Source organism: Eulemur rufifrons, chromosome 29 (assembly GCF_041146395.1).
Source record: "Eulemur rufifrons isolate Redbay chromosome 29, OSU_ERuf_1, whole genome shotgun sequence".
Classification (NCBI taxonomy): Eukaryota; Metazoa; Chordata; class Mammalia; order Primates; family Lemuridae; genus Eulemur; species Eulemur rufifrons.
In genome coordinates, this window is record NC_091011.1 from 18734678 (window position 1) to 18878856 (window position 144179).

The 144179-nt window shown below is 35.4% G+C and overlaps 1 protein-coding gene across 2 annotated transcripts; it reads right to left on the reverse strand.

Annotated features, from left to right (window-relative positions):
- Nucleotides 1–3002: 3002 nt before the first annotated feature.
- Nucleotides 3003–112058, reverse strand: SEPTIN7 (septin 7). Of its 2 annotated transcripts, XM_069461298.1 has the most exons (14): nt 111846–112058; nt 110228–110229; nt 82326–82428; nt 44713–44819; nt 34360–34460; nt 33312–33446; nt 28083–28200; nt 25108–25200; nt 23739–23835; nt 22082–22133; nt 18054–18179; nt 9298–9433; nt 5099–5238; nt 3003–4070 (listed from the first exon to the last, which is right to left on the reverse strand). In XM_069461298.1, the coding sequence occupies exons 1-14, from the start codon at nt 111904–111906 to the stop codon at nt 4031–4033; spliced, it is 1311 nt and encodes a 436-aa protein (XP_069317399.1). In that variant the 5' UTR covers nt 111907–112058; the 3' UTR covers nt 3003–4030. The 2 variants fall into 2 exon arrangements, with proteins under 2 accessions (XP_069317399.1, XP_069317400.1); XM_069461299.1 differs by lacking the exon at nt 110228–110229 and having other exon boundaries at nt 111846–112005.
- Between the last annotated feature and the right edge of the window lie 32121 nt (nt 112059–144179).

Sequence of the window (144179 nt, forward strand, 5' to 3'; positions counted from 1 at the left end):
CCAAAAGGCCATCTATCTGTGTACAAAGAAGCAGGCCTAGAGACTTATCATGGAACCGTGAACGCTTACTGAAAATGAACCATCACCTAAAACTGGGGAAAAACAATACTTTCTGGTCTGCCATGGCCCCAGCAGATCATCACTTCCATCAGCACCAAGGATAATCTCTCAAGGTCTCAACACCTTCACATGTACAGTCACAACAGACTCCTCGCCCCAAACCAACAGGGAGGCATGGGACCTATTTTACAGCTGGGGAAACAAACATTCAGACAGGAAAAGGTAACATGCGCAATTCACAGAGCTGGGATTTAAACCTAGAAAATTGGTGTATCAAGCCATTTTCTACTCCTCCAAGCTGCCTGGTGACCTGCTGACCCCCTTAATTGGGGAGCACCCACTCTGTGCTAACAACTCTGCAGAACAGCACCCTTTGCCAGTGTGGTTGTGTAGCAGATCAGGAGGCAAAAGATTGAAGCACACAAGGCCTGGTGTCACCAAGATCTGTTCAAACTCCAGCTCTGCTAGTTACCACCTGTCTACTGGATACTAGACATCTCTAAAATTGTCTCCACATCTGTAAAAGAATGATACTGTTACTAGTAGGGATTAAATGAAGATAATACATGTAAACTACTTAGCTTACCTCTGGAACAGTACAGTTATGGGCGTTGTTACTACTACAAAATAGAAAAAAATCCTGAATAAAGTACAGGGACTTACATTTGCAAGCTTTTTATGAGAAAGGATTTTAATTTACTGAAGTGGCAGACAAATCTTCCTTTCTAATCAAGTAGGATGCCATAGCAATCTTCACCAGTACCTTCCTTGGTGATGCAATAATAATCGAATATTAACTATCCACATACGATCAATGGCCTCCAAAGTATACAGTGCTAATAATTCATTGGGGCTTGGGAAGAAAGTGCTAATCTTATTTCACTCTTTCAAATTTTCTTTCATAATGTTCATGTTAGCATAATACATTTATTGCTACTATTTTTATTGATACATATAATTATGAACACATGCTCAAAATATTTTTATAAGGATACAGGATCAGGCTGGAGACAGTGATCTAGATAACTTCCTGAGTCAACATTTTGCTCCTGCTGCATTCCTGGCTATCATGCCATCTTTCCTTTCTTTTTTTTCACTTACTATATCCTGACTTCCACTCCTAGATCAAGGTTTCTTCAAGAAGAATGTGCAGGTGGTAATCTGACACCCAACTAGTGAGTCTGAAAGGGTATATCTCCTCAGCTTTCAAGATTACAATCTGAGCTACACAGAAATAAGCTCTATGTCTAATTCATCATTAACTTCACAACTTGTGAACTTGGTAGGGAAACAATTAGATCGATCCCATTCCACTAGGTGGCAGTAAAAGTCTACCCACAAGGTGCCCAAGTGGTTCGCTGGGATTAGTGTTTACTTGGTCAGTCCCGCTGAATTAGCAGAAAGACAGTGGTTAGCAAGATGCTTCAATTATATAATGCCTCTGACAGTGGACAAGAGGCACTACCATTTTACTTTTTACAGGCTGGCCTTTCCTTATGCCTTCCTGAATTTTGTATGTATCATGAATGACCATAACAGCAGTTCTCAGAAATCCACAGGCCATGTAGCACAAATATTAATAGCCCTCAATATACTTAAAAAGCCTGGACTCAACGATCAAAAGCCCTAGTAAAGTTGCACAGGTCCCCTATCAGATTCAGGTAAAACCCTGGGCATGACATGGATAGACTTGTGAAAGTTTTCATTAGGGTGATAAAATAATAAAGGTGTCTTACAAATTTATTATAATATACAGAATTTTAAAATAACAACTATTTTCCAGAAACAGTAGTACTTTATAAGTAAGGAAGGCAGTCCATATAAACTTTTTCATTTTGTATTCTCCAAATTCAGTAGGTTGTTCTTAACTTTCTATAACAGAACATTTCTGGCTAGAGGTGTAAACCCCATCTCTCAAACACAACATCTGGAAAAACAAAAAATAAACAAAAATCACCCAAACAAAAACCCCCTACTACTTACGTGTAACTATTCCTGAACATCCAATTCTGGTCCTCTGATAACAGCCCTGGGGGTAGGTGTAGAGGAAACTCACACTTCTACCTTAGTTAACGTAATAGTCCCACTGCAATTTATTTTCCATTCACACCATGTTACAGTCTCCAAAAGCAGATGGTATTTTAGGATTAACAAAACTTTCCCAATATTTTTAAATAGTGAAGGCCATGATAGAAGGATAAATGTTTATGGTAGTATTCTTAAATCATGTTTTTAATGCTCCATAAGATCTACTTTAAAAATAGTACCCTAGGGTGAATTTTTATGTAAAGTCAAGATACTATAATGTGAATAATTTCTCTTGTATGTTTTAAAATTTAGATCTAAATATCTTTGAAAAGCAATAAGCATATTTCAATCATACTGATTTATTTAAATCCTTCTTATAACAAAATTACACTGTATCCCTTAAATTTATACAAATAAAAAACATCCTTCAGCCTTTAAAAGAAACAAAAATATTGGCCAATTAGAATTATCATTTTCCTCCTGCTTGAGTCATTAATTTTAAAAAGTCAACACACATGGTATAACATTTCAAGGTAATAAACTGGGTTGCATTAATTATACTTAAAATACCATAAAGCATCACGTTAAAATCTTTATCATTTGACCTTAGTGAAAAGAAATTACACTACCCTCTTGCCAGTTAAAAAAAAATTCAGTTTCCAGGAACTTGAGAGTATACCTAATCCGAATGAGCTGACAATTGTTCTTTGGAGAAATAAACATATGAATGAGATACAGAAATGAATAAAGAGATAAGGTATCTCTGAAATTAGAAAATCAGTACATATGCTTTTGAAAGAGACAAACATGAGAGATGTCATCATGGAGGAGGCAAATTCAAGTTGAAAAGCTTCTTCCCAAACATATTCTACTCTTGTCTATCAACTGTAGAATATTTAAGATCCCACACTCTCTTACATCACAACATTGTTTATTATGTGAATTTTTTACAATACAAACAAAAAATACAGAAATGCAATATATGAATACAGCTAAATGCAGAATGGTGACTTTTTTTTTTCTCTTCAAGAGGCCATGATTCCCATTTCTAGTAAAATAAAGAGACTGCATATAGGTAGAAACAGGTTGGTCGTTAGCTTCACAATTTTGCCTAGAAATGATCTATAAATGCATTTTCCCCCCTGCTACTTACCATAAAGTGTAAAAAGGGAGTTAAAGGAAAGTTTCCTTGTTGGTTCCTACCATATGAAAGATGCTATATTCTATTTTAGCAGGGCCAATATATGGAAAATATCTAAATTAAATGTTATTACAAAAATGAAGCAGTAATGAGATTCTGGCTAAAGAGGGCACTAAATGAGAATAATATATATTTAAAGTATCCAAAACAAACAAACAAACAAAAAAAGGTTGTTATAAAAAAGCTCTAGGTGCACTGTTAAGCATATAGGATTTTTTTTTCCATGTGTATTTTTAAACAATGGAAGTGTCAAAAAATAGGGTCAACTGTGTTAGACTAAATTACATTATTGTATATGCTGCACTGAATGGAACCTTTGTATAATAATTATCATAGAGAAGCATAGTTTGCATCATATTATGGCAATTTATCCTCAACGAAAACCTTCCAGAGTCCTTTTATTTTGGAATATCCTGTAAACAATCAAACCACCAGAACATGATTGTACAACAGTAAAATGTTCTCTTGCATTAAATTGAAGATACCTGTTTAATAAAAAAAGGAAAAGAAAATGTAGGAAAGGTACTTAGAGCTGTTACTTTCTAAGTACACAACACCCTAGACAAATTCAAGGCATCTTAATCTCCATCAAGAACAACAACAAAAAAATAATTTTTGTCATGCTGTTAAATCCATCATTATGGATAAAACTGGTGCAAATTGGTCAAACAGATCCAACAAACACTGATGTCCAAGCTGGCATATTGGCAACTAATACGTAACTGGTGGTCAATAGAGAGTTTAAAAGATCTTCCCTTTCTTCTTGTTCTTTTCCAAGGTTCTAAATGATTAAAGGAAAATAATCAAGATGAGTGACTATGTCATAAACATGACAGACAACATATGGGTAGCAAGAGCTAACCCAACTACAACTATGTTGGAGTTTCAAATACTACTTTTTCTTTTAAAAAATTACAAGATTTAGAAGTAAAGATAATGCTAATCTATAATAGCATTTTCTTAGACAATCACATATTTGACAAAATTCCAGGATAAGCAGTGAAAAATATGGCAAAATCCCATTTTAATATATGAGAACAACTCTTCCCAAGTGAAACAGCACAAACTGGAAAACATAATTGACATCAGAGTGCCCTGTTGTCCTACTGCCATTTGTATTCCGAAGTGCATTTGCTTTTACAAATACATTTCCCTCTTCTTTGAAAAAAAAAATTAATAAAAGTATAGTGTTACTGAATAAATGTCTAATCTTGAAAACGTTTTAGCAGTGAGACAAATTATAGAATCCACATAGGGATGCATCTTTCCAGTTTTAAATGGGACTAATGAAAAAAAGACGACCAAGGTTCAAATATTATTGAATTTTTTATAAACTGAGAGGGAGTAACTGATTAGCTGTATTAGAACTTAGATATCCAACATTTTATCTTCAGGATTTTACTCTAAAGAAATAATTCAACACAGTTAAAACGTATCCCTAAATGTATAAAAGATCTTTGTAGAAGTGTTTTCCATGTTTGCCAAAAACTGAAAACTCTGTGTCCAGTAGCTGAGGGGAGGAGGTAAGAAATCCAATTACGGTGAGTTAACTGGGGAGAGTGTTATGAAGCTGCTAAATTATAATTATGATGATGAAGTCATGGAAAATGTACTAAAAAAAACACTGTTATAGTATACAGACTGTACCCATCTACGTAAAAACATTCCTCAAAGAAAATAATTGTGCTTGAGATACATGATAATGGATGATGGCTTTCTAAATGTTATTCTAATGTTTTTTAAATGAGTAGGAAAATAATTCTTTAAAACATTAATATACACATTTCTTAGGAATCTGATATTACTTACCTGGAAGAGTTCTGTTGTTCTAAAATGCGTTGTTGAGCTTCCCAGTTTGCTTTCTCATCCTCAAACTGACGACGTTTTTCCTCTAATTCTTTGTGCTGTGCTTCCAAATTCTTTTTCATTTGCTCATGGCGCCGTTGGAGCTAAATCACAGTATGATATATAAAATAAAACTACTTAAGAAATCAAAAGCAGAAGTATGTTTCCTCCAGACATCCTAATTTTAAGAGTGTGAGCACTGAGTCACCTTGCTATAAATTCAGGGTACTACCTGGAACCCACTGTTGAGGATTCCTCCCACTTTAGGACCTGTCATCCAAAAGGCCAGTGACCCCAGAGAATACTCTTGGGAAACAGGAAAAAAAAAATGCAACAAATTTACAGGTATGTAGCAATTTATAATGGACATTACTATCTTATTATCTCACTTTTCATTAATCACAAATATGTTGGAAGGAAGACTTCATTGCTCCTTCTGTACAGACAGGAAACAGTTGCAGAGTTTAAGATCACTAGCAAGAAATTGGCAGAACAAGGACTTGAACCTAAGTCTCCTCATTCATTTCAAGTTCAGAAAGCTGAGACAGGTGAAAAGAAAGCAGGTTGTTAAGAGCTTAAGAGCTCCAAGATCTCAGTAAGGTCCCCTGATTCTTATAAAGCAGTGGTTTTCAGATGTTGGTTTTCATACAAATCACCTGTGATGCTTGTTTAAAATACAGAATCCTAGACCTCACCCAGATGTGAATTAGAATGTCTGGGTGTTAATTCTAGAAATCTGGATTTTCAACAAGCCCCAGTGATTCTAATGCAGGTGGGCCTTCCTGCACTGAGAATTAATGCTGTACAGAATTCTGGCTGGGGCCTGTAATCTCAGCACTTTGGGAGGATTGCTTAAGGCCAGGAGTTCGAGACCAGCCAGGGCAACATAGTGAGATGCTCCCCCCATCCCCACCCCCATCTCTACAAAAAATTTAAAAATTAGCTGGGTGTGGTGGCATGAGCCTATAGCCCTAGATACTTGGGAGGCTGAGGCAGGAGTATTGCTTGAGCCCCGCAGTTTGATGTTACAGTGAGCTATGATCCATCTGGCCATGGCATTCATTTTTTTTTTTTTTTTAAATGTTGGCTAGGATGTGGGAAACACCCATGCAAAATACTGCAGAAACAAAGAACTTTAAGTCCAATCAATCATTAAGTAAATAATTTCATCTGGCACTAGTCAATCTATTTCTGAAAAAAATAGTCATCAAATTAAAACAATCAAATTAAATTTGACCACACCAAATATCCAAGTATTATTCAACATACTTAGTTGTCCAGGAATTATGTTCTATTAAAGATTTTATTACATTGGTGAGTTAACATCTTGAATTTGGACTATATTTTTGCATACAATGTTTTCTTAATTATTTTGTAAATCCACAAAAAGTGACTTCATATTTATACTTTTTGCAAATACTTCATGCAATTCCTACACAAAACAACCACCTAAGGTACATTTAAGCAAACATGAGTCAAATCAGTCAAATCAGAGGTAAAATCTTCTTGACGACAGCGAAGAAGTTACTAATATCAGAAAGTAGGAACATGAGAAAATTATAAAACAAGTTATAAAACAAAAAAAAGTGAGGAGAATCACACACAATTCAGAATAGCAGTCACCTCTAGGAAAGACAGAGAGAGAGAGAGAGAGAGAGACACATACACAACAGGGAGAGGCACTCAAGGACTTCAAACGAGTCGATAATGTTCTACTTTTTAAGCTGGGTGGTAAGCTTACAAGTGTTCATCATTCTTTACCTTGAATTTATGTTACTTGTAAGTAATTATCTTTTGTGTTAACTGCATGCAGGTAACTTCCCTCGTTTTCAAGAAACCCTTGGGGTCAAATGTGTTTCGAAGTTCAGAATTTTTCAGGTATTAAAAAGGCAATACTGCTTAGAAACAGGTATATATTATATTTATAAAACATGTTTGAGGCTATTTGGAGCAACAGCTATAACCAAACATATTATTTTTTTGCAGTAAAATATATAAATGTTTACAGTAAGTGGGATAAAAACTATTGGTTTATGTCAGGTTTTGTAGTTTTCAGAGCTTTTTAGGTTTTGAAATTGTGAAAAACAGGACTGTGAACCTATGTAATGATTAACAGCAAACTTAAGAATTAACTGGGTTCAAATGCTAGTTTACAACTATGTAGTATTGACCAAGTTATTTTACCCTTTCTCTCATTTTTAATTGAGGGATGGGCAATAATATCTACCTTTAGGGCTGTGGTGTGGACTAAATGACAAGACACATGAGAGATGCTTGGTACTGTGCCTGACACACTGTAATGCTGGATATTAGTAGCTGTGCCCCAAACATTTCCAGCATATAGATTTTTGTATTAAACAAGGCTAAATGGGTTTCTCCACCTACTTATTTTATATATATCATATTGACATGACACACATATATATATCATGATGCTTTCCACACTTATAACCACATGGATGTTGGTAAGCATACCCTGGGATGTGGGTCAATGAAACAAGAGGAACCTAGAATAGGTATACTTAATTAGATATGGCTTTAATAGAGTATTAGCAGGAACCTGGCCTAGATCTCTCGCGGGTCCTTTCAATGCTAAGAAAAATTCCATTTTATAAAGAGTAGTTTCTTAGAATTGTCTTCATCATTCACAGTAATTATGTAAATTCCTGAAGCGTTCTTTGGCTATAATTTCACAATTACTTGTTTATAACATTTACTTTTAGGAACAGGTCCTAAAATGTATCTACATCAAATGTAAGTTAAACTACTTTTAGATTTTCAGTGGAATCTAAGTGTGGAGATAATACAATTGACTCTTGATTATTCCTGTTTTTTCCCCTTAGATATAGACATTCCAGGTTATTTGTGAACTAGTGAGAGGCACAGACTCAAATGTATAGATTTAATAACAGGCTGATAAATAAAAAGACTAAACTTAATCTCCAAAGTGTCATCTTAACAATTTTAATTATTTATAATAGCAACATCTAAGACAGTGAATCCTGATTGGGTGTAGGTGTGTGCACATGCACACACATTTTGGTTTGCCCAGTGATTATGAGGGCATTGCTACTGGCATTTAGTGGAAGGTTCCAGGGGTGCTAGTCTTGCAGTACTCAGCAGTCTTAAACCAGGAGGAATTACTCCATATCCTGCTAAATTAAACTCATGACAAATATAAGAATAATGAAAGATTTTTATAAGAAATTATAAGAAAAGCCCAGTAATATGAGAGAAATTACGTGGAATAAAAACATTTCCTTAAAAGTATTGAATACTTTTCTCACACCATGCATTTTATCCGCTCAGTGGGTTACTTTTGCTGTTTTTAGTCAAAAAAGGTTTCGGTATTTTAGGCAGTAATTTGAGATAGCAATGAAATCTACTGTAATGATGTAACAGAAGAGACCTGAATCTCTCTTTAATATATTTAAATACAAATATTATTATATTAGTGAAGCCACATAAAACATTAAGAATCTCACTAAATTTTATCACTAAAGGTTATCTGAAGCTAAATGTGTGCCCCAACATCTGAAGGGATTTCAAGATAGCAGGTATGTCTGCTAGGATGTTTTGTCACTACACTGCCCAGTGCAGTAACACTGGGAATTACTTTGATGCCACATTATAAATAAAGCCTAAGTTGTCTACCAGAACATCACATTCCCTCATTTTCTCCCCTTCTACTGTAATTTATCCAAGCATGTCCTTACTTCAGTGAAGGTTATTTCATTTCCTTCTTGCTCATTTATATACAAATATATCTGGTCAATTATTATTATCATCCTAATACTAGTTTTTATTCTTACATCCACCTAAAACTCTGATCTGATCTTTAGTATTCTTATACCACTTGTAGGGAATGACTTATAACCTTATTTTTCATAACTCAAACTTATTCATAACTAATAATTCACTGAATAAGTATTCTAACTATGTCATCCTACCTAGTATACTGTGTTCAAACACTTACACACTAAAGAATATATTATTTTATTATAAACACTGTGATTGCTTTTAATTCTCCATTTTATTACATTTGGGTATTATATTAATTTTGAAAAAATGTATATAAAAAGGTTATACTATCTATATATTTTATTACAGATATTTGAAAAGGACAACTATGTCTGTAAGAGATGGAATATTAAATGGATCACCTCAGCTTCAGAGTCCTTCAGTTTCTGAACTTTTTCTTTGACCTTCATCTCAAACACTTGCTCCATCTCCATCTCCATCTTCTTCATTTTAGCTACATGCTCCCTTCTTTCTTCTTCCATTTGTGCCAGAGGGCTCCTGTCATGAACATTAAGGACAATGATTAAATGTCTGTGAATGAAAACTGTAATATAATACACTGTAATCTAAAACACCTGATTCAAAAAATAAGATGCTATATATAAAAGCCATTATTAAACTCTGTGTTCTGCTTTTGGAAACAAGTTCGAAAATAATTTTTGAATCATTTCGATATTGTTTTTTTGTTTTTGTTTTTTTTTTGAGATAGAGTCTCGCTCTGTTGCCCGGGCTAGAGTGAGTGCCGTGGTGTCAGCCTAGCTCACAGCAACCTCAAACTCCTGGGCTTAAGCGATCCTACTGCCTCAGCCTCCCAAATAGCTGGGACTACAGGCATGCGCCATCATGCCCAGCTAATTTTTTTTTTTCTATATATATTTTTATTTGGCCAGATAATTTCTTTCTATTTTTAGTAGAGACGGGGTCTCACTCTTTCAGGCTGTCGATATTGTTTTAAATGACACAAAATACAAATTTAAATTTTTCTGTACAAATGGGTTATGAATTCTTCAGAAACTTTACATTTTAGAAATGTTATTTATAACCTACAACTTCCTTCCATGAGATTTTACATGAAAAATCTCTGGAAAGAACGGAAATATTTCCAGAATGTACTTGCAGAATGAAGCATTAGAAGAAAATCATTTAATTTTGTACTTTCCTTAAATAAAATTTTAATGCGGAAAAAAATGAGTTAATGAAGTTAATATATGTAGAATATGTAAATATGTAGAATATTTATAGTTTTACTAGAATTTCAAGTGTTATAATCTCTCCTAAGACAACTACTTGACACCACAACAAAATGGTTAATTAACAATAATTCAAACTTATTTTGGTAACTGAATCGATAAGCTAGAAATAACTACTAGATATTAACAACTGGTTACTATCTAGAACTATTTAGGTATGCAGAATATTTCTAGGCCTCTTGTGATAACTTCAATGCTCTTGAAAATTCATTCCACTTAAATATTTCAGTGTCTTAAATTTTAAAGATGTTCAGTGATTTAAAAGACATACAGGCCGGGCGCAGTGGCTCACGCCTGTAATCCTAGCACTCTGGGAGGCCGAGGTGGGCAGATTGTTTGAGCTCAGGAGTTCGAGACCAGCCTGAGCAAGAGCGAGACCCCACCTCTACTAAAAATAGAAAGAAATTATATGGACAGCTAAAAATATATATAGAAAAAATTAGCCGGGCATGGTGGCGCATGCCTGTAGTCCCAGCTACTCGGGAGGCTGAGACAGGAGGATCGCTTGAGCTCAGGAGTTTGAGGTTGCTGTGAGCTAGGCTGACGCCACGGCACTCACTCTAGCCTGGGCAACAGAGTGAGACTCTGTCTCAAAAAAAAATAAATAAATAAATAAAAAAAATAAAAGACATACACACTTTAGAGATAATCAGGAGCAAATAAATATTTTGATAATAATTATTTTTGAAATGCCAGAAAATAAACATAAGCACAGTTAAATGAAAATTGTTTACTCCATTGACAGTAAAGTCCATGGGCTCAAACCTCTTTGAACAATTTGTGTTCAAAATTTTCACATTGAGAAATATTTACTGGTATGCTAAGGCTAGTACACTTAGAGAAACAACAGAATGCCAAAGTATCAGTACTCTACCACAGCCCCAGAGCAGAAAGAAAAGTGGGCTCTGTGGCTTTGAGGATCTCTGAAGATTATTCAATACACTGGGACGACTTAGAAGAGGAAGGTCCTTCTCTCACTTTGTTAATACACATGACCTTGGCCAAAAGGCTGAAAGAGATCTCACTTTGATAATATAGTTATTTTGCCTCTATTGAAACAGGCTTTGACCATTGAGTTGAACATTTTAAATGGGTGAATTTTATTTCAATACAGTCGTTTTATAAAAAACATATTAACTTTTGGCTTAAAAACAAAAATCAGGCCTTGGATTTCACCCATACTTCATGGAATAGTCATATTAACCCTGATTTGAAATAATCTGATCATGGTGACTTCTCTTCTGATTAGACTGACCATTTCTGATGATCACAGCGCTCTTCTTCCCTATCAAGGAGGTGGACAAGGAAACTAGATAAAAAATATTAAAGAAGGCAAAAAGGACAGAACACTGGCTATCAATTTTCCTTAGCAAAAGGAAGAACAAAGATATGATGTATTGCTGTGATCAAGATGATCTGATTTTGTAATTAGTGTAAATTAGAATAAAATGTTATTAACTCAAGGATATTCCTTCACCAAAAGAAAACTTACTTCTATATGCAAACCTGCATTATATTTTATGAATTAAGCAATTAATCAGAAGTTCTGAAAATGAAACTAACCAGACATAGTAACTTAGAACAAGAACCTGCATTCAAAAAGTGGGGGCAGTTGTAACAAATTTTCAAGTGTAAATTTTTTTTTTGTTAAAAGTTCGGGAGATCCTTCTTAATAACATATTCCTCATATTAATGGCAGGTATTTTTAATATAGGGGCCTCTGACGTCTTGGGCAGAGAGCATCAGTGACTGCCCTGAAACATCACACCAAATGTGTGTTTACATTTGCCAGCATTTTTCCAGTGAAAGGATCCAAAGCTTTTGTCAGATTTTCAAACGGTCTGTAACCCCATTTCCCCCCACTCCCAAGCAAACTTTTTAGACTATAGAAAAGAAATAATCTAATAACTATTTTTGAATTGATAGTCTTAAATAATTTAATATGTGTATTTAAACAACTTAGATTATCCAACAATATAGCTACAATTGTAAATATATTAAATTAGAATTCAGAGAGAATTGTGATTATTTTAAAGTTAGTTATATATTCCTACTTATAATAACCTATCTATAAAATGCTGATTTTACTTTATCTTTGGGAGGGGGCAGGCAATTCATGTAAATATAAAGAATGCCTAGTAATTGGTACAAGCTTACCAAGAGTAAACATTATCATCTAAATTGTTATTTAAATAACTCTTGCGGGAAAATAGGAGACTACAGAAATATGCAATGATGTTTTGAAATCTGCTTTTAAATTCAAAATTTAAATATTAAAATTTCTGTACAGTAAAACTGCTTATGTCTTTGGAAAAACAACCCCTTACTTGTCATCAACTATATTATATCTAAAAGAACAAAAATTACAGAGACTTAGCCCACTTAAAATAAACCATACTAAAAGCAGCAATTAAAGGCAAATGCATACCTGTCACAATTAAATAATTAAGGTATTTTCCTAAGTCAAAAATTTATAGTAACATTTGTTAAAGCTAGTTAATTTATTTCCCAACTTCCATTAGTAATCACTGTAACAAATCATTATGAAAATAAATCTACTGTGTAATTATCTTCTGATAGCCTGTCCAAAATTCTAAACCTATTAAATATGTGTACTTTCAAAAGAATTTTGTGATATCTGACATTTGAGATATTTTTTTAGCCTTGTACAAACACTTGACTCCCTGACTAAATGAGCTAACATCCAAGTATTGAGAAAAAATGTTCACAAATATCTAAAATAGATTCTTTAAAGCCTCTCACCAGTAAAATTGACCTTTCAAATTTCTAATTTTTAAATTAATTAGCACCCCACTTCTAGTCATCTTTATTAAAGTGGTATTTAGAATTTTGTAATACAAATTTGTGCTTATAATGTAGAAAACACAGGAAAAAACTCACTTTTTCTCATGTTTAGTGTTTTTTTTTTTTTAAGTAAAACTTTTTTTATTAGATGGCTGGAAAAGCCATTTAAGTTACATCACTGCCTACCTGCTTTTTAATGGCAAACTTCCCCACACACAGGTATGATAAAAGCTTACAAACCTAAACTTTGTCAGGGAAATTAAAAGGAAACCAGCCCAAGAAATGAGAAGTCCTGGTAAGAAGAAAAGAAAAAGGCTATAACATAACCTGAACATCAAAGCAAATCCTGAAAGATATAACTTAGCTCCTTCTAGGGTTTTCTTTACAGGGTTAAAATTCCTGTAAGCCACCCTGTTTCATGTGACCCATAACAGAATCACAGCAAGGGCCACCTCACAAGGCTGACCTGGCACCCAAAACCCTCCATACAGGGATGGCAAGATACCCTCTTCTTGAGGATATAAGAAGTATTTAAAATAGATGACTTGGTATTTCCTTCATGAGAAAATGGTAATACCTGGATAGTTGCTAAGAATAGTACCCGCTTCTTCAGACTCTGGCCTTGACACAAATTAGTATTTGACTAGACAAGCTCAGCTCTTTTTCAGATTTTAACCACACAATCTAATTCTTAGTTTTAAGTCCCTCCAAATTCATTATTCTAGAACTGTTAACCTAATAGAAAGGCACATTTTCAGACATCCAAACCAAATATTTTAATGTTTATTCCATGGTTCAGTATACTCTACAATTTGCCCAAAACCACCTGAAAAAAATGAAATAAAAGACAAATTATAGTCATTTGCCGCTTAATGATGAGGATATATTCTAAGAAATGTATTAGGTGATTTCATTATTGAGCAAACATCATCTTATATAAATCTAGACGGTATAGTCTACCACATGCCTAGGCTATATGGTATAGCCATTATAATGTTATGGGACCACCATCACATATGTGGTCTGTCATTAACCAAAATGTCGTTATGTGGCATATGAGCATACTTTACTATTCAATGTCTAATATTTTTAAATATTTTAGCTTATCTTATGTTTAAAACCAAAGTATGATTGGCACTTTGTGAAGTATACATTGTCATACAAAGGTTAATTTAACTATAAATTTTGAATAGGTTCATCTGTATGTATATATATACACACATATATATGTGTATGTATAAGTACTGTTTATGGGCAATGAATAAACATAGGTATATCAGCAATCAGCAGGTTAATAAATGACATCATCATCAATTTTATTGGTTTCATGTCAAACTGCCTACAGATGATCTATTTAGAGACCACAAAAAGTAATAAAGAAAGAGATAAAATCACCACATCTTTAAAAAGGACCCAAAAGACCATCTAGTTCATTGGTCTTCAAATTGGGGGCTCTATTTATACGAAATCTTCCAAGAGTTACTTGAGCATGGATAGTTTTAAGAGAATCAATTTCTGTATCCTCAACTTCCATACAAATTCTTGCCTAAAGTGATCTGCCTGAAAATTTCCAAGTTACAGATAGTTCTTTTCTCACTTCAGAGAAGGCCTACTCCTCCCTCTCACCGATCCCTTACCTGAGGTACAATATCCCAGGGTGTGAAAACCTCCAGATGACAAAAAGAAAAGTCTCCTTTTGTGACTAAAGTATAGATGCTCCATAAGTTTATGTTACTGTATATCCCAGTATTAAACATGTTTCCATTAAGAGCAAAGAGTGGCTTTAGATGTTGGAAATGTGGTATTTGGAGCCATGTTGGGATGCTCTAAGTTCAGATACATAGTAGAGTGGTGTGGTTTGGAGTATTGGCAATTTTTGTTTAATGACTCTGCCTCTTTTATTCCAGGATCCTTGCAACCTCAACCTCTCCCTGCTATCACTATCAAAAGATACATTGCTATGGAGAGAGAGGCCCACGAAAGCAATACAAAGAGAACATCAGTAAGAAACCTAAACTCACCCCTGCCTACTTCACATATTTAAACATTAGTCTTTCTTTTCAGTTATTCATATATGTGTACTTAGCTATAAAGAAAAGCACCTTACATCAGCTAAAACACCATAAATTGCTGATAATTTTTTTAAAATTAACTGGAATGTTTTTTGAAATAGCTAACATTTTCAAGACAACATAAGATACAACCAATAGATAAAACTTCCAAGTGACTTCTTTCAGATTCAGTCAGTATGTGTTATTCAAAAAAGTAGTAAAAACCTAATTTATCATATCACATCACACAGTTATTCCAATTACAGCAATTCTTCAGTTGGTTCAATCTTCTAAAATGCTTATTTTCCTACTTAATATTAAAATAAAATAATATGCTAACTCTTAGAGCAATTTGCTTTTTAGCAATGTAAACTTTTCTCTCTTTTATTTGCATAGGCAAAGTATGGCCATGATTCATCTCATTAAAAGGTAAATTTCCAAGAGACTTCTGTTTAATGCTTTCACCAGCGTTATAGTTTCTCAAGTATCCCACACAGAATTGTGTATATGCAGAAAAATTTTTAATGCTACTTTAAGGTTTATCATTTTTCTCCGAATTACCTTACCCGCATCCAATAGCACTACTTTAAAAGCCTTATATGTGAACTATGAGAATAAACAATTCCTTATATTTAGGACATAACAAATGTTTAAAAGAAAAAAATTGAACACTAAATGCATACATGTAATGAAAAATATGTACTGATAGTACATTTTCTTTAACATACAAAATTATCAGTGGCATTGTGTGTGTTTTTCTTTTAAACACCTAAAAAGTAGATAAGCTAATGAAAATGAATTTAAAGTGGGCTAGGACTTTACAAACAATATTCACTATATTGGATCCTTATATTTTTATGCTAAAGTTATTTAATATAAATTTTGCTAAAAAGAAAGAGATAAAAAAAACTCTTGCTTTTTTCTCATGTACTGAAACTTACCTCAAATAGAATCTTGTTATTTTAAATATTAAAAAAGGAAACATTTTTCTATTCTATTATAAGGAATGTTGGCCACTATAAAGACAGTATAGCTACTTTGAGAACTTGTCTTTCTCATAATTTATAGAGATGATCCTTCAGGATTATCTTTTAATAGTAGATCATATCTAGCTACAAACATACATTATTTAAAATGGTTTCATAACACAGCTATCTGTCATATACCAACATTTTGGTCAACACGGACCACATATAAGATGGTGGTCCCAGGATTATAATGGAGGTGAAAAATTCCTATTGCTTAATGATGTCTTGATGATTTGGACCCTGAGTAGGCCTAGGCTAATGTATGTGTTTCTGTATTAGCTTTTAACAAAAAAAAGTTTAAAAAGTAAAAAACATCAAAAGTAAAAAATTTTAAAAATAGAAAGAAGCTTATAGAATAAGGATATAAAGAAAGAAAATACTTTTGTACTGTTGTACAATGTGTTTGTGTTTTAAGCTAAGTGTTATTACCAGAGTCAAAAAGTTAAAGTTAAAAAGTTTAAAGTAAAAAACTAAGGTTAATTTACTATTGAAGAAAGACAAATTTTAAAAGTAAATTTAGTATAGCCTAAAGTATACAGTAGTGTACAGTAATGTTCTAGGCCTTCAGTATGCACTCACCACTCACTGACTCAGCCAGAGCAACTTCTAGTCCTGCAAACTCCTTTCATGGTAAGTGCCCTGTACAGGTGTATCATTTTTTATCTTTTATGCCATATTTTTACTGTACCTTTTCTATGTTTAGATATACAAATACTTACCATTATGTTACAACTGCCTATAGTATTCAGTACAGTAACATGTTGTATAGGTTTATAGTCTAGGAGCAATACGCTATACCATATAGCTAGGTATACAGTAGGCTATACCATATAGGTTTGTGTAAGTACACTTTATGATTTTCACACAATGCCAAAATGGCCTAACAACACATTTCTCAGAATGTATGCCCATTGTTAAGCAATGTGTAAAGTAGTTACGATCTCCAACAATGCCAAATAAAGGAGAAGTAGGGCACAGACATGCTTACCAAGAACCCTACCAGCTTCCTCACTTGTCCCTTTTTCCTATCCCATCATGAAAGCACGACAGATTGAGATACAAGCTCAGTAAGGCAAAGCTACACCCTCGGTAGTCACAGCTCGCTAACAACCAACAAAGAAATCCAAACTAATCCAGATAATTTACTCCCTGAAAATACATAATAGGGATAGAGAAGATAATCAAGACTACATTCATGTAAACATTCCTTTTGTTTGGGCCTTTCCCTTGTTTCCATATACTCTGCTAGTGAAAACTCTACCAAAACGATTTATTTTAAAAAGCATCAACTAACACCAATTGGGTTTCGGACTGAGGTGGAGGGTTGGGGGAGGGGATGGGTGTATACCTACATGATGAGTGAGTTACGCATTGTCTGGGGAATGGACACACTTGAATGTTCTGTCTGGGGTGATGGGGGTAGGGGGAGGGGGTATAACTACATGATGAGTGCGATGCACACTGTCTGGGGAATGGACACGCTTGAAGCTCTGACTCGGGGGATGGGCGGGACATGGGCAATATATATAACCTGAACTTTTGTACCCCCATAATAAGCTGAAATAAAAAAAAAAAAAGCATCAACTAAACAGTAAAAGCTCTATATTTACCCTCCTTAAAGAGAATAAGGGATGTTTACCTTCAAAGTAAAATGGGTTAAGAGATCTTGGTAGTAACTGTTCTCTTTTCAATAAGTTTTTTAAGAATGTGTGGTATATGGATTATAAAGGTGATGGCAAATGACAAGAGATTGCATGGCATTTTCACTTAAGGAACAAGATAATGAAACAATTATCCCTCCAACAATTAAAAAGTAAAATATAAAACTGCCAAACAAAACTTAAAAATATAAAATTCTGCTCTTGTGCAAAGAGAACATCATTCAAATTTTCTACTGAGTAGCCAGGAGAAATTTGATGAAAATGAAATATGATTATTTACTACCTAAGTAATACTTTTTCTGGGGGAAAAAACGTATACTTACTTAGTAAGCTGCCCTTTATTCTTGTTGTTATCAACTCCATTGTAAGTCACAGCTGCCAGTTTTCTGCTTCTGTAGTTCTCATAGTGTACATTATTAGTAACATCTTTCAAGTCCTGCATATGTGTTCTGTTATAAATAAATAGCAAAAGTGTGTTTCTATTAAAAAGTCTTTGATGTAAATTGAAAATTTTACTGAAACAAAAATTTAAGATTTAAAATAAGCAAAAGACTATTCTTAAGGAAAGTGGCATTCATTTGTCTTTATTTACACTCAAAGCATACCAAAATGAGCTAGCTTAACACCAAATTTAGGTTTCAAATGAGAATTTTAAGAGCCCTAAATCCTCCATAGCAGTTATGGAAGGATGACCTTTCTACAAGAGTATTTATCTTTACAGTATATATTTAATTTTACTAGAGAAAGGAGAGCAGATTAGCTACTACTGGAGCTCATAAAACCTAAAAGAAATTGCTTTTCCTTTAGCAATATTACTAAGGTAATATCTGAGCTTTTACTAAGTTAGTACATAGGGAAACTTCAGGTCACATATCAAGTTGTTTTTAAACTGGGGACTTTTAATTTAGAGTAAATTTCTGATTTTTCAAACTGTCCAATGAATGTGGTATTTTGGTTAAACAAATTTTTGCTCATAGCATTTCCATCATATATAAAATCAATACACATGAGATGACTTCATCATTCTTTAGTGAGATGCAGAGGACACCTTGAGCTGCTCTATGAGTATCCTTTACCAACACAGTGTTCTCGGGTATACATGGCGTGGCAGTACTCTGTATTGTTTGATACTCTCTTTTTTCATCATTCATTCTATCTTGAACTTCCTGCATGGGCCATCTTCCATCTTCCATCTTCACCACCTTACCAAAACTCCCTTCCAGGAGACAAACATAAAGTTGTACTGTTGTACTGTTTTAATCCTTCCTCATACCCAGAAAATCTTTACTTATGTCACAATCCAGCTTCTTGAAATACTCTCTCTCCCTTTGTGAGTAACACGTAACTTTACTCTGATTCATCTCCCACTATCTGACACTTCCATGCAGTTCTCTGCTAGCTTATCCTCCCTAGTCCTAAGTCTGGATTTTCCAAAAGTCTCACCTCCCTTTATACTCTGTCCCTGATAAATTCTTCCTCTCTTATGGCCACAACAGTTACATGGAAAGCTCTACTACTCTCCACTTTAGGCAAGTCAGGCTGCTCCCTACTCCAATCATACCTGGTGGTTGAGATCAAACAGCTCATGCTAATCTGTCACTCTTTCTCCAAAGAGTTCCACTACCATGGAAGTCGTCTTCCTATCCTTGAGGTTCAAGGCACTTCAATCATGACAATTTTCTTTTTTGTTGTCATTCATTTTTTTTGGTATAGTATGTATCACAGGCGACACCATACTTCTTCAACTATATTACAAGCTCCCCTTTGCAAGGAGCATGTCATTACCTTTTGTACCCCCACTATAGATAGCAGATAATTGAAACATTTAAAAAAATGATAACTAAAGACAAAAGTTCAGATATGATAAACACCGTTGACTTTCTGGAATAAATTATTACTACCAGTTTCTCTGAGTAGAAAACAATAAAAGCAAATACCTGTGCCAATATAAAAAAAATTTTTGTAATTTTAATTATATAGCACATATCATCACTGCATCGTTGAAAAATAATTAAAGGAGCTTAGGAAGGGTATTTAGAAGATGGAATACAAGATGTATAAAACAAAAATAAGGTGAATTTATTAATTGTTAATCTATTTATGCTAGTGTCATCTAATATTTTAGATAATGAATTATCTTCCCTTTCATTAAAATAATCTTCTGACTACCTAATTCTGCTTTTTTTCAGGATGCAAAAATCTTTATTTCCATTTAATTGAATATGTTTTATCCTTTTAGGATTCAATCCACTCCCCCATTCTTAAAATAATTCAATAATTAGCAATACAATTTCCCCAGGAAAAACTGTATTTCAGGAATTTGTCTCTTCCATTTCCCATTGCTGATATCATAGCTTTCTCTTCTCTCCTTTTGTTTTCCTTCTCTATTTGATTTCTGTATCACCCATCCGCACATCCTGAAAATATCTGTGTAATTTTCCTCCTTTCCATTGTCCTCCTTGTTTTGCCTACAGCAGCCAACAAAATGACACTTATTTAAATTTGTCTTTCTCAGAAGCAACCACTATTCCTAACTTTGAAATGTAAGATTTCAATTACTTGGGATTTACAGCCATCTGCAATATATCTGTATTGACATTTCTTTCCTTCAAGGATTTATTAAATATCCACTAGGTGCCTTTGTCTTAAAGATACGAGCTACATTAAATATGTATCTTCCTTATATAACTTTAGAATTTTTATGCATGAATGTCTTGCTGCTTTGCAGTATTAAATCTTTCTGCAGGCATAGTCAATTTGCTCTCCTTTTATACCAGGGAGTCCCCTTCACCAGTTGCCAGGCTATATACCTTCAAATACTCAAAGTAGTCTCTGGCTCAATAACTAGCCTTCCCTTCTATAGTGCTGTAGGTATGTAGGCAATTACTGATTGTGTATTTTTAAAATACACACAAAAAAGTTACAGAATAGCACTGTGTCAAGCACTGGGCAAGTACCACAGAAGATTTAATAACCAGAGGGATTATCTTTTGATGATGAGCACTAAAAACAAAACAAAACCAAAACAGAGAGAATGTAATGGTAATTAATATCTATTAAACATTCTCTACATATATACTGTTGTAACAGTCGTATTATGAGTTCTTCTGAAGTCACACCCTGTGAATGGGAGAGAAAGGGAACAGTTCGTAATAGAACCTGAAGTGCTGTATTCTCAAAATCCATAGGATGACCCTCTCATGCCATTTGCTCTTCTCCCACTATGTGAGGCCTGACAACTCCAGCTACTGTACTTCCTACCAAAAACACCTGGTCTTGTGTTCCTTTGGAAAAAGATCAGTTACATGCCAATTTCTTTGATTTCAAAATTCACTCTCATCTCCAGTGTATCTCTTGAGGTAGCAGTTTGACTCTTAAATTTTCGCACTCTCTTGTGACAATGACCTTATTATGCCATGATTTCCGATTATCATCCATATGTTATGTTACTACTGCTACATAGCTAAAGAAATTCCTGTATATTTGGCAAGTGGGGATTAGTAAGAAAAGGGATAGATAGCAACTTAAGACAGACACCCAAAGCTAGAGGTTGAAGAGAGTATGTGGTGAGGGCCTGGAGAAACAAGATGAGGGAGAAGTGAGAAGAGGAGATGAGATAAGGAAGACGAAGGAATGTATCTTAACATGAAAACACTGAGGTACACTTTGATTCCCCCTTCCTGTTCCACCTACTAATGTCTCTAGTCCTACTAAACTTTTTCTTCATGATTTCCTCTCTGCTGCTGCTTTCCTAATTCAAGTCCCAGTCCTTTAATCAGGATGACCTCGATGTCCTGCTCCCATAGGTTTTCCTTCTCTTTCAGCAGGTGTGTAAGGCACAATTTAGGGATGTTTTCTTGTCTGGTAGGAAGATTGGTCTTGTTTTCTGTGTTCTAGTACATAAAAAAAACGCCCTACTCACCAGCTCCCAGGCTGTGCACCTTTAAACATTCAAGTCTAGCTTTTGACTCAAAAACTAGCCTTCCTTCTAGAGTTTTCCCAAGCTTTGCACATTAAGCAAAAACACAACAGCCTTTTCTATTCCACTTTCCATAGTTATTTCAGTATTAAACCTCAACACAAAAGATAATGATAAAGAGACTAATTTTCCTATGTATTTGTAATTCCTTTGTATTTCCACACAATTTATTCTATATTTTTCCTAATGACTTCAAAACCTTGGAGAAAAAAATCTAAGTTGTCTCCATGCAGTGCTTACCTTCATTTCCAGAATGAGGTTAACAATGTAAATTAGCTACATTTAAAGAAGGCAAAAAGTAAATCTGTCCAACTCTAACTTTATTCACAGAAAGAAAAAACTTATGCCATTTTCATCATTGTTCACACTTACCTTATCAACATATTTCTTAGAATTGTAAAATCACAATGTTCACCATTTTCAACTGTAAGAAAAAAAACAGACGACATATATTATTTCCACTAAACCCAGTCTTTTCAAAGGAAATTTCACAGAAACTTGGGGGGTAAAAACATTGAGAAAATATGTAAAACAGCTTAGATCAATTTTCCATTAAGGTTAAACACTAACATTGTACTCAATTTAAAGGCATGACAGACAAGTGCACTATAACATTACTTTATTGTAGTTTAAGCCTCATATATAGATATATAAACCTAACAAATAAGCTCTCTGGAAACAACTTTGAAATTCTGAAATACTGGTAGATAATATATTTAGACTATCATAATAAAATATACTTTAAAAATTTAGTGGTATGGGTGAGGACAGGATCACTTCAGGAAAAACCTCCTTAAGGTAACTAAAATGAAAAGGTGAGTCAAGAAATGTAAGGTTCTTTATTGTTAAAAAATGTATTACTAATAGAACACTACTTGGGGGTAGGAGGGGGACTGCAAACTAGAGATGCAAAGCATTTTCCCTAGTGCATATTTTTAAGGGGTGCATAAGTTCTAAGGCCTCAGCTCAGCAACTGAAGGTTGCCTAGGCATGATAGAGAACTGAGAATGAGGTACTGGCTCACTATAGGGAAAATCACCCAAAAATTACATAATTGTTCAAAAAAACACCAACAAATAGAAAAAACAATCATGACTTAATCTTAGTTGCAATTTACTATAATAAAGACGGTTAAATCTTAGATTAAACCAATATAATGAACACAAATTTGAGGAAAACACTTCTGTTGCCAAAAGGACTTCTGAAGTTTGATGTTATAAGTAAGATTTTATTGGTATTTAAAAATCCTTACAAAACTAAACAGGATCTCTTAACAATGAAATTTTTTTACTCTAAAGATGTAATGTCAAAAAAGGTGACTTTTGCCCTGAGGAAAGGAGAATGTAATGTTTTAACTAGGCTTATAAATGTTTTCAATCATTCTTGAGGGCCCCTGACCCATCTGAGACTCAGATAAAAGTGATGGCGCTTGTCTCCAAAATGTTTAATTTCAGAAGGTTCATCAGATCCCTTGGAAGCAAACTTTGGATCCTGGGTAAAGAACTCCTGAATTATAAGAATGTACTCAAACAAGAAAACAAAAACAGACTTACTGATGGGGTGGAGATGGGAAGGTGGGGCAGGTTAAGTGTCCCTTATTTGAAATGGTTGGGACTAGAAGTGTTTTGCATTTTTTTTGGATTTGGGGAATATTTGTGTTATACTTACTGCTTGAGCATCCCTAATCCAAAAATCCTAATTAGCATTTCTTTAAATATCATGTTGGCACTTAAAAAGTTCCAGATTTTGGAACATTTCAAATTTCAGATTTTCTGATTAGGGGATGCTCAACCTGCATTACAATTTTAGGATTTAACACATACTTGCCTGACTTAGTAGGATACAAGATCTGAAAAATAGGAATATACTCATGAGGAAAATGAGACTAAAAGAAACAGAGATCAGAACTATCCTTGAAAATCTAGAATATACCAATGCAGTTTGCATATTATACTATTTACTATAACTATAATTTTTTTATCACATCGGTAACATCTTATAGAAAGTCATTCACTGAAGAAAACCTTACCTTCAGCAACACCCCAAGGATACTGCCTTCCTCTGACCCTTTTGCCATTAACTTCAATGATAGTATTACTACCTACCACCGCAAGAGGTAAACGGTCCTATAAAACAAAGTATTCTTGTTCAAATACAACTCTGTAGCCCTCACAAATTCAAAACTAAAAAGTTACATTACTCAACAGATTAGCAAAAAAAAATTACTTTGATAGTTTCTGCATTCAAAATATTTAGTAAACTGCCACTACATGGCATTAACTACCAAGGTAAACAATAAGTAACATATTTTCTCTCAAAATTTAAGAATACTAAAGGAATACACTAGTCAAATTATTTGCTGAAAATTACTCTAAAAAACTGTCCCATACTGGGGGGAAAAAAAAAAAGAGTAAAAAATGTATGGCATTTAGAAGGAAAACAGTGAGGCTTGTGACTAGTCTGCCTACCTGATCACAAACCAACCCTAACAGTACTGGAAGACGGGAATAGCTTATTTGTTAAGCTCCAACCTTGGAACTTCAGATCCAGGTGACTAGACTTGTATTCATCCTTACTAACTCAGAGTATAATCTTTCACAATTCTGTGGTTATCAGAAAGATATAAGTGGCTATTTCATAAAACTTCAGAAATTCTTCATTGGTCAGGTATAAGTATTTCATTATTCCAAGATATTTGCCCAGGTAATGCCATTATTCGATACACTGTTTTTAGGTCCAGGGTACTTAGGAAACCACAATAAACTAAAATACAGAAAATTACATTGGTGTGGATTTTTGGTTGGCTTTTATTTTATTATTTTTAATTGACACATAATAACTGTACATATTTATGGGGTACCCTGTGATATTCTGATACCTGTATATAATGTGTAATGAACAAATAAGAGTAATTAGCATATCTATCACCTCAAACTTTTATCATTTCTTTGTATTGGGAATATTCAAAATCTTCTCTTCTAGCTATCTCAAAATACAGAATTATTAACTATAGCCATCCTACAGCACGACAGAACTCTAGAACTTACTCCTCCTATCTAGCTATAATTTTATAATCCATATTGGTTGGCATTCATAAAAGGCCAAAAAAATATTTTTATCTGGCTCCTAAAACAAAGATTAAAACATAACACATAATATGAAGCCACTTAATTAAAAACTATTTGAGATAAGGATTGTGTTATTTACCACGCTATTCCATAAAATGCCTTATTATACATATTAGCTAGTCAACAAAGTTTACTGTAAAGTTGAACTCAACACTAAATAATCTCCCTATGCATTCGGTAAGCCAATACTGATATTTTTAGTCTTTCCTGTGGATTTTATAGTATCTTTCAGGCCCCATATCATTTTAGCGTATATAAGGATGAACCTACCTTTATCTTTTTAACAAGCTTATTTTCTTCTTCATCATCTGTTTCTGGAAATTCATATATTTTAATTTTATGTTCTTGGATTTCTTTCATTATCTAAAATGGGAGAAGTAGTTAGTAAAAGAGCACCACACATAATTAGTACATTAGCCTTATTTTTATTATATACTTTTAGATTCCTCTATGAGTCCTCAGTTCTAGACTTGTTACTGTTTTTCAATGATGAAAAACTGTAATCTAAAATCAAAGTACTATGTTGGTATTTTTAACTATAAAATTGATATATAAGTACCAAAATCCAATTACTTAAAAAGTGTTAAAGTCATATGGTTATCATAACCAAAAAAGTCCAAAATTGAAGTAAAATTCCAGAAAGTGATTTCTCGAGTTGATTTCTACTACAATGGCTTTACATCATTTATTTACAATGACTGAGATTCTTTGTTTAGATATAACTCACCAGTTGTCTTATTCAGTTGAATAAACAGGGCTAAAATTTACCCTAAAATTTTTAGTACAATTTGGTAAGAGTAAGTAAAACTAAGTACAGCAAGCCCCACAAGAAAAATTTGCGCACTGTTCAGGAAATATTCTTGCATGTGCAGTGTATACACACTAATCAAGGAGCAACAAATATAAGATTAGGCAAGCTGCATATGCAGGGAGAAAATACACCCTAGAAATTTAAGAAGCTCAAGAGTTAATAAGGAGAATGAAAAAAACTTAAAGAAGATAACTTATTAATAACATCAGAAATGACCTAGTTCAAATTAAATTATCTTGTCTAAAATCACTCCAAATTCTAAATAGAATACAAATATCTAAATAATTTTCAATTACTTACCCTATTTGAACCCATAACAAACCCATGGCTAATATACCTAGAACTAGTTTCCCTGCCTATACTTATATTTTGGCCCAACTGCCATGGCAGGGGTCCCCAGCAACAGTAAAAGGACCCTACACAAAATGTGTTACATGATTACTATACTAGATAGAAGAAAATTATCACTGGAAAAAACAGGACTACACATCTTTCATGATTAGAGTATGTACCTATACAGAAACAAACATTAGAATAAATAATGAGGTGACAAATACATCATTGGAAGAGAAAAAGAAACAATAGTAGCCAGTTCTAAGAGAAGTGTTTCTTAGAGGTTGTATATTAAAATGACCCAACTGAGCACCTTCAAAAAAGAAAATTATATAACCAATAGAATGTGACCAATTTGAAAGTAGAGATCATTATGTATTCATATTTTTTATTTCTAAGTTTTCTCAGTACAAATCCAAATTGAGACACATAATAAAAGGAGAAATATATTACGTTATTAGCATTTGAAACTTAGAAACAGCACATTATAAAACTAAAATGGCAGTGAATAAAATGTAAAATAATAGAGAAATAATAAATATATGAAAAACAATGTACTAAAACATTCTGAAAACTTATAAGGATTTAACACAACTTCAAAGCAAATTTCAACAAGTTTTTATTTTTGTGACAGGCTTCAAGATATATCCTAAAATTCACATTGAAAAGGGTGAAAAAAACAAAGTATTTTGTTACAAAGGGGACTATAAGGACAGCAAGAAAGAATTAAGATCTATTTAAAAATATTATACAAAGTTGCTGTTTTAAAAAATATTAACACTGGCCTAAAATATAGACTACTTAGGAGAAAATTTCTAAAAATTGACACTACATTTCATAAAATGTAATATATAACAAACCAAACACAATAAAGAGAGGAGAATAAATCATTATTTAACTCAGCATTATTAAGATAACTGGACATGCGTTTAGAAAAACAGCATAGTGGTCTCTCACCTAGCTCAGCTGGTACAGCATGATACTCTTAATCTCAGGGTTGTAAGTTTTAAAAAAATTGCATAAACTACTATATATATCACAAAGTACAATGAAAACAAAATAAAAGGCACAAAAGAGAAAAAAGGAAATATACTTCTTAAAATGAGAGAGAACTTAACACCCAGAATAAAAAGAACCCATATAGGCCAGGTGCGGTGGCTCATGCCTGTAATACTAACACTTTGGGAGGCCGAGGCAGGAGGATAGGTTGAGGCTAGGAGTTAGAGAGCAGCTTGCGTGATAGTGAGACCTTGTCTCTACAAAAAATTAAAAAATTAGCCAGGCATGGTGGCACGTGCCTATAGTCCCAGCTACTCAAGAGGCTGAGGCAGGAGGATTGCTTGAGCCTAGGAGTTTGAGGTTGCTGTGAGCTATGAAGAAGCCACCACACTCTAGTCTGGGCAATGGAGTGAGACCCTATCTCAAAAAAACCAGCAAATGAAGTAAACCCATATAAGCACATACAGGCAATACCAAGTTCTTTTGCTCAAAAATATTTGAACAGGATGTTCACAAAAGAAATTTCAAAATAATAAGTGCCTGCTTTAAAAAATGTTCAGCCTTTCTGGAAAATAAAATTAAAAGCTAAAGAAATAATTAGGTATCACTTCATTCCAGAAGTTTTTAAAATAAAAATGACCATGCTAGCAAAGTTATAGCGAAACAGATATACCAAAATAAAAGGAATTTGATTATTATTTTTTTGAGATAGCACCATGACAAAATGCACAGGGGTGGGGAGGAGGGGACAAAGAGCCATAAAAATAATCATACTCTTTGAAAGAATAATCCTATTCCTGGAAATTCATTCTAAGAAAATAATTCTAAAGGGTGTAGGGAGAGGAGGTGGCATACAAAGAAAATATTTAAAATAGCCGTATTTAAAAACTGACAAAGGATAAAAGTACTATAATAATGGACAAGAGTTTTGAGTAGAAAACTAAGGCAGAAGATTATTTTCAAGAGTTATTTTTAATACAATATAAATGACAACACAATAAAGCAGCAAGAGAAATGCATTGCAACACATTATACTAAAGATAATAAAAACTGCATATTACATGAATGGTATGAGAAACCCAAGTTAACCTCATCTGCTCACCTGTTTTTTAAACTGTTGGCATTCCTCTGGTGTGAGCGTGTCTGCTTTGGCAATAAGTGGGATGATATTCACTTTTTCATGCAAACGCTTCATAAACTCAATATCCAATGGTTTAAGTCTGAAATACACAGTATTTAATATGATCAATTTGGAACAGATTCTTCACATTCCGAATGCTAAATACAGTGGAACCAGTTTAGTTACTTATCAGAAACACTCTCTGAAGATGTATTGGGCCAGTTAACAGGTAGAATAGCACTTCATGAAGCACTGGAGTGATTAAGAAGGCTTTGGCTCCTGTCCTTGAAAACCCTGGTCATAGGGTTTGGGCACTAAAGAGGAACTGGAAAAACCAGAAAGGATCCTAATAGAATTTCCTAGAATTGTCTCTTTATTTGTTACTCAAAATACGTGAGGTTTTTATTGAAAATGAAAACTAGTAGTCCTCTTTCAACTCCACATTCAGTTCTTACTGTCAACTATCTTTCTCAGACAAGATGCTCAAAAAAGAATCTTCTACAATATCTCTTTTGAGCACTACTTCTGGTTGCTGCCTCCACTTTGCATCTATACCTTCAACAAGGTCACCAAATACTTTACCTTATCATTCATCTGTATCCTTAGCACCTAGCACAATATCTAACACTTGAGAAGGTGCTCAAATATTACCATTACTAATTTGCCTATTTATTATGCAGTATCTTATATCACTCCCTCACAAGCTCTTCTTCCTTCAGATACTTTTCAGGATCCTCTTTGCAAGTTAGACCTTTAAGAGGGACATTCCTCAGATGTCTCTATTAGGCCCGCTTCTCTTCTTATTCTACATTCTGTATGATTATCATCAATACAATGGATTTCCATTGTCTTCCATGGGCCAATGACTACTAAATCTTCATATCCAGCCTAGATCTTACGTTCCGGATTTGTATTTACCCAGTGGATATGCCACTTACACGTACCACAGGCTCCTTAAAATCAAAAGCTCACCTGAACCCCTGTGTTCCCTCCTCTTCTATGCTTCCTATCTCAGTGAATGGTACTACAATCTACCCAAATACTCAAGCATGAAACCTAGGAGTCAGTCCTCCCTCCTCTAATCCTCTTAGCTTCATCAAGACCTGCTGAATAAATATATATTTTTCTCCATTTCCATTACTTTGGTTCAGGCCACCAAGACTTTTGGAATGGATAACTACATGAGGCTATCTGGTTTCCATCCAAACCATCCACATTAGAGCCAGAGTGGTCTTTCTAAATCCAAATCTGATTGAGTCATTCCCTGACTAAAAACCTTACTAAAGGTCAGATTCCTTAGTTAGTGTGGCTTACAAAGGCTGTGAAGACATGGATTCTCCAGCTGGCCTCATCTCTTAGCATTCCTGGCCTTTCTTTTGTCACCTGCTACTTCCAACATGCCAACCTTTTTGAACTTCTCAAAATTCCTTAAAAGCACAGTACTTTGACCTAGCGTGGTATCTAACACTTGGTACCTAACACTTGAGACAGTGTTTGTTGACAAAAAAAGTAAGCTGCTGTGATTTTCCTCATGTCCTTTAGTAATTCTAAATGATAACCAAAGCTAGAATATAAAGTTAACTAAAAATTAATGTTCCACAAGAACAAATAAAGATAATCAAAATATTGTACACAGGAATTTCTAAAGTGGTATTCCTTAACTTCCATGAGAAAAATGGAATAAAGGTCTAATTGCATCATTAATTTCACTGACTATAATTAACTAACATTTTAAGATAAAGGGAAATAAATATATATTTAAAATGGGGGGTATTGGGACTCAGAGACTAATGAGGTATTCTTTTGTATTAGCAAAGAATACTATACCTCACTGTGGTATTGAGGCTGACAGGAAGAAAGATAGAGGTAAGGAGGGAGGAAAGCAAATACGGAGAATTAAGATAGTTGCCTCCTATTCTAATTCTCCTCATCTTGAATCCCTTCAAATTTGATATTGGCATTCAGGGAATAGGGAACACGATGGAAAAGAGTGTGTGGACAGAATAACACTACACTATCTATATTATCTGTAAACAGTGCCCTTACCTCACTAGTGCTAACTGAAAGAACTATCAGTTTTTGAAAAAAAATTTGTTTTACTTCTTTACTTCAACCAACATACAGCACTAAATATAAAAGCTATGGACAATTCAATCAATCTCAGATTTCTAAATTTTTATGGTTCGCTTTCCAGTTTATACTCATGACAAATTTTAACTGCTACTGCCTCATTAAGCTATTACATCATAGGCTTACACAAACATATATGCCTGCTTAAGCCAGTGACAGAAGAGCAGAGCTCAGTTACTCTAAAATTTTATTAAATCATAAGAGCATTTAATACAAAATATTAAAGTAAAAATCAAAGATTTTACATTTAAAAGTAAAACAATACATGCTGAATATAATATTGCAACTTTTAAAGAGAAAGATATTTAAAAATAACCATAATAAAGAAATTCAGGAAGTCAACTTTTTAAATATAAAACAAAAAAGCCAAAGAACATCTATATCAGTTTAAAAATTAAACTTTAGAAAAAAAGGTAAAAACTTGTAAAAATCCTGATAATATCCTTCTGCCCTCTTAAATTAGTATACAAATTTCAGAAGCCTACAAAATGCCAGCAACAGAAAACATTTAGTTCAAATACAGATTACATTCTGAAATTTTTCCTCTGTCCATTTAGTTTTATATCACTTCTTTCTATCAACAAACTTAGTTTTTAAATCTTGTTTTTAAACAGTAGAAAGTCCTGTAGAGGACTGTTTTCTAGATGATAAATCCACATTAGATGGAAAAGACTATTTAACCTCAAAGTCTACAGCATAACAAATGACTACAGGGCAAATGACAAATATTTATTTTATATATGTATATATGTATGTATTTTTAAGGGAAAAAATTTTCTGTATAAAACTTACTGAATGACATTGATTTTTTTTAAAGTGGCAATCAATACTAAAAGGATAAAACACCATTTTAAAATTCAAATTCCAAATCAGTTTTTAATTTTAATAGCAATTACAAAACAGTGAACAAGGCAAATGAAGCCATAATGGCTGACACCATAAATTAGCCCTGCACCCACTGATGACACTTGGTAGGATGAAGTAGAAGACACTGAAAATACACTGTTGGACCAATTTATAATTGGATCATAAACCAGGTCCTAAAAACAAGCTCCCCCCAAAAGGGAATCAAGAGACTACCCAGATGAGCTAGAAAGGCCCTCCTTCATTCAACAGATTGCAGTCATAGTGACCAGGGGATTTGGAACTCTCTATGTTGTAAAATTCAGTGTCACATTCTTTCACTTAATCCATAGTATTACACACCAGTGGACAAAACTTTGCACCATTTGTAAAAATAGTTAAGCTGAGAAGCTGTTCAAAAAGCACATTTTTATACATAGAAAATAAAAATTTTAAACTCTCATTCCTTGTGACAAACAATAAATGGCCCAAAGCCACTACACATCATTTGAATCATATAAAATTTTTTCTTTAAAAAAACCTCTTATTTCCCATGCAATTTTAAGAAATATAATTTCCCCCAGGGGGGATAGGAGGAATGTGATTCCATGAGAATTATTGAAACTTGGAGAGAGCCCAAAAGATCTAAAATAATAAAACTGGTTATAAGCTGACACATTTCTATTAACTGCAGATTAAGATTTCACTCTGTTGGCTTCCAGTAAAAAATTCTAACAAGTTAAACCAGAATGATAAAAAAACATAAATTCAAAAGAAGCTACACAAGTACTCTTAAAAGGTTATACAATGTGTTATATTTTTGAGATTACTTTTTTTTGAGCCTTTTAAGTAGGTGAGTCAATTTAGTGATTTAAACATGTAAACTTCTGAGAACACTGTAGAAGAATATTAGACATAAAAGAAGAAACTGGAAATCAAGAAGGGGGAAGTAGGGAGGTGGGGAGGGGCAAAAACCTATCTAATGGATACAATGAACACTATTCTTCCTATTCAGATGATGGGTACACTAATAGCCCTGACTTAAGCATTATAAAACTATCTATGTAACAATAACATTCATTATCTCCTTAATATTTTGAAATTAAAAAAAAAGAAAAAAAGAAAAGAAAGAAGCATCTTTACCACTCCAATCTGACAGTGCAAAAATAGTAACTGTATAATTAAGGCTCCTTGCTCTGTCAAGAAAGAGATAACAAGCATCAACCTATGTAAGAAAAAGACGGAAAGAGAAGCTGAAAATAGAAGAGAAAGGTACACTTATGAAGGAATTGGTTAACATTATCGCAATCTGGGTGTTACATGACTTAATGCTATTTAGTCTGACGCTACATAATAGTCCAGTTCCTTTTGGTGTACAGATAGTTGAGTTACAGTCATCAGGTGGCTGAATTATGCTTAGTCATTTACCCAAAGAAAAAGACTGGAAAAGAGTAATTAGAAACATTTGCAGTTGACAATGACACACATACTTATTCAAAATGACAGAGGAAGTACGAACAACAACAACAACAAAAAAGAGTACAGGCTATAACTGCTAACAAACAGAATAATCAGTTCAGATGAATGTCTATACTTAGGTCTTAAGTCCTAATAAGCAGGTTAGTATTGACTATATTATACCTGCACAATGTGACTTGACAGCTAAGGTAAAACAGAAGCCAAAAAGATTTACTGAAGAAAGAAATGACACAAGAGAACACTGGCACTTCAGCATTTCTGACAACCAACTCCATTATACTTACAATAAATATCATCTTTGGAGTTTCTTAGAACACATCTAAACCTAACTGTCATGGCTGCTTCTACTCATTTGGTAGTTTAATTAGTGGCAGAATGGTCAAAATGAAAGCCAAATCAGACAAACTGAGATCTCAAACCATGGTGGAAACATTGTTCCTTTCCATGAAGCAGGTAAAATCTGTATGAATGAGGATCTAAGGAGTAAAATCATTGTTAGCTTATCTAGGACTTGAAAAAGGTTTTCTAAGACATTTCTATAACTTTGACTCAAAGTGTACAAAAGTAATTCATGTAATCAAAACATTTGTACCCCCATAATATTCTGAAGTAAAAAAAAACATTTCTACATGGAATCTGATACTTTATTATTGGGTACAGTTATATGTATTCTATAGACTTAAATACTACTAAAATATGCACATAAAGGTTAGTAATAGTGAACAACAAAAAAGGTATCAGAGGCATCAAGGTACTGACCCATGCCCAGAAGGAGCGATGAAGTACAAACAACACTGCACCCTGTTATCAGGCATCTGACGTCTGTTTACTCGAGATTCTGCATTTAGGTAGTCCTCAAATTTACTATCAATGTAGTCGATAACAGGCTGCCAGCTACAGAATGCAGATAAACAAAACAATTATTAATAAGTTGCAATTCTATATATATATATATATATAAATGAATAATTGATGACTGCTGAAGGACAATAATATTTTAAATAGGCAAAACCAATCTACCAGCAGAAGACATCTCAAATTATTCTATATACTGATTAAAGACAGGTATAAATTATGTTGAATAATCTTGATTATTTCAAAACTTTCCAAATAAAATTTAGCATCAAAACACAGCTAAATTATTAATATATTATTTGCACTAATAAATATATCAATGCTAAGACACATTACAATATGAAAACAATTATATTCACAGAGTTTTAAATTTCAAATGAAGAGATTACTTTAAACAATATAAAAACCTCAGGAGGAACTTATTTAGGAGTTCTAAGGGTTGACAGAAAATTACCTCAAAAATAATGTGGAACTCAAGGAAAAATATTTTTTATAAAATACTAAGATGATTACTAATTACTAGTAAAACTGCTAATTTTACTAAGACTAAAATTTCAGGGTTATTTTCTTCACTTATGACTTACGGAAAAACTGAAGGTCTAAAAATTAGGTTTAAATTAGGATGTGACAGAAAATCATTTATACGAATGGGCAAAATTATAGTAAAGTGAAAAGTTTTAAATTTCTTATAATGAGAGTTCTTACATCTAGCTATGTTATTTTAGAATTTGTCTTAAAAACAATTTTATGATAGGTATTATCTCCAATTTATAGAAAAGAAAATTGGTTCAAAGAAGTTAAATGGCAAAGTTGGTATATGAACCCAAGTCATATCATTTAAAGTTCAGTGACCCCTATTAAGACGAGAAGTATTAAAATGTTACACAGAAAAAGTCTAACCACCCCAGTACCTCAAATGCACTGGAAAGCTGTGAGGACAAACCTGTCTTACCAATTACTATTATCCACTGCATCTCCAAATCCTGGGGTATCAACTATTGTGAGCAGCAACTGAACACCACCTTCTTTGATTAAAACTTTGGATTGTTCCACCTGTAAGAGTCATTGGTGTAGACGTTAATATTATATATAACACCAGTGGTATCCTACAAGGGATAAGAGGTAGGGATGCTCGAGTTGACCAAAACTAACTGGAAAACATTTTGCAAATTAAATCTATCCATCCTCACATTTTCTTAGAATCAATGATTGTGGACATGGGAAGTTCTGGTACTTGAAAGAAAAGCACATATGTAAATAGTATGCCAATCTCTTGGCAAACTCACACTGGGTTTATGGCTCTTACTTGATATAAAGAAGAAATAGGAAGTGATAAAATAGTAATAACCATTAAAGCCATATAATACTTATATAACTTAAATGTACATCTAATATTGCAAATAAACAATTTGAGTGATTCAGTAATTCACAGAGTTCAAATGTGACTAATCAAACAAGCACATCTAATCTATCATTTATATTAAATGCCTTTCTGGACTATTCTCTATCAAGTCTAGTCCAAACTAATTACTCAAGTGAACTTATTACCATTCCCAATTCTTTCTCAGCAGGGCTGTAATTACCCTTGTGTTTATGTCATGGCTAAGGTCCAATCTTCTTCTCAAATATGATACTTTACATTCTGGACAATGTAATCAGCAAAAGTTCAAACAGTGAAAAAAAAATGTATTCTGGTAAGGTGAAATCCTACTAACTCTGATTAATATATTGAGCTCTCTTTAGAATTTTTTAAAATGTTCTGTTTGAGACAGGGCATTGGACTTAAGCAATAACAACAGATCCTGGCGCAATTTAAGATACTCTGTAACCCCAAGCTCTCTATCAGAAGGTATTCATCATTCATCCTGGGCATATGCTACTGCTAAATGCAAACTACAAATTATCAGGAGCCTGAGATAAAACGAACACACAGACTCAGATAGAAAAGGGGAATAATTCCCCCACAAAAAGACAGGCTTTCATTCAATACACCTTTATATCAAGTGCTTATTGACGCTAAAGACTCCAGGTATGCTGTTGGGCTAATTTATGAGGCAAGAATTATACTCAAACTCTGAGTTGTAAATGCCCTAAGATGGTATAAATTAAGCACTACCAGACTTTAGAGAAAAAATCTGATCTTGGGCACATGAAAAGCAGCTCCAACCATTTATGTTGACTAACAGGATTTGGAAAGGAAAAGTGACTAATTTCTGGGTAGAAAAAGTTTGGTACACCTTTAGAGATTGTTGTTCTATTTCCCTTTGGAATTTTTTATAGAAGTTGGCTGATATATGAAGAGATTGAGAAGCTGAGACTAAGATTGCAAAGCAAGAATGTCTGTAGCAACACTGTTCAATAACACTTTGAGAGGACGGAATTGTTCTGTATCCACACTGTCCAATGTGGTAGCCACTTGCCCATGTGGTTACTTAGCCCTTGAAATGTGACTAGTGCAAATGAGGAGCTGAATGTTTAATTTTACTTAATTGGAATTAACTTAAACTTAGATAGCCACATATGGCTAGAGACTACCAAACTGAACAGTGAAGGTCTATAGCAAGTTAAGAGTTTTTTGTAAACAGAATTTTATTATCAAGAACAAAACTTATTAAAACGAAAAAAAATTGTCTAAGACTTGGACATTCATGTCTACAAAGGGGCTTCTTACCTTTCAGACAAATAAGAAACCAACATCTTTTAGATGAATGTTCTTCAAACTGCTTTGATTCTGGTATAAACTATCAGCAAAAATTTTGAGCATTCCAAATATACTTGTTTATCTACCAAATATGTACTATTGGCAATTTGAATATTAAATATTAATCAATATGTATTAATCTCTCTGTAAACTAAAAAAGTAAACATCAATAAATAAGATTTGTACTATTTTCTGATCATCCTCAATATCAACAATGGATACATATCATTTGGGAGATCACTGTTACACACCACATAACTAAGATAACATAGCTCATCTGATATCAGGTTATCCTAATAATATGAACCAGGCAAAAATAACTCAGAGAAAATAATGATTCATTAGTGTCAGATTATCAAAAGTAAAAAAAATTTTAAATGGTATCATCTAATCTGGCCCAAGGAGTTCACATTTTATTTATCTGGTGGTCCTCAAATCAAAGGACAAACTGGTCAAATTTAACATCTCAGTATATCTTGAATTCACCCCCATCTCCATCATAAAAACAGGTCATTCATTTATGATAACTGTCACGGAAGCAGAAATTTCCAAAGTAATCGTACCACCCCTTTACCTAATAATTCCTTTAAATGACATAGTACTATACAGCATACTAGAAACTGATGCGAAAATATAGTTGTTCTACATGAATCATCTCCCAATTTTATTTCAAACCATTTCTGGTTCCCTATGCCCATTCTGCCTTCAGCAATATGCTGTATACCAATCACACACTTTAACATAACAGCTTAAATTTTAATATGTTTCCTTGTTTTAAAAAAAAAAATCAGTTCAGCAACTTATTTATTTACTTGATAAGAAAAATTAAGATTTGTATTTTATATACTTTAAAGTCTGTTTATAAATCTCCTTTTCTCCTCTGGCCTATGAAATTCTGTATAGCCATACATGGTCAAATACAAAGAAATCAGCACATATGGAAGAGATCCAGAAAACATAACTGTAAACTAGTGCCATTCACAGGATCCAACTGTATCCTATCATCTGGTTTTGCAAGTATCCTCATGGGATCCATGGAAAACAAATTAGTTCAAGTCCAGGAATTTCAAACTTTTCTTAACAAATCTATTCCAAATGGCCACTTTCCCATGCACTTTCCTTAAGCAGGTCACATCAGCATATTTTATGGCATCACTCAGAGTTCTCCAAGATTAAATGCATAATTTAATACCAAAGGAATGAATCAAAGGCATTTTCAACTCTGTTTCTCCCTGAAAAATAAACTAAAGCCCATTATATTTTTTATGTATAATTAATTTATTGAGGCCTCTTTTTGCTTCCTTGATTCCAGCATTCCAAAATACTCATTTTTCTAATATTGTTCAATTTTTCAATCTGTGGGGGGAAAAAAGGTCAAACCTTCAATGTTTATCATATAGCTTCATAACCAGAAGACTGCTAAATACACTGAACTTGTCTAACCTAATGTTTACAAGCTATTTATTAAAGTAAATATAAAATGTTATTTAATTAAGTACAAAAAATTTTGAAGAGACAGTTAAAATTTTCTGTCAAGAGCTCACCTCTACCTATAACTTGCTCAGTAAATGAATGGCATTACGGCCAAAACTCTGAAGAGACTTAAAAAGCCTAAGACATTCCACTTAGCTCAAACACAGGAACTATCTACCTTGATTATTTAATGGCTCAAAAGACAAACATCATCTTACTTCATCATGTTCCACAAGGAAATTAAAGAGGAAATGACCAATAGTACAATAGTTATGCCTAAAAACTACCGCATTCTCAAGACACATAATTACTTTATTGAAAACAAAGTTGATCCAAAGACTCTAATTCTGCGTTCTACTCTCTGAATCACTATCCCTCACACATCCCTGTCTCCTAACACCAAGACCTCAAATCCCTTCCCTCTTTCATTTTCTATTAGCAAACCCCTTCCCAAAACCTTTATTGCTTTTCCTTTACAACCCAGATCCCATTCTGGATTAACCCATCTACCCATATTTCTGTTTGCACATGATAAAATTCATCACCTTCAACCTCAACAGGAATTTCCCTGCTGTCTAATACTCCTCATATGTGTTCCTTAGTCTCATGCCTCTCCCGTTTCCCAGTATGGCTTTTCCAAGCCCTCTACTCTACCATGTATGCCACCATGCTCAGCAAAGTACCTTAACATTTCCACTTAAAGATGAGCGCATTCCCAATTTGTCTGAATCAGCACTGTGCTTTTCCTATTGTGTGGAATAGATCTCTTTTTTTCCTAAAGCTAATTTCTCAATCTATGCTGGGGATCTGATTGTCTTCCATTTTAGAGTCAACTTGACAACTTTTTACACTATTTCCCCTATATCTTCAACCTTTCATTTCTTGGGGATTGATTCCCCATGGGATATAACCATTCTCAGGTCTCTTGGAATAATCAAACTACTCTCTCAGTCTTCTACACTCACCTCTAGATACTCTCTCTCATCCCTTCCTTCATAGCTATCACCCACCTTTACTGCCTTATTTACCACTCACTTCTCTATGCACTTCCATCTTGCCCTTCATCCCTACCACTTGACTAAAATCTATCTTGCCAATGTCACCTCTATAGTACCTTAGAGCAGCATCTTTCTCACTAAATCATAATTATTTGTCTATACTTTTCACATGATTGTGAGATCTTTAAGAACTTTGACTATGTTCATCATCATTACAGCCCCAACACCTGGTATAAGACAAGCATTCAAATGCCTGTTATGTGAATGACTGGTTCAAAAGACTACCAAAATTGAATCAATATCAACAGGGCAGTTTCATAATTGGGCTCCATAAAAAATTTTTTCAAGAAGTCTGCACGTTATCCTAGAAATAGGATCCACTGCTTTCACTTTTTATCACTTTCAAAATTTTTGTACCCACTTAACCTACAATAGTGATTTATAGAACCTCACAGACCAAGAAAAACTTTTAAAGGAGACCAACATAAAGTTGCCAACTAAGAACTTAAAAAAAAAAAAACTAACAGTCATTTCACAAAAGAATTCTTGTAATAGGATATATTAAGAGAAAATTAATATATCAAGAAATGGGGGGAAAAAAAGAAGTGGACTTAATCTCAGAATAAGGGGTAGTTTTTCCTAAGAAAGGTCAGATGACATTTGCGATTGGAACATGAAGTAGAACTCAAATGTCTAATTTTTTCTGTCACTTCATTTTAATCAGTCTACTGGGAAAAAAAAATATATGAATGAAAATAGAAGTAACAATAGTGCTACTTCATTCAATTTAAAATGTTCTGAAAGAACCAAGGAAAAACACTTCCCTCTCCTATTTTCTCCCCCACAGAGATAGGATGAAACCAGTTTGCAGTAGGCCAGGAACAATACAGAACAGTGATTTTCAAAGTGTGGCATCCAGACTGGAGTAACACAATCTGGGAACGTAACAGAAATGCAAACCTATTATAAACCAAACTGTGAAGAAGGGACTCAGCCATACACATTTTAACAAGCCTTCCAGGTGACTGTGTGTGATGCACACTCAATTTTGAAAATCACTGGTATAAAGAACTCCAGGACTAGTGTCAGCTCACATCTGCAGATGCAATGCTTAGGTCCTGAGACCCAAGATAGGAGGTTAATAGTCAATTTCAGAGAGCTTCCATCTAATACTGAAATTTCACTTGAATCAGAACCACTGTTACACAGGAGGCTCAGAATCAGCTCTCTGTTTAAACTGCTTCTCTTTCCTTCCAAAACTGTGAACGTAAGTAAATTTCCTCTTTAAGATACAAATCTCTTATAAATAGATAATGTTTAGGGAGGAGAATATGAGGTTGTAGTCTTTATTAAAATTTCACTCCTTATTTGGCCACATCACAGGAAAGGATTTTTCTTCTTTCTTTCTTTTTTTGATAGCTGGAAGTGTTCCAGAAAGCCTTAAGGTCATGAAAACTGCAGACATTTGCCTTTTGAATCTCAAAATTGTATGTTTATACCAGTCTAGTATGTCTGGGCTGAGATATAATATAATACTGAAGACCACTCCCGTCTACTGAGAGAATTTATGAGCTTCCAAGGGCAGATCATCTGCTAGACTACTGGGCTTGGTAAGGAGCCAGCCATCTGTAGAAGATGATTACATTTTATTTTCTAACTACATTCAGGCCTCTTGAATGACTCTACCCCTGCCCATAATATGTCATGTTCTTTCCTTAGCAAATGGGCAAAAGAGTTTAGATGATCTTCAGCTTGTTTCCGGTATACAAGGGAATATCATGATTCAGTCACGAAAGAGGACTTCTCTGTGATTCTAGTCAGGATCAATCCAGTTCTCAGATGCTATAGGTCTTGTTTTTGGTAAAGAAAAAAGATTTAACTGTAGTGCACAAGCCCGTCTTAAAAATATTTCTATGGATACCCTCATCCTCCATTACTCCTTTGCTCTCAAGTTAGGGAAAGTCAAGAAGATATTCATGATGGAAGAGGACACCTTAGAAATGTTACCTTAAAGGAAGGTAAGATGAGTTTAGACAATTTATTTTAGAGCTAAACCAATGTAAAAAGAATTCTAATAAATTGAGGGCATATCACATCTTCTTTAACAGATCCTAGCCTGGGAGAAGATATCTGCAATGTCTAAAATGTAAGGGATTACTATTTCAATAAGGAACTCCTACAAATCATTCAGAAAATATTAAGATAATCAAAAACTGAAAACCCAAATGTTTGTCTAAATAGAAGGGGTACACTGTGATATATTCATACAATGGAATGTTATACAGCAATGAAAAAGAGCTACAACTACACCCAACATGAATAAATAACAAACATAAGTGAAAGAAAACATATATTAACACAAAAGAGTGTAACTATATGAAGCTCAAGAACAGGCAAAATTAGTCTATGGGGGGGAGGGGTGATAGTGAATGAGAGGAAGCACAAGGAAGCCTTCTAGGGTGCTGGAAATGTACTCTATCTTGATCTGAGTGGTAGTTACCTGGATATATATATATTTGAAAATTCTTAAAACTCTATGCTTAAATTATGCCTTTTCTTCCTAAAAGGCATTCTTTGTGATTATAAAAGCATGCTCACTATGAAACTGAGAAGATATAATAAAAAATAAAAAATAGAATCTCTCAATTTGATATGAATCCTATTTTTAGCAATATGTAGACCAGGACAGAATAAGCTCAGACATAACCACATTACAAGCAATCTCTCATTAAGTAAATACTTTGTTCTAGAGCATGTTAAACAGACTTCTGTGTGTTGAAGACCTGAGATTACATATGCCAATGATTTCATCGGTTCAGACATTTGGCAAAATTGCTGCATGGGTGAATCTAGAAGGCTAGAAATATAGTTGTACTGTCTTTACCAAAGTAAAATAAAACACGGTAGGGTACAAAACTTAGGAGCTCACTGGCTGCTGTCATCTACCCAGTAGTTTACTGGAATTTCACACCCAGTACCTAAAGGGAAGTCAATACCTCCCTGAGTCCAGCTTGCAAATCCAAATCTAATAAGCAATAGTAAACATGTGTGTAACATTTGAATTTATAAAAAAATACAACAAAAAAACCACTTCTTTCAAGTATCCCTTACTAGCTAGCATAAGACAGATTAGCCACATGGCCTATACAGGCATTTTCTATGTTCTTTTAACTACCTTCATATACCATGTATCTAGGACAAAGAGATGTGTTCACTGTGTTCACTCATTTTGTCTTCATTTTGTTTAAATTGTCTAACTGAGAAAACTATCTCACTATGTCAGAATTTAAAAGGAAAATGCAAAATAAACTAAAAAAACTGGTAACTCTACTGGACCAAACTCTCCCAAAAGGGAAAGAAACAGTAAAGAAAAACTAATCCACTTATTAAGAACTGGTTAATTGGCCAGGCATGGTGGCTCATGCCTGTAATCCTAGCATTCTGTGAGGCAGAGGTGGGAGGATCACCTGAGCTTAGGAGTTTGAGACCAGCCTGAGCAAGAGGGAGACCCTGTCTCTACTAAAAATAGAAAAATTAGCCAGGCATCATGGTGGGCGCCTGTAGTCCCAGCTACTTGGAAAGCTGAGACAGGAGGATGGCTTGAGCCCAGGAGTTTGAGGTTGCTGTGAGCTAGGCTGATACCATAGCACTCTACTCAGGGCAACAGAGTAAGACTCTTGTCTCAAAAAAAAAAAAAAAAAAAAAAAAAAAGAACTGACTAATACATGCAATAATATCTATAGCATAGAGATAATATAGTTTCATAAGTACAGAATACATAGGACTGCTTGGATTTGAATGCTATCTCTGCCATTCACCAGCTACATAACCTCAGGCAAATCACCATCTCTGTGCCTCAATTTCTTAATTTGTAAAATGGGATACTACTACTACCTACCTCATGAAGTTGTAAGAATTAAATAAGCTAATGTATCTAAAGTGCTTAGAATAGTACCTGGAAGATGATAATAACTCACTAAGTTGTTAACTTTTATTATTAATGTAGGCCTGGCATTATGCCATACATTAGAACTACAAAGAGAACTCAGAAAATTTTCTCACTGGAAATAACCAACAAGAATACTACTGGCAGGTAAATGACAGTTAATATCTAACAGATTTTTTACACTAAATATTTCTGAACTTAGGATTCTATACTGTAGAGTTCATTTAAATTTTCAAGTTTAATGATCTTAAATTTAAATACCTAAATTAAGAAAGTTAAAGTTTATTTTCTTGCTTAGAATTAAAATTTTTAATATTGATCATAAAATAAATAAGCCATGTAGGATCAAATCTTTAGAGCATATTTTTGTAGGTAATTTTAAATCTCAAGCTCTATAAAGTTTACCCCCAACCCCCCAAAAAATCCTAGAATAAAGAGAAAAACTTTAAAAAGAAGAAATAATATATTCACTTTGCAAAATTACTTCTTAGGGATCTAATTACTAAACCACATTTTGTAGTTTCATATACACGAGTTTCTGCCCAGAATATAAAGACTGTCCTTCCATCCTGTGCACTGAGATGATCACTACTACTCCTTCAAATCTAGCTCTAAGCCTCACTGCTTCCATGAAGCCTGCTCCAGCCAAACTGTTTCCTTCCCTCATCTCTGCTCATGTGCTATGTATTACTTTATCAGTCCACCAACAATTTTTTTCAATCAACAGTTTAGAGCAATGCTGCCAAACAAAAATATAATGTGAGCCACGTAATTTTAATTTTTAGTAGCTACTTTAAAAAATAATAAAAGGTAGGCCGGGCGCAGTGGCTCATGCCTGTAATCCTAGCACTCTGGGAGGCCGAGGCGCATGGATCATTTGAGCTCCGGAGTTCGACACCAGCCTGAGCAAGAGCGAGACCCTGTCTCTACTAAAAATAGAAAGAAATTAGCTGGACAACTAAAAATATATAGAAAAAATTAGCCGGGCACGGTGGCGCATGCCTGTAGTCCCAGCTACTCGGGAGGCTGAAGCAGGAGGATCGCTTGAGCCCAGGAGTTTGAGGTTGCTGTGAGCTACGCTGATGCCACGGCACTCTAGCCCAGGCAACAGAGTGAGACTCTGTCTCAAAAAATAATAATAATAATAAAAATAAAAGGTAAAATTAATAAATTTTACCGAAACCAATATATCCAAAATATCACTGCAATATTAAATCAATACAAAAAATTATTAATGAGACCTACTTTACATTCTTTTTTTACATATTACATAAGTCTTCAAAATCTGGGGTATATTCTTCTATACTTGCAGAACACCTCAATTTGGAGCACCGACATTTCAAAAGCTCAACAGTCACATGTGGCTAAAGGCTGCTGTATTAAAAAGTGCATATCTAGAGTCCAGAGTCTAGCTCCTTGTTACATAAACTGGGATTCACCAGCTAGCAGTATCAGTATCACCTGGGAACTTGCTAGAAATGCAGAAGCTCAGCCCATCTCAGACCTACTAAAATAGGAACTAAATTTAACAAGATCCCCAGGTAATCTGAATACAATTAAAGATTAAGAAGCACTAAATTAGACTATACATAGCCTGGGAGTCTTACAGAATTGCTACTGCCATTCAACTATGATATTACCCCATTGACTACTATAGAACACTGTATTTAAATAACAATAGCTTTTCTATATGAATCATGTTTACTCTACACTGTCCAGTACAACTTTCTGCAATGATGGAAATGTTCTAGATATGTGCTGCCCAAAATGGTAGCCACTTGCCACATGTAACTACTGAGCACTTCAAATGTGTCTGGGACAACTGAGAAACTGCGCTTTTAATTTTATTTACCTTTAATTGATTTAAACTTAAATTGTCACATGTGGCAAGTGGCTACCATACTGAACAGCACAACCTTGTTTGATTTACTAATCTCACAGTGTTATCTCTAGGATGGTCCTCAGGACAAATCTGAAGGTTATAATATCAAGGTAATTCCTCTGATCAAGTGTACTACTACTTCTTATGGGTTTTTTTCAATTTTATGAAGTCATATTTACCACTTTACATTGACTAAAGCCAAATTGGCATCATACCTCTAGGTGAGCATAATAAGAATCACATGTGTTTTGGGTGTATTAATATTATTTCAGCTTATCTTCAACTAACAATACTAATATACATACCTGTACAGTCTTTTTAATTCTATGGGAAGGACCTGGATACTCTGGAGAATACAAATCTGTGAGGAATAATGAGTTGATTAATGTCGACTTTCCCAATCCAGATTCACCTAAAAGGAATTAAGAGGAAATATCTGTTAAAAGCCACTTTACCCACCTTAAATATTCAAAAAATGCTGTAATCAAACTTGCTTTTTACGCAAGTACTCCTTGGTGGGACAAGGAAATGACATTAGAAAATATATTACAGTTTCTTACCAAATCAGACCCAAGGATTCTTTTCAGTTTTATAATTATACCATCTGTATTTGTTAAAAGAAATGTATCTAGGCCAAGGCAGGAGGACTGCTTGAGGCCAGGAGTTTGAGACCAGCCTGAGCAAAAAGCAAGACTCTGTCTCCACAAAAAATAGAAAAAAACAGTGAGCGTGGTGGTATACGACTATAGTCCCAGCTACTCAGGAGGCTGAGGCAGGAGGATCGCTTGAGCCCAGGAGTTTGAAATTGCAATGAGCTATGATGATGCTACTGCACATTAGCCCAGGCAACAGAGTAAGGCTCTGTATCAAAAACAAAACAAAACAAAGTAACCAATGTATCTACTACAATAATCTACATTTTCAATAGTAAAGTATTCCTAAAGACCAAAGTTGGTCATTATGAAAAAATCCTAGTTGGATTACATACTGCTACTTCAGTGAAATAAAAAGCAAAAAGCATAATTCTTTATTATAGACAACAATGAATAACCAAAGCAAGAAATCATGCAGCTATAAAGAGTAGAAAACTGCTGATACAAAGAAGAAAATTTAATCACACTGCACTTCAGTATAAAACTCCAAATCACACAAACAAAATACTTTCTAATTTACCCACCCATCAGTGTAAGTATAAGGGTATTTCTCCATAAAACAGACTCCAAAAATTCGTAGGTAACTACTTTTTATACTACTTCTGCTTGAGGTAGGAGGTAGGAATGGAGGAAGCTAGGCTATGATTTCTACTCTGATCACATGCTCTTCTCTCACCCTCCATGTCCAGTGTAGTACACATAGTCTAGTGTACAGTAACTAGTACAAGGATATAGTTAACTTTTACCAAAATACAAATGGCTTCAAGATATATATAACACAGAGTTAAAATAAACTATAAATCATATTATGGTAATAAATATGACACAGAAATATTGTTAATAATTCACTTAGAATATAATAGGCATCTTTAGGCTAAATAACTGATGTCACAATATTTATATATCCAGGCTGAGTTCTTTATATGTTAGCTCTCAAAAGAGAGAAGATCCTTTCCAAGTGGTCTGGGCATACCCCCTAGGCTGAAAGGATACCACTTTTTATTAGATATAAAAATACCAAAAATATGTAAGTCACTGGAAAGTAACTTATAGGTTGTCTAGACCTGCTTCTTTCTTAACTCTTACAACTGGAATATAATAAGAAGAAAAACTAGAATAAAACCCAAGCATTTGGAGGTTATCAGAAATATCTACAATATTTTCTTTCAGAAACATAAACGGAAGTTTTAGTACTTATAAAAAATGAACACTGTACTGACTAAAATCATGTTTAGTGTTTATTTTTTATATTTATTTTTTCCTTTTTTATTGGTGGTAGGGAGTGGGGGAACAAGAGGAAGGAGGACAAAGGGAAAGAAAGGAGACATAAACAAAAAGAAAAGCGTGAAAGGCAACACACCAAAATGTAAATAATGGCTACTCTTGGGTGGTAGAAGTGTGTGAGATTTTTTTTCTGTATGCTCTAAATTTGCTTCAGTAAGATTCTATAGTTTTTATAATTTAAAATGTATTCTTGAGTGACATTAGCAAAATGGCAAATTAAGAAGCCCTAGGCTCTCATTTCCTCACAAAAACATCAGAAACAACAGGAAACCAGCTGAATTAACCTTATAGGAGCTGTGAAAAGCAGTCAAAGATCTATGGCAACAAAGCAAATGCCGATCAAGAAAAAGCCATGTGCAAAAATTTTGTAGCATTTTTCTGTGCTTTTGTCCCACTCCTTTAGTGGTTTATCTGGGTCTCAAGGAGGTGGCAACTAGGATCTCAATTCCTCCCTTCAAACAGGAGGGAAGAGAGCAGACCCTACTTGCAACATTTTAATCACTCTGAGTCAGCCAGAAAGACTGGTTCCTCTCCTGCCTAACTGGGATCTCAAGTGGGAAAAGCAGTGGGCACCACAGTGCTCCAGGGGCACCATAAATTTGTTGACGCTTGGGGCAAAAGTTATGGTGGAAAGATACAATAGACCATGTCTAAGGATCCAGGAGAAGCTGGAGTATGCCTTTGGGACATTAAGACATTCAAAAACCAGCCATGTAAACAGGAGGAACTGAGAAAGCCACACACAGGCCCAGGCAATACGTATGCTCAGAAAAGTCCTAAGACCTTCAGCTTTCACCTTGGGCTGATCACTAGGCACAGGACATGCTCAGCTAACCAGCAGAGGGCTGTCTCAGCACATATCCAGTCTACAGAGACTGAGAGAAGTGACTTTTTTCAAATGTACAATTAAAAAAACAAAAATCACAAGACAAAGATACAGGAAAACATGGCCCATTCAAAGGAATACAACATTCCTGAAGAATAGATATTTGACTTGTTAGACAAAGACATTAAAACAGCTGTCATAAATACGTTCAAAGAGCTAAAGGAAAACATAGAGAAAGAACTAATAGGAAATCAGGAAAATGATTAATGAACAAAATGAGAATATCAACAAAGAAATTATAAAAAGGAACAAAATAAATTCTGGAGCTAAAAAATACAACTAAATTGAAAAACTCACTAAAAAGGTTCAACAGCAGAACTCAGCAGGCAGAAAAAAATTAGAAAACTTGAAGAAAAGACCATTGAAATTATCATATCTAAGCAGAATGGAAAAAGAAAGAATAAAAGCAAACAGAGCCTAAGGGATTATGAAACAGTATCAATTGGATAAATATACACACTATGGGAGTTTCAGAAGAAGAAATGGATGCAAAGATTATTTGAAGAAATAATGACTAAAACTTCCCAAATTTGATGAAAATGATGAATCTACAAATCCAAGAAACTCAACAAATTGCAAGTAACAAAAACTCATAACTAACACCAACACACACTATAATCAAACTGTCAAAAGACAACACAAAGAGAGAATCTTGAAAGCAGCAAGAGAGGAGTGACACATCGCATAGAAGGAATCCTTAAATAAGATAATAAGCCAATTTTGGGGCAGAAACCTTAGAAGCCAGAAGACAGTGGATGATACATTTAAAATGCTAAAAGAAAATATCTGTCAAATGACACTTCTATATCTGGCAAAACTGTCCACTGAAAATGAGGTAGAAATAAAGACATTCCCAGATAAATAAAAACTGAGGGAGTTCATTACCACCACACATATCTTATAAGAAATACTAAACGGAGTCCTTCAGGTTTAAATGAAAAGATGCTAGACAGTAACTCAAAGCAACATGAAGATCTAAAGATCTCCAATAAAGATAAATACAAAGGCAAATAAAAAAAAAAACCAGGATTACTGTCATTTTGGTTTATAACTCCACACTATATTTTTTATGAGCTTTAAAAGGTGAATGCATAAAAAATTATAAATTTATGTTAATGGATACATAACATATAATGATACAATTGGTGACAACAACAGAAAAGAGGGGCAGAGCAGTATAGGGGTAGTTACTGAATGCAACTGAAGTTAATTTGGTATAAAAATTAGACTATAATGTCTTTAAGACGTTATATATAATCCCCATAATAACTACAAAGAAAATATTTATAGGATATACGAAAAAAAGGATGGGAATCAAAAATGTGTCACTATAAAAAAAAATCAAACACAAAAGAAGGCAGTAATGGAGGAAATGAGGGACAAAACAGCTATGAGACATAAGAAAACAAGTAACAAAATGGCAAAAGTTAGTTCTTATTAGTATTTATAGGTAAATTGATTGAACTTCTCCAACTAAAGGCACAGATTATCAGAATGGATTTAAAAACATGATTCAACTATATGATAGCTATAAAAGACTCACTTTAGATCTAAGGACGCACACAAGTTGAAAGTAAAAGGCTGGAAAAAGATAGTCCATGCAAACAGTAACTAAAAAAGGTGGGGTGGCCGTACTAAAATCAAACAAAATAGACTTAAGTCAAAAACTGTTACAAGAGATAGAGAAGGACTTTAAATACTCATGAAAAGATCATTCACCAAGAAAATATAACTGTAAATATATATACACCAACCATCAGAACTTCAAAATATGTACAGCAAATACTGATAGAATTGAAGGGAGAAATAGACAGTTCCATAAAAATAGTTGGAGACGTCAATACTTCAGTTTCAATAACGGACATAGCAATCATACAGAAGACAAATAAGAAAGCAGAGAATTGAAACAACATGATAAACCAGGTGGACCTAACAGACATAGCACTGAACCCAACAACAGCAGTCAACACATTTTTCTCAAGTATGTGCAGAAAATTTTTCAGGAGTAAAGAAACAAGTCTGAATACATTTTTAAAAATTGAAATCAAACAAAATATACTTTCCCATCACAATAAAATCAAACTAAAACCTGGAAAATTTACAAATATTTGGAAATTAACACATTCTTAAGAGACCAATGGGCCAACAGAGAAATCATAAGGGAAATTAGAATAGATTCTGAAACAAATGAAAATGAAAAGCCAATATACCAAAACTTAACGGAATGGAGAAAAAGCAGTGCAAGAAAGAGGAAATTTATAGTTGTAAACAGTAAGTGTTTACATACTTACATAAATAACCTACCTTTACACTTTAAGGAACTATTAATAGAAAAAGAAGAGCAAACTAAACCCCAAAGCCAGCAAAATTCACTAAGTAGATTGACAATAAAAGAGATGACTTCAATTACTAAAATAAGAAATAAACGTGGGGACATCACTCCTAATTTTACAGAAATAATAAGGATAATAGAGTACTATGAACAATCCTATGCCAACAAATTAGGTAACCTAGATCAAACAAACAAAGTCCTAGAAACATATAAAACCTATGAAGCCTGACTCATGAAGAAGAAACTCTGTAACAGACCTATAACTAGTAAGGAGATTGAAGCAGTAATCAAAAACTTTCCAACAAAGATAAGCTCTAGACCAGATGGCTTCATTGGTGAATTCACATAACATTTAAGGAAGAATTAAAACCAATCCTCCTCAAACTCTTTCAAGAAATTAAAGAAGAAGGAATACTTCCAAACTCATTCTATGAGGCCAGCATTACCCTAATACCAAAGCACAACAAAAAAAGAAAAAGACCAATATCCCTGATGACTATTAATGCAAAAATCCCCAACACAATATGAGCAAAACAAATTCAATAGCACAAGAAAAGGATTACACATCATGACCAAGTCCAAGTGAGATTTTTTTTCCTGGAATGCAAGGGTGACTCAACATACTCAAATCAATAAATGAGATACACAAAAGTAACAGAATGAAGGGCAAAAACCAGATGATCATCTCAATAGGTTCAGAAAGCCATTTAACAAAATCTAACATCCTTTCATGATAAAAAAATCTTCCAAAAATGAGGTAAGGAAGGAATATACTACAACACAATAAAGGCCATACGATAAGCCCATAGTTAACATCATAATCAACTGCAAAAAGTTGATAGCTTTTCCTCTAGGATCAGGAATAAGACAAGGATGCCCACTCTTACCACCTCTATTCAACATAGCACTGGAAGTACTATCCAGAGAAATGAGGCAAGAAAAAGAAATAAAAAGGCATCCAAAATGGAAAGAAAGTAGTTAAATTATCTGTTTGCGGATAACATTATATTTTAGAAAAACTCTAAAGATTTCACCAAAAAAACCTGTTAGAACTAATTATCCAATTCAGTAAAGTTGCAGGATAAAAAATTAACATAGAAGAATCAGTAGCATTTCTATATATTAACAATGATCTAAAAAAGAAATCAAGGAAAAAAAAATTACAATCAAAAAATAAAATACTTAGGAATAAGTTTAACCAAGGAGGTATAAGATCTGTAATGCTGGAAACTATGAAACACTGATGAAAGAAACTGAAGATGACACAAATATTAATAAATGGAAAGATACCTTGGAAAGATTCCATGATTTGGAATAATATTGATAAAATGTTCATACTACCCAAAGCAATCTACAGAGTCAATGCAACCTCTATCAAAATTCCAATGACATTTTTCACAGATACAGAAGAAACTATCCTAAAATTCAAATGGAACCACAAAAGACTCTGAATAGCTAAAGCAATCTTGAACAACAACCACAACAACAAAAAAAAACACACACAAAAACATCATTATACTTGATTTCAGAATACATTACAAAGCTACAGTAATCAAAACAGCATGGTACCAGCACGAAAACAGACATACAAATCAATGGAACAGAATAGAGAGCCCAGAAGTAAATTCTTACATTTATGGTTAATTGATTTTCAACAAAGATAACAAGAACACACATGGATAAAAGACAGCCTCTTCAATAAATGGTGCTAGGAAAGCTGGATACCCATATGCAGAAGAATGAAATTAGATATACATCTCGCACCAGATACAAAAATCAACTCAAAGTGGATTAAAGATATAAACATAAGGTCTGAAACTGTAAAACTAGCGGAAGAAAACATACGCAAAAAGATCCATATCGTGGGTATGGGCAATGTTTTTTGGATATGACCAGAAAAGCACAGGCAACAAAAGCAAAAACAGACAAATGGTATTATATCAAACTAATAGGCTTCCGCATACCCATAGAAAAAAATCAAAAGCGTGAAGAGATAACCCATGGAATACAAAACAATATTTGCATACCATGTATCTGATAAGGGATTAATATCCATAATACGTAAAGAACTCAACTCAATAACAAGAAAACAAATCAATTAAAAAATGAGCTAGGGACCTGAATAGACATTTCTCAAAAGACACATAAATGGCCAAGAAGTACATGAGAAAGGCTCAACATCACTAATCATTAGGGAAATGCAAATTAAAACCACAATGAGATATCACTTCATACCCGTTAAAATGGCTATAATCAAAAAGACAAAAGATAACAAGTATTAGGGAAGATGTGGAAAAAAGAGAATCCTTATACACTGTTGATGGGAATATAAATTGGAATAGCCATTATAAAAAAACAGTATGGAGATTTCTCAAAAAATTAAAAATAGGACTATCATATGATCCAGCAATCCCACTACAAGGTATATAACCAATGAAATCAGTATGTCAAAGAGAGATCTGTACTCTCTTACTCACTGCAGCATTATTCACAACAGCCACAATATGCAATCAAGCTAGGTGTCCAACAATGAATGAATGGAAAAAGCAAATGTGTTATATATAAACAATGGAATACTATTCGGCCTTTAAAAAGAAAGAAATCTTGCTATTTCTGACAACATGGAAGAACCTAGAGGATGTATGTTAAATGAAATAAGCCAGACAGAGAAAGACAAACACCACATTCTCACTTACATGTGGAATCTAAAAAGTCAAACTCACAGAAGCAGAAAGTAGAATGGTAGTTACTAGACGCTGCAGAGGGGTGGAGGGATTGGGGAAGATGCTCGTCAAAGGATATAAAATTTCAGTTACACAGGAGGAATAAGTTCAAGAGATCTATTGTACATGATGGTGACTAGAGTTATTAACAACATATTGTATACTTGAAAATTGCTAAAGGTAGATTTTAAGTATTCTAACCACAAAATAATAAGTACATGTGGTAGTGCTCATGTTAATTAGCCATTACACAATAAGAAAACTGTGTAACTGATTTAGCCATTACACAATAAGAAAACTACCTATCCAATTGGTCCACAAAGAGGTTTTACCTCTCCTTCTCATAAAAATATGGTTTGCTGGCAAAACTGACTCCCTCAAAAATTGTTATTTTAAAAATGATTAGAAAAAAACCTTCAAAATTTTAAACTGTTTGATAAATACCAAATGAAACCAATTTTTAAGCTTCCAGAACTGTTAGCATTAATACTTTAGGCTGCTTACTTCCAACTTTGATCTCTGTTGCCATAATTACCTTGGAAAGGAATTTGACCAATTTCCTCAGCTAAGTTTAAAAATGAGGTAGGCGTGAATTTTATATTTTAGGAATTACATTCTCATAGCTGATTTAATACCAGTATTATCCTTTATTAATATAGCCAAAAAAAAATAGAATGACATAGTATTTATTGGTATATCTCTATTTTTATAGGCTTGCCTTCATTCCTTCCACAATTAGGCAAAGAAATTTAAACAAGTTATTTTATAGCTGATAAATATATAAATGAAAATATATAATGAAATTTAGTATATATCTAACTCTGAAGAACAAGGCTCATGATTTTCCTATTTAAGGACTGTGCTACTTTTTTTTTTTTTTAGTAATTCTCCTTTTTGAACAATGATGAAGGTTTCTCCCTTAACTATAAACAGCATATATCACACAGTACTATGAAGCTTCTTAATGTCTTCTAGGTTTTTAATACTCTATAAAAATTAGCAAATACCTAACTACACTATTACTTAAGTTACTTTTCCCGCATGATTTTTTTGTATATCTTTTAAACTCTTGACATTGACTACATGAAGTAATATCCTATACACTGAATTAAAACTTAGCTATGAGAAATTTTTAACATATCAGAAGATACATAAACAAATTAAATTCCATCAATTCCTAGACTACTCACTAAGGTTTACTATTTTACCAGCTTATTCTCTATAATTTTAGACAAATTACAATGTAAACCATGACTACACTAACTGGATGGTCTCTATCAAAGTAAACATCGAACAATACAGGGTATCACTTGGCCAAGAAAAAAACAATTCAGAATCCAATTCAACATTGCTAATATGTAATGGGTGTTTCTTTAATTCTCACTTCCACATTTACACTTGTTATTTCTAAGTTATTCGTAGTCATTTCTAAGTTGGCTCTGGGCAAAGTAAACTTTTCATAATAGATTTTTAGAAGAACTGCTCTATTTCTTCAGCTCTAAGATACACATTTCCCCAACCAACATTTTTCTAAAAACAAATGTCTCATAATCAAAATGTTCACTGACTATACAATTTATCTCCCCCAAATCAAATGTAATTATATGTTTCATAGTACATCATATCTTAGAATCAAAGAAACAGGAAGATCAAAACACTTCTTCCCCCAGACTCAATTAGAAAAGCCAAATCAAAGAAAAGAGATCTTAATTATTTTTTCCTATAATTTAGAACTTGACATTTAATTTTTAGAATAACTTATTCCGAACTAAAGTAGTTTCTATTCCCTTCTAAATTGCAGGTCCCCAAAGAAACAGGAGGTTTTAACACAAACTTGGAGAAGAAAGAAGGAAAGTAACCAAGACCATCTCCCACCTTGAGGTTCATAGGGTCAGACAACAAAGCTCCCCACTTGAGACTTACATGCTATAGAAGAAATGGTCCTCAAGGGGTCAAGTTTCATTCAGGATAAGGAAGTAGAAGGAATGCATACCAAAAAGTGGTGAAGAATTCAGTTTACTTTTTCTGTTTCTGCATGTAAGAAGCTTGGAAGTTGCCACTTCATCGTAACAAGTACTAATAAAAAGCTGAAGAGCACGGTCTTGGATCCACAAGAGGTGAGGACACAGGGCCAACCACGGCCCCCAAGACTGGAGGGAAAAACAGGCAAATACAGGGAGCCACAGCTTACATGAGCAGAAACTGAGGAGTGTAAATCACCAGGGGAACCAATGCCAAGGTAGGAAAACCTTAACTGTTTATTGGTGAATTACTAGAGCTCAGTGCAGACAACTCAAGAGTTAAAACTCCAAGGTTATGGAGGGGCACACTTTGGTGAATTTTACCTCCAGGAGCATGACCAGATTGTCACAGTAAATATTAGAGAGAAATCCCCTTGAGCTTCCAGAAACAGGAGGGGTGAAAAGAAACATTCTGAAATATGATGGAGAACTCTCTATTTCTTAACAAGGCCTACCCTCAGAAGAGCCTAATATGCTGGGGTATTATCAAAGTCTAACTGATCTTGGGAAAGGGAAATACCCAACTTCAGCTCATTCTAGCCATTCTGTTCCACCTAAAGGGAAAAAAACTGAGAAATACTTGGAAGTTCACAGTTCAGGAGCATAGGCTTATTAAAAGACTGAGACCTAATCATAGGAGTATAAATGCTTCCCTTCCTCCTCGACCTCACCATCACATTACTAATGGCCTATGTATAGCAGTTTCTTTACCCAATACTTCATGTCTTTCTAGAAAAATTTACAAGGCACAGTAAAAGGCAAAAACATAATTTGAGGATACAAAGCAAATATCAGAACCAGAGATGGCAGGGAATTTACAACAACTATGATTAACATGCTAAGAGCTCTAATGGATAAAGTAGACAGCATGCAAGAACAGATGGGCAATGTATGCAAAGAGACAGAAATCCTAAGACAGACCACAAAGAAATGCTAGAGATCAAACACATTGTAACAGAAATGAAAACTGCTTTTGATGGGCTTTATTAGTAGAATGACACAGCTGAGGACAGAATCTCTGCACTTGAGGACATCGCAACAGAAAATTCCAAAACTGGAAAGCAAAGAAAACAAAGACTCAGAAAAACAAACAATATTCAAGGGCTGAGAGACAACTACAAGACGTGTGAATCTGAATAATGGGAATACCAGAAGGAAAATAAAGAGATAAAGAAACACAAGAAATATCTGAAACAATGATGACTGAAAATTTTCCCAAATTAGACACCAAAGCACACATCCAAGAAGCTCAGAGACACCAAAAACAAGATACATGCCAGAAGAACTACAATGAAGTATATCATTTTTAAACTACAGAAAATAAAAAATAAATTAAAAATCCAGAGGGGAAAAACACCTTACCTATAAGAGTAACATTTGATTTCTCCTCAGAAATCGTGTAAGAAGAGAGAAGAGTGAAATATTTAAAGTGTTGGGAGGAAAAAAAAACCCACCAACACAGAATTCTGTACCCTACAAAATTATTCTTCTACAGTGAAGGAGAAGACTTTCACACAAAAAGTAAGGGAATTATTGCCAGTAGACATGCTTTGCAAGAAATATTAAAAGAAGTTCTACAGACAGAAGGAAAATGATGTAGGTCAGAAACTTGGATTTACATACAGAAAGAAAGAACACCGAAGAAGGATTAAGTTAAGGTAAAAATAAAAGCTTCTACTTTTCTTGTTCTTTCTTTCTTTCTTTTTTTTTTGAGACAGAGTCTCACTCTCTTGCCTGGGCTAGAGTGCTGTGGCGCCAGCCTAGCTCACAGCAACCTCAAACTCCTGGGCCCAAGCAATCCTTCTGCCTCAGCCTCCCGAGTAGCTGGGACTACAGGCATGTGCCACCATGCCCAGCTAATTTTTTCTATATATTTTTAGTTGTCTAGCTAATTTCTTTCCATTTTTAGTAGAGACGGGGTCTCGCTCTTGCTCAGGCTGATCTTGAACTCCTGAGCTCAAGCAATCCACCCGCCTCGGCCTCCCAGAGTGCTAGGATTATAGGCGTGAACCACCATGCCTGGCCTATTTTTCTTATTCTTAATTGATCTAACAGATAATATTTTGCCCAAGATAATAGCAATAATGTATCAATAATATATGCTTATGTATACATCTTGTGTTCTGTATGTGTATATATGTATATATGCTTATGTATGCTTAGACATAAATTAAATGAACAAATAGATCAGGGGAACAGAATAGAGAGTCCAGAAATAGATAAGTCAAATTGATCTTTCACAAAGGAGCAAAGGCAAAACAATGAAGCAAAAATAGTCACTTTAACAAATGGTGCTAGAAGTGGACATCTATATGCAAAAAACTGAATCTAAACACAGACCTTATATAATATACCCTTTGCAAAAATTAACTCAAAATATATCACAGATCTGAATGTAAAATGCAAAACTCCTAGAAGATAGCATATGAGAAAATTAGAAGACCTGGGGCATAGGAATGACTTTTTAAATATAACACCAAAGGCACAATCTGTGAAAGAAATCATTGATAAGCTGGACTTCATTAAAATAAAAAATTCCTACCTTGTGAAAGACAATGTCAAGAGAATGAGAAGACAAACCACAAACTGGGAAAGAATATTTGTAAAAGACACACCTGATAAAGGACTGTTATCCAAAATATATAAAGAATTTTTAAAGCTCAACAATAAGAAAACAAAAGACCTGATTAAAAAGTGGGCCAAAGACCTTAACAGACATCTCATCAAAGAAGATATACAGATAACAAATGAGCATAAGAAAAGATGCTCCATCTCATGTGTCATTAAAACAATTGAGATATTTCTACATACCTATTAGAATGGTCAAAATCAAAACACTGACTGTACCAAACGCTGAAAAGGATGTGGAGTAACAGCAACTTTCATTCACTGCTTGTGGGAATGCAAAATGGTACAGCCACTTTGGAAGACAGTTTGGTGGTTTCTTATAAAACCAAACATACTCTTACCATATAATCCAGCAATCACAATCCTTGATTACCCAGGTAAGCTGAAAACTATGTATGTCCACACAAAAACCTATACATGGATGTTTATATGTTATGTTTATTTATAATTGCCAAAACCAAGATGTCCTTCAGCAGGTGAATGGATACACTGTGGTACACCCAGGCAATGGAATATTATTCAGCACTGAGAAGAAATGAGCTACCAAGCCATGAAAGGACATGAAGAAACCTTCAATGTATGTCAGTAAGTGAAAGAAGCCAATCTGAAAAAGATACATACTATATAATTCCATCTATATAATATTCTAGAAAAGGCAAAACTATGGAGACAGTAAAAAGATCAGTGGTTACAAAGGGCTGGGGGGAAGGAGGGATGAATAAGCAAAGCACAGAAGGTTTTTAGATCACTGAAAATACTCTGAATGTATATAATGATGTATATACAACTTCTTAAAGAAAGGAGGAGACATCTCATTGATGACTTGGAAAGGAACCCCAGGCTATGCTGTGGATCCAGGTTTTCTTTTCCCTTATACCAACATTTTCTATTTGCTAGATATTTGAACAGCCTCATAAACAAAATTCATGAGATCACAATCAGTATAACTCACAAATAGGGTCCCATGTAGAGGATAAATTCGTAAACACTTGACCAATAAAGATTTCCTTTAGTAATAATTTTTCTTTTACTTGCCCTAATAAAGACTATAAGAAAAATTGAGGCTGGGTATGGTGGATAACACTTTAATCCCAGCACTTTTGGAGGCCAAGGTGGGAGGATTGCTTGAGGTCAGGAGTTCGAGACCAGCCTGGGCAACATAGCAAGACCCAATCTTCAATTTTTTTTTTTTTTTTAAATTAGCAGAGCATGGTGGTACACCTGTAGTCTCACCTACTTGGGAGGCTGAGGCAGGAGAATCACTTGAGCCCAGGAGTTTGAGGTTACAGTGAGCCACCATGACACCACTGCACTCTAGCCTATGTGACAGAGCAAAACCCTGTCTCAAAAAAAATAAAAAAAAGGAAAGAAAAAAATGAAAACTAAAAACACTGCCAAACACTGCCCTCCAAGAGCAATGTGAAACACTATACAATTGTCCCTCAGTAGCCACAGGGGATTTGTTCGAGGACCCCCTAGGATACCAAAATCTGTAGATGCTCTAGTCCCTTATATAAAATGGTACAGTATTTGCATGTAACCTATGTACATCCTCCCATATACTTTAAATCATCTCTAGATTACTTCTAACTGCCAAAAGAAAAGTAAATGCTATCTAAGTAGTTGTTATACTGCATTGTTTTTTATTTGTATCATTTTTAATTGTGTTATTTCTTTTCTTTCTTTTTTTGAATATTTTTGATCCACAGTTGGTTGAATCCATGGATGTGGAACCTGCGAATATGGAGGACCAACTGAATACTGCTTTGCATAAAATATAATTCAGTAACTATTTATTAATCATCTGTTGTGTTATTAGTTACAGGGATTAAAAGGGCAAATAAGAGAGAACTCCAATTCTCATGACACTTACAGACTGATAGGGGATGCAGAAAGTAAAATGCTATGAGTTCTGTATTTAGGTATATTTAGGATGGTAGAAAACATAGTAACTTCTAAATCAGATGGGGATTAGAGAAGGTTCCAGAAAGAGGTAACAACAAAGCTGGATCTTGAAGAATAATAAAATTTAGCAACAAAAGAAAGAACTCACAGGCAGAAAACAGAAGTTCAAATCAACACAATTTATGTAGGTAAAATACAAACACCTAGGCTCCAGGTTCAGCATTACTAAATCAGTCTCCAGGGGCCAAGGCCTTGGGACCACAAGTGATTCTGATTTGCTGCCAGTGGTGGGAAACCACTGGCCTGCATACTGATAGAGAAGGCTTTAAAAAAAAAAAAAAGAAAGAAAGAAAGAAAAGAGAAAGAAAGAATTAAGGCATATTTAGGGCCAAACTGAGGTAGAGTGGAGGGGGAAAAGTCTTAAGATGACTTTCAGAATTCTGGTTTGGACAACTAGACTGAAGCACATTACAGCAGTTCTTAGCATAGCCTTTAACTTCAGGCTTGCTGGATAAGAATCTTACTCTGTATAGCATGATTATGTGAGCAAGATACTTGAATTTTCTATTTCCTCACATATCAAATTAGCATAATAGTATAAACTATGAAGAATAAACTAGATAATACATATGAAACCCAAGCACAGTGCTTTGTACACAGTTAGTATTTATTAAATAGTAGTATTATTTCTGTGATACCATTTAATGAAATTACAAGTACATGGTAGTTTGATATGATAGAGGCAAGAATGAAAATAGGGACAAAATTTTTAAAAATACTTAGAAAAATTAAGCAAAAACTTACAAACAATGGGAAATTAACAAACTCCATAGCAAAAGAGCAACAGGTCTCCCAGATATGAATAAATCAAGTGGTTAAAAAATAGAAATGATTTAAATAATATGCTTGTCAAATAAATATGCAAAAATTCCTACCCAAAGAAAAAACATACTTTTGAAACCTATGGAATACTTAAATATTAATAAGTTGACCATATATAAGGCTACAAAGAAAATCAATGATGAAAAACACAGAAATCTACATATCTTATTCTCTGAATGCAATGAAATTAAAAATTAACAATAAAAGAGTAACACAATCCATCTGCCTACTTAGATATAAAACAATGTCTCTCCTTAACTCTTACGTGAAAACTATTCAAATACAAACAAAATGAGTACATATGAAAAACTAAGGGATCTTACTATAGTTATATTCAGAGAAAAACTTGTGCTTAAAAATAAGCCTAAAGAAAATAGGTCAACCTTCAGAGTGGCTCTCGGTGAAACTGTGAACTGGTATAGCTTTTCTGAAGAATAATTTGGTAGTCTATCAAAATGTAAATCCCCATGCCTTTTGACCCACCAATTTCACTTTCAGAAATGTACATTACACAAGCATTTTATATATGTACCTAAAAATCCAAGGAACTTAAGCATTGTTTGTAATTGTGAACATCCATGTTTGTCAATAGCAGACTGTATAAATCATAATAAAGATACTATAGAACACGACATAACTGCTAAGAATGTACTGACAGGAATATATGTACAATATATTAAGTGATAGGGACAAACATTCACAGAACAGTTTTGGTAGCATGGTACCATTTATATTTTAAATATCCACATGGGAATGCCTGGTGTATATAAAATTAAAGAAAAATGCCAGAAGACCTGTACCAACTTAATGCTTACGCCCCTAGAGAAGGGAACGGGACTGAAGGAGGGAGGAAAAAGGAACTTCACTTTTTACTAAACCTCTAGAATTTAGATTTTTAAAAGTAAAAATGCTTATTTTTGTATACTTTCCATTTTTGGTAGGGGGGAGAGATGTGAATGGGCACCAAAAGGGAATATACCATGTTTCTAATAGTGGTTATTTCTAAATGGGAAAGGTTATGAAACACTTTAATTTTTCCTCTTTGCATATCGGTTTTTCTACAAGAAATATAAATTATATAGTTTTAAATTTTAACTTTCAATTCTTTAAAGAGGTTAATGATGTGTTATACTACAAAGACGTCAAGAAGAATGAGAATAAGCTACTTGCAAATATGATGATTAAGAGTATTGGGATCCTTTGCAAAGATGAAGTTAGAAAAATGAGTTATCGAGTTCAATAGAGACTAAAGAATAAATGAAAAGGAAGAATAAGGCACAGGCTATTGCAAACGCTGGCATGAGGATAGCTGTATCACAGGGACTCTCAAATCTTGGCAGTACTGACATTTTGCGCCTGGACAATTCTTTATTGTGGGAGTTGTCTTCTTCATTGAAGGATACTTGGCAGCATCCCTGGCCTTTACCCACTAGAAGCTAGTCAGCAACCCCTCCTCTCCAGCTGTGACAATTAAAAATGTCTCCAGACCCTGACAAATGTCCCTTGAGGGGCATTCTCTGAATTTTGAATCTCTGAATCCTCTAGCACTGAAATGCTATGCGTCAGAAATAGTGACATGACAGCCAATAAGTTATAAATTCTTCTGTGTGCCAGTATTTCACAAGCATTGACTTATTTATAACTCCATAAGGTAGATACTACAAGTTAAGATCTCCTATCCAAAATGCTTGAGACTGGAAGTGTTTTGGATTTTTTTCAGATTTTGGAATATTTGCATTACTTACTGGTTCAGCGTCCCTAATCCAAAAATCCAAAATGTTCCAATGAACATTTCCTTTGAGCATTGTTTTGTACTCAAAAAGTTTCAGATTTTGGACTATTTTGGATTTCAGATTTTCAGATTAGGGACACTCAACCCGTATTATCATCACCACCATTTTAAAGTGAAAAACTCAGGCACAAAGAAATGAAATAACTCACCCAATATCACATAGCTAATAAGTGGTAGAGATGAGTATTTGACATCAGGCAGTAAGACTCCAGAGCTCATGTTCTTCTGATTTTTTAAATACTTACTCTCATTTACCCATTAGGATTCTGCCCTCAAATTCCTAAATACTTTCCTAACCTGGTTAACTCGATTGGACCATATCTGTCGTGGGATATTTTACCAGTATCTTCATCACAATAACACTTAACATTTTTATTCAACAACTTCAAGAAAGACACTGAGCTAAGCACTTTACATTCATTCAATGACTTTAATCATTACAAAACATTCTTTACTCAATTTTACAGATGAATAAACAAAAGCTCTGAGAAGGAACTTGCCAAGAACAAATATCTCTACCAAATGGCAGAGCTATATCTCAACCTACATGGCAAAGCTCATGTCCTTAACCATCACACTATACTTTCTAGACTCTGAGCAGGCCAAAGAACACACTTCTTGCACTTTATCCTAGCTCATTTAGTCTTTTTTTTTTTTTTTTTTTTGAGACAGGGTCTCACTCTGTTTCCCAGGCTAGAGTGCCATGGTGTCAGCCTAGCTCACAGCAACCTCAAACTCCTGGGCTCAAGTGATCCTCCTGCCTCAGCCTCCCGAGTAGCTGGGACTACAGGCATGTGCCACCATGCCCAGCTAATTTTTTTCTATATATATTTTTAGTTGTCCATATAATTTCTTTCTATTTTTAGTAGAGACAGGGTCTCACTCTTGCTCAGGCTGGTCTCAAACTCCTGAGCTCAAGTGATCTGCCCGCCTCAGCCTCCCAGAATGCTAGGACTCATTTAGTCTTAATAGGGAAAGCAGGCCCACTGCTTTTACTGCACTAACGTTAACAAGGAGTTTCAAATGGGAGAAGTAAAGAACAAAGCAATTCAAAATTTTAGAAGAGGTTGAAGAGAGAAAAACGTATGTTCAATAGCTTTTAATCTTGCCAGACGAAGTACTCTCTACCTATCCCCAGCATCAAACACCACATCTGCCCTGGACCCAAATCAGAACCTCCTGATAAGCAGACTGAGGAAGAAAAAGAGAACCTACGATAATAGATCTATATCCCTTCCAGAATAACATTCTGATTCAGTGAATTTTCTTCTGAAGCACTATTAATCAAAACTCATTAACCAAGTTCGTACAAATGAGATTGTGTTGTTTTAATGATTCTTTTACTGTATTACAAGGTTACCAAAATGTCATGAAAATAAGCCTGATAAAATCAGTTTATTTCCTATAAGCAAAGTCACCTTACTCAAATCATTGTGACCAGTATTACTTTGATGTGGGAGCTCTAAAAACAAAACTATTTTTGTAACGAACAAGCAGTCCTTTTACTTGGTAGCAAAGTATAAAACACAGCAACTGAGAAATAAGGAAATAGTCTGATAAAACTATTATTATTCCCCAGAAATTTTTCCTAAGAAGTACCCTGAAGGTGTAATTCAGTGCATCCCAACCTTCTCTGTGCTTCCTTACGTACCATATACCTTAATCCAAATTATCTCAAACATTTTCTTTAAAAGTACCCTTAATTGTAAGAAAGTAGCCATCTAAAGGTTAGAGTCGTCCATTAGATTAGAGTTTAAAATTTCTTTGGAATCTTTTATCCCAGTTCCACCAATAAACTGGTTTTGTGACTTTGGGCAAACCACAACTCTGTAACTTAATGCCCTCATCTATGGAATTCGGACAACAGTAGTAACTACAACAACACAGAGTTGTTGTGCGGAAAAAGTGATCTTATTAGAACCATACCCTGACACAGTGGACACCTGAATATTAATACGGGGTAGTTGCAATGAAAAGTATTTGATTACCATTCATGTTCTCTTATAGAAAAAAAGGACCCTAGCACAACTGCTAAGAATAAGATGAGTCAAAGGTGAAGTAGGTAGCCTCAGGAAGGGAACCAACAGTTGAGACAGGGGATAAAGTAGAAGGGTAAGACTGGCAACATAATGACACTAAAGGGTGCTGACCTCAAAATACATAAAAAGGAATGTTAAAAGCAGTGAGGCTATGCAAGAGTTTGAACATTAAATTATTAAAGTTCTATTCACATTTACCAGAGTAATATTTACTTCCATACCAAAATGCCAGATATCCAATAAGACAAAATATAGTAGTCTTGTTCAAATACTCTCAAAGTGACTTATACTATAACTGATAATTGCTCATTGGTTTACGAAAGGGAAAGGAGTAGTGTCGTTAATGCAAAATAACAGAGAACTGTAATCAATGCCATCAACAATTAAACTTATATAGAATTTATGTAAACAATCTAAATCAAGTTTACCTCTACACTATTTAGGAAACATTTAAGAATAACAAATTTGAGAATAATATATATCCTGGTTTAAGAAAACAAAATTATTCAAGAAAAGATAAGTAGAATATCTATCTGTAACATTTTATATTTCTTTATAACTAATACTTTAAATTCTGAACAATCTGTTGGCCCAAATTAATGTCTACCTTCTATTTAGACCTTGAGATGCCCTTTTATATGTTCTGCAACAATGTCATTATCACTCTCATATTTTACTGGATTTTAACAGGAAATAATTGAATTTAATGTTTTTTCTGTCCTTACTAAAACAAAATATAATAATTATGATAAGATGTTAAATACTTTGTGAAAATTATGGAATAAGAATAATTAACTACACTCTGTAACACACGTACTTGAACATAATGAGATCAAAATAACCCATGAGTTCTAGTCCATAAAAGCGATGTACTTTCCATTATTTAAGAATATTAAATTTCAAGCCTAAGAATAAAACATTCATGAAATGTTTGTGCATAGCTTTCAAAAAAAGTCACAATAGTATTTATTTATAGTTAAGGTCAGGTCCTTGCGCTTTACATCCTTTAGGATCCTGTGGGATTTATAATAAAAGAATCTGAAAAGTCCTACGATTAAAGATACTTGATTATCTTTGTTTTACTCAGCATCTCCTCGACTTTGCAGCCATGTCTTATTAGGTTATTAAGAATGAAATGTCTGATTTCCTTCAGTACTAAGTTTGACATTTGATATCTTTGACATTTCACTTTGACACTTCTAGTTTTATTTTTATTGTGAAGGTACATCCTCATTCTTTCAAACACATGTGTTGGCTTCTGATTATCTTTCAAATATTTTTAAGAGCAATTTTTGTGAAACCATGGATAAATAAAAAATTTGTGTTATTTTTGAATATGAGTTCCGTTGTAGAACAAATGCAGTGCAGATACCTGAAAATATCAAGAAAGTGTTTGGGAAGAATGTGGCTAATGAACACACAGTAGTTTGAGACATTCCTTTGTGGTGACTTTAATCTTGAAAACGAGCCACGTGGGTGACCTGAGACCAAGGTAGATAATGATGAGCTGAAAGTTGTAGTGGAAGCGAATCCATCTCAACCTATGTGTGAATCAGCAGCAAGGTTTGATGTTACTATTCTAACAATATTGGACCATTTGAAACAAATTGGCAAGGTAAAGAAGCTGGATAGATGGGTACCGCATGAATTAAATGAGTGTCAAAAGAGAAATCATCTCGAAGTTCGCCTTTCTTTGCTGTCATGACATAAAGGCAACCCATTTCTACACCATATTGTTACCTTTGATGAAAAATGGATTCTTTTTGACAATCACAGGCATTCGGCACAATGGCTGGATAAAGATGAAGTGCCAAAACACAGTCTAAAACCAAATGTTCATCAAAAAAAAGTTAATGGTGTCTGTTCGGTGGTCCAGCACTAGCATTATTCACTACGGCTTCATGACACCTGGTTCAATCAATTACAGTGGATGTCTACTGCAAACAACTAGACAAAATAATGAAGATGCTTGTGATTAAGCAGCTGAGATTGGTTAACAGAGACAGGCCAATCTCTTGCAAGACAACGCTTGACCACATGTCTCACAAACAACGCTGCTCAAACTGCAGGAGCTGGACTTGGAGACGCTCTATCATTCACCGTATTCACTAGACCTTGCACCAACTGACTACCACTTCTTCCAGGCTTTGGACCACTTCTTGCAAGGAAAAACACTCAGTTCTCAACAAGCAGAAACACCTTCTGCAATTTCATCGCCACTTGCTCTCCAGGCTTCTTTGCTGCTGGCATAAACCAGCTACCATTAAGATGGCAAAACTGTGTCAATAGTTTAGGCACACACTTTGATTAACTGTACTGCTTCTTGTTTGAGAGATAATAAACTAAACTTTTGATTTGAAATCGGACATTTTATATTTAATGATCTAATATTACTCTCTAGATTTTCAGGGAATAAAATAGTACCTGGTACTTTACAGGTGATCATTAAATTTTTATTAAATAAATGAATGGGGAATGCAAAGATAAGATGTAGTCTTGCCCTCAAAAATCTCAAGTATGTTAGAAGAAACAAACAACCATAAGGCAAGATAGAATTTTATGAAGACCATGAATGAGATACCCAAGAGCAAAAGAGTTTCAGAAAACTGAGAAATCACACCAGCCTGGAAAAGTCACATCTCAATGAGGCTTTGAAAGATGGAGTATCATTTCAGTAAGCATTTCAACTTTTTAGACTATTTGTAGATAGAAGAGGCTACTTTTATCATTTTGCAGCAACAGTGCATGAAAGAAAGAAAGGATTTCAAAAACCAGAATCTTTAAGCCCTTTCAGGGTGTCTGATCATGTTGGAGTTGAGCCCAGAGGAAAGCCTGATGCTTGAGAGAAGCTGGTGACCACATTGTGGAGCTTTTCTATCTTGTTCTTTTTTATCGCTGCCTCATTTTTCTGAGGTTTTGAAATTAGCTTTGCCCAAATTCAAATCCTAACACAATCACAATATGGGTACATGACCTCAATCGATATTTATTTTATTACTTAGTACAAGGCTTGACATTTTTAAAAAGTACCTCAAACACTACCTATTATTAAAATACAACTGTTAATTTTAACTGAAGTAGAGATGAGACGGCACTAAACACCTCAGACCCAAAGCCCAGAATATCTAAGAAAGTGTTTCCAGGTGTATTTTGAAGAAGCTTCCCAAAATGATTTTAAAGGTAGATAAAATTAAGAAAGTCTAGTAAGTAAAATATGACATAAGGTAATATGGAAGATTACACCAACATTTAAAGATGGCCAGTGGGAAAGGATCTTCATAAAACAGGCTTCAAAACAACCAGCTAAACCAGGAGGCAGTATCACAGAAAGTGAGAAAGAATTTCAAGGAAAATATAGTCAACAATGCCAAATAGGTTTAAAAAAAAAAAAGTGACTAATGGACAACCAGAAAGCCTTTTACTGACCTTTAATAAAAGCAGTTGCATTAAGGGGAGAGGCAAGACAGTGAGGAGGAGTCAAGTAATAGGTGAGAAACTAGAGATTTTTTTCTTTCTTTACCTCTGGCTGTAAAATGAAGAAAAGATACCACTGATGTGGTAGATAAAGATGTGTTTCCAAGGCAGGGTGCTATTCTTTGTTTTGCGCTATTCAGTAAACTTTAGATGATTTATCTATCTAGATTTAATCTATCAAGAACAGTTTAGACTACATTAGATATGATCATTTTCAAAGCATTCCATACATGTGATCTGAGATTTGCTATAAGACTATTTCATTTCCTCAAAATCTATTAGCGTATCCTTTAACATACACACTAACCTACATGCTAATCCTAAAATGCAAGCTCAACAGGTTCTATATGACCTGGCTCTGCAATTATCTTAAAATAAGTTTACTTATTCTAATTACAGTAATTGTACCACCACTTAAGAGCTTAAGTAACAATTCTGCTGTGTAGCTAGTAGCAAACATTCCAAATAGCCACTCAATAATTACCTCATTTGCCAGCTCAAACAGTTTGTACTTGCTACATGTCTAATGCTGGGAGACCCTCAGGGGAATATTATTATCTTTCTTGCTATACTCAGAGATAAAAGTATTCTTCATACTTCTCAGTTCAAGTGTATAACTACATTTTTTAATTCTCATGTTACCAGAAAAACCTAATAGCCTACCTGGAAAATTTTCTTCATGATTAATTATTCAAAAAATGGATCGCCACAATTTTGTGGTAAAATGTATTGCCTGACTTAGGCTAGGGTCTGCAACCTTTCATAAGATGTACATCACGTTTCTGTAAGTTCTTTTGCTAAACTGAAAAGAGCTGAAATTGACAGTTTGGACACTGTTTATAAGCTCTCCCAATGTTCTTGTAAATTCTAACAGATCATTCAATAAACATTCCTCCTTAAAAATCAAGTATTCATGTGAGTACTATTAGTCTTTCATATCTTGGAAAAAAACAAGACTTTCCCTCTAATTTTTAGTAGTGGCCAGCATTCATGAAGGAAATTTGGAGAAAAACAGGGCTAGTTTGGATCATATGAATCAGACAAAGTAGAGATTTTTTGTGGAAATATCAGAGTGGAGGTAGAGGGCAGCTTGGGGCCACTGGACATACTAGGGGACAAGTAAAGAAGAAATGTCAGGAAAGGAGATAGAATACTAAAGCAATGATTTTACTTGGATACCTAGTGGACAGAAGAGGGGAAGCAAGGTGTCGACTTATTCTTGAACAGGGAGCATGTTCTACACAATGGTGCTAAGGAGTGGCTTTCAAAGCAGAAGTGGGCAGTCTTTAACTGTTTAGACTAGATGACCCATAGATCCTTTCAAATTCTTACAGTCTATAAATCTCATATACCAAAATGCATCCCCTAAGGACCAGTCATGATTCGTGTGAATCACACCAGTGATTGAATCCACCTCACTATTTTCTTTAAAAACCATATGAATATGTACAGTTATAACATTCACAATAAATAAAACAATGAAATTATCTTCAGTGGTGTGAATATACTTAATAAAAAGATAGACTAAAAAATCTCAATAACAAAGGCACATAAATTAAAATGTGAAATCTGTGTCTTACACCAGATTAGCAATATCATTTTGCTTTGGCACTTAAGAGAGATTTCCACTCAACAGCAGTGGAAATGCTTGATGAGATACACAAGAGCATTCAGAGACCCGTGGGAAATAGTTGGCATAACATGTTCAGTTCACATTCTTTACCACATTAAGTACTTCTGGGAATCACACACACACACAGAAAAACATTACAATAATATATACATATTTTAAAGAGAGAGGGTCTCATGCTCTGTCACCTAGGCTGGAATACAGTGGCTGGATCATAGCTTATTGTAACCTCTAACTCCTGGGCTCAATTGATTCTCCCACAGGTGGCTGGGATTACAGGCATGTGCCACCACGTCCAGTTAATTTTTTTAAGAGACTTACTGTGTTTCCCAGCTGGTCTCAAAACTAGCCTTAAGCAATCCTCCTGCGTAAGACTCCCAAAATGCTAGGATTACAGGAGTGAGCCACCACATCCAGCCGCAATAATATTTTTAATAATAAGAAAGCGCTTGCCAGGAAGACCTTCCGGGTCCAACAATGGGAGACAGGCTAAGTGTATGATGATACACCCAAATTTTAGCAACGGTGATCTCCTCTCTCTCTCTTTTTAAAATGACATCTATTCTTCTGTATTACTTTTCTGAGAGAAAAATATGTTGTAACAAGTAGTAGTTTTTTTCCGAAGAAAATTTAAAACTATATATCATAATATCTTTGTTGCACTCAAAAGGCTTGCAAGGGGCAGCATTAATGTTTAGCAACTATAAAACAAGTGCGCCTTTAAAACTAAATAGTGATATTACATAAATACTTTGAGCAAAATACTTATCTGTACAGCACAGGCAGGTAAAAAAAATCATATTTTGTTTACAAGAACTCAAGCTACCCCGTTAAACCTTATTTATAATGGGAAAAGAAAAGAATAAATTCCCAACCATCTTTCACATTAGTTAAATCTGACTCTGAGTAGAAGAGAGCTTTGCCCAGCAATCTATAATATATTGAATTGCAAAGTAAGAACACACAATTTGTTTGTCCTGAACATTTATAATCAAAAGAGTTCAACCAAAACAGAGGTCCAAAGTAAGTATTAATCAAATATTTAGCCTATTAGTTGTTTGACATCATTCTCTACCATCCCTGATCTTTTTCTTTTCTTCATTCCTGGTTTTGGATATTAAAACTAAGTCATGGGCCGGGCACGGTGGCTCAAGCCATAATCTTAGCACTCTGGGAGGCCAAGGCAGGAGGATCACTTGAGGTCAGGAGAGTTCAAAACCAGCCTGAGCAAGAGTGAGATCCCATCTCTACTAAAAATAGAAAAAAAAAATTAGCCAGGCAACTAAAAATAGAAAAAATTAGCTAGGCAGGGTGGTGCACGCCTATAGTCCCACCTATTGGGAGGGTGAGGCAGGAGGACTGCTTGAGCCTATGAGTTTGAGGTTGCTGTGAGCTAGGCTGACACCACGGCACTCTAGCTGGGCAATAGAGCAAGACTCTGTCTCAAAAAAAAAAAAACCAAAATCATGAAAATGCACTAATAAAAACATGATTAAAATTAACATTTACACAGTTCACAGATTTACTAGGTACATTCATATAAACAATTATCTCAAGCCCTCTGTGAGACAGAATAGAGGTAGTCACACACAGCACACAGCGTAACTATGCAACTGTCTCCACTCCACCACCATCCCACTACCCCAGGCTCTTAGGGAACCCTACTACAGCTTGCTTGCTTACTTACTGACACACTTATTTACTTACTTATCTATCACAGCACAGTACCTGGCTTAGAAAAAAGTAGGTAAATATTTGTTGTGATAAGAAAACTGAGATTCAAAGTGATCTGTCCAAGGTCATACAGCTCATTGGTGGCAGAAATTGAAGATTAAAACTAGGCTAAGCACAATATTCTTTTAAATGTAACAGCTGCTGTACTATTATACAGTAAATTTAAACACAGAAGGCTGATTTTAATGATGTGACAAAGACATAAATCAAAAACTTGAGTATAATGAGCTCTTCTACAAAGTTGCCAAAATAAACTGTAAATTTCAAATTTAAACACAATAGTGAGTTACTAGTTTAAAGATTCTAATCTACCAGAGTAATGAGATGTTATCACATTAAATCCAAATAGTAACTCCCCTGACTGCTTACATGGCACTTTAAATGTACACTACTATAGTATTTATTAAATTAAATTGTAATTAGTAGTGTGCATTCCTTGGAAATTCCTTTGAGGGTAGAAGTGATCATTTTCATTTTCACATAAGGTGATCCATAATTCCTAGCACTTTACTGATGTCAGTTTATGTAAGCAGAATTACTGATCATTAAATTAAAATCTATTCTTTGGACCATAACAAACATGCTATGGAAGACCTCATCCTTCGTTATTACTATAATTATTTCCATCTGTAACATGATAAACAATTTACAGTCTTCTATCATTAAAAACTTGAGTTAGTTGAGAATGAACCGCAAATCATGCTTTGCATTTGCTTTCTTGAGAAGCACAATTACCTTGTATGTATCAGTGTAAGAACAGAAGCCCCAAAACCTAAAACTTTCTTCCTTCTAAATATTAGCCTATTTGTTTCAACTGTTAATAAATTTGGAGGCCATCCTAAAGTTCTTCAAAGTTTGTCAAAACGTATGTAAATGTAACCAATGGTAACTCTGCAACACTATATATGCAGATAACTTTCACTTCCAAGCTAAAATTTTCCAGAGCTTTTATCTCCATTAGTCTTTTTCTCTATGGCAGTTGAAAACTACAATTTTACCAATTTTTATACATTTTTAAGCATCAGAAAAAAATCAAATTATTTCTTCTATTCATATACCACTTAATTCTATAATACAGTTAAAGTATTGGTTTTTAAACCCTTCAAAATTATTTCTGCTCTTTCTCATCCACATTCCTTCCTTGAAAATTTAGTCCAAAAGTCACTATGAGGGGCTGAGAAAGGTAGGTTGTCCATGCTAGACAGAGAGCCACGGTGGCCAGAGGAGGTATCAGAGCCTGCAGAACAAGGCTTCCAACGGGGCCTAGGGAAAGGCCAGGCATGAGGTATCTGAGTTTAATAGGATGAGGGGGAATCCAGATGAGAAGAATGGCCTGGCCTGGTATGGGGTTTCACAAGAGAGGGATGAGCAGGGCCACAGCATCAAAGAAGGGAAGGGAGGAGGTTGAGGGAGGTGGCAGATCAGTTATACACAAGCGGATTGATCAAATAAGTACACATATGTAGGATAATGGTTTCTCACCATCAGAAGGATGACACAAATATGGAAAGGATGAAAACTAGAATGACGCCTGTGGTGATGGACTGAAATGGGAGCTATCACTGTGAACTTACGTTTTTCAATACATATAGGTAAATACAGATGTAAATGTATGTGTGTGTGTATATAAACATACATTTGTTATTTCCTGATTTTGATGGTATATTATGGTTATATTGGTGAATATCCTTGGGGAAGGAAAATATACTAAAGTATTTAGGGGGCAATAAAGAAGCATCCATCTCAAATATTTCAGAAAAAAATATGTACTGTACTTATAACTTTTGTGTTTAGAATTGTTTCAAAATTAAAAATTAACACATTTCAGAACAGTAATCACTATAAATTAATGTCACACATTTCTAATTACATGTAATACTTTTTCCTTATAATTCTCAGTATTTTAGGTAGATAAAAACCAACCCCTTTCAGACTCTATGTAACCTCTCCTCAGAATATAAATACATGATAAAATTCTCAATTATATTTCAGGAAGTTTAGAAACTTGGTAAACCCATTTGGTGTCCCCCTTCCCTGCTAAAAATCTGGTCCATCGTCTTCAGTAGCATAGCCACTGCTTTAAATTCTCACTCCTATATAGTAAAATAGAGCCAAAGGACCCAGATGGAAATAAAGAAATTATTTAAAATGTCCTGTTTTTTCAAAAATAAAGTTTGGGTAAAATTAACAAGGTTGGCAAATCTGCCATTACAAATGTCTTTCATGGGATATAGGTTATATTTTTCTGATCTTTAAAATAACTCTGAGGTTTCATAGTTCAATGGTGAAAAATGTATAATATATTGGCATAAAACTATCTTTCCAACAAAACCCACCTGCTGTGTACTAAAATATGTAATAATAGAAAACTTCCTGCTCTGGGAAAGAACAAACCTGACTCATTCCAAAAACCACTCAATCTGCAAATGCTCTGGGCAGACAGATGGGTTAAGAGTATAATTCTGATCTCCTTTGGTGCTGGGCTGTCTGCAGTCATAGCTAGAAAGGAAGAGGTAGTATTACTACCTCATACTTAAAACTGTATTTCAGATACATGTGATAACGCCACCTAGGAAAAGGATGGATCCACCTGACCCACGACAGTATTTGACTTCCATGCCCTAGACTAGGGAAGATCTAGAAATTTCCCATTAAACATCAAGAAAGATCAGTTTTCCTTACCAAGAGGAAAACTACATACTAAATACATTTCTCATGTGAGAATTCTATTTCCATCTGTAAAGAAGTTCTGTTAACATGTGCTCCTTTCACAACCTTGTCTTTAACGTCCTAGGACCTTTCTTTCCATTCAGTGCCCTGTTCTTTTTAAACGCAATATTGATAGACTGTGTGGCCTTCTCATTTCTCTCCCAAAGTCTAACTAAAATCAACAAATGTTACATCATTTTTATTTCAGCCCACCTATCTAATTGAGCTTGAGTATATTCAATGTCAAAAGAACAATTTCTCTAGGTCTGAAAAACATGAGCTTTCTCACCTTTCCTCTTTAATTTAGCCCATATATTATGATTTTTATCTTAGGGCTCTCAAAGAGTCTGTTAGAAGGGTGGTTATGTTTTCCAACATTAGAGTACCTTACAGTATTTTCAAAGACTACACAGAACATGTATTAAATATAAAAATAGATTAAGAATTGTAATCTAAGGACTTATCTATATATATATATATATTTTTTTTTTTTTTTTTTTTTTTGAGACAGAGTCTCTCTCTGTTGCCCAGGCTAGAGTGAGTGCCATGGCGTCAGCCTAGCTCACAGCAACCTCAAACTCCTGGGCTCAAGCGATCCTCCTGTCTCAGCCTCCCGAGTAGCTGGGACTACAGGCATGCACCACCATGCCCGGCTAATTTTTTCTATATATATATTTTAGCTGTCCATATAATTTCTTTCTATTTTTAGTAGAGATGGGGTCTCGCTCTTGCTCAGGCTGGTCTCGAACTCCTGAGCTCAAACAATCCGCCCACCTCGGCCTCCCAGAGTGCTAGGATTATAGGCGTGAGCCACCGCGCCCGGCCTAACCAATATATATTTTAAAAATCACACTGAATGACTTTTTTAAAGCCTACTAAATGACACTGGGATATACTTATCAAGACTATCCTTCTCATATATGTCCAGACACTGCTTCTGTTTTAAAAGCAAAAAACACTCAGTCTATAATATTATTTTTACAAGTATTTTTCTGAATTACATTGTTCCATGATTAAAACACTGAAATTCAATCAGATAAAGAATTAAGTGAACAAGGCTGGGTGTGTCGGCTCATATCTATAATCCCAGCACTTTGGGAAGCCAATGTTGGGAGGATTGCTTGAGCCTAGGAGTTTGAGAACAGCCTGGGCAACATAATGAGACCCTGACTCCTGAAAAAAAAAAAAAAAAAAAATTAGCGGGGCATGGTGGTATAAGCCCATAGTCCCAGCTACTTGGGAGGCTGAGGCGGAAGGATAGTTTGAGCCCAGGGGTTGAAGGTTACAGTGAGCTATAATTGGGCCACTGCACTCCAGCCTGGGCAACAGAGTGAGACCTTGTCTCTTAAAAAAAAAAAAAAAAAAATTAAGTGAACAAAACATAAATATATAAATTATTAAAAAAAATTATGCACATTTTTGTCATGAATTAGTAAATGATTAAGACAATGGCATGCTTTTTAGCTATAAAGTCTTCTTTCTCTACATTCCCAAAACATTTAGTTTATAAATTTCTTACAGCACTTACCACATTATGATTCATAGTGTAATTACTTGCACACTTTTTTCCTCCTCTACCATTCCTTTATGGTGTCCTCATGTACCTTTATATTCTTCCCTCAAGCATCCACAGAATGAATAGCTTCATGTCCATTTATACCAGAAATCTCTTCAAATTCAGGCAAAAAATAAGTATTTTCCTTTTTTCTTAATGTATACTCTTTAGTTGCATAAACTTTTAAGAAACAATTTGCCGGTTTATGTTAAGAACCACAAAATGTTCAAGCCTTTTGATCCAGCAATCCTACTTCAGGGACTATAAACAAATAATAATGGTACTGCCCTCTGCCCCCCAGCACACATATACCAAACCCTGTGTTTAAGTATCTTCATTGCCATGTAATTTGTAACAAAGGTAGTGAGAAAAACAATTCTCATGTCCATCAGTAGAGAAATAAATTTTAAATATTATGGTATATCCAGTCACGGATTGGAATACTATACGGCCATTAAACATCATAGTTAAATGTAATTTCCATTATGTAAAATTTTTATAGCATTATTATGAGATCAAACAAATCATTCAAATGTCAAATGATAAAGCAATGGCAAAATATCAGATATTAATAGCAACAGTTGGAAATATTACACAGCTCTCAAAAGTAAAATAGGGAGAATATAGCAAAATGTTAATTATGATCTCTTGCTGTTAAGTCATTTTTATGTTTCTTTATAGTTTTTAGTATTTTCTAATTTTCATCTAATTCAAAAATTATGAAAAAGTCTATTTCTCAGAAAGGCAGGTTTTCTCTGAGGATTCTAAATAGATTCTACCATGTTTATTCTCTTCTAGAAAATAGCACACACAATCTGTAATTATTTTACTTACTTATTTATCTACCCAAATTAACGTAAACTCCAATAATCATCCTATATAAACACAATTACTGTAATTTATAATTGTAATAATGTAATATTATATAGCAAGATCAATGAGCTAAGACCAAAGGGTAAAAAAGAGAACAAAACCAAGCACATATGTTTTTAAAAATCAAACTTATAATAAACAATTTTGGGAAGACTACTTAACCATGTTTTTAAAAATAAACATCAGATTCCTGCCTCACAATTTACATCAAAATAATCCATGTGGATTTAAGATTTTAAAATAAAAAATTAAGCATAATCTGTATCATTAAATATGCCGGAATTCCTAATAACCTTGAATCAAGCAGGAATGTATCAAGGACAAAAGCCATAAAGAAAAAGATTAAATGTATATAAAAATCAAGCTAATACAAAACACAAAAAAATTCTGGGGAAAAACATCAATGCCTAACAACAAAATAATAATAATAATGATGCCCTTAGGGTACCTAAATATCATTAAAAAAAATGAACTATTTTAAAAAATAAAGTGGAATATACTATTTACAAAAGAAACAATACCAAAGATTAAAAAAATATGTAAAAAAAATAAGTTAACCAGCAACAATAAAATAGAGATGAAAATAAGAAACCACATTTTAGGCATTATGTTAGCAAAAGAAGATTATAACAACCAATCCTGGCAGTATGTAGAGAAACAAGTGCTGTCAACACTCGCTGAGTGTGCAAAATGGTATACAAACTGTTTTAGGGAAATTGGTATTATTAATATTCTTAATGCATAAATCTAAAAAAACAGCAAGTCAAACTTCTAAAGTTTTAGTAATCTAAGGAAGTAATTAAAAATGCAAACAAAGATATAACTATACTATGTTATTATGGTGTTAATATAAGCTAACAATTGTAACTATCCTGATAATTTGACATACTATGGCAAATTATGGTATATCCAACCTATAGAAGCCATTAGAATCTATAAGTTGACCAACAGCTAGGTTATAAAAAAACATTTGATGACATAAGATAATCATAATTTACTGCTAAATTTAAAAAGGCAATCATAGAACATTACAGATACACATAAACAAGACTAATCAGCCAGGGGTGGGTGGCTCACGCCTATAATCCTAGCACTTTGAGAGGCCAAGAAGGGAGGTTCACTTGAAGCCAGGAGTTTGAGACCAGCCTGAACACAAGTGAGACCCCATCTCTACAAAAAAATAGAAAAATTAGCTGGTGTGGTGGTGCGAGCCTGTAGTACCAGCTACTAAGGATGCTGAGGCAGGAGAATCACTTGAGCCCAGGAGTTTGAGGTTTCAGTGAGCTATGATGACCCCCATTGCGCTCTGGCCCAGGCAACAGAGTAAGACTCTGTCTTCAAAAAACAAAACAAAACAAACACACAAACAAAAAAGACTACTACATGTTTCTATACTTGAGAGTTATCACTGGGTGACAGAAGGCAATATTTATTTTCACTTTGCTTTTCTGCATTTCCTAATTTCTTCAATGAAACATACTAACTTTAAAACAAAAGCATTTTTTAAAAATATGCAGATAAAATACCTGGAAGAAATACACAAAATTAAAATAGTACGTATGTGGAATTATGTGATTTTTTTCGTTCTAAACTTTCTCTTCTTGGTTACATTACTTTTTTTTACTAAGATAAAATTCACCATTTTAAAGTGTACAATTCAGTGGTTTTTAGTATATTCATAATGTTACATAATCTTCATTGATTAAATTACTTCTATTATTAAAAGTAAAATAAAAACATAGAGCTCAAGGAATAAATTTTAAAAACATTATTCCCAGAGTTTCAAGTAGCCAACATATCTTAAAAATACCACTAAATGCCCAATAGCCTACCTACAAAATGAACCAATATTTCATTTTTTTCAAATAACTCTGGATGTTATTATATCAATTCAAACACCAATAGGTGGTGGGGGAAATGAAAACTATGACAGTCATGGTATATCCTATCATTGATTAAATATCTGCTAAACTTTCTCTAATAAGGCACATACAAAAAACACATTGTGATAAACTTTGAATCCCCAAAATGGCTAAACCAACATGTTCTAAGCTCTCTCCCACTGGAAAAAACAGAAATGCCAATCTGTAACTAAAGACATTTGGTACAGGTTAATGCATTATAACATATCATTAAATATAAAAAATTTAAAAAAACCTATACCACAAAAATTTTGCAAAGCTCAAGATTACAGATATGATTGAATTTTGGATTTATCTTTAAAGAACTCAAATAGGTTTAATACCACTGGTTTTTAAAAAACATTTCAGGTCAGATAAAGCAATCTACAGTCTTCTGAGTTCTACCTCCCTGAAGGATTCTGATAGGATTTTACAATTAACATTTTATTCTCCACAGTCAAGTTTAATAAGGGAGCACACTAAGGACAGTCAAGTTCCACGACAAACAGGTTAGATAACTTCACTGAATAAAGACTTAAGTGTCTTTATTATTTGCTATACCTTAAATTGGATTTTAAACTAAATTTTTAAATAAAGATTCAAAATCAAGAATTCCAATCTCCCTACCATGGTGGCAATCAGAGTCTCCAAACTTCAGACTAGTCTATCCTTCCAGCCTTATTTCTAATTGTAAAGTCACATCTTGGGGGTCAGATCCGAAAGTGAACATGCAATGAAAATTAATCTTGAAAATCCCTTATATTACCCATAAAGCACAAATTACACATATGCTAACAACCTGTTTTAATAGGTAACTGTTTCTCTGAGCACTTTTAAAAAGTGACTCATTTAATTTAGGTGTTATATTGTCACCAGACAAACATTCAGCAAGGTGAGATGCTCACACTATCAAAGCATATGGAAGCTGAAAATGACTAGGGAAATAGCAAATTCACCTCTCCCACTTCACACCTCTACAGTCAGTCACTCATTCAAGGGAATGGCAGAAATAAAATTGCTCATACCATCTGTGGTCTTATGATATATATATTGTTATATATATATATATGATGTGATATACCATATATATAACATATAACATATCACATGTGTGACTTGTCATATATGGTATAGCATGATATATCACATATATGATATGTGATGTATCATATAAATGATTAATAAACACACACACACACACACACACACACTATATACATACTGGTTTTCAACCAAGGTTCCTGGCTTGTAACTCCCATAGTCCTTGTTATAATGTTGGGGGCTTTAGGCCTCAGAAGCAGGGCTCAGGAAATAGAATCTCTCTCTTTTTGACTTTTTCCTGTCCTCCTTTCACCTGCCCAGGGCAAGAATCTAATCTGATTGTGGGTTAAAAGACCCTCATTCCAGAGAGGGTCCTGCTCCATACCCTGGAGGAAGGAATGCTACAGAGAGAGGCCACAAAGAATCTGAACAGACAGGCCTTGCTGTGTTTAGATCAAGTGTTTTTTGTCCAATCACATTTCTACATGGTTGTCAATCATGCCTATGTAATGAAGCCTCGATAAAAACTCAAGAGGACTGGGTTCAGGAAGCTTCTGGATAGCTGAACATAAGGATGTTCCTGGAAAGTGGGATGCCCAGGGAGGGCATGGAAGCTCTGCACCCTGTCCCCTATACCTCACCTATGCATCTCTTCATCTGTATCCTTCGTAATATCCCTTATAATAAACCAATAAACATAACTAAGTGTTTTCCTGAGTTCTGTGAGCCACTCCAGCAAATTAACTGAACCCCAACAGGGAGAGGGTCGTGAGAACCCCAACTTGAAGCAGGTAAGTCAGAAGCTCCAGAGTCCCAGACTTGCAAGTGGTGTGTGTGCTGGTGGGGCTGGGGGAGAGGGTCGTCCTGGGTTCTGGGCCCTCACCCTGTGGGATCTCACACTGTGTCCAGTTAGTGTTGGAACTGAATTAGGGGACACTCAACTGGTTTCCACTGCTTGGTATGTGGGGAAAAATGCCACATTTGGTCACAGAAATCCTCTTCTGTGTTGCCTGTTGTGGAGTTGAGAGGAAAGCACAGTTTGGGGAGTGTTTTCCCCAAAGCACTAATTTCTCTAGTTCTCATTCATTCTCTTTCTCATTTTTTTTAGGGAAAAAAAGAATATCTAGTTGAATTCATATAAGTTGAAAGCATATTAATAGTAGATGCATTCTGTTAAGCTGTGCACTATATCTAGTATCCTGAAATGAGCCTCTGCATGGTGGTTAAGAACATACCAGACTAACTGAGAAAGACTGGGTTTGGTTCTGGCATCTGCTAGAAATGTGACCATGGGCAAGTAACCTAAATCTCTCTATGCTCCAGTTTCTTCATCTCTAAAATGGGATAACAGTACTTGCTTTTTAGGGCTGTTATAAGAATTGTATGAGTTAATGTCCATGAAGTACTTAAAAGACTGCTTGGCACATAAAAAGTTACAGTTAGCTATTATTTTCCCAACTAAACTTCTCCCTTAAATCTCTATTCCAATTCTATTCTGCTCTAATACCTCCTCCTCAAAATAAGGCACTAAATAAGGCACTTCACCAACCAGAGGCAAGCTCTCCTATACCCTTAAACTTCTATGGCTCTTAACTTTTTGTACGATTCTAGTGACTCATATTTATTTCCTGGAAATGTTACTATCTTTTCATGGGTAGCTTATCTTGTCATGTAAATTATAAGCTCCTTTAAGAAAGAAAATATGGGAATACATAGCATGCCTCTTTGATACACACAAGTCACTCAAATCAGTACTCAATAAATATTGCTTATGAGGCAAGCATACTGGATAAAGGTTTTCCAATAACGTACAAAGAGTTTCATTTAAAAAATCGCTGTTGTAGAGTCTCGGTTGGTATCAAAGTATTAAGTCTTAAACCAAGAATTGTTATAAGAGTTGCAATTATTGAGTTTAGATCTCAAAAAATGAAGACTTAGTTCATAAGGAACAGTTTGCAATTTTTAAGTCAAGAATATTAAAGCAAGGTTGATTACAGCTTTCTATGATTTGCAAACAATGCTGCTAGATTCAGCCTGAATGTTTTAAGTACTTTTAGAATATTAACTCATACAATTCTTACGACAACCCTATGAAGCAGGTATTAAACACTTACTAAAAAGGTGACTATATGTTAGGCACTGCAACTACATAGATGAAAAGATTTAATACCTGTAATCAATAAGTCTAAATAAACAAGGCTACTTAAACAATGTTCAAGGTGCAGTGGGAAAACAAATTAAGGATATTAACACCTGTTTTTTGTCACCAGGTGAAATCTTACCATCAAGGAAGAGAAAAAAGAAAAGCTGTATTTCACAAAAGGACTGATTAGAATAACTAATAAATAAGATACATCTAGAGATTGTATTTTTCCTCTAAAAATCAAGATTGGGTAACTCTGAGATTTTTTGTCTGGAAAAATGCCACAGAGATTTTAAATCAACTACCTGGCCTTAATCACCAGACATTATCCTACTAAGTATATGTTTGAGAAGTGATTCTTTAAACTAAAATTCTAATATCAAAAAAACTTTTTAAATTAATTCTCCTAATGGAACTAGGAGGTTTCCTTAAAAATTAAAAAATTATCTTATATTTGTCTATAGTTTGTCATTTAAGGTTAATAACATTATGTATATAAAGGAAAGATGTAGTGATTCTTCATATAATGATGATATTAGTAACCTACAGAAGAAAAGGTATGCTCCTCATTATTTTATCTATCTATCCAGGCCCACCTCTGTTCCACAGCAGCAATTTGCAAGCTAGATATACTATACTTCTAGTCAACCAGAGACAGGCAAAGTAACCAACTCTATCAGGTATCAAGTTTGCAAACTCTGTACCATATTTTAATTATGTGAACTATTATAATGCTTTCAACTTCCAAACAGCTAGAAACTGACCAACAAGTAAAATATTCTAGTCAATAGATAAAACAGTCTATCTCTCAATGAAGGAGTATTTCATAGCTAATTCAAAACCAAAATAAAAATACCAGATGTTGGAATATATTTAGCAAAAATTAAACACTAACTAAAACATCCAATATAAACTCAATTTTCTTTGTCAGGGATAGTTCATCCACTATCTTGCCTTTTACTTTCTTAAAACAAGAGAAATATAACAAAGTTGCATCATACTGTATTGATGACTTAGGTTCTAAAGTTAGCCTATATGAGGTGAAAATACTGTACACCACTTTAAGAATAAGACTGTCATTGAAAATTACTAATCTTACATGTGGTAAAGGTATAGTGTTTCTTTATATATAATGATGACGACAACCCACAGTCAATATAATCCTTCACAATATCTTCAGATGAACTATAAGCAGGGTATGATGTTCATAGGATAAAACACAAAAGACAAACGAGACAATCAGAGAACAAGGAGTCATATGTCACTCACTCCAGTGCTCATATGCAGAGGATAGAATCCTAAGGGTAATCAATTGCATTATTATGATCCTCTACCCTCTCCTTTTTAAAATTCAGAGCACATTAAGTTAAATGCTCATGTGATACTCCACTCTAATATATAACCAGAGAAAAAAGTTATCCTAGAGTAATAAGTAAACACCAGATGCTATTTCCTTTTGTAGCATTATCAATTGACGAAAACTTCTCTGCTGTTCTACTCCACTATTATTGCCTACCACTTCTCAACTTTTAGTTTCCACCATAAAAAGAGTCAACAAAATATACAAATCCACTCATGTCACCAAGTTAAACTGAAGAGAAAATATATGATCACTGCAGTTATTTGGGCTATTATCTCTTAAATTTATTCAGAGGCAATTAACGGTTTAAAACTTAGGCCAAAATTCCATTTGAGTGAGAAATCATATCTTACCTACTACCATAAGTGTGAATTCAAACCCTCTCTTCACCGATTTTCTGTATACTTGATTTGGGAGATTGGCAAATCCCACATAGCCTTCAAGGTTCTTCTGTTGCTGAGAAAAGCAAAAAGGGCCAAGTTATTCATGTATCAACAACACTATTCTGTCATATATTTCAAATTCCCTTCATTGACCTATTTTTAAATTATCTGAACTATTATTCATAGCAAATCAAACTGCTTTTAAGGTATTACCAATGAAAGTATTAGTTTAGTTAACTGCTCAATGGATAAAATGAACTGAGCATGAATTGACTGACAATATAATGATAATTATAAAAATCCAAGACAATAAAATAAAAATTAAAGAAATCTGCCTCAGAGCAAAGTTTTCAGCTGACAGTAGAATAAGTTATAATATTAAGAAGTTATAATAAGAAGAATCTGACCAATCAACTAAAACAACAAAACAAAAGATTTTTCACAATGAAAAAAATTCAAATCCCCTTAAAATTATATTAAGAACCTTTTCTCATCATCCCCCTTGCTCTCACTGACTAATTACCACAAGCATGAGATTCTTGAAATTTGTCTTCTTATTCATGAAATGAAATAAAAATGTTGAATTAAAGTAATTTTTTCATAAATTCTTGAAGACTCTCATGATCAATGTCAATCACCAAATAATATTTTTCAAGCTGTTATGGGAGGTCCAGTTATGTCACTTCAAGGTTTCACATGATCCTGCTGCTTCTATCTTCAAGGAAATCAGATTTATCCAGGTTTTAAAGAAAAATATAATCCTATTTTCTAAATGGTTTTTGATTCTTTGATGACCTCAACAATAGCTTCATGGGTAATGCAAGGAAATCTACTTCTAAATCGGTATAATTAAGTCTGATATTTTTTAACTTATCTATTGGTGAGAAATACTGTCCATAAGTCAGCCAATATGAGTGAGTAGAGTCTTACTGGTTAATTTTACTTTAGCGGTAGTTTTTATTCATCACTAAAATATAATGGCGAAGGGCTAGGCGTGGTACCTCACACCTTTAATCCAAGCACTATGGGAGGCCGAGGCAGGAGGATCGTTTGAAGTCAGGAGTTCAAGATGAGCCTAAGCAAGAACAAGACCCCATCTCTACTAAAAATAGAAAAAATTAGCCAGATGTCGTGGCGTCCGCCTGTAGTCCTAGCTACTCGGGAGGCTGAGGCAGGAGGATCGTTTGAGCTCAGGAGTTTGAGATTGCTGTGAGCTAGGCTGATGCTGTGGTACTCTAGCCCAGGCAACAGAGTGAGACTCTGTCTCAAAAAAAAAACAAAACATATATATATATTAAATGGTGAAATATTCCTAAGAGGTACACATTTTTGTTAAAAGTTTTTGTCATATTTAAATTTTCATTTAAAAAAAAAAACTCATGAGATCAAAGCATCAATTCAACACATTTGGACTTAACAAAAAACAGAAGTCAACATTATTCACTAGTATCACATACGTAGCTAAATATTCCATCCATAATCTTTTACTCTTTTTTTCATTCATATAAACTAATTTTTAATGCAAATGTCAAAAAGCTAAGTTGGCCAATTAAATTGAAAATCTGACTATCAACATAAACAACTAGGAATACTGATCAGAACATAGCATTTTAAAGTCAAATATTTGAAGGCCTACTATGAGTAGAGTTAAAAATATGAATTAAATTTAAGGTTTCTCTGACTCATATTTCATCTAACTGTAAGTTAAATTTAAGTTAACGAAGACTGAAAAAAAAGTCTTTGTATAAATTATGTAGTATACTCACAGCTACTTTGTAAAGAACAAATTTCCATCATTCCAGTGTTCCAGGTTCCAACAGAACAAATCCACAGAGGAACAGTAAATGAAGAATTCCAAGAATTGTAATGACACATTCAGTCCAAACAGGAGGCAAATCCATTGAAACATGGTAAAAGAGAGGGAAAAATGAAAGTTACTTACATGTAACTCAACAAATTAGAGGTAAATTACAAATAAACTCAGGGCAGACTTTTTTCTACAGATATCAAAGTAATATTATTTTTTGTTAGCTATAAGGTCCTGTGAATTTAAATCTATTTTCAGCATTCTCCTGGTGAAAAATAGAACAAAAGACCAAAAAGGCCAATTATTATATCCTGCACTTGAAGTTTTACAGGAAACGGTGGAAAAGACATTATAAAGTTTCAGGAAGGTATACATGGACCAAGTTTTAAATTCCATGAAGAAAAAAATTGTAAATTTTATGCAATTTTGCTTTGTCAGTCAATGGATTAAGGAAGCCCAGAACAGACAAATGAAAACATTTTAGCTAAAATCTTTTTATACAATACTATATTGCAAGTTCCATTAATTAAAATGAAGTCCAGAATTGGAAATGTAGACTTACAGATACAAGAAGGGGAAGGAAGCTAAAGATGGTAAGCAGAAACAGATGGAGAGATAAATATGAGCTGTGAAAATTAAAAGCAACTAATGAGGCATAGAGATAAAATATACAATCCTTAGACAAACTGCCTGTGAAGAGCATACATTTTTATACTGATAAAAATCTATGAATTATATCACAACCTATTTCAAACAATCTGAGGCAGTTTTAAGGCATTAACATAGTTTTATAGTTAAAGTAATTAAATTTAACAAATAAGAATCCATTTTTAAAATCAATTAATTACAAAATTATTTTTCCCAGTACAAAACCCTCCAATAACTTCCCATCTCCCTCAAAAGTAAAAACCAAAGTGCCAATAAAGGCCTACAGTGGTTCTCAACCTTAGCTGCATCTTAGAATCACCTGGTGAGTTTTAAAAAATCCCAATGTCCTGGTTGCACCCACAGATCAATTAAATCAATCTCTGATAGTGGAACAACTCCACCAGCATTTTTTTTTTTTTTTTTTTTTTTTGAGACTGTCTTGCTCTGTCACCAGGGTAGAGTGCACTGGTGTCATCATAGCTCACTAGAATCTCAAATTCCTGGGCTCAAGTGATCCTCCTGCCTCAGCCTCCCCAGTAGCTTGGACTACAGGCGTGTACCACCACACCTGACTAACTTTTCTATTTTTTTTGTAGAGATGGGGGGGTCTCACACTAGCTCAGACTGGTCTCAAACTCCTGGCCTCAAGCTATCGTCCCGCCTCAGCCTCCCAAAGTGCTAGGATTACAGCCACCTCATCCAGTCCAATCAGTATTTTTTTAAAGCTCCTCGTATAGTTCCAATGTGCACCCAAAACTGAGAACCACTAGCTAACAAGGCCCTGCAAGATCTGGCTCTACTGATAATTCTGGCCTCATCTCTTAATATTTTTCCTCCCTTGCTCACTTCTCTTCCAGCCACAATGGACCCCCTAATTATTCCCCAAACATACCAGGCATGCTTTCACTTTATGGCTTTTGGACTTGTTGCTTTCCCTACCTGAAATAGATTATTTTTATTACTCAAATGTTAGCTTCACAGAGAGGCCTGCCTGGGTCACCTTATTTAAAGTTACAACCCAACTCCTCACCCCAGCACTTTGCTGCTTGCTTTATGTTTCTCCTTACCAGTTAATACCACATAACTAACATACATTTTAATTATCTTGTTTATTATAATCTCTGCCCCACCCCACCCTGCCTCCAACTAGAATGTAAGCTCCATCAAGGCAGAGACTGAATGAATTACATAAATTGTTCATCAGAAAAGAAGAAGCCATCTGGGAGAGTTAAAGAAGTTTCAGAGAATATGGTATCTTAGGTTGCACCTTCAAGGAATCCACCAGACAAAAGGCATAACAAAAATGTCTCAGAGTCTGCCCTGTGTTTCATTTATTGCTTTATCCTCAGCAACTCGAACAGTCTTTGGCCCACAGCACTATTTTAAAATTGAATTAAGAAAAGGGAAGAAAGCATTCCAGGCAAAGGAGTGGGCTCTAACATGGGGAGGAACTAAGTACTTCCAGGAACAACAAAAAGGTACGTGAACTATAATGCAGCAAAGTAGTGGACAAGGGGATACATGATAGGAAACAAGGTCAGGGTGGCAGGCAGCGGCCAGATCATGTGGGATTCAGCCAATGTAGGAAGTTTGGATGTTATTTTAGGCATGATGGGAAACCACTGGAGGGTTTTTCACAGGCAAGTGACCTGATTAGTGTTTTAAAGATAGCTCTCACTGCTAAGTGAAGGAGGAGCGGAAATAAGAAAACTAATAAGGAGGATACTGCAGTAGTCCAAGAAAGAAAGGGTATATTAAACTAAGATGGTATTGAAGGAATGGGAGATGAGAGGATTTAGAATATGTTTTTAAGGTAGAGCTGGTAGGATATTGCTGATGGGTGGATGATTAGCAAAGGAAAAAGACAACTCCTAGGTTTTTGGCTTGAACAACTCAACGACTAGTGATATCTCTTAAGGAAATAGGGAGCATTGGAGGAGGAAAAGAATGGGTGGTGAGGGCCAAAACCAAAGATAGCTTTGAATATGTTAAGTTTGAGGTGCCTATTATATATTCAAGAAGAGATGTCCAGCAGGGAGTTAAATACGTGAGTCCAGACATTTCAGGGTTGATTGGTGCTAAAAATACAGACTTAGGAATCACGAGCATATAGATACTATTGCAAGAGGGTTGGATTCCCAAAGACAGATTCCCAAAAAGAAAGTGGTCCTGGAGCACTCCAACAGTGAGACGTTAGTCATCGAAAGATCAGCCAGTGAGGTGGGAGAAAAACAAAGGACCTCTCAAGGATAGTCACTCAACTGTTGAATATTACAGAGAAGTCAGATGAAATAACAAAGACATGGCAATAAAATTTGGAAATAAGGGTACTGATAATTATTTTTTTAAGAGACAGAGTCTTGCTCTGTAGCCCAGGCTGGAGTGCAGTGGCCCAACCATAGCTAACTGTAACCTCAAACTCCTGGGCTCAAGTGATCCTCCTGTCTCAGCCTCCCGAGTAGCTAGGACTACAGGCATGCACCATGATGCCCAGCTAATTTTTTTTATTTTGTAGAGATGGAGTCTCGCTATGTTGTCCAAGCTGGTTTCAAACTCCTGGTCTCAAGTGATCCTCCCACCCCAGCCTCCCAAAGTACTGGGATTATAAGCAAGCATAAGCCACTGTGCCTGGCCTACTATTAATAGTAACTTAACAAAGAGCAGTCTTAGTAACACAGTGATGAAGATTGCCTAGGTTGATTTAGAGTAGACAATTTACACATAACTATTGTGACAGAATAATTTTAAATTATTTTAAAAACTAAATTATTTTAAACATTTTACTTGTCAGTTCTCACATATGACTGATTTCTCAGAGGCAGAGAACCATGTCATATTCATCTCTACATTCTTAGCAAAGTGCTGATACAAAGTAAATATTCAAAAAAGCTGAATGAGTACACTTTCAGGAAAATTTCTTCTGAGGAAGAAACTTTTCCAAAGACAAAAGATTAGTTTGGCTACTGTTGTAGAACAAATTATCCCAGAATTCATATACAAGTGTCCCATCCAATACAAAAATATAAGTCAAGATAACTGGCACCAAAATACTATTTAGAAAATATACTAATAATATAACACTGGTCAACTAAAATATACAGATTTTTCACATCTCATAAAAATCTTTCCTTACCCCAAATTCTAAAATCAACCACAGTTTGTGCAGAAGATTTAACCACCCACTGATTCTTTTTCTGTGCAAATAAAATGTTCACGGTGCCAGTATAAAATATCTCTGGGTAAGGAAACATTATTTATAGATGTGAGTGATGTAACAGCGGCATTTATAAGCATATGAATATAAATAACAGTATATTCACCCAGGCTTCTACCAAAATACCCTTAGATCTTGAAAGTATTCCTTGATTTCAAATATCAGTTATATAAGAAGAAACATTTATCAAATAATCTTTTCTAAAAGCATATGTTTACAAAATCTTTTCATTAACATGTTAAATCTCAATGTCAAAATTCGTATTTTAAAAAATTGAACTACAGTAACTCCATTGTTTTATGGAAAAAAATCAACTTAAATACAATATCCAGTCACTTTGGTGTTGAACTTATTTAACCTATTTCTACATATAAAATACATTCGAAGAACAAGATGCTTCAAACAGGTTCTAACAGATAATTGAAACTGTTTAAGAATTCTTTATATTCTCTTGCCATTTACTCCTATTTCAAAGAATAAAGCTACCAAAAATCCTTGTGTCTAAAATCCCATTATCATTTTTAAGTCTGAATATTAATATTTGTTGTAACAAATTTTCCAAGAGAGCAAAGCAACAACTTATTTTGAAAACTGTTGTAGTAAATATACATTTTGCTAACAAAAACAAAAAATTAATCAAGGGGAGTTGTGACAGAATGAAAGTCTGATAAAAATCAGAATTTGAGAAAAATTAACACAATCCTGGAAGAAGTACAAACCTTCAACTACTCTCATCTTCATGAAATGAGAGGTTGAGTAAAAATCTAAAATGGTTAGGAATAATAATGCATACCCCAAATTACCTTAATATGCCCAGAATTCTTTCTCCCCTTAGTAACAGCAATTAAAACATAAATCAGGCTACAAAGATCCAAGGTTTACATTAATAACTTTTAATTTCAAAGATAAATATTTGATCTTTCCTAAATAACTTTAAGTTCAATCTGCCTACCTTTAGATTTAAAAATACATCTATACTGCATATTGTTTTACACACTGATGTAAACAATTATATTTGTTTCTCCTAAAGTTTAAGTAATTCTAAATATGAAAAACTACAGACTAGAAAATGAAAAGACACTGATGTAGAGGAGGTGAAGCAGAAGAATGCACACTCACATTAATCCACATACAGAATCATATTCCTATTTTAGAAAATTACCACTGACAAGAACATCGATGATCAACTAGAAAAGAAAATGGTAGCAATCCCAAAAGCTGCTATAGCAGCCCTGGAGAAAGATGAAGACTTAAATCAAAACAGAGGCAGTAGGGATGAAAAGCAATATAGGTTGGAATTCTACTGTCCATTAAGATAACTACTCCCTACATGTGACCATTGAGCACTTGAAATGTAGCTACTCTGAATTGAGATGTGCTATAAGTGTAAAATACTCACCAGATTTTGAAAACTCAGTATGAGAAAAGAAAAAATACATTAATAATTTTTATAGCGACTGCATGTTGAAATAATATTTTAGATATACTCCTTACATAAAATATAAAAGTTAATTTCACCTGTTTATTTACTTTTTAAATGTGCCTATTAGAAAAGCTTAAATTACACACGTAGCTTACATCAAATTTCTGTTGGACAATGCTCGTTTGGTATTAAAGAGATGAACTGACAGGTCTCTGTAACTAACTTGTGGAAGGTAGAAAGATTCAGATTTCTAAATTTAGGTTTCAGAAATTGAATGAACAGTAGTGACAGTTGTTAAAAGCAGGAATCCTCTAAGTTTAAGGTACTAATTGGATTTTGGGGAGACAGATGTCTAGTAGGCAGCTGCATATATGAAGGTTAGAAATTCTAGAAACATCTAGGTTAGACAGATATTAGTATTTTAAATCATCAATATTTAAATAATATCAAGGCCTTGAGTATGAATCCAAAAACAGTCTAACAGAGTAGGAAGCAAGCTAAGTACCAACACCAACATCCCACCATAACCACCTAAATAAATCTAGGAAAAGGTGAGAGAAAAGAATAATCAGGAAAGTATTGATAGTTCACTGAAGCATTCCAAAGGAAGTCAATTGTAGTGGCTTCCTTCAAGAAGTGAGGCCGGGTGAGGTGGCTCACACCTGGGAGGGCTGAGGTGGGAGGATCACTTGAGCTCAGAGGTTCGAGACCAGCCTGAGCAAGACTGAGACCCCCATCTCTACAAAAAATAGAAAAATTAGCTAGGCACGGTGGCACACACCTGTAGTCCCAGATACTCAGGAGGCTGAGGAAGGAGAATCACTCCAGCCCAAGAGTTTGAGGTTGCAGTGAGCTACGATGACACCACTGCACCCCAGCCTGAGCAACTGAGGGAGACTATGTCTAAAAAAAGAAGAAAAAAAAAAAAGTGGTCAACTGCATCAAATCCTCTGAGTAGTCAATATAAAGATATAGAAAAATCTAATTATTATTACCAGGCACCATTGTCAAAGCTGTATCAGTAGAAAGATAGGGGAAGAGGGCAGATTGGGAGTAAATAAGCAGGGAAGAACTGCAGGTAGTGAGTATTAACAATTCCTTTTGAATGTTTATCTCTGAAGAGAAGAGCAATAAGATAGAAGCTAAAGGATAACACAGGGTCAAGGAAGGGATTTAAGCATTTAAAAAAATAAAAGCAGATAGTTGCATTTGTTTAAATGCTGATAGAAAAGAACAAGTAGACAAGTGACTGAGGAGAGGAAGGTAAGTAAGGACACAGGCAATGTTTACAGAGTGAAGCAACAGAGATAAAACCACCTGCTAATCCTAAAACAGAAGGGGAGGACTAGAGGACTTTAAGAGGTAAAGATGGGAAACGGCAACCATAAGAACAGGGAGAGAAGCTAGGAATACACAGCAGGTAACCAAGTAATTCTGTCCACCTAGTTAAGGCTGAAGACCACAAATCTTTAAATGCAAGCCTGAAACCATGTGATCTTTTTTGCCAGGAGCAATTCATAACTTGTTCATTTGAAACTGTTATTTTGCAGGAAGGGCACATAAAAGCACAAGAGGTAAAGAGAGCAGACAAATATAGTTGAAGCAATTTCTTCACTGAATGAAAATGGAGAGGATCAAAGATGGAAAGTATGAAGTAAGGAAGTGAGATAGTAAAAAAATGTGAAGTTGTGATTAGAATGAGCTATACAATTAAGATGTTAGAGGTGAAACAGAAGTTTCAGATGATGACACCACAGGGCCATTAAAATGCTGGCTCAAGCACAATAAAGACACTGATGCTAACTTATTGAAAGAGTTTTACACATTGTTACCCAAAATGATGATGGAGATTGGAGCAGAAAGGAAAACTGAGTGTTAGGTGCAATCTTTAAAGAAGGTGAAGTAACAGACAAATTTAAGAAGGGGATAAAAATGCTCTGCTAAACAGTATAAGTTCTAAAGTAACAGGGTTCCTTTTAAGAAAGAATGATCTAGAATGTAGATCAGCACTGTCTCATAGAAATATTAGCTGAACCACATATGGAATTGTAAATATCCTAGTAAACATGCTAAGAGCATAAAAGTAAAAAGGTGAAATTAATAATATTTTATTTAACACTGTATCCGCATTATCATGTCAACATGTAATCAATATAAAAAATTATGATTAATTTTACATTACTGATTATTCTGCATTCTTTTCATCTGTAATAAACCTCTGAAATTTGATATGTGTCTTAACACTTATAGCATACCTCACTTAGGACTAGTCATATTTCAAGTGCTCCATACCCACATGTGGTCAGTAGCTAACATACCAAACGTACAGGTATAGAAAATTTTCCTCAGTGCCAAAAGATCTATTAAAGAGCACAAACTGAGCTGGATAGTGCATTGCCTGTAGTCCTTGCTACTCAGGAGGCTGAGATAGGAGGATCACTTGAGGCCAGGAGTTCAAGGTTGGAGTGTGCTATGATCACATCTGTACACAGCCACTGCACTCCAGCTTAGGTAAAATAGCGAGACCCTCTTTCAAAAATAAAAATAAAAACAAACAAAAAAAGAATATAAATTGAAATGAACAATTAATACCCAGTACTAGGTGAGGATATGGGAAACAGGCACTCCCCTACATGACTGGTGGAATACAAACTTAAACCACTTACCTGAAGAGCAATTTGGCCACGTGGACCAAACGCTTAAGTTTTCATTTTTTAAGACTGAACAAATTCCACTTCCACAAATTTATAATCTTGAGAATATGTAAGATGTAGACAAGAGAATATTCAACAAAGCACTGTTAATAACAGTATAAAACTGTAGAACAAGTTCCAAAAACAAGTGAAACAGAAAAATTATATTATGGTACTTCCATATATTAAAATACCATGCAGCCATCAACAGTAAAATTTTAGAAGAATATGTATGGACAGAATGATACACTGCACAGAAAAACCATAATTAAACACAGAGTGACATCAAATAAATTGGTGGAGTAATGAACTAAAAAAATGTTCTCCTCCATTAAAAGCAAGGAAAAAACTGGCAAAAATTGTCAAAATCAACTTAGAACTCTGAAAGTGAACCAAAAGCTTGCAGCAGTCCGGGGAATGCTTATTCAAGAAAAAGGGCTGAATCCTGGTAAAAAACAGCAGCTTTTGTAGCATTTTAACTTGCCCATTCTCATCTCTCTTCCCCAGCTCCACAGTTGCCTTGAAAACCAACAGCACACAATCACAGCAAAAATCAGCGGGCTAGCAGCAGCTGGAGGAGGCAGAACAGGATGGAGCACCTTCAAAGCCCCATTCTCAAAGAGCTATCATTATTTGACTTGTCTGGTAGTTCCCCTGGAAAACCCCACTTACAAATAACCACTTAGATAACCAAGCAGACTGCAGTGACAACACATGGCAAAAACAGACTTTTTAACAGAATTAGTTAAAAAAAGTCACTAAGCAAATAACAAAGAGCAACAACAATAAGCCCTGTGGGGAAGGTAAAAATCTGCTTTCCAGAGTTGCCATAATGTATTATTTAAAATGCCTAGTAGTCAAGAAAAGGATATGAGACTTGCAAAAAAAAAAAAAAACAAAAAAACGCATGGCCCAAACACAGGGGAAAAAAGGCAACAGTTCCTGAGAAAGCCCAGATGTTAAATACTTCAAATCTGCTATTTTAAATATGTTCTAAAAACTAAAGAAAACCAAGTCTAACAAACCAAAGGTTAGTATGAGGATGATATCATCAAATAGATTATCAATAAAGAGATAATTATCTAAAAAAACAAATTCTGGAGTTGAAAAATACAATAATTAAAATGAAAAATTCACTAGAGGCTCAACAACAGATTGGAGCCGGTGGAAGAAAGAATTAGCAAATCTAAAGATGGGTCAAATAACATTAACCAATCTTCAGTAAAAGAAGAAAACTAAACAGAGCCACAGAGACCTGTAGAACAAGCATATCAACATATGCATAATGGCAGCACCAGAGATAGGAAAAGGGTATGGACAGAGAGGAAGGGGCAGAACGTATGTTTGAAAAAATAGCAGCAGAAAGTTTCCCAAATTTGAATAAAAACGTTAATCTCCACATCAAAAGCTCAATAAACTCCTAATAAGATAAAATCCAAGATATCCACACATCATAATCAAACTGTCAAAAATCAAAGATAAAGAGAGAATTTTAAATGCAGCAAGTGAGAAGCAAACTGTATATACAAGGGACCATCAATAAGAATAATAGCTGACAGACTGTCAGAAACCAGGGAGGACAGAAGGCAGAGGAATGACATATTTAAAATGTTAAAAGAAAAAGATTGTCATCCAAGAATTCCACATCTAGCAAAAGAAGCCTTCACAAGTGGAGAATTCAAACATCCTCCAATAAACAAAAACAGAGAATTCTTCACAAGCAGATCTGCCCTACAAGAAATAAAGATATCATTCAGGATAAAATGGAAGAACATTAGAAGACAGTCACTGAAATTCACAGGAAGACAAGACTATTACTGATAAATGCAATGAATGAGGAAATATAAAAGGCAGTATAAACATATTAATAGTTTTGAACTCTTCTCCTACCTGATTTAAAAAGCAACTTCATGAAGCAGTAATTATAACTGTGCTAACGGGCTTATAGAATGAAGCTATACAGGAGCAAATTTATTTTATTGAAATTATGGTGGGTATTAACCCATATTACAATGTTCTAAGTTAAGTTATTAACTGAAATCCCTAGGACAACCACACACACAAACACAAAAATCTCAAAAATAATACAACAAAAAAGAAGAGAATTAAAATAGTACATTAGAAAATATTTTTATAAAGAGAATTCAAGAACAGAACAATAAAAAAGACAATGTAGAAAACATAACAAAATGATAGATGTAAATTTTATCTTATCAGTACTTAAATTTAACTAGATTAATGTATTTTGCTGTTGTCAGGTAGAGTGGGACTCCAAACAAAAGACAAAGTGTGGCTACATGGATTTAAAAAGCTATGACCCAACTATATGGTGCCCATATGAGACATTTTTTAGTATCATGACACAAATAGGTTGAAAGAAAAAGGGCAGAAAAGGTAACAAAAACAGAGCTGAGCTGCGCGTGGTGGCTCAAGCCTATGATCCTAGCACTTTGGGAGGCTGAGGCAGGAGGATCACGTGACCCCAGGAGACTGAAGTTGCGTGAGCTATGACACCCCTGCACTCTAGCCTGAGCAAGAGAGCAAGATCCTGTCTCAAAAAATTGAAAAAAGAGCTGAAATGGCTACACTAATATCAGACAACACAGACCAAAGACAAAAATTGTTACCTCAAAGGATATTTTATACTGATTAAAGCATTGAGATGATATAACAATTATAAACATATGTCTCTAACAACAGAACCCAAAAATACATAAAGTTGACAGAATGAAAGGGAGAAATAAGATAATTCAACAATAATATTAATAGTTGAACTTTTATACCCTACTTTCAATAATGGGTAGATAAAAACAACTAGACAAAACATAAATAAAAAGAAACAGAAGACTTAACAACACTATCAACCAACTAGACCTAGTACGTGGCTATACCTCACTCAACCCAACAGTAGCAAAAACACATTCTTCTCAAGTGTACAAAGAACATTCTCCAGAATAGACCACAAAACAAGTTTCAATTTAAAATGACTGAAATCAGACAAAGTATATTCTTCAACCACAATAAAATGAAATTAGAATCAATTAAAGAAGGAAATTTGGAAAATTTACACATTTGTGGAAATTAAACAATATACTCTTAAATAACTGATGGGTCAAAAAAATAAATTACAGGGGAAACTAAAAAATACTTTGAGTGAATGAAAATAAAAACAAAATATACCAAAACTTATTGAATACAGCTAAATCAGTGCTTGGATGGAAATTTACATCTGTAAATGCTTATATTAAGAAGAGCAGAAAGATCTCAAATCATAACCTAACTTTGCATCTCAAGAAACTAGCAAAAGAACAAACTAAACCCAAAGCAAACAAAAATAAATGATTATGACTTAAGCAGAAATAAATGAAATACATAACAAACACGATAGAGAAAAATCTACCAAACCACAAATTAGTTCACTGGAAAGATCAACAAAATTGACAAACCATTAGCCAGACTGACAAAGAAAAAAAAGGGAACACCCAAATTACTGAAATCAAGAACGAAAAGAGGGAAAATCACTATCAACCTTTCAGAAATAAAAAAGGCTTATAAAGGAACATATGAATATTTTTATGCCAACAAATTATATAACTCAGAAGAAATACAAAAATTCCTAGAAAGACACAAACTACCAAAACCGACTCAAGAAGAAACAGAAAATCTGAACAGTCCTAAAACAGAGAGATTAAATTAGTAATTTAAAAATTTCACACACAAACACGATAAGAGTCTCACTCTGTCGCCCTGGGTAGAGTGCAATGGCATCATCACAACTCACTGCAGCCTCGAACTCCTGGGCTCAAGCGATTCTCCTGCCTCAGCCTCCTGAGTAGCTGGGACTACAGGCATGCACTACGATGCCCAGCTAATGTTTTCTATTTTTAGTAGAGATGGGGTCTCACTCCTGCTCAGGGTAGACAATAATAATTTTAAAACCCACAAAACTTTCCACAAAAAAAAAAGCCCAAGCCCAGATGTCTTCACTGGTAAATTCTACCAAATGTTTAGAAATTGCCCAATCCTTCACAAACTATTCCAAGAAAGAGAAGAGGAGGGAACACTTGCCAACTCATTTTACAAGGCCAGTTTTACCCAGATAACCAAAACCAAATGCATCAAATGAAAACAACAAACCAGGCAATATAGGTCCTTTATATAGTGCAAAAAACATCAAGAAAATACAAGTAATCAAGAAATATTAGCAATAAAAAAGGGACTACACACCACAACCTGTGGTGGGATTTATCCCACAATGAATATGTTGGTTTTACATATGAAAATCAACCAATATAATACCTAAATTAAGTAAACACACACACCCCAAATACATGATCATCTCAATACCCACAAAATTCATTTCAAGGAAATCCAACACAGTAAACACACTTAACAAATCAGGCACAGAAAGGAATCTCCTCAACTTCAAAAAGCATCTAAGAAAAAGCCACAACTAATATCAAAGTTAATGGTGAAAAAGTAAATACTTTCACTTTAAAATCAAGAACACCACAAAAATGTCTACTCTCGCCACTTCTAACCTACATTGTTTTGAAGTTCTGGAAAGGCATTTGGCAAGATGTAGAAATAAAAAGTATCAAGATTGTAAAGTAATGTAAGGAATAAAACTATCTCTATTTGCAGATGATATGATCTTATAAATAGGAAATCCTAAAGAATCCACTAAAAAAAAATGTAAGAACTAATAAAGTTGCATGATATAAGACCAATATACAAAAATCAACTGTATTTCCATACACGAGCAAAAAAATCCAAAAATAAACTAAGAAAACTCCATCTGCGATAGCATCAAGAATAAAATATTTACAAATAAATTCAACAAAAAGAAATGCAAGTCTTGCACAATGAAAACTATAAAATATTGTTCAAAGACATTGAAGACCTAAATAAACAAAAGATCTCCAGTGTTGATAGACTGAATGACTTAACATTGTTAAGATGGCAATCCTCCCCAAATTAATCTACAAATTCAACCCCATACCTCAGAAAATCCTAGTTGGCTTCTTTGCAGAAATTGACAAACTAATGATATAATTCACACGGAAATTCAAGTGACCCAGAATAGCCAAAACAATACCGAAACAGAACAAAGTTAGAAGATTCACACTTCCTAATTTCAAAATATATTACAAAGTTAAAGTCACTACAAATGTGTGACTGCTATAAGGACATAATAGATCAATGGAGTACAACTGAAAATATAGAAATAAACCCTTACATGTATGGTCAATTGTTTCTCCACAAGGTTGCCAACACACAATGCAAAAAGACTAGTCTTTTCAATAAAAAGTGATAGTAGATATCCACATACAAAAGAATGAAGAATGAGGTAGATTCCTACCTCATACCATACACAAAAATTAAAATGAATCAAAGGCCTAAACATAAGGTATAAAACAAAAAAACTCTTCAAAGAAAACACAGATGTAAATCTTTATGACCTTGGATTAAGCAATGGAGTCTCAGATATGACTCCAAAATCACAATCTATGTAAAAAGGAGAAAAAATGGACTTCATCAAAATTAAAAATGTTTGTGCTTCACAGAACACTATCAAGAAAGTGAAAAGACAACTTGTGGAATTGTAGAAAACACTGGCAAATCACCTATCTGATAAAGGACTTATTTCCAGAGTGTATAAAGAATTCTTACCACTGAACAATAAAAAAACAAACTAGGATTAAAAATTTGAAAAAGTATTTTAATAGACATTTCTGCAAAGAAGATCTACAAATTGCCAATAAGCACATGAAAAGATGTTCAACATCAGCAGCCATTGAGGAAGTGCAAATTAAAACCACAATGATACTACCTCATACCCAGTAGAATGGTTAACATTAAAAAGACAGATAATAACAAGTGTAGACAAGTATGTAGAGAAATTGAAACCCTCATACTTTGCTGGCAGGAATGTATAATAAAATGGGATAGCTGCTATGGAAAACAGCTTGGCAGTCCTTCAGAAAGTTAAACTAGAGTTACCCCATGATCCAGCAATTGCATTTCTAGGTATATATCCAAGAGAACTGAAAACATGTGCCCACACAAAAACTTGTATTCCAATGTTCAGAGCAGCATTACTGATAATAGCCAAAAAGTAGAAACAACCCAAATATTAACTCATGAACAGATAAACTTAATGTGGTAGTATACACACAATGGAATAATAATCCAGCAATAAAATGGAATGAAGTACTACTGAGATATGTTTCAACATGGAAAACATTAAGTGAAAGAAGCCAGTCACAAAGACCACGTTATATTCCACTTACATGAAATGTCCAAGGTAGGCAAATCCATAGAGATGGAAAGTAAATTAGTGGTTGTGAGAACCTGAGAAGTAGAGGAAATAGGGATTGACTGCTAACAGGTACAGGGTTTCTTTTGGGGCTGATAAAAATGTCCTATAAGTAGATAGTGACAATAGTTGCACAACCTTGAATATACTAAAACCAGAGAACTGTACGCTTTAAAAAAAGGTGAATTTTATGGCATGTAAATTATCTCAGTAAAGCTGTTCTAAAAACAAGCATGCATTGTGTAAAAGACTACCTTTCATATATAATTTTTATATCTCCTTTTTCACACATATCTTCTCACTTGTACAGAAAGATAGGAAAAATAAGCCAAGAAACTCATAAAATTGGTTACCTCTATGGATGGGTGGGAAAGTGATTGAAAGAAAGGAAGAATGAGAACACTGTAAAAGAAAGGTGGGAGGGATACTTCTGGGTATACTCTTTTACAGAGTTCACTAATTAACATCATGGTAATGTTTCATATACCACAATTAAAAAATAACCAAATCTGCCAGGATGTAATAAGAGCCCAAAATGGAATAGAAACAGTAACAAATGAAGCTAACTATATTTTGAAAGAAAAACATAAAGACACTGAAGGGGTAGGAAAGAAAAGAACATACGTAACTTTGGAAAACAGAATTTTAATTAGCATAATGTATTTTACAGTGTTTTAACTAACAGTAATCACTTACTGTTAATATACTATAAGGCTAAAGACAAGAAACTATACACAAATATTAATACTATACTCTAGCAAGTTATATAATAACAGTTCTTAAGCTACATCTATGTATATAATAGGATCTAACAAATATGTAAATAAATTGTGGATGACAGCTAGGTTTCTCAATGTTGGAAAAAAGAATTACAAATAAGGAAAAGAGAAAGGCTAGAATGAAGCCTGCATTAATAGACTGGAATTGGTGTGCCAGTATAAATCCATGATTTTTAACATATTAACATATGTAAAGAAATAAAGATGTGTGTATGTATATAAATTCATATATTTCCTACCTGTCTGCTCAAAACACATAGAAGCAATGATACCCCAATAGTGATGAGCACTTCCAGTAGCCAAATCTTGGTTTCTAAATGCTATTCTCAAATAAAAGGAACCTGGACTCTTGGACAATGGTTGATTCCAGGGCTCCAGAAAAAATATAAAATGAACCAGAAAGTAAGGAAGTACTCAAAAAAATGATGGGAGCATGTTGAAATGAACAAGAGCCAACTTGAAAGAGCTCCCAATGGACAATTTAAGCAACAAATCAAGGAAAAAAATTAATATTTGTGTGGTCATACTAATATTAATAATTGAATGAATTAATGAATAAATAAAAGAGCCCTTCCTTACAACAGAATCCCAACTTTAAAATGTAGCATGATGTAAACAGAAAATCACTATTAAGACAAACAGCACAGTAATAACTACTACCGGTAAGAATTATTGACAGATGCAAAAACTAGTTGGTAAAAGTATAATGAGAAGATATTTTCATAGTCCAAAAAGAACTAATATCTAAAAAATTCTTAAAACTCAATAGGACAAATAAGCCAATTTTAAAATGGACCAACGAATTCAACAGGCCACCACAGACAACATATAGATAGATAGCAAATAAGCACAGAAAATCCTCAACATCATCAGTCATTAGAAAAATACAAATTTATAATGAGCTATCTCTACAAATCTGTAAGAATGATTAAAATCAGTAAGTTGACCATTCCATGTGTTGGTGAATATGTGAAACTGGAATTTTTATTCACTTCTGATGGAAACATAATGTGTTACAAAGTTGGAAAATAGTTTTGCAATTTCTTAAAAAGTTAAACATACACCTACCATATGACATAGCCCAAGTATTCACCCAAGAGAGATGAAATCACGTGCCACCATTATTACAGCTTTTTAAAAAGTTTACAGGAAAAAAAGTCTGAAAGAAAATACTCCCCAAATTTTAACACTGGTTGTATTTACCTAACTGGCTTAGAGGTAATTCAGCTTTCTATTATGTCCCATTTTCCAAGTTATTATCAAGGAACCTGAAGCATTGCCATTAAAAAAAAAAATCACATAGAAAATGAAGTTATATGCACGAAAAGTTAGCATGGGTTTACTTTTTAATAGAGAAGTTAGATGTTCTTTATTTTCCCTTTATTACAAATTTATTAGACTGCAAAGGAAGAAACTATAGAAGATAATTCTGACAAGATCTCAATCATGATGTGAATATGGGCAAGGTAGAAAATATAGGATAGAATACTAGTAAAATAAGATGAATGAATAGCATGTCAACTTCAGCAGAATTATACACCATAAGGATCCATGGATTTTGTTTTATAGTTCAAGGTAAAGGAAAAATCATCAAGAACTCAAATAGTTGGAAAAAGTTTCCCAGAATGGGTAGTTTTGTGCTGAGCCTTCCATAAGGAATGAGGGACTTCAAGGTAGGTAAGAACATCATAAGCAGAGGCAAGAATACCAAATATTACTCAATATGAATACGAGGAAAAGGCCAAACCAAAGAGGTCCTAAAATGATTGCCCAAAGTTTTTAATAAAAGAATATACAGGAGAATCAGAAGGCAGTGTATAAGTATAGCTAGCCAGAAATCTGAATTCTAGTATCTGCTGTAACTTAGAGCTATGCTCTGGTTGGTAACTTATATAACCTTTCTGAGCCTTACATTGGGAAAATGTCTTGATTAGGTTATTTGTAAAGTATTTAAGGAATAATTAATATAAAGGGTTGGGTACTTCACATACAATAAATACAATAAATGACAGTTGTTATAGTGGTGGTGGAATAAATGATAGCTATTATTAAGGCCTCTGAACTTTTTATCTTAAAGGTAAGTGATTCCCAGACTTGGCTGTAATCAGAAGTATCTAGGGAGCTTTTGATAAAAACAGATAACTTGGGCCCCAGCCTAGATGTAGGGAATTAGAATCGTGCTGGTAGGGCCCAGGACATAGTGTTTTTAATAAGAATCCTAGAAGCCAGTATTATGAATAATTGATACTTCAAGTTCCGTAATAAGTAAATTATTTTATAAAAGTAGTGCTTCAGGCACATTTATTTTAAAAAGATTTATTTAATGAAGTTGGAAGAGACTATAAGCAAAAAGACCAGTGAGGAAACTACTGTATAGGGGAAAAGGTCCCTTGTTCACCTTGGCTAGATTCTAATTTATTAAATGGAACCCATTGGCAACCAACTATACGTAGGGCACCCATCTTTCAATTAATAAGCAATGGAATCTCCCAATCCTATCCAAAACTTTCAACACAGATTCAAATAAAAGATGTTTCCAGCAAGCACAAAACTCCTTACTTCCTTGACATTTCCCTTAATCCTGGCCAGTACTAATGTTGATGGTGCATTTTTTCATATACTGTGCTGTATTTGCATGCTTGTGATATTCTTTCCGCATTTCCTCCATGCTGACCAAATATTTCAAAAAGAAAGGGGCTGTAACTTTTCGACAAATCTAAAATTATCCCAAAATTTCCAAAAAGAAAAAGGGGCTACATCTAGGTAATTATCTTTCTAACAGCACAGCACCATGCTCTAACACAAACTTAAGTATGTTTGGTAGGTCTACATGCCAGCTAAGTCATTTCAGTTATCTTTTTGGCTCACAGCTGAATTAATCATCTCTCTAAAGTAATTCCTAATTGTTCTGCACTAGACCAACTTTTACATTCTAATATAAAACCCAAGACAGGGCTGACTAGCTCTATGTGGTATCACTAATTTTATCCATTTGTGCCAACTTCTTATTTTTCCAAAATTAAACTAAAAAAATGTTATCTACTTGATTTGCCCTTCCTAGCAACAAGAAAGCTACCAGACTACAAACTGTCCTCTGACAATCTATAGTCCTTGCAAATTATACAATGACCTATCATATTTTGATTTTGATAGTTCTTTTTTATTTGCACAATTTTATATAACCATAGAATAGGAACCATGCCTACTTAAATTTATTTCCCTTTCACCTAGCATATCAGTTACATAGAATATATACAGGAACTAGAAATGGAAATTTAGCTCAACGCTTAGAGAGCAAACCCTCAATAAAGAAATAAACTAGGAAATAAAAAACTGAGCAACTAAAACATAAAAGACTTGTAACAGCAAACTGTGTAGCTAAAAAACAGCAAGAACAGAAGGCAGGTACATCCATCAGAGCAGAAAAATGTGAAAAGCTATGTAATAGTTTTTTAAAAAGTCCTCATATTACTTAATAACCCCATATTATAAGTCACAGCGCAAAACCAAATATTCCAGATGGTGGTTTTAAGAAGTTCAGTATATTTTGCTGAAAGTAGGGGAGCTAATCATTTTATACATAACAAATCTCTCTCTAGTAATATAAGAAACGTAAATTAAAACAAGTTTAAGCTACTTAACTAACACCCCAGGGAAATAACTGGAGAAGAGGTTTGCTTAAAGATGCTCTTAAAAATACTATTAATATTTTTATAATTCTAAAATGTCAAAACGACCAAATGTCCCAAAATAATAAAATGACTAGGCAAATTATAACATTGGAATACCATACACATATTGAAAATAACCTGCATATAGATCAATAGACCAAAATCTATATTAAATATTAAGTGAATACCTTGGTTTTGTATAAAAATTAAGAGTTTACAGAGTACTTTTACTTATGTTACCTCATAATATAATTCACACCAGAGGTTCTCAATTCTGGCTTTCATCAGAATTACCTAGAATACTTAAAACACAAACTTTTGGGCCCCACCTGGTGAATTAAAGAACCTCCAAGTGTGTGAAGCATTGGAAATGTTTCCAATGCCCACTCAGGTTTAGAACCACTAATATACCTTTAATTAGAACCATGAAAAAAGATATATAATTAAGAAAGAATACAAATTAACCTATAATAATTAAAATAATTTAATGTTTTCCTCTTCTTGGTTAATTTGTTTAAATTAATCATAAAAAGTACTAACTTTATATATTAAACTTTTTGTTACTGCAAATGATTTAAATGTTGATATTTGAAAATACATTAGTTACTGGAAAATTTTTCCTTATACAGATCATCTCACATCCCAGAATGTTACTTGTAACAGCCAAGGTGATACCCTGTTTATTTTTATTTTTTTTTTTTTGTAACAATGGTATAAGCAAAAAGCACTAAGATAAAATTATTAATGAAAATTTTGCTTTCTCTTACACAAATAATGATCTCACTCAAAATATTTACAGTATTCTCTAAAACTGAAGGACAATACATAACAAAATCTTCCTCAAAAAGAAACAATTCTGATTACAATCTGAATGGACAATTTGAATATATAAGGATAAAAAATGTCACAGTGCAAATAAACACTAGCATAACCCTTAGTCTGACAACTGCTACTGTGAAAGGTGCCAGTAGAACTTTTAAGTAAGTAAAACATTTCAGCACTATCCAAGAAACAGTGACCCCCGTCTAACTTTGAAGGACATGGAAGTTTCACACAAATCACTTCATTGCAACTCTGCTCACAAATTCACTTATTAAACATAAAAATTCAAAGCACAAATGAATACATTTACAATAATCTTAAAACATTTCTTTTCTATCCTAAATGTCTCTCCTAGTATTGAGAGACCCCAGAAGACATGCTCACTTGGATGTCTCTCAGCTTCTCAATTTTATGTTTAAAGTACCTATTTCAAGAAATGGTACATACTCATCTACCCATTCACTCAAGCCAAAAGGCTCACATATTCTGGATTCATTACTCACGCATCTTCCCAAATACCTTACAACCATCCCTTTCAGGCCCTTTACCACAGCCCTACTTTTGTCCATTTTTTAGAACTAGGACTACTGCACTAATCTCCCTCAATTCACTAGCCCGCACCTTGGAGCCCTATCCGAACCTCCAGTGAGAATTATCATGATGATTCTCATGGTTACCATTCTTAAAACCTTTCAATAAACATTAAAAAAAAGAAAATCCTCAGCATGGCATCCAGGTATCTGTTTACATCTCTAGCCTCATAAACTGGGACTAACATGATTTCTCAGCCTAGAATAAATATCCTTACTCCTCCTCCTCTACCTAATCACTCCTATCCACCTTTAAAGATACACGTTCTCCAGTTTGTAAAAGGTATCCTGCTCTGTAATACCATTGTAAACTCTATATAACTTTAAGTCATATCACAAGTTATTTACTAAGTCCATGCCAGGTCTACAGATACAAAAGTGAATAAAACACAGTGTTTGACTTTAAGTCACAGTGGAGGAAGAAAAATAAAGTCAATTGCAATATACTCTGATAACTTTCTTTTAAGCTAACATCTGAATCCTTATTATATGCCAGGCATCATGCTAATGATTTGCCATGTATTAACTCATTTAAATCTCTAGTACACTTATGACCGCCCCCCCCTTTACAGAGAAGGAAACATAAAATTTCTATGATTTGCCCAGGGTTCAGTTAAGCTTTATTTTAGAGTTGGGATCTGAATCCAGCTCTGACTCCAGAACCTAAGCTTTTAGTCACCATGCTTTTATGTCTACTGTGATAGCATTTAATTCAGTTTCCCTAGTGCCCAGCATACAGCAGGTACAAGACATATATGTGTTTAATGAATGAACTTGAGCATTCAAGTTCTAAACTACTACTGATGTAACAACTTAACATCAATACTGGCGCTTTAACTGGTAGTATCTTGCTTCAAAGTTCAAAAGCACTGAGATACTAACAAATGTGAAATGATCAATGTCCCAAGTTCCTCATCATGTCACAGTTTGTAATAGCAAAATATTGTAAATTGATGTCTATCAAAGTGGACATGTTAAATCATAGTCTATCCACACGCTATGATCTAAATATACTCCTCCAAAACTCCTATATTGAAAATAATCACCAATGTGATGGTATTATTAGAGTATTAATGATCTTACAAAAGAGGTGCATGGAAGCTATTCACCCCTTCCACCCTTTCTGCAACATGAGGACATAACATTAGTGCCCTCAAGAAGAAGCAGCGTTTTAAGGTACCATCTTGGAAGCAGAGACTTGGCCCTCACCCTACACCGAACCTGCCAGCACCTTGATCTTGGACTTTCCAACCTCCAGAACGTTAAGAAATAAATTTCTGTTCTTGATAAATTATTCAGTCTCAGATATTTTGTTACAGCAGCCAAATGGACTGAGACACCATATAGTGGATTTATACAGCTATATATGTACGGCTTATGTACTGATATGAAATAATCTAAGATACACTAATAGAAAAAAAAAAAAGGAAGAAAGAATATGTTTTATGCCACCAAAGGTGGGGGCAAGAAGGATATATGTTTTTAACTTCCATATACAAAAAAAAAAAAAAAAAACACCTTTGGAAGAACACACAAGAAACTGTTAAGTAGGTTGTCTGAGGAGCAGGAAACTGGGTGACTTGAGAATAGGAATAGGAAGATTTCACTATATATCTCTTTTGAATTTTGAACCAAGTGATTACATTATCTATTCAAAAAATAAGCTCCTAATAAAATAATCAAAAAGCAATTTCAGAAATGAAAACACAAATATTATAACAAACTGGGCATGGGCCATAGCTTTCTTGATTGCTACTATTTCACAGTATCTGATACTTGTTGGAGTCAAATATTTGTTAAATATTTTGTAAACAAGGTTTACAAAAATACCAAATTGCCACTGCAGGAGTATTTCAAATATATTTTAAAAAGAACAGTAAAACTGGGGAAAAATGGTTTTGATTTTCCTGAAAGAGAGTCAATCAGAGTCAAAGATCTTCAGGGCCCCATCCCAAGCCTACTACAGCTTACCAAACTCTGGAACACTATCTGTATGCTTTTAAAAGTACCAAGGTGATCATTCTAACTATTTCATGTTTTCTTCATGTTTGAAATCTTACATAATAAGGGGGGGGGGCTTTAAAAAGCTACCCAGAAATGACTTTAAATAAGTCAAGTATATACATATTGTATCTCAATAAAACTGTTAAAAAACAAAACAATACACTAATCTATGGCTATTAGAAATCAGAACAGGGGTTACCTGGAGCAGAAGGGGGATAACTGCAATGGGGTACAAGAAACTCTGGGATGGTGGAAATGTTCTGTATCTTGATTGGAATAAAGGCTACAAGATGTATGTGTACACATGTCAAAATTCATTGAACTAAACAATTTTACTGTATGAAAGCCATAACTCAATAAAGTTACTTAATAACTTGGGAAGCATTTGGACATGCAGATTCCTGGGCTCCTCTTCCAGAGATTGTGAATCTATGGGTCTGTAGTGAGAACCAGTTAATCTGCATTTTTAACTCCAGGCTATGATTGACCCTTCTTGCATGAGTGTCATCAATTACACTTTGGAAAATACTGACCTAACATAATGTTCTACATCCAGTAATTACTTATAACACTTGCAAAAAATACATGAATTAATGATAAATTTATACCAAAACAAAAACAAACAAACAAAAAAAATGCTACCTAGGTGATTGTGATTCCCAAGTTTGGGCAATACTAACAAAATTAAGTGACAGGAGTTCTAGGAGGAAGAATTAAGGAGTAAGATGGTTAAGGAAGACTTATTCCTTCTTCTCCATCTTCTACAATTCTTCAATGGCTCTCAATCACCTAGTGCAGAGGTTCTCAATTAGGGGCGATTCTACCCAAGAGTTGTCATTTGGCAATGTATGCAGACATTTTTTTCATTTTCACAAGTGGAGAAGGCATGTGCTACTGGCATCTTAGTGGGTTGAGGCCAGGGATACTGGTTAATATGTACAATGCACATATCCGACCACCCATCCACTCATAATGAAGAATTCTAAAACCTCAAATGAGAAACTCTGACCTGGAGCCTCACCTCAAATGAAGGTACCAAAAGTACTCAGTTGTGGCCTCAAAGCTAAAAAACACAATAGAATTAACATGTTACATCTTCAGGCAAGTCAATTTTTACTTCCAGATTAGTGGAGAAAGAGGAATAGTCTCATCTTTATATTTTACATAAAGCAAACAAATATAGAATAAAATGCAAATGTCACATGAATACATAAGACTTAAAAAGCTTCAGAAAGCTTTAAAAAGCTTCAGGCTACCCACATCCACAAATCACAGAGGAAACTTACTCTCCTCAGCCTTCAAAGTATAATACTTTTGAAGTTAAGAAACACTGGCCTAAAATACTGTACATAAACTTTAGCATGACTGTTTTGTTACTGCAGCATTATCTAACCTAGTACTATTCAAAGTGTATTCTGTGGATCAGTGAGCCAGTCTGTGAATTGTTTATCAGTTTATATCAAAGAACTATAGAAATTGAGAGCACAAAAATGCATTTTTTATAGCAGAATAATTTTACATCTATTGGATCTAATAAAAAGTTAGGCTTATATTTTGTCTTTCTTATTCCATCTTCATTTTTTAAAAAATTTGCAGTAAAGTCATACACTGCATAATGACATTTCAATCAACGATGGACTACATACATGACAGTGATACCACAGACTATCATGGAGCTGAAAAATTCCTATTACCAAGTGATGTCCTACAGTCATAAGTTCATAGCACAACGCACTATCTTTTCTATGTTTAAATATGTTTAGAAGCACAAATACTTACCACTGTGTTATAACTGCCTACAGCATTCAGTACAGTAACATGTTGTACAGGTTTGTAGCCTAGGAGCAACGGGCTATATACCATATAGTCTAGGTGTGTAGTAGGCTATTCCATCCAGGTTTCTGTAAGTGCACTCTATGATGTTCACACAATAACGAAATCACTTGATGATGCATTTCTCAGAATGTATCCCCATCATTAAGTAAGCAATGCATGATCGTTCTTTTGTATTTTACAATGACATCGATTGACAGTGGATTACAAAAAATTTTAAGTCCCTCATCAGTTTGAGAAGCACTAACCTAATCTGTTCTGACTGATACATCTAGTGAATGGCAAAGCCAAGATTTGAATCCATATCTGACAACAAAACTTTCTTAATCATTACATGCTTCCACTATCATTAAGAATTTGAACTCAAACACCTGTGTGTAATTCCTACCTCTTGAGAGCTGGACTGTACCAGGTATGAGTCACAAGGACTTTCTGTGTGTCTGGCCTGTGGCCTTCAACACCAAAACCAAGTCAAGCTCCCTTTTTGACCTCTCTTTCCTGGGCCCATGCTCAAAACTTAGTCTCTAGCTCTCCAATAATGCAAAAGGACAAGAGAAGTCAAAAACAAAGAAAAGATCATATTTCTCCTCAAGGCCTGGAGCAGAGTCCTTGAATGCTACTGTTTTCTTTAAGGACTCACCCTAGTTTCTACCTGGCTTTGCAGGATGGATGGCCTCCTCTTAAGTAGGAGTAGCCCCAGATCTCTCTAACCACACTAGCTATATGGAGTACAGAATAAATGAATCCAAATTAAAAAGCCACACGGAACTAACAGCCTTTATTAAACTTCCTTCCTCACATCAAGACTTCCAACCCTGAAGACTTAAAAACCTTAGATTTGACCCACCCATACTGAACTTTGACCATGATCTTTAGTTTAAAAAAAAAAAAAATTGCATTCCAATCCAATACATAGTACTTCAAAAACACAATTTAACTCCCCTCAAAAAAATCCACACCAAGTGCAATGCTCTGCTAATTTTTCTTTTTCTTTTTAAATATTAGAAGAAATTCACAAACTGATTTTAAGACCTATTAATAGGTAGCAATCTGCAAAACACTACTGTAAAGTCCAATAATCTACATTTAACAGTATGCTTTCATCTGACAAACCAAACCCATAATCAAGCTACCTTAAACTTTTATTCCTTAAAAACATAATTTTTCTACATCAGTTTCCATTATACAATCTTACGTCATTTACATTCCAAATTTTGTACAGAAAAAGAAATATACAAAAAGTTTTGTCTCAAAACTTAGTAAAATACATAAATTGTTAAAATAAAAATGTTCAACTTCTAATCAAAAATTGAAGATAATGTATTAAAATAGTCAAAATGTAAAACATGGTTCTCTGCTGGCAATTTAGTCAGATAACAATACTTTACTGGCAATTCCCACAATACAGTCTACAGTGAATATGTACATAAGTTTGAAAACAACCTGCTCTACCACTATCCTTATTTTGGCTGGTCCCCTCATCTAATCACACCCCATTACTGAGACCTTAGAAGCCACAGATCTAACTTTTCTTCCTCCCTCCTTCCTCTCGAGCTTTGTTGTTGTTATAGCATATCCCTCTAAATTACCCTAAGGTCTGTCAGGAGTCCTAACTTGTCTCACACTAGCTCAGAAGTTCTGGTATGGACTTATTTAAACTTATTTCTATGGGAAAATGCACAAATTCAAATGATCAATTTTATAACAAACTTCCAAAACATAATCCATTTATAATACTACCCTTCCATTAGTTATGCATCAAATTACCTTATCTGAAAACCAAAACTATCAACCAAAATTGTTAAACTAAACAGAAAAACATGATATCCTTTCTGTAAGTTAAAACCAAATCAATATAAACATAAATTTCTGTTATCATTTATGAATTTGAATTCTGTAAGCCTAAGAGTACATGCGATATTTTTAACAACTGTATTAAGAAGACCTAGCTCCATCATGTTGTCCCATCAGAGAATGACACAATGCTACCATGCAAACCATCTATGTAGCTTTCACATTTATTTCATAGTTCCACTCAACTCTAACTCCTTTAATCCCACCCACTGAACAGCTGAGTGGGATGAAAGATTGTTTCCTGCTCCCCACCCCACACAACCACCACCCCTTGCTCATTCCCTTCTAGTTTGGAGGAATAAGGAATCCTGGCAGATTCCTGACTTGGTAATTGTTTCTATCCATCCTTCAGTCTATCAGGATTCCATAAATTTCAACCCTACCTGTACACTTAAAGCCTAACGACTCCTCAACTTGTGCATAAACTTTAAGAGGAAAAACTGACTAAATATGTACATAAATATGTAAAACAAGTGAAATGCTTGTAAATCTAGATTATCTGTTCATTTAGATTCTCAAGGGCACTCAGGAAGATATTCTTCCACTTCATCAAACTAACACAGCCAAAAGAAGTAATTCTTAAAGCTGAACTATTTAGCAATAAATTTGCAAGAATTTAAGTACTATGTTATTATTTCAGTAACTAAGCAAACACCTGAACGTCACAAACTATGAAAACCCAGATTTGAAACAGTGTACTCTCAAAAAGTAACTTAGCAAATGGAAATGTGCTAGAAAAATCTCAGTTGCTTATTTCTTACTATACACAGTTGAAATGGAACTCAGGAGTGGAAAATGTGAATGAAATGGCCTGTCCTTTTTCCAATATGTGGGGGAGGAAAGGAAATGGAAGGGCTTCTAAGGAGAATAACTGAGAATACTTAAATATTTTCAAAAATTAATTTCCTTAAACTTCACCAGTACTTATCTCCACTCCCTCCCTTTTCCAGGGACCCTTCCCACCCTTTCCACTTCCTCCGGAGGGCGCCCTTCCCAAACGTTCTCTTTCCCCTATTCCTAAAAATTAAGCCCAAACCCCAAACCCCAAACCAAGCTCCTGATCCTCCTGTCTCAAGGCTCGCCCGCCATCCACCGACCTTCCGGGCTGCGCCTGGGGAAAAGCAACCCCGAGAGACCGGGAGAGGGAAGCGAGTAGGCGAGGCGGTTGCCAGAGCTGCTGGAGCTCTGGAGCAGCAGCAGCTGCTGCTGCTGCTGCTGCTGCTGCTGCGGCTGCCGCCGCCGCCGCAGCCGCAGCCGCCGCCAGCACCGCAGCCTCAGCCTGGTGCATCCTTCTTCCTCCCTCCCCGCCGCCGCCCTCCCGGGGCCGGCCCACACAGCACCCCGGCCCGAGCGCTCGCACACACATCCCCACCCTCCTCGCCAGGCCCGCTCCCTCACGAGGGGAGCTCCGCCAAGGGTGCTGCGGCCGGCGACAGGAGAAAGCAGGGCCGCGGGAGCCGGCGGGCCCGGGAGGAGGCGAGCGGATGGAGGGAGGCAAGGGCTGAGCTAAGACGACCCCGCTCGAGCAGCTGCAGCCGCGGAGGCCGCAGCTCACGTCTCCCCGAGCCCCAGGCCCGCCCGCCGCGGCACAGGAAATGCCGCCGCCTCGGCTCTCCTCACGTTCAATTCAAACTGTCACCGCCGCCACCTCCCCTCCCCCCGGGCCCGCCGCTGCCGCGCCCCGGGCCCGCCGTCGCCCCCACCCCACCTCCCCTCGCCGCTGCTCCCCGCCTCGATTCAGGGCGTTTCCCCGGCTCGGTCCAGCGGCCGCAAAGCCTCCCAGCAATCGGAGCCGCCGACCTCGAGTTGCGACGGCCCAAAGCTGAGACTCACCCATGGTGCTGCTGTTGACGCTCCTCTCCTCAGCAGCAGCGGATCTCGCACTGACCGACATCCCCTCCCCCCTCCGCGACCAGCCCCGGCGCAGCGCAGCCCGCCGATTCTCCAAAGCCGCCTACGCCGATTCCGCGGCGTAGCCGCCCGGCGTCGCTGCCCAGCTTACGCACGCGACAGCAGGCGAACTCCTCCACTGGCTCTCGCCAGACTCCCGCTCCCTCCTCCGTCCCCCGCCCCCTCAGACGAGGCTTCCGGGCCGAACAGAAACTGGCTTCAATCTCGCGAGATTACCCCCTCCCATGTCTGGCCGCCTCACTCCATTTCGAGCATGGCTTCATGGGCATCGGCGACGTTTTGATGTTCGGGTTTAGCCGCCATGTTTAAATTGGCCGGATTTGGCACCTTGAAGTCACGGATAGTCGGGTTTCTTTGCGTGTTCGGTCAACACTGCCTCTAAGGTTAGCCGCGTTACATTTGTCGGTGAAAACCTGGGGCCGCTGAGGGAGTGGTCGACGGGGTGCGAGGGTGGGGTCTTGCCCGAATTAAAGATGGCCGTGGTCAGTGCCGCCCCGCGCAATTTCACGTCAGGTTTTGGAGCTGCGGGAGCCGCCCGGTTGGCCTCAGCGCCTCTTTACGGAATTGGCGTAAGGCAAAAAGGCGCTGCTGGAAGTGCTAGACTGGGCAACTGCCCCAGGGCGGGGGCCGCGTCTGTTGCTGGGCTTCTAGCGACTGACCTGGCGGCTTTGTCAGAGTGAAGAGATACTTCGAGGCAGGTGTCTACGCCCTCATCCATCACTGTTTCCTCTGCTTTCGGGGAGAAAAATGAGATTAGACCTCGGTTGCCCCGACACTTCCTCGTGCTGTCACGTTGGTGGCCTTTCACAGCCAAGAGGTCATCGGCTGCTGCAGCCTCCACTGTGGACTGTCTACTGTCACGTTCGTGTGGGCTCACCTTGTTGATGCTCGGTTCCGTCCGCTTGGAGCTCTCACCATAGTTGATGAAATGAATGGACACATGAAACTTGGGTAACAAAGAGTAAAAAAGGTCTAAGATTCTGTGATCTTGTACTATAGCGATGGATGTCGCTCCTTGGAACCTTCCCCAAATGCTTTCTAATGAAAGCCTTACTTGGAATAACCCATGGTCTTCCGTACATTTCTTGAAACTAATGGCTCTTCCTTGTATCCTTCATGCACATGTGTTAATTTTCCTGTTAAACTGCATATTAAGGGATTTTATATATATATATATGCACGCACACAAAGTTATGAGCACGTGTAACAATGTTCAGTGCAGCATAGCCTACGTTATTAGTGAAATAATGTCCACTAATAGAAGAATGAATAAGTTACATCTTTGAGCAAATTAACATACGTGGGATACTAAACAATGAAAATCAATAAACAAAAGCTATCATTTTTAATATGGATAGAGTTCATCAACATAATGTAAGGAAAAAAGCAAGTTTCAGAAAGATGTTTATGACATACCATAAGTAAAACTTTAAAAATAAGAAACATATGAGATCAAATTGTAAAAATCATATAAGGAAATGATACATACCTAATTCAGCATAATGGTTACTTCCAGAGAGGAGGAGAAGGGAATGTAATAGGAAGGGTTCACTTGTATCTATAATGTTTTATTTTCTACCAAAAGTAATCTACAGGAAATGTGGCAAAACATTAAGATTTTCTAAAGCTAGGTGGAGGGTACATGGGTATTCAATTGTAATTTTCTTCTGTACTCTTCTGTATACTTGAAATATTTCCAGGTTTTTAAGGAAGGAAATTTTATCCAAGGAAGCAACTTATTTTGTCTCTTGTGTTTCTTATGCTGTTTCATAAGTCTGCATTCTTACTGAATTACTCATAAAGTCTGTTACAACTCCTCTGCCCAACCAATCATTGTGTTAAATTTCTGAAATGTCACATGAGCATTTTACTTTGGGAAATTTCGTTAAATTTCTATTTTTGAAAATGGCAGTGTAGCAAGGAGGATAAATGTATAGCCTCTGGATTCAGATTGCCTGGGTTCAAATCTCAGCTCACCATTTATTAGGCATGTGACCAATGACGAGGTACTTAACTTTTCTGTGATCCAGTTTCTTCATCTATAAATGGAGATAATAGTTATCCAATAGGGTTTTTGTGAGTGCTAAATGAAGTAATATACGTGCCCAGTGCCTAGTAAATGCTTAATAAGTATTACCTTTATATAAACCATTTTAAAATATTAAACCAAATGCTATTATTAATATGATAGTCTAAAAGAAGAAAATCTTTGCCTCTCATCTCTATTGCTATATTTCTTTGAGGATGATCTCTTAGTGGGTATTAAAAAGATGAATTGTGTTATTTTGTGCTCTGAAAATAGATAAATTCTTAATATTAAAAAATATTAACTTCCTTGCCTGAGGTTTGTTCTTGCTCTAATAATACAAACTCCACACAATAATAGCTTCACTACTTTTCATTGAAAATTACATGGAGTATTACTGGCAATGAGATGATATTCTGTGGAACTTTCTTTATAAAGAGGTTTAATAGCCAATGTTATATAATGTATATATATGTGTGTGTATTATGCAAATTATGTGTGGGATGTGACGAAAGAGTTATTTCTATTGCACTGTCTACAATATTACATTTCTCAATAAAATATAGCCTAGACCTTAATTTTCTGATTCAGAAACAAGTTTAAAAAAGAAAAGTGATCTGAAATTCTGGGTGGACCATGTAGATTGTTTCCAGTACATATTTGCAGTGTCCAAACTGAAGTGGGCCTTCAGCTTTGCTAAGCAATACTTATTGCCCTAGTTAGCTCTCTTTCCCGTTTTCCACAATAGCCACTTCAGATTTTCTCCATTATTTTTAAACCACCTCCCTCCCTTATTCTCAGCAAAAAATAGAAACTGTCAGGAGCTCCAACAACTTCATGCCTCCACACTCAGAAACCTACTCGTGTCCACAGCTATCCTTTCAAATGTCACAATGGATTAGGTGTCCCTCTCTCTGAGGCACATATCTCTGCCCATTCCCTGTATTCCATCTCTTTGTATCTGTTCTCTGTATCCTGTCTGCTCCTGCCTTCCTGGGAACTTCACTCAGTGGGTTATTTATTCAACAAGCCTATGGATTCTGCAGTTAACCACTCCACTGAAATTCTCAACAAGGTCTCCAAGGACCTTTTGTTCAATCCAATAGACTCTTATTTTACTTGACCTCTCTGCAGTATTTGATACTAGTGACCTGCATTCACATCCCTTGATTTGTGAAACCATAATTTTCTAGTTTCCTTCTTAGATCTATGTCTTTGTTTTACCTTCCAGGACCTGCTTCTGCATGTCATTTAATTGTCTGTGTACCTCAGAGTTGTGTCCTAGTTAGTTTGTTCCTGATTCACTTTTTGCACTCTCCTTTTTGTGGTTTCATTCACTCCCATGACTTCTGTGACCATATATATGCTACTAACTCCTAAATATAAATTTCTAGTCCAGTTTTCTCTCCTGACTACAAATCTACATATCTGTCTTCAAAATATCTGTCCTGGATGTTCTAAGATATCTCAAAACAAAAATCTCAAACTAAACTCCTCATTTTACCTGCTTTTATGTTTCTAGTCTCTAAATGGTACCATGATCAACGTGATTGAATAAAGCATTCCGCCCCTTCCTCTCTCACCTCCTACAGCCATCAGAAAGCCATCAGTTTTTCCTTTTCAACTCTCTAATTTCTCCATTACTCTGCATCTCCATTACTATTCTAGTTAAGCCAATATTATCTTCGGCCTCAACTCCTTGCAATAGCCTTTCTGCCTGGTGCCTTGTTCTACAACTCATTCTTCATATTGTACCCAGAATGACCTCTCTAAACTTAAATCTAACTATGTTAATCCTCTCTTTAAAGTCTTAAAACTTTCCCTCAGGAAACTTACATGATATGTTTCCTCATTTATGGCTTGTTTTCTCTAAACTCTAGCAAGCCTTGCTGCTCCCACTGTCTGGAATACTTTACTCCTCTTTTTACACTTGCATTCTTTACCTGGATTTTCCTTTAAGTCTCAGCCATCATTTTCTCTAAAAGCCATCTTTGATCTCCTAAGACTGGGCTAGGGGCCTTCTAACCTCCCACAATATCCTGTATTTACTCCTATGGTGGTACTGATAGCACAGTTTTGTAAATACTTTCCTGTCTTCCATTGGAGTCTAAACTCCTTAAAGTCAGAAACTCGTCTTGTTCACCTCTGTAGCCCCAGCACCTAGCACAGGGTATGGTATTCATTACTTCATCCAGCAGCTACTTCTTGAGTGATAACTGGGTACTAGGCACTAGCACAGGGGTTAAAGTATGGAATGGGGAACCCTCAAGGGGGATCTCTGAGATGTGTGGGAATCCAGGCAGTTAATATTTTAATTATGATACTGAGACTTATTTTTTATCTTTTTTATTTCCATTCTCTCACAAGCACATAGTGTCATTTTCCAGAGACTATGTGAAGTATGATAATTGCAATAGAGTCAATGTAAAAACACAGAAAATAATCCAGCTGTCTTCTGTTAAACTACACTTTAAAAGGATTTGCATAGGAGGGGATGAGGGATGAAAAATTACTGATGGGGTACAATGTACAACAAAAGCCCAGACTACACGACTATACAATATATACCTGTAATGGAATTCAACTTGCACTCCTTAAATCTACTAAAATGAAAATGTTTAAAGGATTTTCAAAAATGTAAAACAATGGTACTCTTCAAACTATTTTTATTTGATTTGGAAGTGGAGTTATTTTTCATAAAAAAATTGTTCTTTATGTTACCATGTTTATTTTTTAATGAATTATTTTTAAAATGAATTAGTAAATAATATTTTTAAATGTTCTCTTTCAATTTCTAATAGAGTAAATAGCAATTGATACAGTCCACATAAACAAAAACTCTTTGGGGTTTTCAATAATTTTTAAGAATGTAAAGGGGTTTTGAGACCAAAAGCTTGAGATCTGCTGCACTAACACACATGATGTGTGCTCAGTGTAGATGTGTTAAATAATAAGGGAATGTCAGTTTGCCAGAACTGTGATGCACAGCTAGTTAATGTTTCTTTCTTTTTTTTTTTTTTTTGAGACAGAGTCTCACTCTGTTGCCCAGGCTAGAGTGAGTGCCGTGGTGTCAGCCTAGCTCACAGCAACCTCAGACTCCTGAGCTCAAGCGATCCTCCTGTCTCAGCCTCCCGAGTAGCTGGGACTACAGGCATGCACCACCATGCCCGGCTAATTTTTTTTATATATATTTTTAGCTGTCCATATCATTTCTTTCTATTTTTAGTAGAGATGGGGTCTCGCTCTTGCTCAGGCTGGTCTCGAACTCCTGAGCTCAAACGATCCGCCCACCTCGGCCTCCCAGAGTGCTAGGATTACAGGCGTGAGCCACCACGCCCGGCCTAGTTAATGTTTCTTAATAAAGATTTCCCCCAAATTCCCAGACTTCCAATCTGAATAGATTAAAAAAAAACAGTTTAATATCTGTGTGCATAAGTAAAAGTATTCTTTAGGTGAATGTGCTTTGTAAAGTATGGAGTGCTGTACAAATATGCTTGCTTTGGTAATTGTCTGTGATAAGTATGGACCAATGTTCTAGCTGGTAGTAGAACCAGGACTACCTGTAATAACCTGAAAATGGGAATTTTTAAATCCAACCATTTCTTATCAATCTAATCCATACAACAATTTTGTGAAATAGATATTACCCTCATTTTTTAATTGAGAAAGCCAAGATTCAAAGAATTGATTTCACTTAAGTCTTGAAATTTTGCAAGGGCCTGAGACAACATTCAGAGAACTCATGCTTTTCCAATACATAACAAGATCTCATATGAAGAGATTTGTTCCTCTGTCGTCCTGAATCCTATCCCTCATTTGCTACACATTTACTCCAGTGAGAGGATAAAATAACTGTTACAATTTTCAGGTACTTTTACCTTTAGTGCAAGAAGAAGGACCTGTGAATGCTATGAGGTCTATATGAAGGTTCTCCTTGAGAGCTAACTAAGAAAATGACAGTAGAAATGAGATGGCACCTCTCATAGAACAGATCTGTCCTAGTTTCTGCACTGTCAAAAAGTAGCAGACATGGTCAGATTGAGTGGTAGTGGTGGAGCTTGAGATTTCAGTTGGAAGTGGGTTAAGCAATCTGCAATATTTCCCTGTTAAGAGTAATAATCCAAATATCCAAAAAGCCCTTGAGTGCTTTTGTCCTCCTTTGAAAGATAGTGGAAGAGGATTGAGAAATGATATGAAAAAGAAAGAGCTATTAACTAACTAAAACTTTTATCTTGTGAAAATTAAAAACATTTAACTTATTCATAAAGCTGAAACTAATTTAGTTTCATATGAATTAATACGTGGGTATTTTTTTCTTGTCAAGTCAAATTTAAAACATGAAAACTCAAAATTCAAGATACAGTCAGCCATTCATATTTGTGGGTTCTACATCCGTGGATTCAACCAACCACAGATGGAAAAATGCTTTTTTAAAAATTGCATCTGGAGGCAGGCGTGGTAGCTTATGCCTGTAATCCTAGCACTCTGGGAGGCTGAGGCAGGAGGATTGCTTGAGGTCAGGAGTTCGATGGAGACCAGCCTGAGCAAAAATGAGACCCTCATCTCTACAAAAAATAGAAAAATTAGCCAGGTGTGCTGGCATGCGCCTGTAGTCCCAGCAACTCAGGAAGCTGAGAAAGGAGGATTGTGTGAGCCCAGGAGTTTGAGGTTGCAGTGAGCTATGAAGACAGCTCTGTACTCTAGCCCAGGCAACAGAGAAAGACTCTTTCTCAAAAAAAAAAAAAAAAAAAAAAGTATCTGTACTGAACATGTACAGACCTTTTTTTCTTGTCATAATTCTCTAAACAATACTTTATAACAACTATTTACATAGCATTTACATTGTATTAGGTGTTCTATAGTAATCTAGAGATGACTTAAAGTACACAAGAGGATGTATGTAGGTTATACGCAAATACTATGCCATTTCATGTCAGGGACTTAAGCATCTGAAGATTTTGCTATCCACAGGAGGCCCTGGAACCAATCCCTCTGAGATACTGAGGGATGACTGTGTTACACGAGAGAAATATTCTCCCATCCACCAAATCTCCTTTAAGTGTCACAAAATACAAACACAAGGAATCAAGGTAAGTATAGTTTAAATATTTTTATATTTAACTTCTCAATATTTAAAAACCAATAGCACATTCTAATGTTAAATTTATGATTACATAGCATAGTAATCAGAGGAAAGTTCTGTTGAGATCAAAGAATCTAACTAAAATAATTTTCATATTCTGCAAATTAAAGGGACTAGATATTGTCATGCCCTCTTATAGGTTAAGAATCTGTAAGGTACATGAAGTCAAGTGACTCTTGCAAGGCTACACAACTAACGAACAGAAATTAGAAAAAGCCTCATAGCTTCCTTTTTCTTTTTGAAGATCAATCTTCACCCTACAGAGGAAGAAAAGCCAAAAGACACAGTAATAATAATAAAACAAAAGGAAATGAGAGAACCATGCAGCTTGAAGCCCAGAGATTTATTTAAACAAATAGCAAAAACTCAGAGCAAATCTTAAATTCTTCACCTCAAGAGGGGTTTTTCTTTTTCCCATCAGCCAAGAAGCGAGTCGAGCAGGAAGCAGTGCAGAAATAGTAAGTTTGAATCCAGACTGCCCGGATAGGTTGGATTTATCTCAATTTCTCCTTGGAGACTCAAGGAATTTTCAAATTCCAGGGCTCTCCTGGAAACTTAGTTCTAATGCAGATGAGAGCCTCACCTTCCTCTGCTACTCCATAGCAGTGGTAATAGACTGGCAGCACAGTTGCTTCTGGGACTGAGAGAAGAGAGGAGACCATTTACTTCAGAGTTCTTTTGCCAATCAGTGCCTTGTTGTAGAGCTATCCAACTTGATTACACAGTAGAAATACCACTGAACACAATACTGGAGGAAAATCCAAAAGACATAAAAGAAAATCTATTAGAAGTGGAAAAAGCCATTGTTGCCAACTCCCTTTGGCGTTTCCTACCGCTGAACCATAAACTAACTGAAATCGGAAATAGGGACTCATGGTTCTGTGGGAAACCAGCTGCTTCAACAACCAGACTTAATATATTGACTTTGGCAATGATTGAGTGCCTCCTGCAATATAAGAGGCTCCCGAAAGTGAATTGAATTGAACTTAAGTTTATGTAGATGCAACGTGTAAAGTTAGAAAAAGGCTGTCATTTTCACAAGTGGTAGGAACCTGCCCTCTCCAAGTTGTCTTTCTGGCAGACCTCTGATGAGTGACTATTTCCTGAAGGTGCACCCCAGAGACCTCATATCCAGGAAAACAGGAAATTTGGAGAGGAAGCAAATGCCTGTGTGAGACTGATGTGCTTGCTTTAAGTGAAGCAGTTGCAGTGGATTACCATGGAGACTGACTGGAGGAGGACAAATGCTTAGTAATAGTTAAAATAGTGTGTCATTACTCCCCTCCTTTGTGAGGCTCCCAACAACTCAGACTCTTTCTTGTACTGTATCTCTAATCATTTGATATTGATTGGATCCTATTTTAGGGAGGTACTTAAGCATCAGATGAAAAATAAAAGAGCAAATGATGGTGTTTGTGATTGTTATCTATGATTTGATCCATTCCGTGGATGGAATCATCATGATGATTTATTTATGGTTTTTGGTTGATTATTCTTTTTTCCATTATTTGCTCTCAGAAATTTGGCAGTAAATGATAACATCTTGCCAACTAACCACTATAAACATAAACAGATTTTATGAAACCAAAATAATGGTCATTTTTGTCTCCAAAATGGTAGCAATACAGCATTAAACGCTAGCGTTAAACTGTAGATATGTCCCCCTCAAGTTCTTATTCCAAAAGGCTACATTTGTGTCCTAACAGAATCTCATATCTTAGAGTTGGAAGAGACCTTGTAATTCTAATCTGCTACCTACCAAATTCAAGAACTTCCCAATTATGATTTTTTTTTGTCATGTGTACAGCCCACAATACCGACTATTAAAACTCTAAATGTTAGGATTTGAATTTAAATGAAGCAGCTGTATTGCAGATGATATGATATTGCGTCATAGCTCTGTAGTTCACATATGGCATGAGCATAACTCCCTTTCCCTTTCACAACTTATGACACACAAGTGAGCAAACTTTTGAAATCCTGTTTCTGATAAAAAATGTTCATTTAATTGTCCATTATTTTAAAATACGTTTTTGCTTTGAGCTACATGTCAGTGACATTTGGATGCTGTCAATGAGCACTAGACAGTTAAAATGTTTTCTCTTGCAAAATCCAGCTGGTTTTTTAAAATCTAGGAGCAAACATGACCATGAGTTACTTTTGCCATGAGACTGCAGACCCTGAGGTAGACTAAGTCTTAGCTATCTAATGCAGGACTTAGCATAATGCCTTGCACATCTCATGCAGAACCTAGCATAAGGCTTTGCACACAGTAGGCACTCAAATATTCACTGGAAATAATTGCATTTATTTGGGGGATTCATGTGTAGCTTAGGAAACTAAATAGAGTAGAAAAAGTAACACCGAAAAGGCACAAAAAAGTAGAACTTGAGTATTGCAAATAGGGAGAGATCATTATATTTATATTTGCTCCTTAATTTATCCCCAAATTCCATTACACACACACACACACACACACACACACACACACACAAACCACATTGAGAAAAATATCAGGAAAAAAAACCCCAACATTTCCCACACAATTTTCCCCTAGATTTCAAATGCCAGAGACTACTGTTTTTTGGCATCACCATGACAGTCAAATGAAAGGCTCAGTCTACTCTGACATTGGCAAGGGTGGGCAAAGAGAACAAGTCCACCTTTACTTCTCTTGTTTCAGCCCAGCTGCTTCTAGCCCTTCTCCCTCTTGATCAGTTCTAGATAAGAGGCAGGCTGACCCTTAGCTTCCCAAGATACGTATTAAGCTGTTAGGGAAAAGTAAGCACAAGCCTTCCCAGACCTATGGTGCAACCATGGTGAACTCTGAAAAGAGAGAAGAGAAGGAAAAGATTACAAAAGTAGAACCCTCTTTTCAATCACTGCTCTCCCTCTTCCTCTGCTTTTGTCACCAATATACAACAATCTCCAGCAAAAACATCTTTCACTTTACATCCGAAATAATTGCTGAAGGAAGAAAGAAATATTAGACCTTGAGCCCACTTATTCTAGCTACTGTGGCTGTGTCATTCTGGGTGACTCACTTCATCAGGGTATCTAAAGAATGTCAAATATGTGAAGGTGACGGAGGATGGCTGCAGAGCAGAATGTAGATCTTGAAGTAATTTCAAATTTCCTTTCTACCTCTTTCTCAAAGAAGAAACAAGGATTTAGAGATGGGTGGCCAGGGAGAGGAAATGTGTTCAAACTCAGTTTTAAAGTGTGCATTAACTTTACCTAGCCACTAGGTCTATCTAAAGTGATTTAATTACCTTATTGTAAAGACCAATGTACTAAAAATGATCTACTACATGTGAGCTATATATTCCCATTAATTAAAGGGAGAAATGTGGGAAAAATTATGTGGGAAAGATTTTCTTCGCATTGTTTTGTAGTTTATGTAATGAAAAGTGGGGATAATTTAAAGGGAAAATACCTTAATAACTTCTTCCTGTAATCTTAATGCCATGTCAAAATGAAGTACATCAAAAAACAAATTGTTCGTAAGCCTCCAAAGATCCTTGAAATTCCCCACGTTTCACAATAAACATCTTATTAAATAAACTGGAACAAGCAAGGAGGGTAAGGGCAATAATGAAGGAAGGGACAGAGAGGTCACGAGTGGAGGGAGCAAGTAACAGAGCAGCTCGCTCACACCGCAGGGAGCAGAAGGGAATGACTTCTCTATTAGTCTGCTCAGGCTGCTGTAACAAAATACCATAGACTGGGGACTTAAACAACAGAAATTTATTTTCTCACAGTTCTGGAGGCTAAAAGTCCAAGAACAAGGTGATGGCAAATTTGGTTTGTCCCAAGGCTTCTCTCCTTGGTTGGCAGACTACTGCCTTCTCCCTGTGTCCTCACGAGATCTTTCCTCTACCTGTGTACGTCTTTGGTTTCTCTTTGTGTGTCTAAATTTCCTCTTATTAGGACACCACTCAGATTGGATTAGGGCCACCCTAATGGCCTCATTTTAACTTATCTACCCTTTTAAAGGCCCTGTCTCCAAATTCAGTCCCATTCTGAGGCACTAGGGGTTAGGGCTTCAACATACATATAGACCAAGGCAGCCTCTAGAGCCCCTGGGCTCAAGTGATTCTTCCACCTCAGCTGCCCGAGTAACTAGGACTATAGGCGCAAGCCACCATGTCCGGCCAACATATAAATTTTTGAGGGACATAATTCATTCCATAACATTTGCCTGGTGAGTTAGCAAAGTCTGGTTAATATGTATACCTTTTGACTTGTTAATTCTTCATCTAAAAATTTATCCTAGAAAAATAACTAGTACTATTTCAAAGGGTATTTACATAAGGATATTCATTGTAGCACTGATTGAAAGAGTGAAACATTGTAAATAACCTAAGTGTCCATTAATAGGAGATTTGCATCATAAATTACAGTCCAACCATACAAACAGAATACTAGACCTGGAAAGATGTCTGTGATAAGTCAAAACCTAAAGTTGCAAAACACTATATATAGTCTAAACTTATGTTAAAAAATTTTATCAAATATTTGTATATGCCTAGATAAAGATCTGAAAGGATATATATTAAACTGTTAAGAATGGTTACCTCTAAAGTAAGAGCTTTGGAATGGGGCCTTTCACTTTTCATTTTTCCATTTATGTAATATGAATTTTTGTAACAGATGTGTTTGCCTTTGTAATTAAGAATGAAACCAAGAATTGTTAAATTATTTCCTGAGGAGCATGAGGTGGACAGGTTTAAAGCCTCTAACGTGTGACAAACACTATAACAAATAAGCAAAGCTACCTCTATTGAGCATTTACTACTTATTTCTTTGACAGATATTTTTGAGCCCCTATGTCCCAGGCATTGCTAGACACTTCACATATATGATACCTTATCCCCACAAAACTTCTCAAGGCAAGTATTACTGTTTTTGTTTTATAATGGCAGAAAGCAAGGCTCAGAGAAGGTAAGCAATTTGCAAAAGTTGCACAGTTAATAAGCAACAAAGCCAAGTCCATTTTATCATGCTGCCTTATAAAATTACTTTCTTCTGTTACGTATACAGGATACAGAAAATTTTCATGCAGCTTGACATTATCTTACAATATTATTCACAGGTCATTACTATATTCTCTCAGCAAATAAACTACCACCTCTAAATCTAAATATATATATTTGGTAGCCACTAGTCAGAAGTATTGGCCAAAACAATTTTGAACTCACAAGTGATATTGATAAGTAGAAGAAAATCCCATGGTCTTGAGTTCTCATTGAACTACCATGGTGGTGGGGTGGGGAGTCCCAGGAGAGCCACTCTTGTTTACTCTGTTTATTGCAGGGTGGGGCAGTGCTGGTATTTGGAATACTAATAAAACAGCGTCTGGGTCTATAACTTCAGCTATCAAAAGAAAGAGGCTTTGATGGATTATGGCCACTGATGACCGTCTTTGTGAGAAGAGTACACATCCTTATTGTTCCCTGTGAAAAATGAAGACTTTGTATGAATAGGCTTGTACAGTGGTAAGAAAAGTACTTCAAGAGAATCTCTGAAGCGGCAGAACTCTTGACCATCTGTCTCCTGACATCTTATCATTTCTCCTCCGATAGCCATAGGAGCAGTTTGAATGTGCTATAGTCTATCTACAAGTGTGATTTCAGGGAATTCAGCATATCCTCCAACCTTCTCTAGCTCCTGATATCACCTTCATTCCACTAAGCACCTGATCTTTGTTCAAAAGCAGTAGGTCCCCAAAGCACAGTGCTCTCTCTCATCTGTCATCAGACACATGCTCTTCGATGGCAATGGAGGTGAAGAGCATGAGACTAGTAGGCCCCTCCTCTGGGATTGTGAAAGAAACAGGTAAAATTGAGGAGGATGTAGGCACAAAGAGAAATTTGTCAGTTTCCCTGTGTTGCCTGGGTGATAATGCTGGAAATCATGAGAACCCTGGCAGTCAGGAGTCACTGGGAGTTTATGTTCCCCGCCGGTGAGGGGAGTATGGAAATAGCCAGCTGCCTGATTGATACCTCATGTGAGCAGAGCCCCTTATGCTCAAATGGTCTCCCCCGCTATCACCCCGGGTGAGCCCGAGAAGCCTTTGCCCGAGTCCTTGTAGGCACCATAGAGGGACAGGAAGAGCAGGAACTTTGCAAGTAGAATGGAATTAAGCTCAAATCACAACTCGGCCACTTACTGGCTATCTGACACTGGGCAAATCAACCTGTCTCACAGGGCTATCATGAAGAGCAGATGAGATTATATGCCTGCACAGTGCCCACTACATGGCTAGGACAAAATATACAATTGATCTTTTCAGGGTTCTTGCTTAGTACTCCACCAGGACCAAAGCCCGCACTTAAACCTAAGCCCCAATAACTCTGAGTACTGCCCCTTGCCCCAGTCCTGCTGATTCTTTTCTCTAGGCTTGGTCCCTGTTTTCATAATCCTTCCGGCATCAGGATGCAGCTTCACACAAATATCCTGCCTGCTTACACCTGCCAACTATACTACAAGTGGAACACGGTGCCAGCTTCAGTCGATCTAGAGTCTGCTGGCCCTTTAGACTTAGTGACTTAGGCCAGTGGTTTTCAGCCCTTTCTGGGACCACCTCAAACTTAAACCTCTCTGTGGGTAAGGCCTGAAGGGGGGTCTGCATTTTTTAAAAGCTCCCCTTCCCTCACTAGAAGGGCCACCTGTCTAATCTTCAACTATTCTCGCTTCCCTGCAGAAGTTTTCAGCATGCTGTGTGACCAAGGCCTTGGTATCCACTTTGCAGATAATAGGTGCTTAATAGATGTTTATTGTGCAAATAAAGGCTTTCTGTTGGATGCTATTTTTTTTCCTTACAAAGATATTTAGCCGTGGAATTTATAAAATAATTTTAAAAATAATGGCACATACCAGGTGTTCAATAAGGAATGGTTCATAAATGATTAAAACTTATTGCATTCTCAGGCTGGATTTTGGGAGGACAACTATTTAGGAGGAGCCTGTGAATACAGAAGTTCCATAGGAGTGAATGAATTGACAGCACATGAAGAGTTTTATGAAGCAGGAAGGAATATGAGGAGTAACGATGATGTTATACCATCCATACTGTAGTGTCAGTGTGTTCTAATTTGTTCCAGAGAGGAGCGAGCTGGAGTAAGCAACTACTCACAGGTTACAGTGTGTGTCAACAGGACGGAGAAAAGCAAGAAAGGGGTCTCACCAGTTGCAGTTATACAAGCACAATAAAGAGATTCTCCTCTTTTTTTTTTTTTACTTTTTATTATGAAAAATTTTAAACATACACAAAAGGAGAAGAGTAAAAGAAACCCTCATATCCAACACACAGCTTCAACAATGATCAACATTTTTTCTATATTGGACTAACCTAAGTAATGCAAAATAGGGCTTCTCAGTTTACTTTAAAGATTGTTTGAAAAGAACTTATAAATAAATGCTCTAGGACTAAGTCAACATTCTTTGGGAAGATTCAGAGATAGCATGTACTCCCAGAGCCTATTTACATATATTTTTCAACATCTGGCTAACAATTCCTCTTTGAGTTAGATGATTACAACATCCCAAACTCTGCACAATCTCCCGATGAGTGTATATAATAGAGTCACTGTACTTGTCTCTAAAAAAACAACTTATTTATTTTCAGAACTCTAGAAAATTGTGGCTGTGTCCCCATCTGGGGTACAAAGGACCAGTGAGCTCAGTTTGTCATGGTTCCTGCATTTGATGACTCCAGATGTACCACCACCAAGCTAGTCTTATGACAACCCAGAAGCAGATCAGTGAGACAGGCTGTGTTTTCTGAGTTCATCGACTGTTTATAGAAAGAGCCCCTAAGTGTGAAAGTTTATACTCTTAAGGCAAAACATTAGGGAATGATTAGCAGTTTCACAATGAATACAAGTAATTTCTTGGAAATCACTATCATTTACTTGGTTCAACCATTTATTTAAATATATGGTGATGTTTCGTAATTACTGGGTTTAGCTTTCCTGCTTTTTTTCTTCTTCAAATAACCAGTTTGTATTTTCTACTTGTAGTGCAAGTTCATTCATCAGGTGCTAAGTTGTACTCTGACATTGGGAACTAAAATTTTAATATTACTTGAACCATCATCTAAAGAAGTATCCATCATATGATGCTTATTGAATGCGGTTTCACATTAAGTACATCATAATACTCAATGTGTATTTATTGAATGAACAGGGTTGAGTGTCCTCCTTCCAAATATTTTTCTGGCTGCTCATAATTTAATACCATATTAATGTAGCTTTTATCATTTTAAAAAAATCTCAGCTGTAACTAGAGTATTCTTTGGGATTCAAAATCTATTGTTGATAATCTCTCTAATTCTCTGACTTATCAGTTCCTTACCTTGATCTTTGGGACTTCCACCTCCTTCTGCCTCAGATCCTCCACAGTGTAGGCAGCCACACCTTAGTTTTCACCATCAGCCACAACTTTTCCACATCAGAGACTCAAACTTGAAAAGTTTCCTCTGACCACTATCTTCTCTCTCTCCTATGACCTCACTCCTTCTAGCCCACTCTTCACACATTTAGATCCAGTCACTTTTCTCCTTCCCCATCCACCAGGCTTCGTGGTCTCATGGGGACATGATCATAAGGCACCTTATGCATCCCAGGGACAATTTTTCCCACTGTGCTCTCGCCTGCATCCCAGTGACTCGTCTCCCTGTTCTGTCATACCTGTTCTGCCAATTTCCAGTCCCAGTTAAGGTAGCCATCTGTATCTTCTTTTCCCTTTTCTTGGCAGGTGAACATTTCTGGAGAATGGAGCATAACCAGGCTGATTGGATGCTCCCAAATATATTCTATACAATTTGTCTGGGAACTCAATAACACTTGGCATTCCTTTTCTCACCTCTCATTGATTCCATCTTAAAATAGCCATACCTGTTGTTTCAATCCTCTGCACTCTCATTAAAGTTCTATATCTACCTCTACGCTCTCTTGCCATGTATTTTATGAGAAGCTTGAGGTCATCTGACATGCATGACTTTCATCACCCATTCACTTTATCTTCCATCTAGTGTCTGAAGAATTATTTTGCTGACTCCCTTCTAAAGCCAGTGTTGCCATGCTCTTTTCCCTTCCTGTGTCCTTCTTGCCTTTGTTCTGCCAATCATCTACTCCCCTTATATTTTCTGGGCCTCCTTCCCATTCAGTCTCTCCCTGGTACCTGCACACCTTTTTTCTCCTGCCCTAAGGAGACTCTCCCTTGACTCTGATCTCTGTACATAATATTTCTGTTTCTATCCTTCTTCACCCACAAATTTCATTCATCTTGGTTCCTTCTGCCGCTTGACTCTCAGCACCGTCAGCCTATGAACATCCTAAAGTCAAAAACTTCTTATACCTTCTGCTCAAATTCTGTTTTCAGCAGAATTTGACATTGACCACCCCTTCCTCACTAGAGCTCTCGTCTCCACTGGAGTCCATGGTACATTGTTCTGGCTCTGTTCTTGCTTTGTGGACTGCTTCTGTTTGGTTTCCTTCCAGGACTCCTCTGCCCTGCTTTAAAACAAGCCTGTTACCTATATAATATAAGATTTCTGAAGATTCAGTGGTCAGGCCTCTCCGTTTTACCTCCCAACAATCCCTTGATAATCTCATCCTATCTTAGGGCTCAATCTACCTCTCACCTTTGTGAGAATGACTCCCAGCTCTGTACCTCAGCCCTTGTCTGTCTTCCCTTAACGAGACCCTTATTCCTAACTAAATGCTGAGGATCCCATGCTGATGTATTGCAGAAACTTTAAACCCTGGTCTAAATTTAACTCATCATTTTTAACTCCTGTGCTTTTAATCTTGGCTAATCAATCCAGTGGCCATCTCCTTCCACCATTATCTTTCAAATCAATCTCCTCAGTTCACTACCCTTCTTCAGAAACTCGTTAACTCTTGCTTAGAGTATTGCAGTAGCCTTCTAAATGGTCTCTCTGCTTTCAGTTTGTCTTTCCTCCAATTAGTAAAATTAAAGCAAATTAACTATGCTATTCACATGTTAAGTGCTTTCTTTGAATGTTACACTTCCAGCTCAAAGATTTTCGTTTCCTACCCTTGTCCTCTATAGTCAAAGCCCTCCATGAATTGGTCCGAATCTATCTCCCTAGTCTTATTTCCCACTCTTTTCTGGCAGCCTGATCTGTAACAAGTTCCCCCAACAGACCCTGTGCTCATTTGCCTTTTCTTAGACTATTGTCTCTGTCTGATGGTCTTTCCCAGATCGGCTTTTGCAAGGAAGGTCCAAGGTAGGCCAGAGTGGGGCCCTCGAACATTAAAAGCCTGTGATCAGGGACCTTCAAAGTTCAGTTCAAATCATTCTCTTTCAAAATGCTCTCTCCTCATCACCAAAGTCAGAAACAAGAGCCTCCCCACATTATCAAATACTTGGTTGATATCTGGAACACAGAACTTAACCACAATCTATCTTGGCACTCAAATGTTTGTTCCTCTTCTCCATTAGAGCATGCACTCTTGGAAGAGGGGAACAGAGCCTAATTCATTTTTGTATCCAACTCAATGAATGCACAAGACTCCTATTATAAGGTTCTTTTTGTTTATTAAATTGTTAAATTCTATATCAAGGGTTGCCTTGATTTAATTTATAGAATTAAGGATCAAATTTAACTTATTTTGAGGAGCAAGAGTTTTATTTTTTTTCCCCTCAATAATTTGATCTTTATAGTAAGGTAAATTTTCCACTCATAATAGAACTTCTATAGTAGGAAATATTCAGTGGCTAAAAATTCATGATATTCATCATATCAAAACAAGCCATTGGCTAATATAACAAATAATATGTTCAAAGGAAGATACAGTGCAAGTGAAAGAATATATGCAAATACCAGAGAAGCTTCTGATTATAATCGAAAGAGATAAAGTGTGTAAAATGTTTACTCATTAACTGGTACAGACTCAGTGCTTGGTAAATGTTGCCTAATATTATTATACAGTAAGTAAAGTCACTAGAAAAAATAGTTTCCTTTTCCCCATGTAGTCTACATAGTTTTGTGTTACAGTTAATATTAACTTTGAACTGCATTCACTTTTTGAGTCAGAGTCAGATATATCTTTTCATGATTTCAAAAGCAAGTAACAAAGAGTAAGGCATGTGAGAAGATAGCGTGATGTAATTAACCATGTGCACTATTGATGAGGACTTGGCTTCCCTCTGTACCACTTGATATTCAGTGAAATAAATAATGGTGATAATTGTCACATTCCTAACAAAGACATCTGCTAAATCAGGCAACTCAAGCAAAGCTGTTTGCTACTGACAGCTTGCTTCAAATGTGAATGTTGCCATTAAGAAAAAATAGCATTTCTGTATTTATCACATTACCTAATATGTTGTGTTGGCAATGTTTCATCTGGGGACCAAAAGACCTATGCCCAGTAGTTAAATTCAGCAATCAAACGTCTATATTTGTATAATGGACTATTTTAAGATCTTTAATTTTTTGTTGTGTTAATATAAATCTGATTTGTCTACATGATAAAAAAATCCCACAGTTCAGAATGGTATTAACTGAAGGGTAGAATCTCCCTTTCCATTCTTTCTACCCTCATTCCTCCTCCCTAGAGATTACCTTTTGAATCACACACTATGCAAAAACTACACAAAATCATAATAAAAATCAACCAACTCCACCTTATTTAATATGTGATCTTGAACTTCAGAAAATCCCAATATTGCATGATGCCAAAAGACAAATCATTAACATCTTTTGATTTGTCTCTATTTGTCAATTAATATCACAATAATAATCTCTGTTTCAGAGTAATATTCCAAAGTACTTGGAAGAATGAAAGCTTTACTCTCTGTCCCCTCACCTGATGACTGATCACCAAGAAGTATCTGAAGCAGTATTACTGTTAGACCAGGGTGACAAAGTTCCCTGACCCTGAGCCCCAAACTTTTGAGGCCTCCACTCTGGCCTTCCCCGGGCCCTCTCCTTCCCCATGGGGTGAGATGTCTGTGTTGCTAAGGGGATGTACCCACTCAGAGTCTGCATACCCTCACCGGACCACATTTGGGGTAACCAGGACAGAGGAATTCCCCGCTTATAGGGCCCAAGCAACTTCCATGGCTTCTTCCCCACTTCCCCACTTCAAGGATGGGTGGCCATGAGCTGAGGACTGGAAGCCAGCTCTCCCCTGCCTCTTTTCCTGCTATTTTTTGATGTGGAACTCTGAAGAGTCTGAGAAATCTAAATTCAAACCTGATCTTTCAGGTTGTTGTGAGGTTTTGTTTTGTTTTGAGACAGGATCTCTCTCTGTCGCCCAAGCTAGAGTGCAGTGGCATGATCATAGCTCACTGCAACCTTAAACTACTGGGCTCAAGTTATTCTCCTGCCTCAGCTGCCTGAGGAGCTGGGATTGCAGGCATGTGCCACCACACCTGGCTAATTTAAAATAATTTTTTTTTTTTTTTTTTTTTTTTTAGAAATGGGGTCTCACTATGTTCCCCAGGCTGGTCGCAAACTCCTGGGCTCGAGCAGTGCTCCTGCTTCAGCCTCCCACAGTGCAGGGATTACAGGCATGAGCCACTGTGCCCAACTATGAAGGTGTTTAGGTAGGAAGATTCAAATATTTAATAAATTGTTTAGCTTTATTTAGAACTTTAAAATATTTAAATACATGGGATGTTGAATTCAAAATGTACTTTTGACCCAGATCCCCCAAATGATAGGGAGTGAGTCTGATTTGAAGATAATACCATTGTGAAGCTCATATAATTAAATGTCTTTCCATCAGAATTGTGTTTCTAACAGCTCTTTGGAATAAAGGCAAAATTGATCTTACTCTTCAGATTACTAGTTTTCTTTTTAGTAGGAATAACTTTGGTTTCAAATTATTCTGTCCCTCATACATATCTACTGTTAAAGTATTCAGTGAAGAAATATCACATCAGAGGTAGAACAGAGCTTAACTTTGTTAATGTTTTTTTGAAAATAAATTTTGATAGCTTGCTCTTCATTTCAAACAATTTTTTATGGACCTGCCATTCTGTACTCACTCTTCTTTTTTTTTCCCCATCCCTAAATTATTGCTCTTTTAATTGATAATAAGTGTTTTCCAGAACATAAAATTTTATTCAGACTTACCCTCCCTTTACAGAAAAAGAAACTGAGGATGCTGTGGAAGGGTATCATGATCCTTTAGATGGTCCTTCAGGACTTTTGGTTGCAGGAAGTTAGTTCATACAGGTTTAGCGGGCTCAAGTCATTTTGTACTTAAAAAAAGAAATGAATCCATAGAGGAAGTAGGAGATTACAGATGAAACAATATTTAAGGGGGAATGAGGAAGAATGAGAGAGACTGAGCTGTCAACCAGTCCCTTTAGAATAAGGTCATGTTTCCCAAAGAATGGGACCTTACCTTGGTCATTTGTATGATTTTAGGAAGCATACTGATACAACTTCAAATAAAATTGATTTGCTTAGAAAATTATTCTCTTTGAATCCTTCTGATTATTAATAAATCAAGGAGAAAGTCTGCTGCTGGTATCCTTTTCTTTATATATCTTCTAACACTTGTATTACTTTTTAACTATAGAGTTATGGGGTCTCAGGTTCAGAGCCTTCAGAAAACTACAGCATTTAATAATATTATATTATTTTCACTGTAGTTATTTAGGCAATAACTTTCTATTTCTGGCAAATAGTGCTGTTTTTCCATTTATAGTTGTGATGTAAATTTTTTATTCATTTTTTATTCACTTATTCACTCAATAATATTTATTGAGTATCTCTGTGTGTCAGGCACTATTCAATGAACTTATGGAAAAAACATGAGCGGAGAAAACAAAAACCTCTGTCCTAAGGACCTTATAACATAGCTTATTATTTTGCTTAATTATTATTTTTTAAGTTTAAAAATGGGCTCAATTTTAAGTTAGTAAGTAAATAATGATGCAGATCATAGCAGTATTGAGTACAGGTGGGAGATAGTGTAGAGGAGAAATAATGATGAACATCGCATCAAATTGCCTAAGTTTGAATCCTGGTTCCATCACCGTAGTTCTTGACTTTGAGTAAGTTGCTTACTTCTTGGTGCCTCATTTTCCTGCCCTGTAATATATTGTGAGAATTCAATAAATGCTGACTGTTTTTTTGGTATTACTACTATTGCAGAGATTGTCAAAAATGCTGAAATTGATATTCAAGTAACTGAGTTTGGGGAAATATTGGAATAGATGGTTTAAAAATTGTTTAAAACAATACAGGGTCTGGGCTTACTTTTCTTTTTAACTTTTTATTTTGAAATAATTTTAGACTGATAGAAAATTTACAGAAGTAGATCAGAGAGTTCCTGTGTACCCTTCACCCTTCTTCCACTAATGCCAACATTTTATATAACCATAGAACGAACAATGATCTAAACTAAGAAATTAGAATTCATATAATACTATTATTAACTAAACTACAGACTTTATTTGGACTGCCCTGTTTTTCCCTAATGTCATTTTTCTTTCCAGGATCCCACATTGCATCTCGTTACACCCTCTTGTTCTCCAACTGTGTAGACTGTCACTCAGTCTCCCCTTGTCTTTCGTGACTTTGACACTTTTGAAGAATACTGGACAAGTTTCTGTAGAATGTTCCTCAATTGTTCTATGTCTGATGTTTTCTCGTGATTAAATTGAGCTTTTGGATTTTTGACAAGAATACACAGAAGTGATGATGTGCCCATCTCAGGACCTCATGATCAGGGGGTTCACGATATTGATATGTCTTATTCCTAGTGATGTTAATCTCCATCACATGGTTAAGGTGCAAGTTGCCAGGTTTCTCCACTACAAAATTACTATTTTTACCTTTGTAATTAATACATATCTTGGGGGAGATATATTAAGATTATGGAAACATCCTGTTTCTGCTCTACTGATTTTAAGCATCTGTCGATGGATCTTGCCTGCAACAAATATTACTGGGGTGTTCTGTTTTTAATTTTCTGTTTCTCTCATTTCTTCCACATTTATTAATTGGAATTTTATGTAAACCAGACTATCACTTCTCCCCTATTAGTTTTTAAAAATTCAAGTATTTGTTAATATCAGTATGAATTCATGAATGTTTATTTTATGATGTAGATTATAATTTAATGCTATTGTTATTTACTTCTTGCTAAAATTGTTCCAGCTTTGGCTACTAGAAGCTCTTTCTGGTTGGCCCCTATGTCTTTTTTATGTTTTCTCATTATTTTTTGAGCACTTCCTTACTTCTTTTGGCACCACAATATGCTCCAGACTCACCCTGTATTTTCCCTGTCCTAGCCCTGCGATCAACCACTTCTTCAAAGAAGGACTTAAACAAAACAAAATAAAATTTTATAATATAAAAATTAAACACAAAAAAATTTAAAAACATAAAATTTAATTTTAAAATTAAAACTTTAATTAAAAATTAAAAACAAACAAGACAAAATTGAACATAGATGAAAGTGGCATAACTTTTTTTCTTAAGATTTGACTGATACTTAAATTACAGTTTTCCTCTCAGTGCTAGGTTGACAGAATTCATCAGATGATCAAGACATTATATCATGGGGCAATGGAGGGATGTTATAGTTTTGTTATAATTCACAGCATGAAAGTTAAGAGCATACAGTCTAGAGTCAGATTGGCTGGGCTCAAATCCTGGCTCCACCACTTACTTGCTGTGTGACATCAGGCGAGTTCCTTAACTTCTCCCGGATTCAGTTTCCTTATGAGTAAAAATGAGGTTAATAAAATGAGGTACTTAAAGTATTTAGAAGAGTTTCTGGCCCATAGTAGGTATACAATGTTACCATGAATTTATAGTGCTCTTTAAATCTTACAAAGAACTCTCAATTATATTAGCTCATTTTTATCACATAATAGCACATGGTGTATTAAACTTACAGATAAAGAAGCTAAGGCTTTGAAAGGTTAAGTGACGTTCCAAGATCATATTGCTTAAAAGTGACAAAGGCAAGACTCATACCCCAATTGTCCAGCTATCACTGTGGGTAGGAATGTAAGCACCAACTGTGGAGTAGAACACTAAAACATGAAAACATTACAAAACTAATTTGACAAAATTCCATGCTAACGAACTACCTAAGAATTCATAGTATCAGACTTCAACGAGGTCTTTAATTGAACCCATCTGGATTTCTTAACTTGGTCTATGGCACCAGCTTCAAAGAGTGCCAAAGACACTCAGACGTATGTATGCAAATTTGTATATATGTGTTTTTCTCTTCTGGGAAAAAAATGTTCATATGTTTCATAAGGTTTTTGTAAGGGGTTTATAAGCCCCAGGAAGTTAAGAGCTTTGGCTGGACTTCTGAGTTCTCTAACAAGCTACTTACTTGGAGTGGTTATTATTTGGGTGTTTATTTGAAGAGACAAGTAGGCCGCAATTCTCTTCTTGATGGAGAGACTGCTAATTTTTTTTCTTATCTTTTTTTAAGCTTTTTATCATGTAATTTTTCCAACATTCACAGAAATGCAGCCTTCATATGCCAATCACTCAGCTTCAAAAGTGTTCGATATAGCCAATCTTGCTTTATTAATAACCCCCAAACATATACATTCCCCTTGCATTATTTAATAAAATCCTTCATCATTTCATTTTTTTCTGAAGATATTTAAGATTGTCATATAACTAAATCTCAACATAATCCCGATGTACTATAGAGAACCAATGGTAAAGTCTGTTATTCATTCAATCATCCATTCATTCAACAAAATTTTTTGGAGTACATGATATTGTATATGGCAAGGTTCTATAGGAAACACAAGTATAAGTAAGATTTTCATTAACCTTAAGAAATTAAAATACCATATCACACACTACATTTTAAAGTTCTAAGATTCTGGCTCTTAGATGACCTAAAAATTGCTCAAGGCCAAAAGTTAGGATTCATTCTTGATTTCTTACCTTCTCTCAGCAACCCCTCTTCCCTATCAAATCCATCAGCAAATCCAATAACCTGTATCTCCAAAATATATAACAAATTTCTCCATTTCTCATCTTCTCAGTTGCATTACCTTAGTCCTAGCCACCCCCAGCTCCCCGCTGGATTACTGAGAAGTCTTCCAACTGGTTTTTGTGTGTCCACCCTTGTCTATTTTTCCATTGCCGTCCCAGGGAGATAGAAACAAAAACACTGAAAACAACATAAATGCCCACCAATCAAAGGATGAATAGAATAGTGGCTATCTTTAAAGAGGGAGGGGAATAGGACTGAGAAGGGTAACATGGGATTTTAACCGAACTTAATTTCTTGAAGTATTCATTTTCTTGTCATCGATGCATTCTTGGATGCTTGAAATATTTTATAATTAAAGTAAAATATATAAATCAGATCAAAGCCACTTACTCATATAAATTCTCCAATGATTTTTCATTTTTCTTAAAAGGAAATCCAGACGTCTTATCAAGCTACAGTAGGTCCTGTATGATCTGGTCCCTGCCTGCCTCTACAAGCTCATCTCTTCCCCTCTCCCCATCAGTGACCATATTTTGACCTTACTGACTTTTTTTCTGTTCCTTGAAGAAGTCAAGCTTGTTCCAGCCTCAGGAACTTTGCACTAGCACTTGCCGCTACCCCAAGAACATCCCCCAGTATATTCATTCATTTGGCTTCTTCTCATTATTCAGGTCTCAGCTCAAACAAGGATTTCCTTGACCATCTTATGTAAAATAGTCCCTACCTATACTGTCTTTCTCTGCACATCACTTTTTCATACCCTTCATAGCACTAATTACCCTTGCAGGACTCTCGTTTATTTATTAACTGAGCTCTCCTACTAGAATGTGAGCTCCTTCTCTGTCTTTCCTTTCCATTGCCATATTCCTGGCAATTGCGACAGCACCTCATGCATAGGAAGTACTCAATAAATATTTGCTGAATGAGTGAATTTATTCTCATTCTGAATAAACAGAGCAATCTCTCTAGACTTCCTTTTGTCAAAGAAAAGAACCTAGAAATCTAAACTACTTTTTTTCCCAGATGTCTCAGGTTTTCTTTACCATGATCTTCAACAAAGGACAATAAATCCAACTTGTATTTTGATGATAGGCACTGACATTGGCTCGTTTTCATTGTCTTTATTGTGGACTGTAAAACTGGGTGATTTGATTAGTCTGTGTGTACTTTAACATACTGTTATGAATCCATTGCTGACCATGTTGCACTATCTTCTGTTTTCTCTAAAACACTAATCTGAAAATGTATGAAGCATCAGTTCCTTCCTAGAATACAAGAGTAATCTTAAGGGCATTCTGACATATTTTTGTTTGTCCTAAGTAGAACTATGAATAGTTATTGATATTGTATAATGTTCTTAAAACATATAATCCTTAGGGAATTCAACTTTGGCCTTTTGTAGATAATGGAGATTCTTTTGTTAGGAATGTCCCTTTGATTAACAGAGATTTCTCTAAGGACTGGCTCTGCCTTGCTGAGACTGCTCTGAGATAACCTGGGCTTGCGATTCATAGCTAACTTAATTAGTTTTCCTCTGGATGTTACTTCAAATCTTTATTTTTCAAATAAAAGTAATTTTTTTTTTTAGCAATTGAATCTATGCTGCACATTTCTTGACTTCATCACTTAATTTGATAGCAATTCAAAAAATCTCCCAAAGTTTATAAGTTTGATCTTTAGGTTCAAGATAAACATATATGCTTTTCTTCTTTCTGCCTAGGCCTAGCTTGCCAGCTAAGAAACAGAGCATATGTCTTACATTAGCGAATCTTATCAGGCTCTGAAGATGTACTCCCATTTCCTGTTCATACCACGCTTACGTGCTGTGGAGCTAAATTATAATCATAGCTGCTATGCTATTTTTAAAATGCAGTTACAGTTTGAGTTTCTGGCTGCTTTTAGAGCTATGACCATCCTGCCATTTCTCCCCAAAGGTGTGATTTTACAGTATTTGTGTGGCTGAAATAAGAAACATCTTTATGCTAACATCCTGGAAACAAATGAACCTTGCTACCTTGCTGGGAAGTTTATTTGGTAAATGAGATATGCAAGAAGTTTCTGTGGAAATTCGATAAAGTGATTTGATGTCTAAGTTGCGTTCATTTAACAGAGAGATGAAGGGAAAAAGTTAATCCAACGAGCTAATGGATAAACAACAATCTTGTTTTGGAATTAAATGATACATCGTTTTAAATCAGGTAAAGCAGAGATCTGACATTTAGCAGTCATCTACTTAAGCTGGGCAAAAAGTGGCTTGTAAAGTGGAGTTTGTTTGTTGTTGGTGGGAATTGGTGTTGGTTTTTGTTTGCTTGCTAACAATATCTGACTTGGCTGCTTACAACTATTAAATTAGCTAGATAATTCTGTGCTATGTAGACACAGCCATAATCTGTTATTGGTTTTCATGTATAAAAGATTGGGAGTAAATAATGTTCAGAAAGGTCCTCCTCCTGGTTTCATAATTCAACGGAGAGATAAAGTGCTCAAAGAGGAGGGAGAGGAGATTGAAGTCAAACCCAGAAAAGAGACTTGGATTTTAGTTCTTAATATTCCCACTCAACAGAAATTTTTATCTCTTAGAATATAAATGGGCACAGATAAAAGGGTAGGTCAGCAAGCCGCAGAATAAATCTTTCAACTGTTTGCCTAGAGAAGACTTACTGAAGTTATTCTTCATATGTTACAACTCCAGCGTTCCTCTTCAGAGCCCTAATTTTGGCATCAAGAAGTTGGATCATTTGGGTTCAAACATCTGTTGTTTCTGGATGGCTTTAAAATTCCATTGCAAGCTCAAAAATGCTCAAATTGCAAGGCACGTCCTTATGAGAAGTATCTACTTGGTGTATGTTTGCCCTTTTCTCTCACGAATCTTCCACGAACACTTCATTTGGACCTTCAGTTTCTGTTCCGTTTCTCTCTATGTAGTAGCATCATAACGCATTTCTTCCACTCAGATTCCAGTTTCAAAGACACAGTTTTAGGCAAGGAATGCCTTTCCCTGCTAAGTTTATTCTTTATGTGTTTGGAATGCTCTGGAATGTATGTAAATACTTTTTCAAAGTCAGGACTCACTGTGTTTTCCCTCTTGTACTTGCCATAGCCTGACTGCTCTATACCAATGTCTGTGAGAACTTTGCAAGTTCTAGCAAGATTTTTTGGAAAAAGATAATTGCAATCAGATACCCCTTAAAAGGCAAATGTAGCACAAATGAACTTCTTCTTTTTCTGAGAAATATCCACATCAGAGCTTTTACCATCCCACGCAGCACCCCAACTAAGAGATGCAGGCAGCAAATAAATTAGCAGAATAAATTTCTTCATCTTGAAAAAACAAACTTTGATGACAAGACATCGAGAGAGGTCCAGCTCTTACCACTCTTCCACCAAGCCACTGACCTCCCTAGCTCTGCATTCTTCCAAAATTTTTGAATACGCTTACAAGTAAAGATAGATAGACGTTTATGAAAAGTAGAATTTTGGTGAGGAGACCACTCCTTTGCCAATGTGACTGGAGCTTGTGGCCACTTAAAAACTGTTGGAAGATTAGATAATGATAGAGTGATTTCAACCCTTCAAAGATGAGTCTTGGCATTGATTCCACCCCCCAGTCATGTATATAAAGAAAACAGTTTGGGAGATTTTTCTCTTTTTGTATACAAACTTTGTGTTTTCTCTCTCAACTGGATAATGATCATATATTAATACAGCTTGTACTATCCTAAGAACTACAATGCATTAAGTAAATGATTTATAGCAAAACAAAATAAACCAAGAAGAGGTCTTGGCCTTCAAGGGCCCTGCAGTGTTCGTGGTTAATTCTTGACTTGTCGGTATCTGTGCTGTTCTGGTTGTAGCAGCCGCCCCTCTGGTGTCAGGGGGTGACGGCCAGAGGATTTCTAGTCCATGGGGCTCATTAACTTTAATCTTTCCTCGGGCCTTCTGACCCCTTTATCTCCAGATGCACATACAAGTCTTAATCCCACCCCAGCCACTGACTTTCTGGACTGTTCTACCTCTTCAGTCTGGGCCCTGCTTTTCCACAGAAGTAATTGTGATGTTTGGAAAGCTGCCTGTCTCTGAATATGCTCTGTGGTTTCCTCTTTTCTCCAAGTTCTTTTAAAGAGCATCACATACAAATTAAAAGTTTGCTCTTTTAAAAAAATCATTACTATTCTTTGTCTGTTGTTTACCCTGAGAGGATAATATTAGGTTGCGTTCTGCCCTTTATTATTTGTGAACCTTTTAAAATGTCTTTGCTACTGGATTGCACGTTCCTAGACTGACTGAGCCATTTCATCTCTGTATTCCACAGGGATGGCCCTGTGCTTGTCGCTGAGAGCAAGAGGGTTGAGAGCTTAGGCCCTGACATGAGGCCCACTTGTATTGGAGAGCTGGCTCTGCAACTGAGTAAGTGACAATTGGGCTGTTGTTTAACCCCTGTAAACCTTGGTGAAATAAGATCATGTATGTGAACCATTGGGCATGTGTTTTATACAGAGTCATTACTCAAAATGTTAGCTATTAGAAGTGTGTGTCTATGTGTTGAATCAAAAAAAAAAAAAAAAAAAGAAAAGAAAAGAAATGCAACTGCTACCTGGGTAATGCTTTGATCCTCATAATTTCTGGAGCATGAAGAGAGTTTCTTGAGAAGAACCCACGCAAATCTCTGATGCAAATTATTTATACCAATAGCACATGGTTATACAAACTAGTCAACCAAAATCTAAGTGGCAGCCACTTCTAAACACTGTTTTTAAAATTAATAATTGCCATTTTCACATTCAAGTGATAAAATGTATGCCCTGCTACTGGGCTGTGCCCAGTAGCAGGGCAGTGACCTTAGTCAGTGGCCTGGTGGCTGGAACATCAGACCCTGCTCGGCCTTTGAGTCTAAGACTGGCAAGGCTCTCTGGCAATGAAAGTTCTCTGGATCATGGAAACCTTGGAAATGTGAGAGAGCTATGCATAGATAAACATACATGGGGGGGGCAGAGATACACAGAAATAGAAAAGAGAAGGAAGAGAGGGAGAAAAGGCACGATGAAGCTGGAGTGGGAGCAAGAACCAGAGAGAAGCAGTAAGATGCTACGTTCTGGAGTCAAACAGACTTTGTTTTAAATCTTCTTTTCAAGCTATGTGATTCTGGGCAAGTTACTTAACCTCTTTAAATCTCACTTCCCTTATCTGTAAAAAGGAATAAAAAGAATGCCTCCCTCATACGGTTTTTGTGCTGTTTTATAACTTTCTCATTTCATAACACATGGAAGACCCTTCCTCATATGTGGTATTTATTTGTGTTTGTTTGTTTATTTATCTACTTAGGTAGTATTTATTTCATTAGAAGGGAGCATAACTAGAACCGAATGCATGTGGCTTCTTACCAATCTGGAAAGATTCTTATTGTTGTTTTTATGGAACGATTGCAGACAGGTGATGCTGGGGGCCCTTTCTTTTCTAAAGGACTGAACCATGTTAAGAAACATTGATTGAATGGTTCAAACACCAAGATGAGAGTCACAAGGCTGTCATTGCTCATTCTTTTGCTCTACCTGAGGTCGTTAGGCCCAAGCCTGGTACTGGGACAGGAAGGCACCAGGCATGGGTGGAGGCAGGCACGCAGTGGCGAGCAAAACAGAGTCCCTGCCCTAAGTGAGTCCAGCTATTTGGCTTTTTGCCCTGCCCCTCTGATGGGCAGGAAAAGCTTCTCCTAGTGTCCCAGGGTGCATTGTCACAGGTTCCTAACTTGTTATCAGTCAAAGGGGGCAAGGAGTTTGAAAGGGAGACCCAAAGTAGATTCTGGGTGGGATTTCTGCTCCCTCCATCCAGAGTCCCAGCGTCCTACCCCGACCAGGACTCACAGACTACCTCCGGGACAAGCAGCTTGCACTTCAGTGTTCATATCTGTAAAACAGGATGATGGGGACTGCCATTTCCCTTCCTTCAGGGACTCCTATAACCTGCAAAAATTAGTGAGTTGGAACGCATTCTAGCCTCACCACTGAGAAGCAGAGAAGTGGTTCGAGGTATAGTTTATGTATTCATTGCATTTGATAATTTCCTTTCATATTGTTTTCTTCAAAATGAGCATGGATCTTTTCAATTTAATAATTCAATGCAACTATATTTACTGAGCACCAATCTAGCACAAAAAAGATAGAAAAAGACTCCATCTTTGCCCCTCAGTTGATAAATTAGACTTCTTCAGATTTTACTTGTGAACAACCAAAGGAACTTATTTGTCTGATTGAGTATATAAATTTAACATTTGTCCACTGATTGGATTCTCCCATTGACACCACACAGATAGTTAGGTTGGAAAGAAATTTGATTCTTAGCATCTGACCATTTTAGTCTAATAAAGATTTCTGGCCTGTAATCTAGCACTCTGGGAGGCCGAGGTGAGAGGATCGTTTGAGCTCAGGAGTTCGAGACCCACCTGAGCAGGAGCGAGACCCGTCTCTACAAAAAAAAAAAAAAAAGAGAAAGAAAGAAATTAGCCGGACAACTAAAAATATATAGAAAAAATTAGCCGGGCATGGTGGCACATGCCTGTAGTCCCAGCTACTAGGGAGGCTGAGGCAGGAGGATCACTTGAGCCCAGGAGTTTGAGGTTGCTGTGAGCTAGGCTGACGCCACAGCACTCTAGCCCGGGCAACAGAGTGAGACTCTGTCTCAAAATAAATAAATAAATAAATAAAGGGAAAAAAAGGTTTCTGAACACAAGGTATATCCAACAGGAGAGGGATCTTCCTTGATCCTCTTTGCTAGCTTAGAACTAGGGTGAAATGATGAGGGGAGAAAGGAAAGGGCTGCTGACATTTGAAGAGCTCTGTCATCAGCAAGAAGAACTCAGTAATTTCTGATTCTTCTCTTTTTCTATAGACTCACCCAAGGCTTTGCTGGGATTTGAAAGTTATCCTATTATTTGCAGATTGAAATCAAGATAAGAGGATGGAGCATCATGTTTACTTTCAGCAAGTAACTCCACTAGGGGCTAAACTATTTAACTAGAAATAGTCTCCAATTTTATACCTTCCCAATATGTCACTAGCACACTCCAAATCTCCAGGCAGGGTTACAGGCCTATTTTAGCTGGCTCCATTCTCCTCTGGGGCAGATAAAGCAGGGATTGCAACATCAGAAGCAGTTCAACCAATCATTATGTATAAACCTCAGCTCATTTGTATAATGTAATCCTTCTGGTAGTCATGACATGAAAGTTGCCAATAGGGAAGATCACAAGCCTGTCAAAGTCCCAAGTCATCTGTGGCACCAGGGCCACAGAACCTCTCTCCACTTGGAAGTAAAATAGTTGCTCTAATAGTAACCGAACACCCTCCTTCGGGACAGTATTTCAAGAAGGAGGAATATACATATATTATACAAACATATTCATTCCCTTTGGAGGATAATTATCGATATCATACAAAGAAGCTGGAACACACAAAAAAATTAAGTACTGCCTAGAAGATCATGCTGCAAATCTCAAGAGAAGCAGTAAGTGTTTGGGGCCTGGGATCCTTTATCTTGGCCATGAGATAGCACAGCCATGTGAAGAAAGGGCTGGCTAGTTTTCCAGCATAACATGGTATTTTATTTCACCATAGCAGACTGCTGGGAAATCTCTGGAGGCTCTTGCAGCTGCATCTTGTCTTTAATATGAAGCCTGGGGGGAAGAGAGAGAGAGAGAGTCATAATTCACAAGAGGCCCAGCCATAAGAAAGCCATTCTGAATAACTGAATCAGACACCGAGCGGGAGCCGCTGTTCCATTCCTAAGTCAAGAATGCTTTTTGTCTTTCCTTCTCTCCTTATCGGCTGTGTCCTCATGAAAAGATCATTTATGGATGGTGGAATGAGTGCATCAGAGCCAGCTTCTGTTTCTCCCCTTTTCTTCCCCCACTGCTGCTATCCTATAAAAAGACCCTTTGTTAAAGACTGAAACAGCAGATGCAGCTCAGATATTATCTTAAATAATTTTGGGGGGAGTATTTTATCTTGGATTGGTGTAACACCATTTTCATGTGAAAAGTGCTTCTACTGCTGATCCAAATATTCTAGAAACTTGAGAGACCCATATAGAAAAGAAATCATATCTCGTTAAAGGAATACAGA

Excerpts from the sequence above, each read along its gene's own strand:
- SEPTIN7 (XM_069461298.1), bottom strand. The coding sequence starts at position 111,906 with ATGTCGGTCAGTGCGAGATCCGCTGCTGCTGAGGAGAGGAGCGTCAAC. Across the intron at positions 28,201-33,311 it reads ATCGCTCCTTCTGGGCATGG|ACTTAAACCATTGGATATTG; the intron begins GTCAGTACCTTG and ends TGTGTATTTCAG. Across the intron at positions 25,201-28,082 it reads GCCAACAGTTTAAAAAACAG|ATAATGAAAGAAATCCAAGA; the intron begins GTGAGCAGATGA and ends CTCCCATTTTAG.